Below are 121,896 nucleotides of genomic sequence, written 5' to 3'. Positions count from 1 at the left end.
TGATTTATATGGAAGCTTCGAGCTGCTTTTTCTAGTCTTGGTTAGTCTGCCTCACTCTAGGCAGGCTAGGCTGGTGTCCCCCTACTCCTAGGAGCTTACCACATTGGTGCTAGCTTTGTTATGAACATTGAGTTGGTTCAACTCTGCTACAGCTCAGAATTCCTGAGCTCAAGTGATCCATTGGCCTTATTCTCCCCAGTAGCAGGGTTTTTACTTTTTGTAAAATTGTATTGCTATATGTTTTCCCCAGTTATATGCGGGTTAAAGAAAAAGTGAAGATCCCTCCCTCCTCCTGGCTTCCATTTGGAAATTACCATGATGAAAAAAATGAATATACTTCTTGCCATTAAAACCTGACTTCTTTACCATGCCCGTGTTAACAGATTAATTATCCCTTAGGAAGAGAACTACCTACTATACTCAGTGGTGAAGTGAAGGTTAAATATTTTATTGATACAGTACTTCCAGCTGCCTGTCATTTTTTCCAGTCATTCATGAACCAGAGTCATACTGCTGGTTTCTTATTTATTACCACTAATAAATGATTGTATAATACTGACCAGAAGGGTTACACATCTCACAGAAAACTTTCATGTGACAAGCACCATGATATGTACTGTAGAAACACAGCAGGGGCCATAAACAGTATTAAAGAAGTTTTGTTAACCCAATAATGATGATTGTTACATACCAGAAAGCAATCACACTAGTTATTAGTAAAAGTTTACAAACATTAAAAAGTGCATAATAACATCTGGAGCCATTGAGGCCTGAAAAAAAGACACCACTTTATCTTAACAATTTAAAAATGAAAACAAAACCAAAAGAAAAAAACCCAAACAAACCCCAAACAGCAGGGCTTTACTTATGTGATTAGTGTCCACATGATTATGATGGGATCATTTCTCCACCTTTTTTCATCCTTACACGGGGAGGTGGGATTTCCCCCCAAACCAAAGCAGTAGCACAAATCTATACTTTAGCAACAGAGAATTAGGTCCTCCAGAAAGATACATTTCCAATTCTTGGAATGACTTTTCCCCCCTCTCTTTTTCCCTCTCAAATACTTAAAAGTGATCCAAAAAAGCTCAAGTTTTAAAAGCTCCCAAACTTGGGAGAAAAACATAAATTTACATATTGATTCCCAATTTTTGAACAAAAAAACTAGCAAAGGGCAGGCAAAGTGGTTATTTCAAACAGGACAAGGCGAATACGTACATTGCATTTTAAGGTAATCACATTAATGAATCACTTGGGAGGCCTGGGTAACAATGTAACAGTACAACAGTGACAATAAATTAGCATTAGGCCTAATAAATTTATAGCGGGTGACATTTTAATCCATCATGTGTACACAACCACATTATATTGGGGGACTAAAAGAGGAAGGATGTCCTGGGAAGTAAGGAGAGAGGGAAAAGGGAGAAGAGGAATAAAGATGGGGAGGGAGGGAGGGAAGGAGGGAGGGAGGGAGAGAGGGGAGGGAGGGAGACAGGGGGAGAGAGAGAGAGAGAGAGAGAGAGAGAGAGAGAGAGAGAGAGAGAGAGAGAGAGAGAGAGAGAGAGAGAGAGAGAGAGAGAGAGAGAGAGAGAGAGAGAGAGAGAGAGAGAGAGAGAGAGAGAGAGAGAGAGAAAGAGAGAGAGAGAGAGAGAGAGAGAAAGAGAGAGAGATTCCTTTCAAAAAATAAGTGGTAGAAAAATTCACAGTAACATAAATTGTTTTTTTTTCATAAGCAAAGGGGGGCAGTGTTGAGCATCTAAATCATATAATACAAAAACATTGTAAATAACAGCTGTAAACACAAATACATGGTTTTAAAAACAGTGCTTTCTTTATGATTCTTTTTACTGGGAAAATACTTTGGCCAGAATTTTTTTTTTAAGCTCTGGGGATCACTTTAACCCTTTGCAAATAAAACACAATTAAATCCTCTGACATTCTGAGGGGCCATTTTGCTACAGCAAGAATCATCTGTTCGTGCTACTCTCTACAAGCATTTCATCATGGGATCAGGTGAAAGGATCCATCCGATGGAGATGTCCCAAGCTTAGCCATGCCAATTCAACCACTGCTAATGACAGAGGTAGAGAAAAGTCTGTCTGCAGCTGCTTGAGCCTGTGTCCTCATTTTTTAATAGGACAATGAGCAGGTTTCAGCAATGCAGAACAGCCAAAAATTTTCTTTCCTCTCCTCTTACTTATGGAAATACATGCATTCCAGTCAGGCCTTGAAGGGTGAAAACGTCAGCAGCTGTGTCTGTAGGGTCGGGAGAGACATTAGCTATCTTGCTTGGGCGCTCCCCCCTGGTTGTCCCCACTTTGCTCCGGTGGGCTTTTCTGCCCATCTCCTTCTCCGTCTGTAAGAGACAAATAAATGATCAAGGGAAAAAGGGATGGTTAAAAAATGGCAGCAACATTTATTGGCTTTTAAGACAAGATCCTGGTATGACCTATCCCACCGAGATCTGAAAGAATATTTTGTATTCTTTTAAAGTTCTTCTATTCCATTTTGTTAAGGATGTTACTAGAAGGCAAGCTTCTGGAAGGCAGGGATTTATCTACTCTTGCCCCTAGATGTGTGCTCTGTACTTAGAAGCCTTTTAATTAATAGTTGCTGTACTGAAGTGAAAGCAGGCAGAAACCTGGGAAAAGAAAACACATTGTGCTTGGAGATAAAGGCAAAAATATAAAGATTAAAATTAATAATTTGATACTCCAAGTATTATTTTAATACTATTTATTAAAAATCAACTTAGGGCAAAAAGGGAAAATTAAATGCCAGATAAAGGCAAAATCCCGCTCCCTCCTCCACGCTGATACCAGTCAGAGAGACCAGACTTCTGGAAGAGAGCACCAGTATGGAGGAAATCCAAACTGAATACTAAATTAATCAATGACACAGGACAGGAAAAGGAAAAGGGGGTTGTGGGAAATGTAGTCTCTAGGGTTCAAGATTCTAAATCAATACAGAAGACTGCCATATCTTCAATTCTAGCCATGGTCCTTTAGCTTGGTAAAGAGCCAATCATGAAGACAATGGCTTAAATGTTTCAGGGACTGGATGATTCTAATGTTGTAAATTGTACTGTGAGCTCTGGATATTCCCATTCAAAAAACAAGGCTGTAATTGACTCCCATCTTAGAATTGTCTGTCTTTGGGTATATATATACATATATATAAATAAAACATATGGTCTGGGTAAATAAACAGAAACAAACACTTTATAAGACACCTAAATCAATAGCTTTGCTTTTCCCCAATTTATGGTCAGATGTTTTTGAACCAAATATCGGAAAGAAAGGAAAGTGATGATTACCTGTTTGACTTGATGTCTTATTTTTTGAAACATGGGGGAAAAATCCCAACCCATCATCTATCGAATAAGGTGCTAATTCATCAGTGGGATTTCTTAGTGGTGTGAAGGGCAAAGAGATCTCAGCACAACATTTAAGAATAGTAGGGAGATAATGGTAGGCAGGCATAGAATCAGAGCAGAGAGGTCATATTACTTCCGCTTTAAGGATAAACAGCAAAGCTAATAGGACATGATCACTTGACAGCTGGCCAGTGGCTTGATTAAGATGGGCTGTGATCTCAATTCAACTTCCAAAGACAAATGCACTACCACTGGAGTAGCCTCCATGGCAACTGGCACCCTCGATAGCAATTTTAGTCAATGACTTAAGAGCTTTAGAAGTAAAATAATTCTCTTTCCAATTTAATCTAGACAAAAGCCCATATAGGCTATATCTTTTTCAGACATTTTGCTGGTAAAGCAACTTTGGTCTGTGTCAGAAGTATTTTTCAGATGACTATATGTAATTTTATTTTTTATTTGATCCTTTTGGGGAAGGAGATGGTATCTACATGCAGACTGGGAGTGTAAAGTAAAATAGAAATGAAAAGCAAAGTCACACTGGGCAAGTCACAACTTTTGAGATACCCTGTTTCTTTATTTGTAAACATGGGATAACAGAAGTTCTATTACTTTTATCATAGTGTTGTGGATAGCTTAGAACAGTGATGTCAAAGGATGGAGAAGAGGATGCCTGTAGACACATAATACTTAGTTTAAAAATGTACTGTTATCTATTTTTTATTGCTTTTTTATTATATTAAGCATTTCCCAATTACATTCTAGTCTGGCTTGGGCCATACTCCAGAATGCTACTTGCTGAGTAATTACTCTCATTATTTGTCATTTCCCAGTTTACTAGAGTTGCTGTTTAAATTTCATTTCTAAATGAACTGTTTAGAAATCAGAATGCATTCCCCCCATGGAAACATAGCCTGGCAAGTTCCCAAACCAGCTCATATCTATGCTTGGAATGCTTTCCCTCAGCCTCTGCAGAATTCTTTCTTTCCTTCAAAGTTCAGCTCACAATGCCACCTGCTACATAAGGCTTTTTCTTACTGTTAAGGTTATATAATGTGCCTTCCAAATCACTTTGTATTTATATAGTGCACACTCACATGTACCTGCTTGTCTCCCCTGAAAAAAATACAAATTTCTTTAAAGCAAATACTGTTTTATTTTTATCTTTATATCTCTAATACTTTGCACAAAGAAGGGCACATAGTAGGTGCTTAAAATGCCTGTTAATTGATTAAACCTAAAGGCTCATATTTCATGAGGAAAGGATAGATGACCCTTATAAGTTAGAGTTAGTGGTTCTAAAGAATTGCATGAAATGTCTGAGGTATCACCTCATACCTAGCAGATTGGCCAACATGGCAGCAAAGGAAAGTAATGAATGCTGGAGGGGATGTGGCAAAGTGGGGACATTAATGCATTGCTGGTGGAGTTGTGAATTGATCCAACTGTTTTCCAGGGCAATTTGGAACTATGCCCAAAGGGCGATAAAAGACTGCCTGCCCTTTGACCCAGCCATAGCACTGCTGGGTTTGTACCCCAAAGAGGTAATAAGGAAAAAGACACATATAAAAATATTCATAGCTGCGCTCTTTGTGGTGGCAAAAATTGGAAAATGAGGGGATGACCTTCAATTGGGGAATATATTATGGTATATGTTGGTGATGGAATACTATTGTGCTCAAAGGAATAATAAAATGGAGGAATTCCATGTGAACTGGAAGGACCTCCAGGAAGTGATGCAGAGTGAGAGGAGCAGAACCAGCAGAACATTATACACAGAGACTGATGCACTGTGATAAATTCAAATATAATGGACTTCTACATTAGTGGCAATGCAGTGATCCAGAACTAATTGGAGGGACATATGAGAAAGAACACTATCCACATTCAGAGGAAAAATTGTGGGAAAAGAAACACAGAAGAAAAACAACCACTTGATCACTTGGGTTGGTGGGGCTATGACTGGGAAAGTGGATTCTAAAAGATCACCCTAGTGCAAATACTAATAATAAGGAAATGGGTCTTACATGTTAAACTCAGTGGAGTTGTGTGTCATATATGGGAGGGGGTGTGGGTGAAGGGGAGGGAAGGAACATGAGTCTTATAACCATGGAAAATTATTCTAAATCATCTAATTAAATAAAATTAAAAAAAATAATTGCATGAAATGTCAAATGACCATAATTACCCCTAAAGCACAGTGTTTTTTTTTTAATTCTTCATTTTTGCCCTTGAGATATAGAGTTCTCTTTCACTATAAGGAAGTACAATGATTGCACAAGGAAGTAGCTCTTGACCAGTAATTAACAATCAGCCAAGGTGTTCTTGGAAAGGCTGCTGGTTCCTATAGAATTAGGTGACCAGTTACTGTAATAGATCACTTATAACCCCTTCATTATAGAGTGAACCTTTCTGGTTAAGGTTAGGGTGACACATCACTTCTGTGCTTATATACCATGAGGAAAAGAGAGGACTCCCTCACATAATGACACTAGAGAGAATGAACTTTCTCTCTAATAGACTTTTTTTTTGGCTTTATTTTCTCTACTAAGTATGGGATGGTGGTGGGGAATCACGATTAGGTAGTATTAATTAGGTAGTCTTAACGTCAGGCATGAAGTCAAATTTTTTATGTAAATGACTTAAAGGACCATTAGTAACCATGAAATGTCCAAAAAAATACCACGCAAGATTCTTGTATACAGCTCGGAAATCAGCACAACCTTGGGAAAATGCTTCTGTAGGTCACTAGAGTAAATCAAATAAATGAGAATAAAAAAAGACCCATCTGACCCCAAGTAGTTATAGCACAAAGAACTGGGGGGGTAGCAATGTAGATGCCTCTCAAATTGGGCTTGGCTAAAACAATCTGTAACTTTTGTGTAATAGATACAGGAATGTACTAAATTGAAGAAATGATGAATACAATGAGTACATAGAAGCAAAATAAAACTTAATGTGAACTATTGCAAAATGATTTAAGTAGAATTAAGGAAAGAAAATTCTGAATGACATGACTATAATTACTAAAGTAAAAAAAAACAGAAAAAAAGGAAACCAAAGGCTATTAAAGAATGATCAACAAATTTTACTCCAAAACAGATATACAAGAAGATACCTTTCCACTACTTGCTTGCATAGACTGAAGACTATGGATGTGGAATACTGCACATAAAATAAAAATTGGGAATGGGGGAACTGAATTGTTATTTTTTTTCTTTCCTTTTATAGTCAATGACTCTCTGGGAGAGTAAGGGGAAAAGAAAATATCAGTAAATATAAGTGATATAAGAAAAATATCAATAAAATCTCCCTTAAAAAGAAGAGAAACAAAAATGATTAAGAATTCAAAATTAGATACTTACCTTTGCCCAGAATGCTAAATAACAATATAAAGTTACTTTCAAATGTGGCTTTTCTTATTCAACAAAGTTCCGTGAAGTGTGTTTAAGTTAACCAAAGAACATTCATGAGTGTCTGAGCTGGCCTAATAGAATACCGTATTTACCAAATTCCCCGACTCCCTCACTTCCAGTAAAGAATTCCTTCTCCCCCAACATACACACACACCCTACTGACCAGGCTTGTTGATATCAAGGTCCGATAGCTTCACAGAGACATCAGTGGTGTTGGTGGTCGAAGAAGTCACGATGATATCGTGGATGGCATTCCTTCTACCAGTTCTTCCCGAAGCAATAAAATCTGCATACGTTGTTTCCACATCCGTCATTGCTAACAAATATCCACATAGCAGTGCCTACAGGAGACAAGAGTGAAGATGAGGGGAGTATGTAAAAGGCAATCACTTGTTTGACTGGGGTCAATGACAGCATCATTAGCTAAATAAATCATTCCCATTTTAAGTCCATTGCCAGATTGAAGTGGCTGCTTGCAGGTTTGGTCTATTTACTAAGGGTTAAGTGATTAGATCATAACACTTGCTACTTCCTTTTCCTGACAACCTTGAACTCCAGAGCAGACCTTTTTAGTCATTTTTCTGTGTGTGATGGAACTCTTTGGCTATCTGATGAAGCTTATGGATCCGTTCTCATTATGTCTTTAGTGCAAAAAAATAAAATTCATGATCACAAAAGAAAACAATTATTCTAAAATACACTTATCATTTTTTTTTAATTTCCTGAACCTTAAAGTAAGAAAAATTCTGTTCTAGAGAAGATAACCATCTGACTGGAAAGGAAGGCAATCTTCCTGGCTTGAAAGTATCCACATATTTTGTTCTAATTTGACATATAAAGATATGGTTAAAACATCCTTTTGTTCCATTATGCCATGCACTCTATGGGCCAAAGGGCTATCTTAAGGTTGCCAAATGAAGACCTTCAAATAAATATTAATTTCAAGAGAAACAATTATTTTGCAGAATTATTATAAGGAAGCTGTGGTACAATGAACAATACTAGATCTCATATCAAATCAAGATGCATTTATTATGTACTTATCTCTGCGTGTTAAGCACTATGTTACATGCTGGGAATAAAAACACAAGCAAAAATAAAGACAGTTCCTACCCTCGAGGAGCTTACAGTCTAATGGGAAAGACAATATATATAAAGGAAAGTGTAGTAATGAGACAATTCCCATGAATGAAATGTGAATGTGATTGGCCTAGGCAGCTTCCATAAAATGGAACTTCCGGGAAGAACTAAAACCAATCCAAGGAAAGGGTTGGACAGTGGAGTGAATTTTTCAGGTGAGAAGACCATGGTGGATGGGGAGTTTGGAATGATGACAGAGGGCTGCCAATGGGTTATAGTTTGCTGATCCATGCATTAAACCCAATATATTTTTTATCTTAGGGTTTGGGTTCTTATGTTCACTCTTCAATGAATGAATTTTTAAAATGTTTTATTACTAATTTACAATGTATAATATATTTTATTTTATCACTGTATTCCCAGCCATAATACAATGACTTGCCTACAGTAAGGATTAAATGAATATGCATTGGATTTGAGTTTAAGAGATTCCAAATGTATAGCTGGAGCAAATGTAGTAGATTTCTCATACTAATACCCTCAGGAACTCTATGAAGACAAAAACACTTTAAAAATTAAAGGATCATAGCAGAGACCTTTGAAGGCATCGAGTCCAATTTCCTCAGTTTATCAATGAAGAAACTGAGACCGAGGGAGAGAAAGTGATTTGCTCAAAGTTGCTAAGGTAGTATCACAGGTGAGATTTAATCCTTGTTCTTTAAATTACCCACTCCACCCCCTCCATTAGTTCTGCTATTGCCTACTGTCCAGTAGGCCAAGTCTACTGAGTAAGGTCCTGAGCTCCTAGACCAGTGTTAATTCTGTGGTTGCTTCACTTCTTTGCATGGTAACAGTAAGATTTCTTTGTATTTTTCAATATCCCAATATATGGCAGAGAAAAGAGAAGGAAAACACATGTTTATGGATAAATGGATTAAACTGCAAGAGAGGGGATAGAAATAAGAGACAGTTATCTTGGTGTGTATTCATGAGGTAGAACTGAAGGACATTTTAAAAAGAGATCACATATCTAGTAGAGGTCATTTAAATCTAGGCCTTTGATTTTAGAGAGGAGAAACTTTTAAGATCATCTCATTCAATTTTCCCAATTTCCTGGTGAGTAAAACTGAGGTTCAAAGAGGTAAGTTGACTTGACCAAGGCCACAAATCAAGAGATACAGGCAGAGCTCAGTTTAGAACCCAGGTCAGGTTCACATTCAGTGTTTTCCATTCATTATCCTTTAAAGTAACATATCAAGCTTCAGAGAAACATCAGAAATATCATTTAGGAAATATCATACTCCAGTAAGAGACACTCAGAAGTATGAGGAAAAGTCATACTAAAATGCTCAATCCTTTCTCTTCTAGTGAACGCTGAGTGCAAAGCCTGGTGCTAAGCACTGGGGTTTCTGGAGCTCACATTCTCCTGAAGGGGATAACACACCCAGAAGGTTTCAGTCACAGGGAAAGGTCCCCTGGTGCTTAGATCTAGCTAACAAGGCAGATGCTAGCGAAGGTCTCTTCCTTAATGTCATTTCCACTGAAAAACGCAGGTCAGAGTCTGATGGAGCCACTTAACAGGACCAAAGACTTTGGCAGCAAGAATTTTCTCTTCTTGGGTCTTTGGTAGCTGTGGCTGCACAGGGGTTGCTTCTCTGCATCCCTGGTCTAGAAGCATCCATATTCCCAAGGCCCCTGGCCTCAGGCTGATGCTCAGTTCCCATTAAGATCTGCAGGAAGAGGGTGACCACGATGGTGGTTGCTCATGGTTTGTCTCCTCTGACAGATGCTGCCTTCCATCCCTCTAAGAGGATGCCTTCTTGATTCAGCGAGGCTGGCTACCCTGCTCTGTCTTACAGTTGGTCGGAAGTTGGTGGGCATGGCTGGTCTCTTCTCTACATCCCTGGATGATGGCTGGGTTAGAAGCAGCGTGGCAGAGTGGAGAGGCTTATATCAGTCAGGAAGACCTAGATTCGAGTCCTGATTCATTGGGAGAAAAAGTCCCCTGCCAGGACCCCCTTATATTGGTGAACTTACAAGTTTGATTGAATATGTGTTACCTGAATGTGTGTGCACAAACATTCCCAATTCAACTCGAAATGAATTCTCTAAGCGTAATGGGGTGAACGACTCCACTAGGTCCCATTAGCACTCATCATAACCTTTCCTCATTTCTCTATCTTTGTGCCCTAACCAAAGCAAAAATGCAAATCACTCTTTTATCACTGACTTACATAATTTTTAGCCCCCAAATACCCAAGTCATAATATCTAGAACATCGGCTTCTAATTCAACCTCCTTAATGTAAAATGTCACCATTTTTTTCTGATTGAACTTGGCACTCCATATCACTCCCAAATCAAGTGAACACCCACTTTATCTAAATTAAAGGATGATTATGAAACAAATCAAGGAACTTAGGATCACAGACTGAGATAAAAATAAAAGAAATATATGAGAGAAAGCTTGGGATGATGAAAAGTCTCAAAATTTCCTAAAATCTCATACTTTGGCCCATAATCAGAGATCTAACTAGCTACAACTGGTTCTGAAACAAAAGTTGTTGGGTGCAGAACGTGGTAGCTGTGGGGCCAAGGCCAGTTCAACCCCAAATTCGATGGAACTTGGTAAGATTGGTAGGGGTAGCCTGATAAACTGGTCCCTCACCCCTGCTTTTATCTTACTTTCCTAGATTTGTTCTATAAGCTTTAAGACCCTCATACCATTAAAAAAAATTAAAAACAAAACAAAAAACCCTACCCTCCTCAGGCTTTTTCTTTGAGCATTCCTCCCACATCTTCATATTCACTGAAACTGGGATTAAATTCTAAACATAACTTTCATGTGCCTTGCCTTTATCAGCAAGGAGCTAGCTGGTGACACAGAATGGTTGATACCACATAAATTAGCATTATCCATATGAATGGGGGAAGAAGTGAATCAGAATGGATAAGCCAAACATTTATATTTGGTTTCAGAACACAGACCACCCCCAACACACGCCTTTTATGCAATGTAGTGATGAATCTCTCCCAATAGTTACACTGTGAATGAGCCAGAGGGATGGACAGAGCTAAATTTGTATTGCTACAAACAGCAGTTAACTTTTCTTCTCATCTCCTCTCACAAGAGAAACCTGCCAGCTATTAGACCAATATTTATCTTACTGATGGTTTCTTGGGTGGTCATTTCTTCCCATTTCCCTTAGTGAAATAGCCTAATGTCATTTCATTACTGGTTGGTCTTTTATGAACATTTATCTTCTTGTGGTGGGTTTGTCATGCATGGATGGTAATGGTACTTTCCCAATTATTTCATTTGACTTTTCATCAATGACATGAGCCCCAGTCCTTCTAGTCAACTATATGACCACTCGAGATCCTGGAATAGGAGTGGCTCCAACTGTGTATTTGGAAGGCAGTCTACCACTTGGTAGGTATAAAAATAACCTTAAGAGATTTATTTTTATTGGATTCACAAAATAATAAATGACTATATACAATGAAACCAAAAGAATGAAATAGAGTAAAACTGAAGGAAAACTTAGAAATTTCTTTTTAATCATAGCAATGGAAAAATTTCAGAATCTCATATAAAAAAACCTAATAATAAACATTTAGGCAAATGAAATGAAATCTATATGTTAAATCTCTATTAAATCTACTCATTTGATTTGTAACAGAAAAATGAATCTCAAACATACTTCAAAATAGAAATAGGATTCAAATGTATTCAAGAACACTACAGATTTCTTTTGTATGTGAAACAGAAAAGATTACATAAGTATTTACAATCTGATAAGAAACAAGACAAAATTGCTACTTAAAAATCAAATTGTCTGGGATGTAACCATAGTTCCTCCTAAATGATAAGTAGAAATTCTGATTAAAATTTCCAGACTTAAAAAAAACAAAACAAAACACTTCACTTATGCTTTCATGTTATTACGTTGTTTTGCTTGCCCCAAGCCCCAAGAACCAACCTGAGAAGCTGTATTGTTCACGAGTCCCCTTCTGTTTTATGAGGAATTTTTTGTCTCATCTTCATATTCCTTATCCAGTTTATCCCTTCCTCGGGTCCTTACTTCAATTGACTAAAAGAATAGCTTACGTTTGAATTCGTAGTATCTATAGATTGGTATTGTCCAAAAGAGCTAGGGAAAGGAAGCCTGAACTTGTCTCCTAAATATAGCACCCTGAATATTTTGGCAGAGACCTCTCCAAGACCTTCAGGCCTATGAACATTCTAAACTGAGTTTCTGTAGTGACAACTGGTCATATGCTAAATGTTGACTGGATGACAGGCTAATTTTGCTTCGGAAATGGAAACAAATGAAATGAGACACACACTTGGAAGGAATGGATAGAATGCAACCAGCCTGCATTAAAAGTGTCTTCTGCTCCATTACTATATTTACCAATCTGTTACTCCTCAGTTTTTACTTAATGAAGACATATAAAGTATTTTCCTTAAATAATTTACCATTTGCTGTTCAATCTTAATTGACCTATGATTTAAAATAACCTTTATAAAGATGCCAAATATGCATTATATTTTATAGACAATAAATGAAAATGGTGGGAAATAAAAGAAATAAATAAAAGAATATTAAAGTATTTATTGGATATGTCTTACAGAATCAGAAACCAGAATGGAATTATAGAATCTAAGAGCTGAGAGGGCCCAATCCTTAACAAATGCAGGGATTCATTTTTTAACAACCCTGCTGTTAACTCACCCTATACCTGGGTGTCTCTCCCTCCTAAGAGGATGTGTCATAACAAGGCTCCAATAAATATGAATACAGGGTAGATAAATTCTTTTAGGAAACTTTTTCTTAGCAAAAAGATGATGCTATCCCAGCTAGTAAGTCTCTTCAAGTAGAATATGCTTCCATAAAATTCTAAAGATGGCAATTTGACTTCCCTTGAGAGTTCTTTGTAGCAAGATTTTCTGTAGATACTAAGATAACTATTAATGATGCTTCCTCACTCCCAACAAAATAAAAAAAAAAATTAAAAAACCCACTACTTCCTTTTCAATCTTGCCTCTGCCTAGACTTTAAAAAATATTTACTCTTTAAAAAAAAGGTACCAGTTGTTAGCCAGGGGCATAGCTTTCCATCTTCTCTGGCTACTCACTAACAGGCACCCCCATCCACAACTTGGCTCATACTGTCTCCTCCATGCATTATGCTCTCTCCTGTGTTTCCAAACAATTAATAAATGATCATTACCTCTTTAATGAGCTGGCTCAAGGAGGCTCAAATGGGAGTTCATTTATTGTTAGTAGCTTTAATCTCTATGTGAACTGAAGATAAGTTTATTCTTCCTTCCTTCCTTTCTTTTTTTTAATTAAAAACCCCTACCTTCCATCTTGGAATCAATACTGTGTATCAGTTCCAAGACAGAAGAGTGGTAAGGGTTAAGCAATGGGGGTTAAGTGACTTGTCCAGGGTCACACAGCTGGGAAGTGTCTGAGGTCAGATTTGAACCTAGGACCCCCCATCTCTAGGCCTGGCTCTCAATCCACTGTGCCACCCAGCTTACCCCTTTATTCCTCCCTTCTAAAGGGACTTTAAAACCTTACCACTGTAAACCCAGGCCCATGAAACAACAGTAACTCCAAATACCTGCCATTTGTACAGTAGTTTATGGTTAAAGGGTTTAATATTAATAATTATTTTCTTATTACAGCAACTCTGTTAGGATGGAGCAGCTATTGTCATTTCTATTTTACAGTTATGGAAATGATTTTGAAGAGATGAAGTGATTTATTCAAGTTCAGTAGGTAAGTAGAGCTGGAACTTAAAATTCCATTTGATACTTCTAGGTCTTGTTATCTTTTTACCACAGCATTTTATTTCAAGAGCCAACATATCCAAGAGAACTCCAAATCTCATTTCAGCAAAGAATTGCCCAGTCATAAGAGACACATTTTTCTTACTACGCCCACATCAACATTCTTTGTTCGAGTACCCCTGAACTAATATAGAGGTTTTCAAACATCTGTGGAGCACAAAATATTTCAATTAGAGCTTTAGAGATAAACTACTCTCATTCTCTTATTTTACAAATAAGGAAATTAAGGAACAAGAAATGATTTAACTACTAGCCCTGTTGAGGTAACATAGCTGGCAGTTATCTGCAGAGCCAGGACCACAATTCAAATCTCTTAAATCAGTCTAATAATATACTTCTACTTAAAGAATCTTTATCTATAAGAGGATGATGGCCATTAAAAGAAAGATACTCTATTTTCTCCTTTTTTTGTGAGAAGAGCAAAGAATCTAAGAGTTGGACATTAACTTAGATCTAATCTTATCTCACATAATCAAAGCATTTATTAAGTACCTATTAGATATCCTTAGCATCTAACACTGACTTACCCAAAGACAAAAGGAAATCTGGACCCTGCACTTGTTTATACTAGAAAAGGTAGATCTAACAATAACACAAATATGTATACCTATAATAATTTGGGAAGGAAAGAGAGTACTAATAACCAAGGAGCGAATAGTTAAGGATAAGTCTTTCCTCTCCAAAGAAGAGGATATGAGTTGAGTTTTGAAGGAAGCTAAGAATCCCAAGAGTGCATTTTAGGCATGTGGACAGCCTGTGCAGTAACAGAAATGGGAGACTGACTACGTCTATTAACGTAAAAGGAAAACTGCTAATTCCATTAGTGGCCACAATTCTCATGCCTCCGTTAATGAAATCATAGTCTGGACCAAAAAAATCATAGCTAAGACAGCAATAACTTTTTGGGAAGCTGCATCAAAATGTTTTATATCAACCTCAGATAAATGACAATCAATTATAATTGTTACTACATGACCCAGGGCTCAATAACTAGATTTAATTCACACAATTGTGCTTTTCTCTGAAAATGATACTTATTAAATGCATTAACAACATCAAAACAATATCATGCAATATTCCCAGTTCTGCCACTAATTTGCTGCCATGACCATGAGTATTAATTTCTTAATCTGCAAAATTAAAAGGTTAAACTAGATAATCTTCAAGGTTCTGAATAGCAGTGACATTCTATTATTCTAAATGTTTAATGTAATTATTGCCTTGAAATGATTTTTTCAAATTTCAAAATTCTCACATTCATCTTAGTGAGGATTATTTCTTCCCTCTCTTTTAAATTTTCCATCATCTATTTAAATCCTATTTAGTAGATAAATGCATGGAGCTCTCTAATGTCTCACTCTTTTAAAGATTTTTTTTACATCATCTATTTAATATTTCAAAAGGTTCTTAAATAATTGATCAGCTAATCCTTGCAACACCCCTGCCAAGTCAGTCAATTAGCAGAAGGAATACTGCTGGTTAGCAAGTGAAAAGCAATATTACTTGAACATTACAAATGAAGAAACTAAAGCAGAGAAGGTTAATCGACTTGACCAATGTCTCACACAGTCAGTGGCAAGTCTGATGTCAGAACTAAGTCTGGTTTTATCACCAGTATCATTAAAAGAACATTAAGTACTATAGTCACTCACAACTTTAGGACTACAAGGGAATGGAGAGATCAAACAGTCCAGGCTCCTCACTTTACAGATGGCTAGAACAGTGATCTCAAGTAACAGATTTGTTTTACATTCATATTTCTACTCCAGTACACTACCAACGAGGTTTTTATTTTGCTGTACAAACTCATTAATTTGGCTAATATCATCTGAACAAAGAGACATAGGTCTGCGTAATGACTTGGTATTTCTGAGGGACCAATGCTGGGGAGGTTTGAGATCCTAGGACTAAATGATGGTTAATCTTCCTCCAAGAGTCCTGATATCCTAGAGTTTTTATGAGAAGAATTCTCCCAGAAATAAATGCTTCTTTTTCTTCTTTGCATTAAATGCAGTATCTAAAAAGGTTATAATTCCTTGGAAATTAGTTTGAATTAAACTTCTACCATGTGGCAAGGTGCATGCCAAGAGAAAGGATTATAGCAACCTAGTTGAGTCTCTGCCCACAAGCAGTTTGTAATCTAACAAAGGAGGGTGAAGAAGACACAATGAATGCACAAAAGTAAGTATGATACAAGGTAGCCTGCGATAAGAGGGAAAGAAGTTATACAAAGTGTTATGAGGAAATTTGAAAGGAGAGAGATTATTTTCAGGTAGGGTGATTAAGAAAGGATGAATGGAGGAAACAGAACCTGAGTATAGGCTTGAGGGAAGAGAATGCAATTCAACAGCCAAGATGAGGAGAGGAAACGTTTCAGGCAAGGGGAAGTCTCTGAAGGCCAAGTAGTTCAGGATGAGACTGGCTAATAGTTCATTTTGATGAGAATATAATAAGCATGAAGGAGAATGATAGGGGGAAAAAGTTGGGATAATGGAGGATCATAGGCTCCCCGAGATTTTTGTGCTGAAAGGAACCTTAGAGACAATCTAGTCCAATGTCTTCATTCTACAGATGATGAACTGAAGCCTCAGATGGAGAAGCAACTTGCCTAGTTTCATACAGCTAGTAAGTGTCTAAGGTGGGGCCTGAACCTGGTTACTCTAGATTCCACGTCATTCAAAGCCTCTCTTCACTATACCATGTTACCTCTAGAGTTGGAAGAGCCCCAAGGGGTTCATCTCCTTCCAGCCAGTTTTTCAGATGAAGAAACTAAAACCTTGAAGGATAAATGACGTGCTGGAACCTGGGTCCTCTGACTTCCATTCAGTGTTCATTCGACTGTTTCCCACAGCCATTCCAGATGATCAGGCTGCACCGTGCCTTAACTATTAGGTGGTGGTGTTTGTATTTGATCCTCCAGGCTACAGGGTGCTGGGGAGTGATATAGTCAGATCTTTAAAGGAGCTTAAAGCAAGGTCTGTGGTTTTAAAACAAACAAAAAGGCATGAAATGCTAACAGTAATACTTGTGTGACTTACTCACTGAGTTGTGGGGAGGAAAGTGTAAGCTTTTAAGTGCTATGAAAGAATTAACCATTAATAATATTACCAATAGGATGGCAAGCAGCTTCTAAACAGACAGGAAGAAGAAAATTGGTGGATGTGTTGGCCATGTACTGAGAAGCATCTCCAGGGATGGCATGTAGGTTGTCATTAGGGCAAAGTAATGATCCCTTAGATCCCTTAGAAGAGGCAAATTTATAGAGTGCTTAAAACATTTGTAGTCCTTTAGCAGCAAAGAAACAAAGTGTAGCATATTTCTTCCCCCAGAATCTCCACTGGGAACAAGGAACAGCTAAATGCCTTTTCAGTCCCTAGGGTGCAAGGTAGTTACTAGGGTGGTTATGGGGTTGCAGGATGTGATGGCATCAAAAGCGTAATTATTGTCATTCCTCAAAGCCTGGGATATAGGTAATTGGAGGTACAGGGATGCAAATAACTTTCCTTACTCACTTACCTGCCTCTAGCCTTCATGTAATACAGGTGAATTTGTATATCTACTTCCACCACTGTGCCAATGGTGAGTGAGGCTTGCTTCCACCCAGGCAGAGGATATTAAAGTCCAAGGACCCTGTGCCAGAGTATGGGGATATTAGATGCTTATGGTAATATCATTAATCCCAGCTGAGGATATCCTGTCCTGGGGATGCTAATGATGCATATTGATCCTTCTAATGAAAAGGAGCCAGCATGCCCTTTGTGTAAATGGAGATTTTGAGCCTTTGGACTTCACCCCCCAGAAGTCCCTTAGTATTTCCCAAAATTCCCTTTTCCTGAGTCCCTGCATTTTGCATGGTAGTATTTAAGTGGCTATAACTCCTCCCTCTTCCTCTCTTGGACCTGCAACCAGGCTTAAGTCAGGCAGTTCTTTTGTTTTAGTTATTATTAATAAAGATTTATAAAATATAATATTTAATTATTGATTATTAATTTTAAAACCCACACCTTGTATTCTCAACCCATCCTATGTGTGGGAAGAGGAAGGCATCTGCTCATTTGGCTGCTGGAGCAGCTACCCTAAGCCCTGCTGCTTTTCTGTATTAAAAAGTTGACTTGGGGCTCATTTGCTAAAGATGGTTACCATAAGTCTTCTCAGAATTCTGCTGGATACTGATATACAGTGTATTATTATTCATTTTTAATACTTTACTATTTACTTATAACTCTTACTTGAAAGCCCATATTTGGTGGCTGTCTCTCTTCTGACTTTCCTCCACCAAAGTGGTCAGTCACAAAATGAGTATGTTATGAGGAGATAAGGCTAAAATCTGATTAGAATGGGTCCAGGGTAGGAAATTATCCATGGTGTTAGTTTCGTCATGAAGTTAATTGTTATCCAATCTTTCCCCTACAAAAGATAAGCTATTGTTTTTGGAGATCATTTAATCTGATGGTCTAGGAAATTCTATATCATAGTGGAGATGTTCTATATTTAGGTTGGTGGCTGGAATATAGGTGAAAAGTTAGAACTGATACTGTCAAAGAGGTAGTTAAAGCTGGGTGAGTGTACAAGTTCTCCAATGAAGAAAATGCAGAGAAACAGGTAAGAGTCAAGAGTAGTATAAGATACAGGAAAAAAGAAGAGAAATTAATAAACAAGATATGAGTACATCAATGGGCTTGCTGAGTGCAAGGGGTAAGGATGATTCATAGGACCAAGAAATTAAACCACTACAGGTAGAAAAGTTCAAGAAAACAGAACAAGATAAGTGCTATGGTAGTTCAGAGAAGCACAGGGATTTTATTTTAAACTAAGCTCAGGAAGAAGTACCAATTACTGGGTCTGTAGTGGCTGTAACTGGACTAGATTCCTATCAATATGCTAACCTGGCTCATTCCCTGATCACCTCAGTGGCATATAATGTTGTAGTCTGATGGTCACCTGTGCATTTAAAGAGAAGAAAATCAGGAAAATACTTTGCTCTGAGAAAAAAAGATTTTTCCAAGAAATGACTGGCCAATAGTATTATATGCTACAAAAGATTGGGCAGCCCCAACACTAACAAAAGGTCCGTGCCGAACTCTGAGAGAGCAGTTTAATTGTGTCATAGGGCCAGAAGCCATAATTCAAGAGTTGATAGAGGAATGGATAGACTGAAATAGAAGTTGTAGGTGCAGATGAACTATTTTAAGAGTTTGGCAATAAAAGGAAGATGAGAATAACCACTGGGAGTAGCAGTATTCCTAGAGAAGACTTGAGCATATCAGAAAATGAAAGGGAAAGATTCCATGGAAAGATATTAAAAGGGAGAGGAGGGGGGAAGGCAGAGGGAAAGACATAGAGGGAGGTAGAGAGGGAAGAGAGTAAGTAGGAAGCAATAGGATGTGGAGTATAAGTGAGAGGTTTAACTTTGCAGAGTGAGAATGAATCCTCTGTCTGAGACCAAAGGAAGGGACATAAAGATAGATATAAAGACAATAAATTATCAAAGTGAAAGAAGTCCAAAAGCAACAGTGGACAGTTTTAGCCTTTTCTGCAAAGTACAAAACAATGTCATGTGCTGCTGAGAAAGAGACAGAGAGACAGACAGAGACAAGAGAGAGAGGGAGGGAGAGAAGAGGGAAGGAAGGAGGGGGGAAGAGAGAGAGAGAGAAGAAGAAAGGAGAGGGGTGGAGGAGGGAAGGGAAAAGAGACAGAGAGAGACTGAGTTTGATAGGGGTAAGGATTTGGGAATCTAAAGAAAAAAAGTCTAAGGAAGGTTTTGGGCACTCTAGCAAAAACTTATTGAGAAGAAAATAAAATAATCATCAAATATCACTGAAAGGCAAGTTCAAGTCTGATTCCATAAAGGACCCTTTCTTTGCTGTACACTATCTTCCCTTGGCAGTGTTTTGTATCCCAGGAGTGAAGAAGATGATACAGGTGACCACAGTCTGGGGACTAGCTGAACAGGCCAAGTCAAAGTTCAAAGGGAATATAAGAATTTTGGAGGCTGGAAAGAGAACGCTAAAACACAATCCTTCATGTAGTCTAGGGAAGGGAAAGAGCAGGGTAGCCAAGGTGTGGTAAAAGGAATGGGCAAGTGGGAAGAGAATTACCTAGGGAGAACTGATCTCCAAAAGCATGACATTCATGTTCTCTTGGTGTGATAAGGGGAAACTAAAGAAATAAGGAAGTTGTGTTAGAAGGTGTGTCTGACATATCAAATTCAGCTGTGCCTTATAAGAACATGAAAGGTGAGGACAGGTTGGTATGAAGCAAAAAGAGCATCCATTCAAGGTATACAAGGTTAAGAAATCTTAATAAGGATGCTGATGTGATCATGGATAATGCTATGAATCCCTGAGATCTTACCAGAAGGTAAAATAATGACCTTCTGGTTTGCTTAGGTGGATAGCCAGGACTTCAAAGCACATACAAATGGTTTCTGTAGTTTCAAATGTCTAGAATCTGGACTATATCATAAAGTAAAAAGACTATTGTTCATTCTGTAGAACCTGAAGCCTTGGACTTGGAGAATTTTCCAATGAAGGAATTTAATTCTATTAAGTATTGTAAATTGTACCAGGAAAAGTGGTGAGTTAAGTTAGGAGAACTGTAAGCCTAGTCAGGAAATTCCCCACCCTTTGAGAACTTCCTATCCTCTAGAAAAGAGATGAAGAATGAAGTATATTAAGTTCCTTGAGGGAAATGTCTCTTATTTTTAATTTTTATATTCTCAATTCCCAAGTCATTGCCTTGCACATTTTTGAGAGTCCCTGTCTATAATTTCACTGGTACACAGGGGGATGGGCTGAACTTCAAATCACTCCCAGTGAGGAAAATGCCTCTCACAATTCAGGCTAGTATCTATTCAGCCATTTATAGACTCTAAATATTGTCTGTGGGCCTGAGAGATTAAGTGATTTGGCCAAGGTGACCTAGCCAGTATGTGTAAGAGTTTTTATCTACTATCACGACTACCTCTATCAGTAAAAGCAGTATCAAATAACCCTCTATCAGAAAAAGTCTATGCAAAATAAATATAAAGCAAATTGTATTTAAACATAGCTTTGATGTAGTAATAATAGCACTTGGCATGAGGAGGCTGTGGTATTATTGTCCAGCACTCTTCCAATTCCAGGATCTTATGCAGTTCAATTCAATTCAAACACTTATTAAGGGCATATCTTTTTTTTTTTAATTAAATCTTCCTGACAATTACATATTGGGGAAAGGAAATCCCTACATTTGAAGAGTGAATTAGCCTCACTGTCCTGCAATCTAGGTAAGGAAAATGTATGTAATGCCAACTGTACTTTTTCCAAGATTTCCAATATAAGATGTTTCTACAGAACAATTGTAAAGAAAATGAGTCAGATTCTTTTGGTGGTAAATAAGAAGTATGATCAGGCCTGGGGTATATTTAGTATGATCAAACAAAACACTCTCCCACCAGGCATTTGTTAAGTGCCAAATACATTCCAGCACTATGTTAGGTTCTGGGGGATACAATGACAAAAAAGAAACAGTTCCTCTCTCCAGAGGTCTTACACTCTATCAGGGAAGATAACATGTCCCTAAGTAATAATGATAACATCTAGCTTTGTAAAGCACTATACCTATTATTTTAATCTGAACTCTTTTGAGGGAGATGCTATTATTATTCTCATTTTATAGATAAGAAAACAGAAGTTGACAGGGTTTAAGTAACTTGCTTCTCTAACTCTGCCAAGTTCAAATCTGGCCTCAGACACTTACTAGCTGTGTGGCTGACCTTGGGCAAGTCACTTAACCCTGTTTGCCTCGGTTTCCCATTTGAAAAATGAGCTGGAGAAGAAAATGACACACCATTCCAATATCTTTACCAAGAAAAGTCCAAATGGGTTCCTCAAGAGTTGGACATGACTGAACAATAATAAAGATACTCAAATCATTAGTTTTCATTGACTTGATAAATTTTCCCCTAATAATATTTTCTGTTGAGGAAAGCCTATCCTTGGAATATGATGGATAAGCATTATTTAGCTCTTCTCTGTAACTAAATACTGATCCTTCCTGTGAACATTTAGGAGCACATCTGTCCATTTAATGTTCTGGTGATTTCTGTTTGGCTGCATTCCAGAACCAAGCAACATCTCTTCGAAGGTTTTTGTTCTAGTAATTTCTGATTACTTATTTCAGCCACAGAAAGGTGTGGTACTGATACATTGAAAAATGAGTTTTAGACTGTACAGACTCATTATGACTTCTTTTAACACCCACAGTGCTTAGAAATGGTGACTCACATAAGAGAGTCATCAATTTCTTCCTCCCTTAAATGCTCTTCTCTCTTACCTCCCACCTTCAAAACAAAGCCAGAGGGATGGGGGGGGGGGGTAAAAGAAGTAGCATCCTGAAGAAGTCAATATACCATTCCACTTAGATTTTAATTATGTCCCGTTAATGTATAAATGCACAATATAGAATATTGTAACCAGGGCAGAGGGGAAGACAATATAACATTTTCAGAACTGTCCCCCTTTAACACACTGCCCCTGGTAGGAGCATTCATCAAATAGTCACTTTTCTGAGGCTGAAAACCCTCTTCTCCTAGAACTTGATGTTGACATGCACAAAAAATAAGCAACTAGCATAACCACCCTTTTAGATGGGGGTGCCTCTCCCTGAGTGCTACATTTTAGTTATAATAATTTTCCTCCCGCCCCCTGCCCTTTCTTCTGTTTTTCCATTTCTATGATAAAAGACAAGTATGTAGATGAAACATCAGAGGAAAATTTCAGTTGGGTCTAAATGGAAGTAGGTGGGATGGAGGCGGAACAGGTCTATTTGGAGTTGGCACTCTTATGAAGTAGCAATAAAGAACATTTCTCAATTGCACATCAAGATAATGCAATACTATATTTAATTGAAATTAGGCAATGCTTTTTTTCTCTTTTAGGAAAATAGGTCATCAGTTTTAAAACACGTACACACAACTGCAAACATCCATGAACTTTTTGTCTCCTTGTCCTCTGAAACAGCAAGCATTTCCAATTCTCCCGTGATGTGTGAATATTTCGCTCAGAATATGCTGGTTGAAAATTCTGTATTAAAACCTTCCAATTATGCCTCTTCTAAGCCAAAGGGAGGAACAGGTGCTATAACTGTGTTTTCCACATATTTCTACTATGTATTTCCCAACTGCCAATTTATTTTCTTTGCAGATGCCAATTCCCTACACTGTATTTAAGCAATTCCCTCTATTGTCAAAATGCCAGCGGTATGCCTTCTTTTTTCCTTCCCCTATCTACATGTATTGCTACAATTGTGGTTTTGTACACTGTTCTATACTAGACAATTATAAGATTCACTAGCTTTCTTTTAAGGAGCCAGCATGCACCTGAACTCATTTTCTGGGCTCACAAGAGCTCTTATAGACCAGTCAGCAAGCTTTGCTTAAGGGAAGAAATCATTTAACTATATAATGGAAGATGCCCTATTTTTAGCTGCTGTGGATTCTCCAAATGGGTATAACCATTTTGTTTACTTTATATTAAATCAATCAATAAATAGCTCTCAAAAGAAGCTCAAGAAATATATCCTAAAAGTAAAAATCCAAGGATGACTATTTTAAAATGATAGCTCTGGAACTAAAAAGAAATACACTGACAGACAAAATACTTCTGGCCTACAGACAAAAAGCTCAGTTGGCAAATGAATCTACAGTCATTTTTGGTACTGCCTTTACAACAAAGAAGATCAGTAATATGCTTCTGGGAGGGTTGTTCTAATAGAAACTCATATTTCTAGGATGTCAGACCCCTTCAGGGAGCTCTGAAATTAGACTCCAGGGAGCTTACACCCACTCAGTGTCAGCCACACAAGTCATATTACATACATATGCCTCTGTTTCTTTGTTCAGGTGATATACTCTTAAATTAAAAATGCTCCGAACAAAAGCAAAGATGTATATAGCGGTACAGATCCAGAAATGACACATATTTAAAATCAATGAATACCAACCTTTTTATCTGTGAAGATGAAGAAGCTGAGGTTCAAGAGAGGCCAAATTTATTTTGGTAATGATTTAATCAAGTAACTAGTATGGGCAAGGTACCAGGATGGATGACAGAGAGACAAAACAAAAAAAATGAAAAACTACTTGTCCTTTTGAGAAGTTTACCTCCTATGAGGATACGGTAAATAGTAAAGAAACAGAAGGTGATCTTAAGAGGGAGAGAGAACTAACTAGAAGGGTCAAGAAGGCTTTGCAGAGAGTTGAACACCAGAGTTGAACCTTCAGGAAAGCTAAGAATTCTAGGAGGTGGGAGTGAAGGGGGGAAGGAATGGAAGTGAGAGATTGAATGCCAAGCATGGAGAACTCAAAGGAAGACCCTTTAGCTGGGTGAATGAGTCAGTGAAGAATAAAAATATGAAGTAAGACTGGAAAAGTAGACTAGAGTCTGAGAATGGTTTTAAATGCAAATACAATGGATTTTTTGTTTTTCTTCAGGATAATAGGATGCCAATGAACATTCTTGGATTAGAATGGCTTGCTGAGACCTAAGTCACTCGAGCAGATGTGAAGTATTTATTGTTATAAATTCTGATGTTATAAATAGAGTGGCCTTGGTCAGTCAGTAACAAAGTAGGGACTAAAATTCAGCTCTCCTGCCTGGTCTGGCTCTTTTAAATGAACTCGAGGGACCTGAGATGAAAGAACTTCACTGACAAGTTTTTTCACATATGTTGCCATGTTAAAATCCCTGTAAGTAGATTTCATCTTCATCTGAACACAAAGCAATTACTCAATAAACATCTGAATGAGGAAATATCTTAAAGATCTAAAATTCATCATACAGTGACGTAAGTCAGTAGTACAGGAATTTAGGACACCTGTCATGTAACCAGGAGCTCTCTCTCACTTTCCTTTCAACATTATTATTATTATATAATGTCTTAAGCAAATCTTGGCCGGAACTGTACAGATGGAGGAAAATGCCCTTGGAAATGGGAGTTTTCACCCTCTGACAAAATGCTACTGCACAAATGATCGGTGAAAGAAAAGCTTAGTACTAATGAACAAGTTGTTTATACCATTGAAAAAATCACAGAATAGCGCTAGAAAACTCTCATTGGAATTAAAATGAAAATGATGCAAAATACTGTATTTTCTTAACCCTTCTCAGCTACAACTAAATGAATATATTATAGAAATAAAATCTTGAATTAAAACTATTAAGAAGCATTTCATTGATCTAGATGCAGGGAGATATCACAGTTTTATCTTTGCCCTCTTTGAATATGTTTATATTTCTTAACTTTATTCTTCTTCAGGGGGTCCCAGAGACTGGAAGGTTCTAGGTTCAAATCTGACCTCAAATACTTCCTAGCTGTGTGACCCAAGGCAAATCACTTGACCCCTATTGCCTAGACCTTACCACTCCTCTTCTATGACACCAACACACAGTATTGATTCTAACATGAACGGTAAGGTTTTTTTTTTTTTTCCAAAGAAAGAATATCCTCTACAGAAACAAAAGCTTCTTTACCTTGCTAATCCTCCATTCACTCAAGGCTGTCCTCCTCAGTCCTATTCCATTCAGATCCTATCTTCCACTCTCCTATCACAGTTTTATCATTAATCAATCTGCTTTCATCTTATTGGTTAATCAATCAAGAAGCATATAAGTCCTTACTCTCCCATTACTAACAGGCAAAAAGATAAAAGTGGGCAGACTGTCAGAGGCACAGGATAAAAAAGTGCTACTGTACAAATGTCTCTCTATAGCTTCATTAAAAAAAAAGTGCAGCCAACTGTCAGTGATAAAGGCTAGGTGCAATGGGTAGGAAAGGGGCAACAGACTGCACAGCTATGTTAACGTTACTGTACAGTACTGTGCATGCTTTATCATTAATTTCATCTTTCATTTCATAATTCTATTTGTTATTGTGGTACAGTATTTAATATGCCTGCATTTCAGAACATTTCACAACTTCTGTAAAAGTATTATTTTCTATCTGCCTGCGTTATGTAGGCTAAGTGAAGTGGGGGGTAGTAGGGCAAATTCCCTTATATAAAAATCACTTTACTTAGGTCTGTGAACAATCCACTAAACAGTTTGCATAAAGTGAGAACAGTCTTATACAGAATGAATACGTGGAAGTTTGGGGAGGGAAAGTGCCAGCTCTTGAGGTGGGCACATAGGAAAGGAGCTACATAGAAGGTTGTGCTACAGATTTAATGAGGTGCAGATGAGAAGAGAGAGCATTTCATTTCAGGACTGGGGGGACAGTGAGTGCAAAGGAAGCCAAGGAGGTGGGAAACACTGATGTGTGAGGAACAACAGATATGTCAGTATGGCTGAATTGTAGCAGGCATTTAAGAAAAGTGGAAAGTTCTTCACTAGTTGTGAAGATCTTTAAATGCCAGATGTGAGTAATCAAGTTAGCATTTATGTAGTATGTTAAGATTTCCTTAAAAATATCACCCCATTTGTTCTTTATAATTATCATGGAAGGTTGGTGACATTATTCCTGTTTTACGAATGAAGAAATTGAGGTAAGCAGCAGCCAAATCACTTGCCCAAGGATCACAGGGCTCTTCAGTATCTGAGTGTTTATCTGAATTCAGTTCTCCTTGATTACAGGTCCAGTGCCTTATCACAGCATCACCTAGCTGCCAAATTCAATAGAGAGGCCAGCTGTCCTCACCAAGTGTGGATCAAACATATGACTGAGAACCTTAGAAAGCTTGTCAAACCTGATGACTATTCTTGCTTTTTTGTGATTTGCAGTTACAAATGATACTGCCAGAAGGAATCAGAATGCACTGTAAAGGATTATCAAGATTTGTGCAAGAAAATGACAACCTTAGAGACCCAGGTGATGTTCTCAGCATCGCTTTAGATGAAATGCAAGAGCTTTAAAAGGGAAACACAATAAAATGGTATCTGAGAAAAGGATTAAGCTTTCTGGAACATTGCTTAAAATATAGGGAAGATAGGATCTTGTCCAGAGATGGTATGTACATAAAAAGATAACCAAAAAAAAAAAAAGAAAAGAAAAGAAAAACAGATGTGCCTGAATTCAGAAAGGTGAATCAAAATGTTGTTTAAAAAGAAAAGAAAGAAAAGAGAATTTCCCAATTATATTGTCAAAACTAGATATCATCGATCATAAAACTACAGGGGAAAAATATAAATGACAGGAAAAAAGTCCAGGAAATGACAACAATAAAAAATAAGGCTTCAAAGTCTTCAAAAGTCTACACCCAGATGCAGCAAATATGTACAAGCAACTACTAGAGATTCTACCTCCAGAAGACAGATCTGAACTCATAAGTATCACTAGGACTAAGAAGGAAAGTATCTGTGATTAGAATATGACTTTGGAAGGATATATTGTAGTCTCTGTATACAGATTCATTTACATAGTACCTGCTGGGTATATATCTGGCTTAATTCAGAAATAAGCTAATCTCACTTCTGGCTTCTATTACCTTTCTGTCTTGTGCTGTTGAGTTCAAGCTAGGATGCTGGCAAGCCTGGAAGAAATGTTGGTCCCCTTGGACTCTACTACCATACCAGTATATTAAATATAAAATTTCTGGCCTTTATGTACATGAGATAACAAGCTGGTTCTGGGTTAGTCTATCTTTGAGTGATATGGAAATGACCTTTAAAAACGATAAATGAGTGAAAACCAGGGCAGATTTAAAATGTACTTCTAAAGTGCCTCATTACTAGGGTGTGAGGCTTAGGCACTGGGGAAATACTGGGCTGGCTTAGTAACAAGCAGCTAAAAATGGAAAATAGAATCTCTCCTATTGCACCTGTATCTCTCTCTCTCCAGGGTGTTCCCTTACAAGCACTTCAACCTCAATGGGAAATCTGCCCAGTTTTCTAGAAGAGCTGTAGATAGCAGATTGGTTAGGCCTCTTCAAACAGGCATATTCAATCTAGACATTAGGGATACTATTTTTAAAGTATTTTGGGATGCCTAGTTGTGATTGGGCATTCCCACCTTCTTAGAAACTTTTTCTACTGTTTGGCTAAACTAGATTTCATATTGGATTGGGTCCTGATGGCCAAAGTTAGCTATACCTAATTTAGAAATTTAGAGGGGGCAGCTGGGTAGCTCAGTGGATTGAGAGCCAGGCCTACAGATGGGAGGTCCTAGGTTCAAATCTGGCCTCAGATACTTCCAAGCTGTGTGACCCTGGGCAAGTCACTTAACCTCCATTGCCTAGCCCTTACCACTCTTCTTGTCTTGGAACCTTGGAACGAGTACACAGTATTGATTCCATGAAGGAAAGTAAGGGTTTAAAAAAAAAAAAGTTTAGAGACCTCATAGAAGTTTGGAAGTTGAGGCAGAGTTGGAAAAAGATATTTTTACATATGTAAAGGAGATGGGAGAAAAGGAAGCAAATATTTGAAATGTGAATTGAAGCCTGAATCTGGAACTAAAAAGACCCAAATTCAAATTTACCTTAAGATTCTTACTAGGTTTGTGGCCCCAGGCAAGTCACTTAACTTATATTTGCCTTGGTTTTCTCAACTGTAAGATGGAAATAATGACAGTATCTCTCTGGCCTGTTGTTGTGAGGACCAAATCATATGATATTTGTAAAAAGCACTTAGAAAAGAAAAAAAAAAAGAACTTAGCACAGAGCCTGGCATGTAGTAGGTGCTATATATAAATGCTTATTCTCTTACCCACCCTTCCTACTCTTTCCAGAATTCATCATTCTTTTAAAATAAGAAGCCTGCCAAAAATCAGTCTTGTTACTTTATATTTTAAGCTACAATTCGTTTCTTTGTTGTGGACTGGCTCCCTCTGTCACTACCTAACTACCACAAACAGGATGCTCCAAAAGTCTTAATGCAATATTTTAAGCTATAAAAGCTTATCACTAAGACTTTTGGGACACCCTTATGGGTGCATGTACCCATTTGCCAAAGTGATGGCTGTGGAGTTGAGGTGATCATCCTCTCATATAATTGACTCTAAAGCTGATGAATATTGGGTCTGACTAGGCATGATGCTCAAAGAAGTATTAGAAATAATTGCTGATAAGAGTTTGAAGTTTTATTCTTACTAAAAGGCATTTCCATTTGATTTGGGAACTACCACAGAAATGCATCTAATGATGGAATAAGGTTGTTTCTGAGAGAAGATGAAGGTGACTCTTGTGGGAGGTGGAGCTGGTAATGGAAAGAATTGAGGCTGGTGCTCCTTCTGATGCGGTTCAAATAAGAATAGCAATAGAAAGGGCTTTAATGTTTTTAAAGCATTTTTCATATTCTCACTCGATCCTTATGTAGCCTGGATAATTACTTTACTGTATTTGTCAGTTACTTATTGGTTTTAATGACTCTGTCTCAATATGAAAATAACAAACAATAGCCTGCAACTCTGAACCAGGTAAATGTCCAGTTTAAAGATAGGTGAAAATAGCCCAGTAACAATATAATAAAGAACAAAAAGCAACAATAACAAATCAGAAAACCTTTAGGACTTAACTTCTGGGTTTGATTGGTAAAAAAAAAAAAGGAAAATCGTTCTATAACATAAGAGAATACATGCTAGTTGGGAATAGTCAAACTAAAATAATAAAAGTAGGGAAACAATAATACAGAAATTAGGCTACTTTCACATATCTTTTTATCTGGATGTTTTACTGATCCAGAATGGTAGGCCTTTATTATTTCCCTATTTCCTGAACCTTTTGAGGCAGTTAAAGCATTCCAATTACTGCTCTCCTTCCTGAAATTACAGTTATTTATCCACTTAAATGAGGTATGCCACCAGGATCAGGCAAGTTCCTTAAGGGAAGGAACCAATTTTGATCTTGTCTGTGCTTTCCAAGTACTTAGTAGAATGCCCTGAACATGCTAATTGAAAAATATATGTTGAATTGAATTGATACTTTTAAGTCTGGGTAATTTTTCAAAAAAATAGTAAGAGAATATTAACCATAATATACTAAAAACAATACTTGGCATTTATAACTTTAAATTTTGCAAAGCAAAGGTATCTGTTATATACCAAATAGATTATCTTATTTTATTAGCTTTCTGTCTATGTGCAAATGTGTCATGCACACTATAGGCACTTTATACTGTTTAGAACTAGAGTATTTTATCTTAGGATAAAATTTTTATTTAAATAAGATTTTCATTGAACATTGAACTGAAGTAAAAATTTTACATTCTGTACCACTTTCTAAGTTAATACAAGCAGTGAATTTGTAGTGTAGACAATACGATCTCTTTCACACTCCATCTGTTATTCCCTATGTATTCTCTGCTGTAAAGGCAGGTCTCATATCTGTCACTCCTACAATCATTACACATGTTTGTATGCTGTCACAATTGAGAGGTGTGATGAAATCAAAGAGAAAACTAAGATCAAATCATTAAAAGCTTTATTGAGAGAGAATTCAAATGAGAATAGGCTTTTAAAAGAAGAAAGCAGTGATTCAAGGAGCCAAAAAATACTTCTCTTTCTGTACAAAGTGTTCTTTTCATTTGTTCTGGTGTGAAAAATGTCTATTTATATTTACTCTCATTTACATTTTTCATTATTAATTTAAAATAATATGCAACAGCTCACTCAGAATGATAAATTGTAATGGTATTACTATTCACATTCCCCTTGTTTGAGCTATGAAACAATAACATGCTTACTGTGTTCAAAAGATTATCCTTTAGTTTTAAAATAATAATTCAAATATACAAGATCATGTAATTTGTTTGCACTAAGCAGGAAAAATGAGTGCTTAGATTTATTATCTCAATGAAAAATGCAAATATAACAAATAAAAGCAGTAAGTCAAAACTTTGTGAATCACTAAAAATGTTTGGAAGTATAACCTCAGAAGGCCAAATTCACATGACTTAGACAATTGCAAAAGCTGAAACAAGAAATTTCAGGAACACAGTATTTAGACCTAGCAGAAACTAATTCCATTAACTGGCCTAATCTGCACAATTTACAAATGAAGAAAACAAGGCACAGGGAAGTTAGGTGATTATCCTTACAAAGTCACATAGTAAGTAGCTGTGCCAGAATTCAAACCTAGGTTCTCAAATTCCAAAAATCAGTGCTCATGCAATGATATATTATTTCTAGGTTATGACCTAAACATATGCACATGGGACTACTGAAGTACTAGTCTTAACATGCCAGCAATGTACATTTGTGACAAATATAGACTGAACACCTGTTGATGACTACAACAGGGAATAGCGATAGGAATTAGGGTCCTGTTTACAATTCTATTTTTATATCTAAATAAATTGTTTATTTGGAATATGTTAAGTTCTTGCTTTTGGTTCTCAGTAGCAATGAATAAATTATAGTTTAAGTCAGTGAAAATGTTTGGTCATCTCCTATAGCATAACATTTTCAAAAAGGTCACATTAGGCTATTTAAGCTGATACAGAATCATTAGTCTGACATCAATTCCCCTTGAAAATTATAGAGTGGATTATTAATTCACTGAACATTTAAAAAGGGAGAAAGTGAATGCTAAGTGGCAGATGAGTTCATTAAGAAGTCATTAATTTGGTTTCATTGTTTGATAAAGGGACTATATTGGTAGATGGAAAGAGAAAAGTGAAATACCCAGTGAGGAAAATGAATGTTGAATTGTAATTATTTCTGTATGAAGCCTTTCTTAAACCTAAAGGCTTATTAGGTCAACCAGACTACAAGCTAAAGGAATTTACTCCCAGGCATCAAGGCATCTTACTGGGCTGGTTTTGGTTAGAGGCAGGGTGGAGACCTACCTGCTTCTTACTGGTCTGTAAACAAGAACTCTCTAAGGTACTCTAGCTGTAGCTACTGAACTGTTTGCAGGCTCTGTGGCTAGGGAAAAGTCTGTTCTGGTGTCTTCCTTGTGAGAAACTTCTGTTGAGGAAGGAATGAGGGGCAACTGAGGTCTCTAAGTCCACCTTCTTTCTCAAAATACTCACTGATGGGGACTGGCAGGGTGTCAGGTCAATCAGAAAGAAGACACAACTCCCACCATCAGCAAGAGACAAGACTCGATCACACTCTTTTTCCAATTAGGAGGCTGGTGAGGGCTATTCTTTGTTAGCAGATGCATGGATCTGTTAATAAACAATGTTATTCCCAGAGAAATAGCCTCATATTCTTTAGAGGTTAAAGATCTGGATGCTACACACCAGTGACATACTATTTCTCCATGTCCCTCTGGGCAATATAGAAGTGTTGACTGACACTTAGAATTTCTAAAAGATATTTGATAAAAATACAACATACACTTCTAAGACATTACAAGATGAGATGTCTAAATGATATACTGAAGTAGGTTTAGAACTGGTTAAATGGCCAAACCTAGATTCAATAAGCACTCTTTATAATTATGTAACGAATTATGTGAATACAAAGACAACATAGCCCTTTTGCCCAAATATGGAGCTTACATTTGATTGGAAATCTACTGTATTACTTTCCCGTCATGGCTGTACTTCTTTCTGGACTTCATAATCATCACCAACTTTGAACCCATTACCTGTTTGTCAAAATAGCCATCACCAATTCTGTTCCTTCCTTCCTTCCACTCAGCTTCTATCTGAGAATCAAGACTAAATATAAGTTCCAAGGAAGAAGAATGGAAGAGGCTAGGCAACTGAAGTTAAGTGACTTGCCCAGGGTAACACTGTTAAGAAATGTCTGAGGCCAAATTTGAACCTAGATCCTTTCTATCCACTGATTTACAAGAGGTTCAGTTTTTTCTAGGTTAGCACTGATGGCAGCTCACCTGATGGATAGAATCTTCACCTAAGAGGTAGACTTATCTACCTAGAAGGTACCATTCCAACTCTCTCTCAATACAAGTCTGTATTGATTCTGATTTTCTAAAATGCTTTTCATGTTGAATTTCATGTAACTGATTACTTAATGATACTATATTTCTTTAGAATATCCGGTATAGACTATGATTGTTTTTGCATGAAAAGAAACATCCATCAAGTAACATTTTCCCCACATGCATGTGTGTTTTACTTTCCCAAGTTAGAAAGAAAGGCTTTAGGGACCTGGTCTTTCTCTTCTAATCTAGTGCCTTGGGGAGCCAACGGCAGTGCCTTACATATAGCAGACAGTATATAGTGAGATTCTGCAGGTAATGATTTGTTAATTTGTCAATAATATCAGATTCTTGTAGAATTGCCGTCAGGGCATTCATCAAGTCTTCCCTCTGCCTAGCTCTAAGTTGGCTCAGTAACATCAGTGTTCATTCAGTGCTTTCTGTACTATGCCTCTGTATACATACATCCTAAAGCAATAGGCATAGCCCCGAGGGTATAATTAGACTATATTTTTAGCAATATAAGATTGTATTATATTTTATATATTATATAACATATATTAGGTTTATTATATAAATATAATATTAATACATTGTATATTATGAATATAATTATATATTATAAGATAATTAGTTTTAGTACTATAAAAGCATTGGATTTAGAGCTGAATGAGGTCTTAGATATCATCTAAATCCAAGCCTATCATTCTACAGATAAGAAAATTGAGAGCCGGAGAGGAGATGTAGTGACTTAATCAAGGTCATCTGGGCAGTTAAAGCATCAGAAGTGGAATTCAAATCTTCTTTGGTGTCTTCTGACACCAAAAGCCTGTTCTCTATACCATGCTCCTTTCTGCACTGCCAAATAATTCTTCTAGAGATGGATTAATATAGGGGAAAATTTTCAAATGCAATAATCCAATGTGAAGCCTAGCTACTTAGAAAGGAGGTGTTTAATAAATATTTGTTGATTACCACATCTATCTATGACTATATATTCATTTTTATTTTTGATCTATCTGTGGAAACTAAGCCTCAGAGATTTAAAAATGACTTTATAGATCGATACACAACTCTGTGGGAATACATATACATGTGTACTATCAACCTCACAGGGTTATTGAGAGCATTCTATAAACCTCAAAATAATAATTACATTTAATTACATATTAATTCTTTATTATATATTAATATATTATAACAATGTTACTATTATTAATATAATTTAATACATAATTAAAATCAATAGCAAATATAATGTATTATACACCAATAAATTATATATGTATAATAATATAATAAAATAAATAAAAACAATAAAATTAAAATAATAAATATATTGAGTTTTATTACAATAATATATACTCTGATGCCATGTCATGGCATAGAGGTAATTCTGAGTCATTAAATTCTAGGTCAGTAAGCTGGAAGTCACTTAATATATATAAGGCCTTTGAGTTGAAGCCCAATGACAAGACTATGAGAGTCTGTTCTCTAAAGGTCAGCCTGGAGATTTTTGTCTGAAGTAATTCTTAAAGGCATAAAGTAATTGTCTTTTGTGTTAGTTAAGGGAAGAACCATATTGGTTAAATCACACATCTTTCAAGTATCAAAATAAAGAAAGAAGAGGTAGGCAACTTATTAATTTTTGAAAACTAAGGCCAAGGTGGGAACTTGGAGTCTGGATGGCAATCACAGCAATCTAAACTTCTCACCATCTTCTTATGCAGGTTGGTCAATTAGTTTCTCTATAGTCTATGATCAGTAACTAAAAATGACAAAAAGTGAATGGCTTGGATATAAGATTGGAGAAAAGTTTGAAAGCTGTTTTCTCTTATGTTTAATACTTAAGCTGCAAAAAATTATATATTATAAAAGTATGCTTTGGAAAGCTATGTATTTCACATTAAATTATGCAGTATAATCATTTAAAAAGAAAACACCCCTCTCAATTGATTTTTTAATGCAAAAAAGGGACTTTTACATATTCCTTTGTGATTTCTTCATTGCAGCTAGAAAAAAGGAATAGCCAAGGAAAAAAAAAGATCTATTCTATTGTGTGAACAACCCTCTAATCATATTCAGAAGTATTAAGAACGATATTTTAAATCAAACCATCTGACAGACTAAGTAATTTTTAGTGTTTAATGCCATGGTACTTACAGGACCAGAATACTGAAGAAATATATTCTTGAATTCTGGAAATCATTAGCACTGATCAAAAACCTTACATAAGCACTTGTTTCAATTTCTTTATAAAAATATTTCTAAGAAACTCACAATTTCCTATAAAATCCATTTTTTGTTCTTTGTAGATTAAAATACTTGTTTGCTGGTAATTTGGGGGAGCAGAGATTTAAAAATGAATAGTGCCTCTAAACCACTAGATTATGAGTATTTGTTTGGGGTGAAAATTACTGTTTTCTTTATTAGGTTGTCTGCTGTGTTTCAGAGGATGAAGCATCAAGTCCACCAACCATTCTCAGAATAAACAAGGTAGAAAATATAATAGAATGAATAGATTTGATCAATCTCAGATCACTTAAATTTAAATTTAATTTATATAACTGCTAATGGATTTCTTAAAGTGACAATAACTATTTCTACACACATATTCTTTGACTAGCCATAGCAAACTTAATTCCTGGCTTCTTTGTCTCTTCCCAATTTGGGAGTGCTTGTAGGTAAAATTTAGGTAGAAATGTACCATCAGATACAAATGAACTTACAACATTACTTGGATAAAGAAATGATGCCTAAGTAATCCACTGTTTGTTTTAAAACTTTCAGGTGAGGTCTCTTCTAATTTTGAGTCTGTAATAGTACAAAATGAGCTGAACACAATTTATGATTAATGAAAGGGGCCAACACATCAAGGTACTAGATATTTGATTGTGAATGAGGGGAATGATACCACCAAGCAATAAAATAATAGAAGGCAGCTGCAGCCTAGAAACAATACAATGGAGTTAAACTTTACTTTTTTATGTAGTTTATAATTTCACCCAGGGAAAATTAAGGTCAATGTATTACAGAAGATTGACAATCATACTAAATTCTGAGAATGATAGCAGGAGATGAGAGGAAGAATATAATCTATACTAGCTAAAGTTACTAGAAAATTGGGGGGAATGATGTGATTAAATAACTGCAAAGTTGGGGAGAGTTTAACATAGATTGGCTGGACTTCAAAGGATGAATGCATGGCCATTAAGGCAGAAAATGGTCTAGAAGTGGCATTAGGAAAGATGACTGTGAATCAAAACAAGTGAGAAGACAATCCTCCAATGGAGAATGTTGTAATGGGTGAGATATCTCTCAGGAGAGAGCCAAATTTCTCTTTAAAGTCAAGAAGTGGAAGGAATATCAATCTTAAAATTTCAGAATAAGCATGTAGGGAGTTTGCATTATAGCAGGAGGAAGATTCCAGAGGGGATAGATAGTGGGCTGGGCTATAAGACGGACATGATGGGTAGAAACATGGGGACAAATCAAGCTGATTAAAATACAGACAAGGGTTTGAGAGGAGAGAACACAGGCACATCATTTGCAGCGGATGAAGGAGATTGAGAAAGCCAGTACCACAGGAGGTAAGTTGGTAAGGTATACTCTGTAGGCAGCACTTATCTGGCAGAAGACTCAAAAATTGCAAACACCCCCCAAACTCATGAATATTCAACATATAAATGCTTTTGAATTATGACTCCATGAGCTTGTCCCTGAGTTGTGCAGTTGGCTGTCCCCAGCTGTGCTCCCATATTTTCTGATGAAAGCCAACTTCTTTTTATTTATGTAGAATGGTAAAAAAAAAGAAATCCATAACAAGTGGCTATTTTGATATCCTTTTAATTATGATCCTCAGATATGCTGGTCTTGTTTTCCCTTAGTGGAAGTGTTGGGTCTTAGATAGATGAATAGATGGATGGATAGATGGATGGATGGATGGATGGATGGATAGATAGATAGATAGACAGACAGACAGATAGAGAGATATAGAGACAGAGACAGGGAATGAGGAAGAGAGACAGACAGACATGATAGATGGATGGATGGATGGATGGATGGATGGATAGATGGATGGATGGATGGATGGATGGATGGATAGATGGATAGATGGATAGATGGATAGATGGATAGATGGATGGATGGATGGATGGATGGATGGATGGAAAGATAGATATATAGATGAATAGATAGATACATGCATACATGCATACATACATGCATGCATACATACATACATACATACATACATTCAGTTCAGGGGAATTGTGTTAGTGGTGAAGAGGTTATATTGTAAAAGAATCTATCTAAACATCTGACAGACAAATTGGGTCAGAGTAGGCTTCAGGAACAGTAGGTGGTGAGATAAGACAGGCTCTAGAAGGAGACAGCATAGGTATCACACTTCTAGTTTAGGCAAAAAAAAGTGGATGTTGGAGAGTGGAGAGTCAGGAGGCAGAATGGTAGAACGCTTTCAAAGGTCATCTTATAGGCGACATTGATAAAGAAGTTGCTCAAAAGCTAGATGTGCCATCTATAACAGATGTAATTTCCAAGCATATAAAAGGCTGGAGAAGCTCTGTTATGAAAGACATTCATTCCTATTTAGTCACCTTCTTGCTCTAGTATATTTTCTACCACTCTACTAAAGGATAGTCCAAAGAACCAGATGCTGTGTGACAGAAAAGAGTGAATTTGCTGAAATGACACTTAAGACATCACACATGCACCTGGAAATGGGTATGAAGTCAGCAGGCAAGGAATATGTTCAGCCATGTGGAAGAACCTTAAAGCAACTGATGATGCTATTCTGTTGAGAACTTATAAAATATTGCTGAGTGGAACTTAGTATTTTTATAATTGAATAAAATCATTGGTTTTAAATGGAATTTTGGAATAAAAACCATCAAGTCAATTCAGTAAAAAAAAGTATATTATAAAATAATTGCACATAAATTATAAAATAGTCGTATTAGGAAAAAAATGTATTGGTTAAATACTGTGGCATCTAGGTGGTATAGTGGACAGTGCCCTGAACATGGAGTCAGGGAGACCTGAGTCCAAACATAGTTTCAAACATTCACTAGCTATATGACCCAAGGCAAATCATTAAACTCTGTCAAACCTTCTTATCTGTAATATGCAGGTAAGTTACCATCTCCTAACTGTTGTGAGGATAAAATGCAATATTTGTAAAGTGCTTTGCAAACCTGAAAGCACATATAAATGCTATTATTATTACTTATTCTCATCTGATTTTTCATGGAATTCATGTGGACCCATGTTGATTTTAAAAATAAAAATGAGAAGACAGAAAATTACAGAATCTAAGAGTTGTGAAAGTTATATACTTGAACTTGTACCTGAAAGAGGGACTTTTTTAAAGATACCCCAAAAGATGTCCCTGAGACTTGGGTGGCTTCTATAAGTTAAACTAGATTCCTCTGTGTGTTCTTCAAAATTTAGTTCCACCCTACCTGTTAAGGCTTATCACATATTCTAGGCCTTCTATGTTCCAGTTTAACTAACCTTTGATTGTTCTTGGTATACACCATTCCATCTCCTATATCCATATCTGTGCATTGGAATTCCTCTAAGCCTCAAATGCAGTCCTTTCTTTACCTGCACTTATTAGAATTCCTAGAATCCCTCAAAAGCTCAGTCCAGGGCACAGCTGGGTAAGCTCAGTGAATTGAGAGCCACGCCTAGACATGAGAGGTCCTAGGTTCAAATCTGACCTCAGACACTTCCCAGCTGTGTGACCCTGGAAAAAACACTTGACCCCCATTGCCTAGCCCTTACCACTCTTCTGCCTTGGAGCCAATACATAATATTGATTCCAAGACGGAAGGTAAAGGTTAAAAAAAAAAGCTCAGTCTAAGTGTCTCCTCAAAGAGCAGAAGCTCTAAATTTGAGGTCTGTGAATCTGTTTTTTTTTTTAACTCTTACCTTCCATCTTAGAATCAATACCAGGTATATTTTTATACTAGGTCTTTATTCTAAGGTAGAAGAGTGTGTAAGGGCTAGGCAATGGAGGTTAAGTGACTTGCCCAGAGTCACACAGCTAGGGTGTGTCTGAGGCTAGATTTGAACCTAGGACCACCTGTTTCTAGGTCTGGCTCTCAATCCACTGAGCCACCCAGCTGCCCCCTATGTGAATGTTTTTAAAAATATATTTTTATAACTATATTTTCTATATAATTGGTCTTTATTAAACTATGTATTATATTTTATATATTTAAAATATTCCTTAAAAGGGGACTTCAACACACAAAAATATCCTTAAGTTCCTCTGTCCTAGAGGATGCCTAGTTTGACTTCTGCTCTCAGCTGAACCTCCCTACTCTCTAAAAATAATTTTGTATTTTAATACATGAAATATGCCAATATCTATTTTAAATATTATCTATATAGCAATATATCTTTATATGTGCCCATAGACATATATACACATTCATATCCATACATATAAAAAGTATGTGTGCAATTTTTCCAAATACAAAGCAAGCTCCTTGATTGGAGGTATTATTTTTCATTATTATTTTTGTTACTTCAGTGACTAGAACAGTGCCTGGCACTTGGCACTTAACGAATGCTTGCTTAGTTTTTGTTGGAAAGACTTTTAAGTGGGGAAAGGCAGCCTTTATCTTAAGTAGCCCATTCTGCTTTTGGATTGCTCTAATTAGGAAATATTCCTTATATTAACTTCTAAAGCGGCTTACAACTCTAAATCTATGATCCTATCATCTGAAGCCTACATTTGTCCCTGCAACTCTCATTGCAAAACAGAATGATTCTAATCCCTTTTCCTTCAAACAAATGCCTAGCTATTTCATTCTTTTCTGTTCTCTCACCACCGGTCTTTTCCAGGCTCAATATCCTCATTTCCTTTAGTCAGTGGCATGATCTTAGGACCTGCTGCTATCCTGGTTGTCCTCCTCTAAGCATTCCCTAGTTTACTGACATCCTGTCACACACACAATCAAATACAGACGGAACAGGGGAGAATACAATGAGGTTATCCCATCCCCCTGCTAACCACTATTCCTTTTTTTCTTTTTTTTAAACCTTACCCCCTTTCTCAGAATCAATATTGTATATTGGTTCCAAGGCAGAAGAGAGGTAAGGGCTAGGCAACTGGAGTTAAGTGACTTGCCCACAGCCAGAGTTAGAACAATTCCTTTTTCATTGCAGTCCAAGATTATTTTAGCTAAGAAATCATCTAGTTCAACTCATTATAAAGATGTGCAAATTGAGGCCCAAGGATTAGTGCTCTGCCAAAGGCTACAAAGCTTTTTAGTGGCATAGTTGGGGCTAGCTGGGTCCTGGGAGGCTAGAAAATCTATTCAGTGGCCTTTTTAGCCATGCTAAGTCATGGTTAGACTAAACTAATCACCTATCAATACGAAAACAGGTTTAGTCTTTAAGCATTACTTCTCCATTCTATTAGCAAAATAAGAAGTCCATTCTCTTGCCAAATATTGTCAAAATATTAAATCTAATGACCCTATGTAAAGTACAAATCAATATTAAAGGTTCCAGAAAACATTTACAATATTATAAAAGAAAAAAAAAACTTAGGGTTTAATTTTACGTTTATCTTCTCAGTCCTGCTGAGAAACTGTTCCATCCCTTTTAAGTTTCCTAGTGCTTGCCATAGAAGAGAAGTCAGTAAAATGAGCAGGGCTGAACTTGGTCATCCTTGAAAAAATTGATGGGATTTCGGATTGATTTTTCCATATTGTTTCTTGGAACTTCTTACTAAAGGCTCAGCTCCAGTTCCATCCCCCTTCAAGAGGCTTTACCTGAGTCTTTCTCAGTTTTCAATATAATCGTTTTTCATAATTTATTTTGGCTTGTGCATTTAAAATTATTTTTCTGAAAAGGGGACCCCAACACAAAAATGTTAAGAACTTCTATCTTAGAAAAAGTCTGGTGACCTCCTTCTACAAGTAATTTCACATAAAGAATACTTTGTATTTTATTTCCTAGTGACCATCTCCCACTACCAATAGCTATTTTGTAAATTTTTCCCCTTCCCATTACCAATTGCTATTTTGTTTATTTATTTATTAAATTTCCTGAATTTACTTATCTGTGAATATGCTGTGTCTTTCTAGTAGAATATAAGCTCCTCAAAGGCCAGGTCTGTTTTTTGGTTTTTGTTTTTTGTCCTTGCATCTCTAGTGGACAGAACAGTGGCTGGCACCTGGGGGTGCTTTAATAAATGCTTACTGATGATTGACTGACATAACTTGAGAACAGGGTGCTTAGAATTACACAAATATATTTACTGATAAATTATTCAGTGAATTCTTCCAAGCACTCCTCGCTCTAGTTTTTTGTGGCATCAAATATATTGCCATGACAGCATAAAATTCACTCTAGGTATCTGAACATTTAACCTATGACAACTGAAGAACCCATTTAAGCAAACAAGACAAAAGAGACACACTGGGGATGCAGCTGGCTTCATATTCCAATATTCTACAGAAAACATATTCTTATCTTAATAAAAAACAGTGCTGCCAAATTTAATGCATGTAAAATCAAGATCTATACTTACATTAATAAGCTTCTTTCCCTATTTACTTTGCTGTCTTTTCGCACAGCTCTGGAGAAGATAATTTTGCATTTTCATGGTTTCATTTGTGTTCTTCTCCTTTGTTCCTAGGCTGGTTAACGCTAAGACCGCCAGATTCTGTTGCTAAGCAACCCATGCAGCCTCTGTGGGGCTTCATGATGCACTAATAATTCTCTGCAGTGCACCCCGTTTAAATGCAGTCCCTTATTAGAACACCCTGCTGCCTTTGTACAAGAGGTCATTAGGGAATTCTTCACATTAACATATATTTCTGGAATAAAGTTAGAAAAAATTAAAAGGGTTTTTGGAGAGGGATGGAGAGTTGGAGAGATGCCAAAAGAAAAGAAAATCTCCTCTGTCTCCAGCTCTGTGTATATTCATGCTTTTCAGGAGGATTGGTATCAGGCAAATGAAAATGAAATTCAATCCTCTAAAGATAAAAAAGAAGGGGCAAATATGTTCTCCTGCCCTTTCTAAAAGTCAACATGTGTTTCTACTCAGACCTGCAAAGAGCGGTGCAATATATTTTAATAAGAGATCACACACAGACTAAGGTAGGTATATAAATTATTTTGGAATATTAAAACCATATTTTTTTTACTTAATACTCTGGTATTTTTTTTTCTGCCTGTTCCCCATGACATCTCTGAATAGGTCAAAACAACATAAGCTTTTAAGCAGAATCTGGGAGACTATTTGTTTGGTGAGCCATAGGAAATGTTCATGTTTCAAGGAAAGATTGGCTTAACTCAAATCAATTCAACAAGAATTTATTGATGCAGCTAGTTAGGCATAGTGGATAGAGTTCTGAACTTGGGGTCAAGAAGACATGAATTCTAGCACTACTCTAGATACTCCCTGGTCAAATCCTGTGTCCTGTCTCAGTTTCTCATTGGTAAAATGAAGCTCTTGGACTCTGATGACCTCTAGAGTCAGTTCTGGATTTAAATCTATGATGCCATAACTTACTCAATATCAAACATAGTTCAAAGAAAGACAAAACTAAACAAGTCCTTTCCCTCGAGGACCTTACATTGCATTGGAGGAAAACAACATCATACACGCAAAAGACATGCAGATGGAATGAAAAGTAATGTGAGTTGGGGGTTAAGGTGTTCCTTTTGGGTCCTTCAAACTGATATGTAATAATCTTTGAAAAGTTCTTGGCCCCTGATGGGATCATGTGACATAATTATTTCCTTTGTTTGTGCATTAAACTGCGAGCTTCTTGAGAACAGAAAATCTTTTTCTTTCTTGGTATAGCCTGTGCTTATCAGCTAGTAGCTGCTTACTAAATCCCATTATTAATATTAGAAGAATGTGGAGCAATTTTATCTCCTACCTAGTCCTTAGTAGGAGCTATAAACACCATCTAAGAAATAAAAGGAAAACATTTCCACTATAATTATAAACCCATTTTCATCAATAAGAGAAACACTGATGTCCTCTTATTTAAGAATAAAATAGAGAAAGCTAGGAATACTTAAGAATTAGCATATTGGTGTTGGACCAATGGTCCATTCAGGCCAGCAGTATGGCTGACAAATGTCATCAAGAGGCACTCTGTGAAAGGGTATGGTACTTCCTGCTAATGCTAATTTCAGTAAGTTAGAAACATACTTGATAGCATTTCTAAATGTCCCTTATTAACCCACCTTGGTCCTTTTAGGCACAAATTTACCTCAATCCCTTCATGACCTGATTTCTAATTTAAAAATATATTTGGAGTAATGAGTTTCATTTAGATCACTACTCACTGTGTAAAATAGTATTTCATTTAATTTATTCTAAAATAACTCTTCAGGTTTTAAGAGTTAGTGTCTGGATTTAGTCTTTTAGTATTTTTTGAAATAGTCCATTTATTTTCCCTATTCTGTGGTCTTAGAAGTTTTAGAATTTTCCTTTCTCAGTTTTTATTTTTTCAGCTCAGGGATTCTTAATTGAAATCTACGAAATTAAAAAAAAACATTATTTTGTTCATTGTATTTCAATACAAAGGGTTTCCTTTTTACTCCTAACAATTTTATTTCATAGATTGAAAATACCATTATCAAAAAATTATTATCAAAAAGTATCAGAAAATACTATTATCAAAAGGGGTCACAGGTGGTATACCTCTTGACTGTCAAAGGTATATAGAACAAACACATTAATGTTAATACACATTAGTGTTAATAACCTTTATCCTAGTCTTTATCTCTTGCCATATTTTTTTAAAGTATATTTAAGGCAGTGTGGTGTAGTGGATGCAGAGGCAATGTCTTAGTTGGTCAAGTCTTGCCTCTGACACATAATGACAGTATGACCCTGGGCAAATAACTTTCCCTCTCAATAACCCAGTAAACTCTCTAAGACTTTAAGTTGTAGGTACTGATTTATATGAGTAGAATTCCTCATTGACTCCATTTAAAAAATTGTTATTTCCAATGAAAAGAAAATTTCTTTAAAAATTACTTTAAATTGCCTTACAATTTAATAATGTATGTGCAGGTGAGAGTTTTTTTTGATGGCTTAAAATGCTCAGCTCTTCCATTACTGTCCTTCTAGGATAGATGTCTCTTGGCATGGAAGTCATTCGAGGTTCCTGGAAGCAATGTCAATGGCATAAACTTTGGCAAGTCCTATAGAGCTACAAAGACTTGAGTATGGGCTGCTAACAGAATGTGTTGGAGAAGTTCAATACCATCAGGTTTGCCAAGATAACTCATGAAACTAAGGGGGCAGGGCATGTGAATACATATGGAATAACAATCTGTACTGGAGGTGGGGTACTTACAACAGATGAAATAACAACTCTTTTGAATTACTTTAGAAATTAATGTTAACTTCTATGAAATGAAACCTAACTAAACTTCATGCTTCAGTGACATAAAAACTGACTACTAATTTGTTGTGATTACTCTTTAAAGGAATTTCTGGTGGTACAGGATATGAAAGACATTATATAACAAGATCAAGTGAAGATTCTTCATACCTCATGATAGCCACAAAGTCAAAACATAAGATGTATAACTTTTGAAAAATTTACTGGCACACCAATAATTTTTGCAGTTATAATAATGGATTCTGTCTTGTGCTTCAAATCATTGTATTCTTTCTTTAACTTGTAATTTTATCTTCTTAATCATTTTACTTACTCTTCTATGGACTTTCTTCTTTTTTAGCTAACCATAAATAAAAACATAAGTACAGATGCATCACGAGTTTCTATAAACATTCAAGAATATATTTTCAATTTTCTTTTCAACTGAGACATGACATTTTTAGGCTACAGAAACATTAGGCTGTTGTCTGATAGGAAGTCTACCATGACCCTGAAGTTACTCCTTGGTCACAGTTTATAGCAATGATTACTTTATAAATAGAATTATCTTATGACTGTAATGAGGGTATATTAACTTAGACTTGTCCATATTGAGTCTCATCTGTTTCTATTTCTCTGCCTATTCACACTCTCTTTGTAAAATATCTCTCCAGCTTGGGCCCATCTGTTTGGCATTTAAAAACTGAAAAGAGCTTAGTATCAACAACAAAACTTGGGAGATTTTGGTGCTCAGTTCCTGTTTCCCTGTCCCCCACCTTTCCAAATCATTTATAAAACTGCTAAAATGGGATTCTGGGGGCCCCAAGTAAGAAATTTGTCATTAGATTAGGAACACAAATGATAATTTTTATTACTTCTGCTAGTCAAAGCTTGAATATTTATTAAGTGTGCAAAGGAAATAAATTAGGAAGTTAGAGAGTTCATTGAGAAACAGTAGCAAGATCCCAAATGGTATTAACAGGCTAGAAGGATGAACCAAAGCTAATAGATTAAATGCATGGGGACAAATGTAAAGCAATTTACAAAAGGCATACTATGGTGGCTCATATCATGATATAGCAATAACCCTAGCTTCTCAACAGTCTCTGCTAGCAGATTGGATTGCCTAGCAGACATCCAAATTGGAAGGGCTTTGAGAATGGTTCCAGCATCAACAGCCTACCACTTAGCTAAATGTGGACTCTTAAGAGCACCAGGTTGGCTATTAGGGTGGTGAAACTTCTCACCATGATGACTAATAAAGTAGGGGGAAGGGGAAGGGGGAAGGGGCAGCTGGGTGACTCAGTGAATTGAGAGCCAGACCTAGAGATAGGAGTTCCTAGGTTCAAATCTGGCCTCAGACACTTCCCAGCTGTGTGACATTGGGCAAGTTACTTAACCCCCATAGCCTAGCCCTTACCACTCTTCTGCCTTGGAACCAATAAATAGTAAGAAAGAAGGTAATGGTTTTGTTTTAATAATAATAACAAATAAAGTAGGGGAAGAGCAAGCTTCAGCTTTAGATCCCCCAAAACTAATTGTGTTAAGTATAGGAAGAAAACAAAACAAAGATTTTACATGAATAAAAACTCAAGTTATTCAAATGGAAACTGAAAAAGTTAAAGGGATTGATCTCATTATATGGAAAAAAAGAACACTTAAGGGTCCCACAAATTGAGTTCATATAGCTTGAACTATAACCTTAGAGGCCATCAAGTACAACCTTCTTACTTTACACATGAGGAAACTGAGGCTCAGTGTAAGTGGCTTGTCCAGGGACACACACATAGCAACACACTATCCTCTTATTCCTTTGCTTTGACTATGATAGAAGTTTAGTGGGCTTATTTTATTGATAAGAACCTCAGGGTCACTTTAAAAAAATATCTATTAGGAACTGTCTCTTGCCACTGTCTCCTTTCTTTATTACCTCCCTAAATCACTGGCATCTTGGACACACTGCCATCAAAACTGTGAAATAAAAAGAGTAAAAATTCTATTTGAGAAATAAAAGTGTTAATTAGCTAGCATTTAATTAGTGTTAAAAGCTATTTGGGGGGGTAGGAGTATGGCTAGGAGCTGCTAGTGATGGAGATAAAAGTTTTGGGCAACCTTCCCTGGGCAATACAGGTGAGGCCCTCTTGATTTCATTTAATTATTTCTAGTTGTTTTGCAGTTGTTATTTTGTAAATATATGCCATAGAGAGTTGATAGGTTACAAACTAGATACTGAGAATCTTAAAAACGACTCAGACTGTACTTTAGAAGATTTGATTTAGCTATTTCCTTATTGTAACAATGGAGATACTTGGCCTAACAAGAATCAGGAATGTCTTGGGAACTTTACATTACTCTACCCATACTTAGACATACTTTAGGGGAAGATAAAGTTGTAAACTCCTGATTGAACAATGAAGGTACTTAACTCATACCTTATAGTGAAGTTAGAACCTTAAGCTAAGTCTATTTTTAGATCTAATACAAAAAGGTATTAAGTACCTATAAAGGTTAAATAAATCACAAAAAGGTCAAGTAACTCACAAAAGGCAAGCTTAACAAAGAAGTGTGAAGTACTCAGAAGATATAATCTAAACAGAGAAGGTGAGAACTAAAGAGTGGTGAGAACTAAGAATGGGCAGTCCTAGAAAAAAAGTGTCTACTGTGATTGGTAGGTGTGAAAATTTAGGGGAGGTGACATAAGAGAACATTTCTTTAAAAGGAGGGGTAAAAAGTCAGTTGAGGCAATTCAGTTCAGAGTGGAGTTCGGTTCTGAACTCAGTTCAGGAGATTGAGTTCAGTGGAGGACTGGAACCCAGCTAGGAGACAGTATCGTGGTGAGTGATAAGACTGACTCCCTTTCCTTTAGGCTCAGGGAGGCCACTTTGGCCAAGGCCTTTAACTACTGCCTGGCTCAGCCTGAGCTGGAGCAGTTTAAATTAATTCTTCCTCTCTCTCTCTCTCTCTCTCTCTCTCTCTCTCTCTCTCTCTCTCTCTCTCTCTCTCTCTCTCTCTCTCCTTTCCTTAATTCTTTCTCTCTATATTAATTAAAAATCACCATAATTCCCAGCTGACTTGGGTATTTTATTATTTGGGAATTTTCCCTGGTGACCAAATTATTTAGATTTAAGTCAAAACACTAAAATTATCTTTATAATACCAGCATAAAAAAAAGGTAATGTAATACAATGTAGCAGAGATTGGATTTGAAGTCAGAGCATCCTGGTTTGAATCCCATCTCTGACACTTATCAATTCACAAATGTTTCTTCTGCTACATTTCAGACAATATGTTTAGTCCCGGGGCTCTGAGGGACAATTCAGTAAGTCAACTAGCCCAAATAAACCTCTTTAGAGCTCCCCTGTAAAATAAGGGAACTGGAATAGATTTCCAGTTCCTCAAAATATGAGATTTAAGAAGTTCAGGAAATGAATCAACCCATTTATTAAGTAATTCTTATGTGCAACACACTGGAAATACAAATATAATGAATGAAAAAATCCCAACTCACTACTAGGTTACATTATAATAAGAGAGATAACAAGCACATAAAAATGAATCTACTGCATAAGTACAAATATCTCTTAAATAAGTGTAGACAAGGTAGTTTGGGAAAATTAAAATACTGAGGTTGGGATCTACTTATCACTAGTAACTGAAATGAACACATAACCTTCATTGTTATGATGAGATTACTTATAGTTACAAAAAGATGTCTTGTAGTTAAACTAGAGTGTCATGTTCATGAAAAAATTATAAGCAAGTAGCCAAAAGAAACTGTAATCAATGTCAAGTAAGTTAGGAACCTGGAAATCATGTAACAGGTTTGAAAGCAGGCTGAAGTGAAGAAAGTAATTGCATAGAAAAATGCAACTTAAAATTGTGGAGACTGAGGAAAAGGTTAGGATTAGTGAAGAAAAAGTAACTTGTGTTCATATCCAATGCATCAACTGACCCAAGCACAAGCACCCTCCCACCATTGTTACCTGTCAACATTAATTCAGTACTAGCTAATTAACACCTATGTTTCACCATCAGAACTTTTACCCACTCAGTTGAAGGTTTTGACAAAAGGCTGCTCCAAGATGATCCACAGGGTAATGACTCAGAGGAAAACAATGAAAAGAGAGAGAAAGTGGGAGGAGGCAGCTGTCATTTAAAAAAAAAAAAGCCTTGAATTTTTCATCCATACCACCAGTCCATAAATAACTATTACAGTTTCTAGGGCAAAGGACTTTGACTTTCTTCTTTCTCTTCTCCGTCTGTCTCTTGTTCCAAACTTCTCTGTTGTATTCTGCTTAGAATGTCGCTTTGTTGATTTTTATGCCCATATGTTAAACTTTGAAAATACTACCTATTTCTCAAGACTCGGATAAAATGATTCTTCTCTTTGGGCAGGCATTTTATAATTCTCTCCTCCAGCTAGTAATAGCATCTCACCAGATTTCCATAGCACTGGGTAACTTTTACAACACTTAAATCTTTCTACAATTGCATTTTAGTGATTATATATATATATATATATATGTATGTATGTATGTATGTATATGTTTTATATATGTGTATATAAATATATGTTTTCTCTATAAATATTCCTTGAGAGGAGGTGTTATCTTTATCCTCCTTACTGAGCCCAGGACATAGTAAATAATCAATAAAGTTTTGCCAAAACTTTTGTCCAAGCTCTCTTAGGAGCAAATAAAAGATAAAGACAATAATCAGTTTAAAGAGACTTTTAAATTCTCCAAACTCTCAGGAATAAAGACCTTGGCAAATCCTTCAGAGATTTATATGTAGCTGGCAATAGATATATTTTAAAAAGATAGATCAAGTCTGGGAGCAGTTCTAACAATAACAAGATACTTTTGAATGCCTCTCATAACCCACCTACATCTAATGTCTTTCTCTTGTTCATCTCTCCGTGTAAGTCTCCCACAGGTGATCTACCAAACATGGAGGAGAGAGAGGGATAAGTTGTTCATTATTAAAAACCAACTAAAATACCAGAGGTGCAAATTTCCTTGACACAATTTTCTAGACACCAGTCCTCCAATCTAACCTTCCACCCCACCCCACCCCCAGATCTTATTGTCATAACTTCTTTTTCATTTCTTCATTTAAACCCTCATCTTCTTTTTCTTAGTGCCAATTCTAACAGTGAGAAGGAATAGACAAGTGATTTGCCCAGGGTCACACAGCTAGGAAGTGAATGAGGCCAGATTTACCCTCCTGACTCCAGAGCTGGCTCTCAGTCTACTGTGCTATTCAACTGCCTCTGTCACAACCTCTTAATTATTATTACCTCTTAATTATTATTATTAAATTATTATTTAAAAAGAGGTTCTTTCAGTCAAGTGAGCAGAGCAAAGAGAGCCAGAGACTCTCACCTGCAGCACTTTACCAAAAGCAAAAGCTCGGAAAAAAAGAGCCTCACAGCATGAGCCTCAGCCAAATTTTTCCAACCCTCCTTACGTAAAATGAGGGTGTAACTTAAAAGGATGCTGGGTATGTAGCTCAGGTGTGACAAATTTTCCACCTGCACACCTCCCTGCTTCAATTCTCTCTCCAAACTATCATCTCCCACCATACACCTGCTAGTACTGGTCAAGAATTTTCAGCAATTATCCATTTTCAATAGGATAGAATGCTAAGTGCCACAGTGGAAAGAGTGCCAGGGCAGCATGAAAACTCATCTTCCCGAGTTCAGATCTGGCCTCAAGACATTTACTAGCCCTGTGAACAAGGCAATTAATCCTGCTGTTGGCCTCAGTTTTTAATTCTGTAAAATGAGCTGAAGGAAATCGCAAACTATTCCTATATCCTTGCCAAAAAAACCTGAAATGGGGCCACAAAGAGTTGGGCAAGCCTAAAAATGACTGACTGAAATAGGTAGAATGCAAATCCAGCTTTAAGTCTGGCTGTTGTGTATCTTTTCAGGCTGACTTGACATCTCTCTTCCATTCATTCTATGTTCCAGGTAATTTGGCTTATCTCTTTTTGCCTAACCTTGGCATTCCACTAAATTGCCTTTGCATTAACTATGGCTGGGAGTGTTCTGCCTTCCTTGTCTCACCCCAGAGTCCTGCTTTCTTTCTCTTAAAAACTCAGCTCATGTGGCACCTCATAACATACAATGAGAGGGAAAGATAAAGGAAAAGGAGGTGTTTCACCTAAAAAAGATAAGATCTGATGGAGGGTGTTTCTAATAGCCATCTCCAACAATGTTAAAAGTAGTACCTTAGGGGGGCAGCTGGGTAACACAGTGGATTGAGAGCCATGCCTGGAGACAGGAGGTCCTAGGTTCAAATCTGACCTCAGACACTTCCCAGCTGTGTGACCCTGGGCAAGTCACTTGACTCCCATTGCCTAGCCCTTACCACTCTTCTGCCTTGGAGCCAATACACAGTATTGACTACAAGACAGAAAATAAGGGTTTAAAAAAAAAAGTAGTACCTTAGAAAGAGGAAGTGATTGATTTATTTTACTTGATTCCAGAGTACAAAGCTAGGAGTACAAGGCTAAAAGTTGTAGACAGATCTCTGGCAAGCTAAAAGCAAACACTTAACAATTAGAGCTGTCTAAATGTGGAATGAGTTGCCTTGGGAGATAATGCATTTGTAAACATTGGGGGTCTTTAGGTGAAGGTTTGATGACCACTTTCTGGATAGTATCAAAGGCTCCCTGCTTCTATGTAAGAAAAAAACATTTGAAGTCCCTTTTAATGTTACAATGAGTCAAAAGAAGATCTGATTTTTAATTGAATGAAGAAACAAGCCCTCTTTCTCAATTTCCATTCAGAATAGTCCAACGGGACTTAACTAGAGTTTTGCTAACAGTTACTGGAAAATATAATGTTCCTGCCATGAGCCTGGATTGTTGGATCATGACTAAAATCAATTTAGTGTGAATAAACCTTCCTAGTCAATCTATCTTAATTATTAATTAATCAATTGTTTGGACTCTTCGGCCTTAAAATAAGATGCAGAGACTTACATGCTAAATAAACTAATGAAAATCCTGTTAGTTTGCCAAGAGTATTTTTGAAAGAATGACTTAAACTGGTACTGTCCTCCACCCAATTTCTCATAACAAGAAATTAATAGAGTAGCATTTTAGTTTTATTGCTCATATTACCACAGTGAAGTCATTTAGTTATTTTTGAATCAGGATCACAGCATTGAGAACCTAATTTTTCAAAAAAAAATTAATAGTAAGCTTTTTCTTTAGATTCGTTTTCTCAAGTTTTGTTACTTGTAGAGTTGTATCCAATCCTCTTTCTTTCCCCCAGCACTATGGCACCTACATTTTTAAAAATATGAAACTTTTAATTTATAAAATAACTCTGTATCATATGTTAGCATGGAATCTAGAAACCCCCAACTTGGGGTTCATCAGATCTTACTAGGCTACAAGTTTGGGGTTTCTAGATTCCATGCTGACACATACTATAATAGTTCTTGACTTGTTTGTGGCCCGTGTAATGTACAATTTCTGAGTGTGATGTTCCCAACAAGATGACAACAAAAAGAACAGTAGATGGTAGTTCAATATTATTGATACTGACACCATGACTCATAGTCTCATTCCCTACTTAGCAATTAAAAAGCAGCTTTGGTACTCTGGCACTGTAGATAAGAGTATGGTACTTGGAACTGGTAAAATCTGGGTCTTCTTCAAGTTCCTTCTCTGATATTTGTGAGCTTGGTAACCATGGATAAGTCACATATACCATCCCTGAGCTTTCATATCTGCAATGATAGGGCCGTCTTGATGTCCAAATGAAATAACAGATGTATACTGTTGTGTCTGATTTTATTATTTTATTTTTTTGTTATTTTTATATACTGGATCTGTAATTTGATTGGTATGAGGAATCTCTCTCTACCAATGCAAATCTGCAACTATTCTATAATCATCTTAGACTATTGGCAGGGGCACAAAATAATTTCCTTGGGGTGAAATATTCCTGACTCAAAGGCTAGTTCTCACACTACTATGCTTTTATTTGGCAAATTTGAGGCAAGTCCCTTCAGTTCTTCAACATTCACTCTAATTTGAAAGTTCAAAACAATTCTGACATCATGGAAAACAGAACAAGAAATGTTGTTTGTTGTTTTTTCTTCCCTCCCCTCCCGAAGCTGCTTCACACATTAAGAACTAGGGTAATGAGGCCCTACCTAGGAGTGATTATAACATGTTCATTCCGGTGAGAAGCCCTCTTCAAGATGACTGGCTTCAAGAGGGACTGCTGCAAATTTGAACCCACACAGAGTTTAATTTTGTGCTCACTGTGCAATGCTGCCCACACAGTGGCACTAAGAACCACCTATTGAGGCATTAGGCCTGACAGGTGGTTTGATTTTATTTTTTAAATTTTAAATGCAGATTAATCTTATGACAGAGAATGAAGCTTAAACCAGAGCTGGGACTTGATGTACTAATGAAAAAAATATTGTGCTTCAGGCAGTTGGGGATTTATCGAGAACACCGCGCTTTGCACAAGTTTACTTCAAACTGATATGGGGAGGGGGAACCTCATTAAAATTTCAGCGTAAATTTAATTGTTGTCAGTCACTCTCTTCTCAAGCCATATGGCAGCATTTTCTATGCCATCCTTTAGGAAGACAGGAATGTGTGCCATCCAGAAGCAAATTTCCAAAAAGGAAACAAAGAAACAGCTTACAGTAGAGGCACAAATGCCAAATTAGCAGTTTCATTGTATTAAACAAAGCCTGTAGATTTTACTCACTGACTATTCAGATTGTAAATTCATTGTATAAACAAAGCAATCCATGGAGCTATTATTGTGGACCAGTAGAAGATTCTGCAAACAGGAAATTAAGGAAAAAGGAGAAACCACACACATAACTGATAACTTAAATTTCTAGCTTTTGGGCTTTTACTGTTTATACAATTCCTCCCCATATATCCCATTTGATCTTCAACCAATTCTGAGTTGGGATAGAGATGGAGAGAACAATGCTCCTTTATTTTCAAAAGATCACAAGATTGTAATTTAATAGTAAAGACCATTTTATACCACTATTTCATTTTGCAGATATGAAAAGTGAGGTGCAGAGGGGTTAAGGGATTTGCCAAAGGACACATAGTCTACAAACGTGAACCCAGGTCTCAAGATTCCTGTTTCAGGGTTCTGTGTACTACGTTCTATTGCCTTTCCTTAAAACAAAAAACACATAGAAGCATTAAAAATGAACAAAACCAAGCCAACAAATATGCCTACTTCTGCTTCCAAAAATCTTTTTGGCCTATAATAAAATTATTAAGGTTGATTGGGGCCAAGTTTTGAAGGGCTGTAAAGACCAAACAGAGGAATTTATATTCAGTCCTTGAATGATCAGAGAACAAGTAGAATTTTCTGAATAAAAGGAATAACACCATCAGACTTGAGATATAGGGAAAATGACTTTGGAAAATGGATTTGGCTGGTAAGAGACCTGAAGAACAGAAACTAATTAAAAGGCTACTGGGTGGCACAATCGAATGTAGTGGACTTCTCTACTAGCTGCAATGCAATGATCCTGGACAATTCTGAGGGACTTATAAGAAAGAAAACTATTCACATCCAGAGCAAGAACTGTGGGAGTAGAAACGCAGAAGGAAAACAACTGCTTGATTACATGAGTCAATGGGGATATGACTGGGGATGTGGACTCTAAACGATCACTCTAGTGCAAATATTAATAATATAGAAATAGGTCTTGACCAATGATACGTGTAAAACCCAGGGGAATTGCTCGTTGGCTATGGAAGGGGATGGGAGGAGGGTAGAGAAAGAACATAAATAAGGTAATGATGAAAAATTTTTCTTAATTAATCAATTAAATAAAATTTAAAAAATACTTCTCTAGCTATTCTCTTTCTTCTCAGAAATATTCAAAAGAGGAGAAAACAACAGATGGTACGGATTCTTCAGAGTTGAGGTTTAGCAGAATGAGCATCACAGAAGGCCAAGCAGTTGGGAAATTCTGGTTATTGGTGAATGTGTTATTGAAGCAACAGGCCATGATGTCCAGGAAAGGTAAGGAGGCAATAAGCCATGGGTTCATAATGGATTGGGAGAAAAGGAAGGGATTAAAGAAGAGAAGACCAGGATGGGGGGCGGGGTGAAAATCAATTTTCAGAAAGGGTAAGAGGATAGAAGGAAAAGAAAAGGAAATTTTGGAGGTCAGGGTTTTGGAAGTAGTGCTATTCTTAGTGACTGAATTTTAAAGTCTAAGTGACATGGAGAAGAAAAGTTATTGGGGGAAAAGGAATGGTGAGATAAGAGTACAAGATGTATAATGAAGCTGCTGAGGATGATTACAAGACTGAAGCAGAGAGAGGTAGTCATATCCTCTATTATTAATTAATTAATAGGGTCACAGATTTGGAGCTCTTACGGAGATCAGAGGTCATCTACTCCAAAGCTCTCTTGTAGTACCTGAAGTAACTGAGGCTCAGGAGGCTAAGAACTTGCTAAAAATTACATAGATCATAAGCACCAGAGGCGAGATTTAAACCTACATCTTTCAACTCCAAAGCCAATATTCTTTCTGCTTGTTTTCTGTGAAGGTGCGTGTTCCAACCAGTGCCATGACCTCCATTCCCTACAACCGAGTTAAACATGTCTTTTAAAAGTAATCTATAAAAGATGATGCCTCTGGAGTAAAAAAAAAAAAAAAACAGTTCCCCAAATTCTTATTGCTGGCTTCCAGTGAAAAATGAATGGTACTCTTTCTGCTATAGAGTAAAGGAAAAGGATAATGAAGTTAATCTTAAATAGAACATCTAGAGGACAAAAAGAAATCTGGTAAGACTTATACGAACTAATGGGAGGGAAAGAAACCTAGAACCAAAAGGACCACAGTATAGGATGACCAGACTATAAAGACTGTATACTTAATATATATATTATTATATTATATATTATTATATTATATATTATTAATATATACTTCTATATAAAGACTGTAAACTTATGATTAGCTAGGGATTCATGGTCAAAAAAATAAAGTAAAAAGCTCATAGTGAAGAAATCATTGAGAAGCTGCCACTAACATTTAGAGAGTTAAATAAATTTACTCAAATGCAACAGATGGAAGAGACTGGTAAAGCAGTTTTGTAAGTCTGTAGTTAAGAAATGAAGCCTCTTAAGCAGATCTTATAATAAATTGATTAAAGTTATTTTCCATGAGGTAAGATGATTCCCCTACCCATGTTCAATGGGATCATAAGCTCAGACTCAGAGCTGGGAAGGGGTTTTAAGAATCATCTAGTCTAATCTTCTTATTTTATAAATGAAGGAACCAAGACCCAGACTGGGCAAGTGACTTCCTCCATGGCACATTATTGAGGCTATATATGTGAAAGTTCTACTAGTAATAATTATTTATGCAATAACATATTCAATTTTGGAAAATATCTGTGATGTAATCAGTGGAAAGAGATCCCTTCAAGACACAGATCAAAACCTGTTTGTGGTTTAGTGCCTAAGTTCCTAGAAGGCGGTTTGAAAGACATTGTGGTTAAGGAAGTTGCCCAGTTATGTAATCTACTGATTAGGAAGCAGAGGTAGCAAACATGACCTCAGACAAAGCAAAAGTCAAAATAGACTTATATGAAAGAGATAAGGAAAGAAATATATTGATAAAAAGTACAACAGACAATAAAGTAATATCAATACTTAAAATATATGCACTAAATAACATAACATCCAAATTCTTTAAGAAAAAGTTAAATGAGTTACAAGAAAAAATAGACAGTAAAACTATACTAGAGAGGGACCTCAACTTTTCTCTTTTCAGAACCAGATACATCTAACCACAAAATAAACAAAGTCAAGTAGAAGAATAGAAATAAGATTATGAAATAAGAATAGAAAAAGTTTGATATGACAAACCTGGAGAAAATGGAAACAGAATGGGAACAGAAAGGAGTATAACTTTTTTCTCAGTTGAATATAGTACCTTCACAAAAACTGACCAGATATCAGAGCATAATAATGCTCTTTCAAACCAGATGCAGAAAAACAGGAATACTAAATGTACCCTGTTTAGATCACAATGCAATAATTTTATACAAAGAGCTATGGAAGTAGAGATTAAAAATTAATTGGAAACTAAATAACCCTAAAGAATCAATAATTGCACTAAAGAGATTAACACTAAAGAACAAAACATTTAGAACAAATACAATTACAATTACAACAATTAACAAAAAATTTCTAAATTTGTGGAATATGGCCAAAAGAGTACTTAGGGGGAAATTTGTATCTCTAAATGCTTATATCAATAAAGAAGAAAACAACAGATCAATGAATTGAACATGCAACTAAAAAAAACTGACAGAAAAGAACAAATTAAAAATTCCTAATTAAAAACTAAAATAGAAATCCAGAAAAATCAAAGGAGAGATTAATAAATTTGAAAAAAAATTTATAACATTGAATAAATAAAATTAGGTTATGATTTTATGGGGAAAACCCAACAATAATAAAATAAACAAACCATTGGTTAATTTTATTAAAAATGGAAAACCAAATTACTAGTATCAAAAATGAAATGGGTGAATATACCACCAATAAAGAAGAAATAAAAGCAAATGATGGGACTTATTTTATCCAATTATATGTCAATCTGACATTCTAAGGAAAATGGATGAATATTTACAAAAATATCATCAGTCCAGATTAATAGAAGAGGAAATAGAATACTTAAAGAATTCTTTATCTTAGAAAAAGAAGCTGAATAAGCTATTAATGAACTCTCTAAGAAAAAAAATTTCATGACCAGGATGGATTTTACATGAATTCTATCAAACATTTAAGGACAATTGATCCCAATACTATATAAATTATTTGGGAAAAATAGGTAAGAAAGGAGTTCTATCAAATTTCTCTTATGACACAAATGTTTTTCATACATAAACCAGGGAGAGCAAAAGAAAAATTATAAACCAATTTTCTTAATGAATATTGATATAAAATTTTTAAAATAAAATACTAGCAAGGAGATTATAATAATATATCACAAAGATCATACTAGGAAAACTATCAGTATAACTGACCATATCGATAAAAAAAATCATGATTATCTCAATGGATATAGAAAAAGCTTGTGACAAAATACAATACCCATTTCTATTAAAAACCCTGGAAAACATGGAAATAAATGGAGATTGCCTTAAAATGATAAATAGTATCTGTCTAAAACCATCAGCAAGCATTATTTGTAATGGAGACAAACTTGAAGCTTTCCCAATAAGATCAGGGATGAAGCAAGGATGCCCATTATCACCTCTATTTTTCAATATTGTCCTAGAAATGCTAGTTACAGCAATAAGACAAGAAAAAAAGAAATTGGAGGAGTAAAGATAGACAACAAAGAAACAAAATTATCACTCTTTGCAGATGATATGATGGTATAGTTAGAGAACACTGACAAAATTTGTTGAAACAATAATTTCAGTAGCAGGAAAGAAAATAAACCTATATAAATTATCAGCATTTTGACATATTAACAACCAAAAGCAAGAGACAGAAAGAGAAATTCTACTAAAACAACTGCAGACAAGATAATACCTTGGAGTCTACCTTCCAAGACAAACCCAGAGATTACTGAACACAGTTATAAACGTTTTTATACAAAAAAAGGCAGAACTGAAAAACTGTAGAAATAGTAATTATTCATTGGTAAGTTGAATCAAAGTAATAAAAATGATAATTGTATCTTAGTTAATATATTCAGTTCTATAGTAATCAAACTACCAAATTATGAATTGTAACAAAAGGCCAAGACAATTTAGGGAACTAATGAAAAAACTATGAAGGAAGGTAGTCTAGTAGTTCCTGATTTCCAAGCTATATTACAAAGTGGTAATCATTAAAACAATCTTGTCCTGGCTAAGAAATAGAATGGTGGATGAGAGAAATAGATTAGATACACAATATACAGTAAAAACAATCATTGTAATCTAGTGTTTGATAAATCCAAAATTCCAAGTTTGGGGGGTGAAGAACTCACCATGTGATGAAAATTGCTAGGAAAACTAAAGGTGTTTGGGCAGAAATGAGGCATAGACCAACATCTGATATCATATACCAAGATGCAGTCAAAATGGATTAATGCTTTGGGCATAAAAAGTCACATAAGCATGAGAAAATGTCAGATCTAAGGACTAAGGGAGAGTTTATGACCAAATGTGAGAGAGGATCATGACAAGTAAAGTAGGTAATTTTGCTACATGAAATTAAAATGCTTTTGGATCAATAAAACTAATGTAGTCAAAATTAGAAAGAAAACAGAAACTAGGGGAAAAATGTTTTTACAGCATTTCCTGGATAAAGGCCTCATTTCTCAATATATAGGGAAGTGGATTGAATTTATAAAAATAAAAGTCAATTCTCCATTTGATGAATAGTCAAAGCATATGAACAGGAAGTTTTCAGAAGAAATCAAAAGTCTCATTCATCACATTAAAAAATCTTTAAATCAGTATTGATTAGAGAAATGTAAATAAAAACTCAGATATTTCACATCTCTCAGATTGACTAACCTGACAGAAAAGGAAAATGGCAAATACTAAATACACTACTGGCATAGGTGTGAACAGGTTCGACCAGCATGGAGAACAATTTGCAATTATGCATAAAGAACTATAAAATTGTGTCCCTTTGACTCAGAAATACCCACAACTAGGCCTGTATCCCAGATCAAAACAAAACAAACAAAAAAGGAAAAGCGTCCACTTGTTCAAAAATATTTATAGAAAATTTTTTTTAATAGTGGCAAAGAACTAGAAATCAAGGGGATGCCCAACGATTGGGGAATAGCTCACCAATTTGTGGATTATGATCATGATGAAATGTTATTTTGCTACAAGCTGAGCAGGAGGTTTTCAGAAAATTCTAGGGCAACTTAGATGAACTGATGTACAATGAAGTGAGGAGATCCAGGGGAACATTTTACACAGTTATGGCAATATTGTAAGGATAATCAACTCTGAAAGACTTATTTCGCTCCCCTGATCAAGACAATGATGCAAGACAATTCCCAAGACACATGATCTTATTCACATCTAGAGAAGGAATGGATGAACTCAATGCAGAGTGAAGTATATGTTCTTTTTATTAACTTTTTGTTTGTTTTTTGTCTGCATTTTCCTTTGCAACACAATTAATATGGAAATGTTTCACATGTATAATAGATATCAAACTGGGAAATAATGAAATAAGCAAAATATATTTTAAAAAAGATTGGCAATATCATCTCAATGCGACCAGATGTTGTGTTTCTGAGGTTACATCACAGTCAGGTCACTCCACTGTTAAAACAAAAATGTTCTCATAGCATTGTCTGATCCTAGTGCCAGATAACTGATGCTAAAAGGTCAGTTATTCATTTGGATGTTTTCCAGGGATTAAGGCTGCAGCAGAGAGGCCCTAAATTCATACCTTGGCTCCTCTGTACTTAACACCTGTGACTTTAGGCAATTTGCTTTATTTTCTATGGGTCTCAGTTGTCTCAACTGCAAAATAAATGGGTTGGACTAGAAGATCTCCAATATCTTTCCCTGTTCAAAATCTGATTTCTGCAGATTATTGCATTTTATTAGTAAAATTGTTTTGAATTTAAGATGCCCCAATAAGCATGCTGATGGCAAACAATAGTGGTCAAATTCCTTATGCTGATTAAACTCTTCTGACAGTTCAACATTTTCATAATAGAATAGGATACTCCTCTCCTATCATTAAAAACCTTTTTCTGGAAGTGAAAAATTTCCTAGTCTGGACAATTATATGGATAAATAGCCCAAAAATAATTAAATCTATTATGTTTTTTAGTTCTTTCTACCTGTAAAACAAACATTCACAATTATTACCTCCTTTTACTTATCAAGGATGAACCTTTTAGCAGCTGTGAGATGTTCAAAAACACAACCATCAACTTTTTTTGGTAAAATCTTTTAATTGTAGTGGGAAGAAATAGCAAACATTTTACTTACACCCTACCTTCATGCAAAAACGCTTTGAAGCAAATGATGGAAGAAGATGACTTCCCCAAGCTGCCATTTTGGTTTTTCTAATGCCAGCAGAAGGTAAAAATATCTAGCAAAACAAGTGAACAGTGTTCAAGAGTCATAAGTAACTACAGTGTATTTGGAGTCTGACTTGCAAAAGATGACTCATTCTCAGAGCAAGAAGTGAAAATTGCTAAGTTCCCCACCCCCTTGCTTCATATACTGGTGGGAAGTGAGAAAAGGAGAATGAGGTAGGATTCAGTCCAATTTAAAGATCAGGTTATAGTGGTGATATATTAACGACTCAAGAAAAAGGTAATCTTTGTAGATGACTCATTTTAATCCTGATCATCAGAAACTTAGGAAAATACAAAAAATGTTCTTGTGAAGATGCAGATAGCATAGTAAATTTACAGTGATTTTCCTACCCCTTTATAAAATGATCTGTATTACTAAGACAGGTATAATGAGATATATGTCATTTGTTTAGTTGCCCTATATATGTGCAATGTTCGGAGGTAGTATTGTGGGGATATACTACATCTAGCAATAAGGTACACTCAACCTAAAGGGTATAATTTTTAAAAAAATACTAAAACTATAGTGACCCAAATTAGACATACATATTTAGTAGGTACATTGCATCATCATCATCATCATCATCTTCTCTTCACTGATAGACCATTCACTTTGTGTAGAATCTTGGGATGGAGTGAAAATTTAAAAAGGAACGAATGAGGTCTCTGCAAAATAGTACACAGCATAAATACACATATGTAAAAATATAATGGCAAGGGAGATGAAAGGGAGAGTAAATACATTTTTAATTAAAATAGAAAAATGAAGCAAAATAAATGCTTACTTAAAAATTAAATGGACAATTTGAGAAAAACTTGGTATACAAAATTTTGCAAAATGAGTGAACAGAACCAAAAGTACAATTGTAAAATAACTCTATAAAGTATACAAAACAAAAAAACTTTAAATTGCCTAGAACTCTGATCAATGAGTGAACCAGCCATGACCCCAGAAGCTAAAGAATATGAAAATTGGATGTAGATGATATAGTCTCCTAAGTATATTCATGTGTTAAAAACATGTTCCTCCTTTTCTGGATTTCAAAAAAGCTGAAGAATGCTAGACATCTCTTGACAAAGAGGTGATTGACTCAAGATGCAGAATGAACCATAAATTTTTGGATATGGCCAATGTAGGAATTGCTTTTGTTTTTGCTTCACTGTAAATACATGTTAAGAAGGTTTTATTTTAATTTTTTTCTTTCTCAATGGGGAAAAAGGCAGAAAGGAAAGAAAAGTTTCTTAATTTAAAAAATTAAATAAACATTAATTACAAATGTATCTGTGAATAATCATGGCTAAGGTGAAGAAATTAGATTGTATCTTCACAATTAAGCCACAATTTATCTGTCCGCTGGACTCTTCATTTTGTTACAAATTTAGGTGTGAATTATTAAGGTTATTTGGCCTGAAACCAAGGCAGTGGTGCCCAATAAAGAGATCTCAAAATCTTTCAAGATGACCATGGTAGTTGCTGCCACATCTTCCATTACATATCTCTCTTTTCTGTAGTGTGAAAGGATTCCCAATGAAGAACTTTCCTTTTCTATCTCTCTCAGAATCTTTACTATTAGGGAAAAGGAAACAGCTAGGATGTCTATAACATCAGTGGAATTCTACCAAACCACAATGGGTTTAAACCATCTTTATTTGGCCAGGTCAGCTTACTCTAGAGATTGAGTTACATCTCCCTTTGTCTATCTCAGTGAATGTCCTATCTCTTCCTCCTACTTTTACCTGGGTGGCAGAGAAGGTAACAGCATTGCTTTTGGAATCAGGAACACTTGGGTTCAAATCCATCCTAAGGTACTTACTAATTATGTGACTCATGTCAATTCACTTGACTTTTGTCTAAGCTTCCTGGACTGTAAAATAGAGATAATGATAGCACCTATCTCCCAAAGCTCAGAGGATCAGATGAGATATTTGTAAAGCACTTAACAGGATGCGTGGCACATAGTAGATGCAATATAAATGTTTATTCCCTTCTTTTTTCCTCCACCTCATATATCCAGGATTAGCTTGTAAATCTCTGGGCAGGGCTTATTTGCTCCCTGAGATTGTCACCCTTGCTGACTCATTTTAGGACCAGCAATAAATAAATCAGGTGGGACAAATTAATCTTCATCATCTTTAGTCCACTATTTTGGCTTATGTGTTATTAATAAATTCCAAATTAGATAAAAAAATTGAATATCTCTGTACCTTGAAATTCAGAAAAGGAGGAACGTGTTTTTAACACATGAATATACTTAGGAGACTATATCACCTACATCCAATTTTCGTATTATTAAATACAACTACAAATACATAATTAAAATATATATGCCAATATAATTTAAAAGCAGAATCACAGACATGAAACTTTCAGAACTAGAAGGAACTTCAAAGAGAACATATAGTTCAAATTCCTATCTTTTACAATTTAGGAAATTGAGACACTAAGAAATGAAATGACTCATTCAAGGTCACGCTAGTTAGTGGCAAAGCTAAAATCACAAAACAGGCTTAAATTTTATATTTTCCTTTAAAAAGTAAAGAAATTTTTGCCCTTTCAGGAAGGTTAGCTCAGAAATGTCAGAGTGAGCATTTAAAAACAAAACAAAAACAAAAACAAAAACCTTTATCTTTGTCTTAGAATTTTAAGAATCAGTCCTAAGGCAAAGGAGTGGTAGGGGCCAGGAATCTGGAGTTAAATGACTTGCCCAGTTGCAGAGATAGGAAGTGTCTAAGGCCATATTTGAACCCAGGTCCTCCAACTACAGGTCTGGGACTCTTTGTAGGAAAAAGCATGTTTAAACTTATAGAAAGTCTTTGGAAATGGGTAAATCACTTGAAATTCCTACATAACTTACTTGCCTTGAAAGCTAAAGCAAAAAAAAAAAGGATGAGGTTCTACTTTGAAGAACCTACTAGCTGAATTTCATAATCAAAAACATCTCTCAGTGAATAAATTAAATTTGCAAATTTGGAGAGGCTTCTTGGCAATAAAAAATAAAAAGTCAAAATCACACTGTAGGACACAGAACCAATCTCCTACACTCATTTGGTCTTTATCCTACTATTCTCACACACCATCTGAATAAAAACCTAACAGAAGGTTTTTTTTCCTTATATGTAGTGCCCTTATTCTTCACACTCTTAGAAAACTCTTTTGTTTTCCAAGGAAGCACTGGTCCTTTTTTAAAAGACTGTATGACAGGTTTTCATTTAAGCAGTCCTTTTCAAAGGGCAACAATACCATAGGCAAAAAAGGAGATAAAAAAATCAGAACATCCTGTGCAGGAGGCAGTCCGAACAAAGACTCTTAGTATTGCAACAGAGAGCATGCTGGGCCTGGAGTTAGCAAACCTTGACTTCAAATATAGCCCCAGACACTTACTGTGTGACCCTAAGCAAGTCACAATCTTTACAGGCTACAATTTCCTCCACTGTAAAATGGGGATAGCATCACTCTCACTACAGGGTTCTTGTAAGGATCAAATAAGATAATTTGAAAGTGCTTCAGACAGAATCTGGTACATGGTAGGTGCTATATAAAAGCTTATTCCCTTCCCTGTGCCATTGACAAAAAGAAAAAGAGTATTATCCTAAAACTGAAAAACAGGAAATGCTCTACATATGTATAACTTGAGGGGTCCATTCAAAACATGCTAAGATTATTTTGTGCATCAATCTCTCCCAGGATGAAAGTTGGAAAATTTAGCACAAAAGGACAAAAAAAATCAGTACAAAATCAAACCAATGATTCCAAGAGCACTAATAAGTCTACCTTTGCAATCTATGTGTAACCAACCATTATAAATTATTTCTGATCATTTGGACTTTCAAATAGGAAACTAAGCACAGTGACTGCATGCAAAAGCAATCCTTAACTTGAATTTGAAACCTAAACACTTAAAAACAGATTCATTTAACCTGATTTAAAGTTATGAACCCAATAATAATTCCTGGTTAAATTTTGTCCATTTATTCACTCATGTGTAAAACATCCAAGTCTCTAAATAACTAGTTATGCCTTCCCTTCCTCTACCCTTTTCCCTTCTTTTGTCCATTATGCTGTTCTTTGATACTGTATGTGAATTCTACAATTATCCATCATCTCCTTTTAACTCAATGCATTGCTGGGACTGATTTCTACAAATCTTAGGGGAACAAAAAGAATCTCTGCTCTCATGTAATTGTGAAATGCTATAAAATTATCTTTTGGAGTTATAATCCTAGAACAGTAGTTTTCTAGAAAATATAATTTTGAATTAGTTCTTATTTTATTTTCTGCTCATGTTTTGATGGTTCATTCACATTATCTTCAAATCATAAGAGCTTTACCACTGCATGATATTAAAAGAACATCTAAGATCATCTCCTTTCTAAATGAGGAAACCAGAGCCCTAACTGGTAATATAATTTGCCAAAGGATGTACAGCTAGTAGACACAAAGCCACAACTAGAACTCAGTTCCTTGGATTCTTGGTTCACAGCTCTCTCTACTATAATATGATACTGTTGAATGGTGAAGAAACAAATTACCATTGGCCATTTTTGAGTCGCACTTGTGTAATTCAATGATTTCTGGGTTTTGGCTGATTAAAAGTACCTTACAGCTTTTTTTCTGATTTTTTTTTTCAAAAACAAGCTTTTATTTCTCTATCTTCCATTCAAAAAACAAATCTCCTATTGGCCATATACAAAGAGTATGTTTCATTTTGTCCATTTAGTCCATCACAGGTCAGGTATCATCCTTCATCTTTGGTCCTCTGAAATCATGATTCTGTATAAGATGTTCATATTGGGGGCACTTGGGTAGCTCTGTGGATTGAGAGCCAGGCCTAGAGACGGGAGGTCCTAGGTTCAAATGTGGCCTCAGACACTTCCCAGCTGTGTGACCCTGGCCAAGTCACTTGACCCCCATTGCCTAGCCCTTACCACTCAGTATTGACTCCAAGATGGAAGGTAAGGGTTTTAAAAAAAATAAGATGTTCATATTTATAAATTGTTCTCCTAATCCTGATCATTTTACTTTGTATCAGTTCACAGGAGTTTTCCCAGAGCCCTCTGAAACTACCCTTTCCATTATTTCTCAGGAAATGGTAATATATACCTTAATATGCTCAGCTATTTCCTAATTAATGAGTATCCAGCTCTTAGCCACCACACACAAAAAAGAGCTGCTATATGTAGATTTGCATATATTGGCCCTTTTCTATTCATCTCCTTGGGAGTATAGGTCTCATGATGTATCATTCGGTCAAAAGTTATAGAAAGTTTAGTGACCTTTTTGGAGCATTTTTTCAAATTACATTTCAAGATGACTGGACTAATTCAGTTTCATCAAGAGCACATTAACATACCTATTTTTCTTCACCCTTCCCAACAAGTACTATTTTTTCTTTTTGTCAGCATGATGTGTTTTGGTTTTAATCTTAATTTTCTATTACTAATTTGGAAATTTTAAGAAGTGATCATTAATAGGCTATCCTTTGACCATTGATCAATTAGGCAATGACTCATTCTTATCTGTTCCCAATATATCTAAAAATCATTGAAAAAAATTGTTGAATTTCCCCCCTCTAATTTCATCTGCATTGGTTTTGTTTGCATATCTTTTAAGTTTTATATAACCAAAATTGTCCATTTTTTTCCTTCTATGATCCTTTTAAGTCCATGTGTGGTCATTAGCTCTTCCCCTTTAGAGCCACAGACATAAAGGTAATTTGTTCTTTGCTACTTAATTTAAGTCCAAGTCAAGTATCTATTCGGAAGCTATCCTGATATATTATGATCTAATTTGTCAGATTGTTTTCAAATTTACCCAGTAGATTTTTGTCAAACTCATGAGTCTTTATGTTAGTACTTGGGTTCTTTGGGTTTATTGACAACTAGGTTTGTTTTCTTTTTGCAAATTGTATTTTTAATCTGTTCCAGTGATTGGACTCTCTGTTTAAAATAATATGTCAGTTCATTTCAATGATTACAATTTTGTGGTATGGTTTGAAAATCCAGTACTATTAAGCCCATATCCTTCTATGTTTTTTCCCCCACTATTTCCCTTAAGATTTTTGACTCTTTTTCTTCTTCCAGATGTATTCCATGATTTTTTCTAGCATTTTAAAATAATACTTTGGGGTACTGGAATTGACATGGCTCAGAATAAGTATATTAATTTAAGAAGTATTATCTTTATTATATTGACTCAGTCTATTCATGAGCAATTAGTACTTTGCCAGTTATTTAGGGCTTTCTTGGAATAAAACATCTCAGTTATTCATAAAGTTCTTGTGTTTATATTTATAGGCAAACTCAAATATATGTTTTATATGGAATTTAATCCCTCCTTCTGGATATTGATGGCATTATACAAGAATATTAATATTTATGTGGACTTATTTTATAAATTATTTTTATTAATAAATTATATTATACATTTTAAATTATAAATCTGTATCTTTACTGGTTATTGTGAAATGAATTTTATTTAAATCTAGGATTCTCAAAATATATATTGTGATATCTGCAAAAGGTAAGAATTTTGCTTCCTCTTTACCTATATTTATGCCCTCTATTTCTTCTTTCTTGCCTTATTACCACAGGGAGCTAGAAGTTCTAGCAATATTTCAAATATTATTTGATATAGTGGCAATGAGCATTTTTATCTTACCTCTAACTTACGTGAAAGATTTTAGTTTACTTTCATTATGTGTTTCTGGCTTTTCATTTTAGATAGTTACATTAATTTTAGTCTATGTTTTCTAGAAACGAGTCTGTCTAATGATTTCTGAGGGAAATAGAAACCTAATTTGCTTTCAACTCATTCTAAAACCCAATCTGACATCAGATGTGTAATAAAACACTTGAAAGGAAACAGTCAAATTTATTTGTGAAATATTTGAGAATGAAAAAAGAAACTGTGATTCAATACTGTTTTTTTAATAAGGCAGTTGATAAGAAATGTACTAATGTTCTTAGTCATTACTACTGCTTCTTTGAAAGGTGGGACACTCCAGCTACCTGCGGATCTACTCAGAATCTTTCTCAGGTATAAGCTAGCTAAGTCTATGTGAAAGGTCCTCAATTCCTTCATATCCGTCTATTATCAACCCTACTACTACAAAGTAGTACCATAGTACATTCCCTGTCATTATATCCCTAGAACACCCATTCTCTTACCTACACTCAAGATGTTATTTCATGAAAAAATAAATGCAAAACATATCTGATTAAGTTGTTTGTTTCCATTCCTCCATTCTCTGCAACGTCCTTGAAAAATGTAGGGATTGTTTGGCTTTTATCTTTGAAGACAATATACGACACATAGTAGGCACTTTAAAAATATTTATTTGATTTGACAGTCTATAACCCCTCTATTTCTTAGTAGACTGTCCTTATGACTATCTGTGGTCCTTAAAAAAAATCATTATTTAGTGGTCAAATTTCTGGGGATAAATATGTCTTTTGGAGAGAGGGTTTATGTGTGAACCCAAATATATGATTTTTATCCATTTAAGGAGCTAACAGTGAGCTGATAAGCATTTGGTTTAGTTTTAAAGAGCTGCCTGGCACAATACGAGGTTTAATGACTTGCTAAGGATCCAAAGGAAGCCTCAGAAGTGAGTGACTCATGAACCTGGGTCTTCCAGTCTCAGAAGCTTTGCTCTATCCACATTATATCATGCTGCCTCATATTAAGAATCCAACAGTCCAAGTCTTCCAATGACTAACATTTTTTTTAGTTCACCTAGTTCACCATTTGGCAATGGGACAGGGAGAGGAGAACCTGACAGACGGCAGTTGGTATTTTTAGCAACAAAAAATATCATCATCTTTGAGATGTTACCAAAAAAAAAAAGACTTCACTTCTGAAAATCCTACGTCTGCTACAGTCGTTTACCAGTTTTTTAGGGTTTTTTTTATAAGCATGACAGGGAGAGATTTTTACACGAGATCATTCCATGATTTGGCTTACAGTCAAACCACTCTGAATGCACCCAATCTGATTTAATTTTGGTTAGGCATGGGCAATCCTTGAATGGGAGCTGCCCACTGAATACCAGATGCTGAAGGCTTAAAGGAGGGAGTACATTTGGATGAGTGAACAGAGCATTGGGCCTGGAATCAAGAGGACTCCAGTCTGAATCTGGTCTCAGACACTTGCTAGCTGGGCAACCTTAGGCAAGTCATTTAATCTCTCTGTTTGCTTCAATCTAGTGAAGAAGAAAATGACGAAACATTCCAATATCTTTGCCAAGAAAACAATGGGTAACAGAATTAGGCACAATAGCAAAATCCCACAATTCTATATGTAAAAATGGAAAGAAAGTTTAATGACCTAAAATGAGTAAGGCTCAATTCTGAACACTGAACTCTGTGCAAATGAGGGGCCTGTCCACCATCCTGCTTTTGCATTGCTCCGGAAAGCTAAGCACAAAGTTCCAGGTATAGAGTGGAATTGTACATTAGCTAGTCATACAAATCATAATCAAATTTAGGATCTAGGGCGAAATCTATAGCTTATGAGAAAAAGGAGATGGGGAGGGATGATCAAAAAAATGGGATGTTTTTTTTTTTTAGAATATAGGCCTATTTCTATTTGAAAGAGAACTTTTTTCCCCACAGGCTTGGCTCATACTGCCAGAATTAATAAATCAAGGGAAATTAGGAACATATAAGAACAAGTATATGAGCATGTTAATATATTAAGTCAGAGTTTTTAAAGAATAAAATCATCCACAAAGACCTTGGAAAAGAAATGTATTCAAATAAGAAGTTTCCTCTCAAAAAGAGTTACTTTCAAATGGAACTGTTTGATGAGTTTGCTTCCTACTTGTATATAATTTAAAAAATGTAATTTTTCTTTAGCTCACTATTTAAATAAGGTAATGAAAGCTGCGGTGATATTTACACGACTTTACTTTTAATATAACCAAAGCAGCATGTACTTTTCTGTGTGTACCAATTCTTACAAAACAGGAAGAGACTTAGAAACTAAGCCTGAAGGTCTTTTGACAGACTAATGAATTCAGAATTCAGAAGAGGGATTAGCAGCAATTTTGGCTTAGACCTGTAGAGCAAGCTCATTTCCACCCACTCCACTCAATTCTGCCCCATAACAGTACAATAATTCCATTCTTAGGCTAAAAATGAACAAACTCTGCCAATCACAATATATTATACTAAATTCAGCAGTATGCCTTGACTAGGCTTTGACCATACCATTAAACTGTAACTGGAGCATTACTATGACTCAGATGTCAAACAAGAACACAGGGACAAAATTATGCTCTATCCCTTTACACTTTAAATCACTACTTTCATCATTCCATGCCTTCAATGGAAATTCATAGTTGGACAAAAAAAATGTGTCCCTTGTATAGTAATTACTAAATATGAATTAAATAAAATTGTAAATACAAGTACATTTAACTATAAAGTTTTTGTCTTAGTAGTGTTAATTTTTGTAAAGTTACCATGTACTGATGAGAAAAAGGTATTTTCAGTTCTCTTGAGATCTCTACTATATCTAGATTAAATAAGATTTATTTACCTCTTTGACTTCTTTCTTATTTATTTTTTGGTTAGATTTATCTAATTCTTATTTATTTCTTTGTCTTTTTAAACCCTAACCTTCTGTCTTGGAGCCACTTGGCTCCAAGGCAGAAGAGTGGTTAAGGGCTAGGCAATGGGGGTCAAGTGACTTGCCCAGGGTCACACAGCTGGGAAGTGTCTAAGGCCAAATTTGAACCTAGGACCTCCCATCTCTAGGCCTGAAGATTTATCTAAATCTGATAGGGAAAGGTCTTCTATTATTATAGTTTTGTTATCTATTTCCACCTGTAAATCCTGATCTTTTCCTGGATGTTATAACATTTAGTGCATATGTTTAATATTGATAATGCAGGTTAATTTTTTTTTAAAACCTTTACCTTCTGTCTTAGGGTTGACACTAAGTATTGGTTCCAAGGCAGAAGAGCAATAAGGTTAGGCAATTGGGGTTAAGTGACTTGCTCAGGGTCACATAGTTAGGAAGTGTCAGGCCAGATTTGTATCCAAGTCCTCCCAACTTCAGGCCTGGCTCTCTATCCACTGAATCATCTAGCTATTCCAATGCAGGTTAATTTTTAAAAAATGGAAAAACCCCATATGAAAGTATGAAGAGTGAAACAAGTAGAAGCAAGAGAAAATTATATATAGCACCAGAAATACTGTCTGAAGAATGACTTCTCCTGATTATAACTATTCACAGAAAAATTAAAAACTTGTTATATTTCCTGGCTCTTCCTCCCCATTCACCAAGTCAAGATTTGCTATTACAGAGAAACCAAATCTCTGCTGTTGACTCCTTCTATCATGGAGGCCTTTTCCACCTCTGAGAAAGAACTGATAAATAGAAATAAGCAAGACACTGTTATATACACTTGCATCTTTTGTCAAATAATGCCTTCTCTGATGTGGGGAGGAGAGTTACCTGAGAATTTTAATGTAACAAATACATTTTAAAAAGTGAAAACAGCAACAAAAAAGATACCAGTTCCAAAGGCAGAAAAGGAGATAGCTTTAAAAATTAAATACCATTAGTAGTTAATAATGAACACTTAGAGACAATTTGATAATGTAATGCGAATAAGAGGCAGAGTGGCATACCCTTTAGAGGGCCACTCAGGGGCAGGAAGAACTGATTCAAGTCCTGCTTTTGACAGACATTAGCTGCATAGCCATAAGCAAGTCACTCAGCCACGGCAATTCTCTACAAATATAAATTGTAGAACTCATTGATCTCTATTGGTGGAGGGCCATGTCTGAAGTCTCCCATATATACAAACTTTTAGAATGTCTAATGACCTCCCAAAATTGAGTCCTTTGTGAAAAATAAACATAACAAAAACACTTTTATAAGTCAATATGAAGAAAGATTAATTTCCTTTTCTGAAAAAAATCTATCAATGTTTCTTACAGCTAATAGGGTACTTAGCACTTGAATACATAAAATTACCTTTTCATGAATCTTCAGGTATCTGCTTTGATCTACAGGTACTGAATGTCCCCCCCAAAAAACTAAAATCTCTTTCCAAGACTGACATTGGAGGGTTTCCCAGTGATTTAGCATCAATAGCTGCAACTGTTTCCAAGTGGTTTGGGGGGAGGATGTGAATGTCAAAAGACCTTTATAAAATAAATCTATTGTCTTCTAAAAAGGTCTCCACCTAAGTAGTGGAGAAGAGGAAGCACAAACTGCCTCCCCTGATTAAAGGGTGAGAACATTTCATTATATATTTTTTATCTTTAAAAAAATCAATCTAATCTACATTCTTATTAAATATCAGTAATGCCATTTTTGGAATAAATTAGTAAAAAAGTAAAAATGAAAAAAATGGTTGATATTGCTTATGGATATAAGAAAAATATATATATATATACATGCATGCATGAATGTATGTTATCTATGATTGTGAATATATGTATGAATATATTTATGTATTAAACTGAAGATTTCTGGATCAGATAACTATTCAAAAAAAATTAAAAATTGATATATTTCCTGACTCCTCCCATTCACCAGGTCAAAGTTTGGCAACTTTGTATAACAGAGAGAAGGCCAGTCCTCTGCTGCAGACCCCTGGGAGGTCTTTCTTCCCCAGCAGAACAGATTGAGATAGAAACTGGCCCAAAGATTTAACAATTCAACTATAACACTGAGTCATGACAATGCAGACTGGGCTCACATCATCCCATTGCAGGCATAATGGGGAGGGGGGAAAGACACAAAACAATTGGAAAGGTGTCCTCCTCACAAAGAGACTGAATACCTATGGCATTAGGGAGGGAGGGATAAGAGGGGACTGATAGTGTAATAGTTATTCCATAGAAGGAGGGTAAAAAAAGTAAATAAAAAAGGAAGAAGGATAAAAATTTAGACAAAAAGCTGCCTGAGAGATAGAAGGAAAGTAGGCTGGAATAATGGGAACTAGTAGAGCATAAAAATGGGTGATATTTTAAAATGCTAAGAAAGTGAGGAACCTAATTGTTGAAAAATTTTTCAAAGTAATAGATTTGTATTTGTTCTAGAAAATAATGGAAACCCATGTAACTAGAAATAATTAAAAGCTATTTATCTTTCTAATATAAAAAGGAAGAAAAAACATGTTCAGGGATTATTTCAAATTGTTTTGGAATTTCCCATGTTTATCTCATAACTAATGACATATTTCTGTACCAATTTAGTTTGCTTTCAATTCTGTACATTTCTAGGAATTAAAAAGGAAAACAATCTATTTAGCTAGTCATTCTGCTTTAGCAATGGCACCATTTCTTAGTGCATTAATGCTTTCCTAATGAAACAAAAACCTTAAAAAAAAAGACCCTTTTAAGCCTTTGATTCAATGGGATGGATGTTTCTATCAAAGAGCCTATTCAGTTTTAGATTCACTTTGTGGTAAAATAATGACATTTGAAAGATAGATCCACATTGATACCTTGGTCTACTCTCTCTCAAAACTAACTGTGTTCCATTTGTACAGATACAGAATTTGCTTTTTCTCTTTTGCTAGTTCCGTCAATCACAGTAAACAGGATAAAAAAATGTTCAAGACTATTATTTTAATTTTAAAAACCTTTACTCTTCAACAGTCAACTTCTCAGAAAAAAAAAAAAAAGCTAAAGCAATTAAATTACTGGAGTCAAGTAGCCAGGATGCTGCCATTGGCTTTTATCACCTACGAGGCCAGGGGGAGCTAAATTCCTTCACTTATGAAAATCTACCCATTCTATCTAAACTCCTAAATTTAACCTTGCACTTATATTCAACCTCAGTTTTAATGGAGATTTCCAACTTGAAGAGGGCAGTCTGAGAAAGGATTGAGGAAAAAGATTGGGGTGGTGGAATCCTAACAAGAGATTTACTCAGTGAAATAAATTCTTTGGGGACCAGCCAGAGTTCTATTCTCATCCTGGAATATACCAATGTCTATCTCAAGTCCTCCAACACTCATTCTCTCTCTCTAAGAAAACCCGATTTTTGGGAAGGTATTTTGTTTCCTCATTCACAGGGACTGGGGCATCATGAAAAATCCAAGCTTAAAATTTTAAAGTACTTCTTGCTAAATAAATTTCACTAGCTATGGGACATTTCCTCCCACCCTCACCCCTTTGAATAGTTTTGTTTTATATTCAGCCCTATTCTCCTGAGTTCCAATTCTTTATCACCATCTATCTACTCATTACACGTTTAAAATTAGACATCCCATAGGCATCACAAACTCAAAGTTTCCCCAAATCTCCCACTCTTAAAAACTTCTCTTTTCTGCTTCAAGGATCACCATCACAGTTCAAATCATTTAGGTTTGTTAATTCAGGGTCATTCTTGAATGCTCACTTTCACCAACCCATAAATACCCAATTCATTTGCCAAATCTTTCTATCTCCATATCCTTTGGATATGTCCCCATCTACCTACTGATGTGTGCCAAACAAGTTTCAGGAGTTAAGACTCAAGCTTAAATTGGGCCTCATTTATTAGATGTATAACCCTATTTAAGCCATTTAACCTCTCGCAGTCTGTTTTACCATCTGTGAAATGGGATTACAATAGCATCTATCTCCCAGAGTTGTTGTAGGCTCAAATGAGGGAGCTGTGAAGTACTTAGCACAATGCTTGGCACATAGTAGGTATTTAATGACTGTTCCTCTCCCTCATAGCAAGAATTCCTCAGGTATTGGCTAGACCATAAAGTCACTGAGAATATTACTCGAAGATGCTGTGATTCTATTTAATATTTAATTTCCTTAGGGGTTCATTATGTCTTAGATATCTTTTGTCATGAAAATTGGTGGGAATTGTAGATTCATTGTTTAATCATTTTCATTCATGTCCAATTCTTTGTGATCCCTTTTGGGGATTTTTTGGAAAGATGGTTTGCCATATCCTTCTCTAGCTCATTTCACAAATGAGGAAGTTGAGGCAAATAGGTTTAAGTGACTTGCCCAAGGTCACAGAGGCTAGATGTGAATTTAGGTCTTCTTGACTCTAGGACTGGCACTCTATCCACTGAGATACCTTGCAGTAGAATTCTGATTCCTGTATGTCTCAAATGGTTAACACCAGCCCTGTCTTATTCCAACAAAGCACAACTCTGAGGCAAGCATTTATTACATTACACTCTACACTATTTCCTTCATGGCCAAGGGAAAGAAATGTGGATGAATAATGCTTTGTCATAAGTCACTTTTTTAAAGGTGTCATGGAAAAAAATGTTCTAATGGAGCCACTAGTCAAAATGAATACAAAGAATGTATTATTCTCCAAGGAGCTCTACTTTATAAGAACTCATGGCAGAATTTTACTTTTACAGGACTCAAATCTACTACCAGGAAAAGTTAGCTTTGAATATGACTGCCCTTAAAAATAGTACTGGATCTGGGCAAGTCTAACAAGTTTTCCTAAATGGTTCAAATGGGAGTCAGGCTCAAATCTGGTATTATTTCTATTAGTCCCAACAGGATCCAATTAAGAAAATGGGTAAATCACCAGGAGCAATTAAGCTCTAAATCCCCAAGTTGGTTGTTTTTGGCATATTTTAATTATTGAAGGAACAAGGTGTGATAAATCATACAGGGAGAATCTGATGCCCACTGAGTTTTTTTGTGCTATATATTATAGGGAAGAGGATCCTACGATTGGCTGTGTTGCTGCTTCTTATCTTGACAACAATATTGATGCCTGAAACCTGTCCCTATTCCGCCCAGTCAATGCAGTACATTGTTAAAGCTGGTATTTAGGTTATTGATTATCTAAAAAACTGGGAAGGCTGATTAATTTTCTGTCTTTTTTTTTAAACCTAACCACCTATCTTAGAACCGATGATACTAGGTATTGATTCCAAAGCAGAAGAGTAGTAAGGGCTAGGCAATGGGGTTTAAGTGGCTAGCCCAGAGGGTTACATAGTTAGGAAATGTCTAAGCCCAAATTTGAACACAGGATCTCATCTCCAGTCCTGGCTCTCTATTCACTGAGCCACCTAGCTACAGCTTGTGTCTCCTTTTGAGAGAAGCTAACTTTATCCGAAAATTATCAAGTCAAAGGCAAAAACACACATGAAAAGTATTTATGTATGTGTTTTCTGGGAAACATAACATCTCTTGAAATACTACAGTGACCTTTAAAGTTATCTTAATAAGCTTTTATTTTCTAAACAAAGGTGGGGAGGCAGCCATAAGACATGCTGCGTAGTCCTGTATTATTACTCTAATTAGCACAAATATCATGTCAAGTCCCCTCTTCCCTATTGACAAAAAAGAACCAGCTGTGCTCACCTCAGAAGGCTTAACATTTTACATTTCAGACACTTCTCAGAATATTTCAAATGCTTTTAAATTTTGGCTCCCATATGTCTGCTATACTTATAGATGGGGCTGTGGCTGTTCTAATTATGGATGAAACAGGGATAGGATTATATTCCACTTAGGCTTTGCATTCACAGTGCTTTGGCCATAACATGGGGCCTTCATTATGTACATGCTGAATTTAAGTGGATGGATAAATCAGCAAAAAATATAGTGAGATTTGACTTGACAATTGGACAAAATTGCCATGATGGACTGGATAACTTTGGAACTAGATAATAATGGAATCTATAGGAAGAGTTCTGTATTTAGGAATCATAGATATCAAAGAAGTCCATGAAGACAAATGAGGGGAAAATTACACTTTAATTTTCAGTAACCTTTAAATGAAATTGAGCATTCCTTCAATTATTGTTTTTAAAAAGTCAGACTCTATAAGATTTTAAGCCTCCCCCACCTATACACACATTATTAGAACAGTTTTTGACTGACAATAGTATGTTGGAGTGGAATGAGCAATGGTTCTGGAGTCAGAGTACCAGCTTTTAGTTTTATTTATTAGTTCAATAGCTCTATTTTCAATTGTATTAATTTCTCCTTTAATTTTTAAGATTTCAATTTAGTTTTTATCTGAGGAGTTTTAATTTGTTCTCTATCTAGCTTTTTAAGTTGTATCCCCAATTCATTAATCTCCTCCCTCTCTGTTTTGTTGATATGGACACTTAGGGATACGAATTTTCTTGAGTATTGCTTTGGCTGCATCTCATAGATTTTTATATGTTGTCTCCTCATTTGTCATTCTCTTCAATGAAATCAGTTACTGTTTCTATGATTTGTTCTTTGATGGTTCTGGAGAGAACCTAGGTTCAAATCTTGCCTCTGGCACCCAAACTGCTTATCCACCTTGGATTTCAATGTCCTTATCTATAAAATGATTATGTTATGATTAGTCTCCCAAGACTTCTCCAAGCTCTAACTCTATATATTATTAACCCCAACTGTGACTTATGACATCTTTTTTTGAAATGTATTATGTGATGCTGGCTGTAGCCTCTTTCAAACTTTGAATAGATGAAAGAGGGAAGGCAAAAATTCTGCCTATTGGATAACTTCAAAATGTGTCCCTAAATTAATTTCATTTAGAAAGACATTTTTAATTCATTTAAAAATATTTCCATAACATCTGATTTCATAGGTGTAAAACCCATGTAGACCAAACTATAACTTCATAGGAAGTGTTCAATGGTTGCCATGATTGAAAAACCTAGCATAATCAATTTTTAATAAGCCACTTTGAAATTAGCTAGGCTATATCTTGGACAAAAATCATATTGCTAGTTTCTAGGTCTATAATCCAAGTCTGTTTCATCTAATCAGAATCTGCCACAGCTGGTTATCCATCGATATTACCTGGGAGTTGTCAGAAATCCCAGGCATTTTATTGGCATTTTAGAAAATGGAGAGTGCAGATCACTTATAATTATCTTTACTTGGGAAAAATTTAATATCTACCATTTTACATCTGACATCATTTTTAAGGCAGATGGGATAAAACACTGAAAGAAAAAGAGTCCAAAGTAAAGTTATTCATATCATTCATGTTTGCAAACATTTTTCTATATTCTCAAATAATCTGAGGACTGGCTATCCTTTAATACCTTTTATCAGGATACACTATTAGAAAACTTGACTTTTTAACATTTCTGCTAGTCTGAGAACTTTCTGGAGTGCCATCCCAATTCTTGCTTTGACTAGCCCTTATTTACTAGTGATGTCAGAAACCTTTGCATCTATGAAATCCTCATTGTGCTTTAGAGAACAACCAACCCAAAAATAAAATTAAAAATCCTGTATAGATTCGGTCTGTAAACATATCTTAGAAAGAAGAAAACATACTTAGAACCTAATGGATCATGAGAAATTGATAAAAAGTGAAAGTATGTGTGCTTTCATATGTTTTAAACAGTTCATTGATGAAGACAGCCAGGTGTTACAGTGAATCTAGGAATCAAGTGCTTGGCTTAAGAGTCAGGAAAACCCAAGTGAAAAATCTGCCTCAGACACTTAACTATATAATCCTGGGGCAAGTCCCTTCATCTCTCCAGCTCAGTTTCCGAATCTATAAGCCTATTTCACAGGGGTTTTTTTTTGAAGTTCAAATAAGGAAACAGGTACATGTGCATTGCTGACCTTTAAGAACTATATATATATATATATATATATATATATATATATATTATAAATATAAAAAAGAACTATTACAAAGAGCCATAGTAATATTGCATTTGAATGGTTAGGAGAGATAGAGGAAGGTATAGATGTAATTTGCTGAAATTTCTCCATGTTCCAAAATTTTCCCTTCCCTCTATACTGCTATAACTAAAACGCTTATTTCTATAGTGTAGAGAAAAATAAAAAAACTGAGGTCTGTTCAATTAAGAGGCTGCTCAGGTATTTTCTATTTTAAAAGAAAAAAAACTGATTCTCTTTGACATGTATCCTACTCTCATCGCCCACATTGGCACTTACATCACACTTTTCCATGATCTGCTTCTCTGCACTCACTTTCTGAAATATTGTTTTCCACTTGCCCCAGGATCCTGAAGCCGTTTATTTTTATCCACTGAAATCCTATTTGTTGACGTCTAATTCAAATGGTACTTCCACCGAGAAGTCTTACCTGATCTTCTGTCACCAAAATTGACATCTCCTTCCTCGGTGTTCCTATAGTCCCTCATCCAAAACATCAGTACATTTGTCACACATGCCTTTATATTTATTTGCATGCTTATTTCACATCCCTGAGAACACTACCAGATTATGAGAAACTTCAGGCCAGAAATGGCTTTTATTCATCTTTCTATCCCCATAGTCCAATAGAATATTTGACTGAATGAAAGTAATCTCTAATGGGTAGAAAATTCATAAGATATAAGTAGATGAAACTTTCCGAGGCTCCCCTTTTCCCCCAAATCCCCAAAGCAAAAATACTGGAAGAGCACAATAAAAACATTTACACTGGAACATCCCCATTCCCAAGAATTTAAAGCATACTTTCCCACAGACATTTGCATCAACCAGTGCCTTTTGATTATTCCAAGCAGAAACTCTTACCCCACTTTCTTGTTCGCATTTAATTCCACAAAAGCATACTCAGACCAGAATAAAATGAATTAGTAACATAGCTCTTAAAAAAAAAAATCCTCACCTTCAAATTGTTACTAAATATCAATTCTAAGGCAGAAGAGCAGTAAGGGCTAAGTAATTAGGGGTAAGTGACTTGCCCAGGGTAACACAGTTGGGAAGTAGCAGAGACCACATTTGAACCCAGGTTTGATTAATTACAAACTTGGCACTCTACCTACTATACTATGTGACCACTTCTAATGTAGCACTTAAAAAAAAAAGGTGATGGCTCCTATTATAAAATGTGAATAATAAATTTCATTGTTTTCTTTAAATTGTAGGGTTCAAGAAAGACTCATAGTAGTCATAAGTAAAAGAACAGACTAGACTCAAAATCAGGACTATTTAGTAGGTATACAACATGTGGCATGTCACTTAATGTTTAAGTCTGTTTCCTCATTTGTAAATAAGGAATATTAAGGACAACCAGTATCACAAGGTTGCAGTGAGGTGCTTTTTAAACGTTAAAGTGATATAAATGTGAACATCTCTCTCAGTGGCTAGTGCTTGAACAAGTCACTTCAGTTCCCTGAGTTTCAATGTCCTCATGTAAAGAGTAAGTCTGAATAGAATCCCTAAAATATGTTCTTTTGGATCTAAACGCTGACGTTTTTAGAATGAAAAGTGACCTTGGAGAATATCCAGTCCCAGAACTACATTTCACAAATGAAGAAAAACCAAGGTCCAGAGGGGAAATAATGGCTACCATTAATGTGGGGCTTTATACACATAATTACATACAGGCATTATTTTACCTCTCTCATGAGCCATATAAGGACTTCAGCTAAGTGTGGGGAAGGAGTAAAGGAGGCGGAACTTCTCTGATATATAATTAGAAGATTGTGACATTTCAAAGATAAACCCCTACTCAGAACTAAAGAAATATCAAAGAATCAGAAGGACATGAGACAAGCGTAACACCCAAATTAAATTTTCTCTTGTCATCAGATAGGCTTACTCAGGAAAATACCCATGTCAAAAGAATTATGACTATTTCTTAAATTAAAAAAAAAAACTTACCTTAGTTAGCAACATAGTCTAATTTATACATTTGCAAAATTTTTGTTAATCAATTATCTTTTTGAAAACTCCTTCCCATCAATAAGTTTACTCATTGAGTGCTTTTATATACCAAGTACCAACAAATAATATGTATAAAACATGCACCTTACCTCCAAAAGCTTACAATCTATTCCAGGAGAGAAGACTAACTCACAGGTACTAGCAGCAAACAATATAAGACAATAGATAATTAGATGCTGAATAATGTGACAAAGGCTATAAATCAATAAATATTAAGTTATCATGTGGTGCTGGGCACTGCCCATAGTTGAACTGATAGGGAAAACGTCAAAGAAACCCCAAATTAATTTCTCCCACCTTCATCCTTCCAGCTCCAGTCATGAATACATGACCATAAATACAAAATTCTGGCACACAGGCTCTTGTAGCACTTCAAAATAAAGTGAGGCGCCTTAGTTGGTAGAACAGAATAGAGTATAAAAGTAAAGATACCAGAGACTTTCTTCCATATAGCAAATGTGAATCTTTCCAGTTGAAATTCCACTTGTTTCTTCTATGCTCAATTCTCAATGGTGATTGAAGACATAACTATACTGGTTTGAATGGAAGCAACACCCCTAAAATGAAATATTTTTTAAAAGGAAAAATATATAGGTAGATGTTGAAAATTAATACCAGTTACAAATCTGCCTATGGGTTTTATACAAGCCCAAATTTAAATTCATTTGACATACAATTAAGCACCAATGATGCACAAGACTCTGCTAAGCAGTGAACATACAAAGAATAAAAAATATGAGCCAGGCTGTACCTTCAAGGAGCTTACATTCTATTGAAAGATACAAAGCATATATAGATTAGAAAATTTAAGGTAATTTATGAGAAAAAGCCTTTTATTCATCAAATGAGTTGAAATTTCTTTTCCACTCTTCATAAGCTCAGCTTATTTCAATACCATTTAATAGTATCAAATGGTGGTACCGAAGGATGATTTCGTTTCGATCACTTTGATTCTTCTGAGCTCTTTAGTTTCTTGACATCATTTACAGTTTTTAAAGTTAAATCATGAATGTATTTTTATGTACTTTCCTCCCTAATTGTTATCTGTGACATCAGAGATTTAGGTACATGATTGAAAAACAACAGGTTAATTTTAGTACCATATCAATAGACTGCCTGCTACTCTTTTAGCAGCCATTACTAACACTATTTTATTTCTACCTCTATATCTAAAGACCAACCTTGGGTCTAACAGTAAGTTAAATTTTATCCCTGTCCTTGGATCCCTTACCAGAAAAAGTAGTAGAATGATTGAATTAATATTCATTTTTGTCTCCCATGTTCTGAATTCAGACATTTCTCAAAAACGAACATTTTTAAAAGAAAGCTTCATTTATGAATTCTATTAAATGTAGAAACACTAAGATCACTCCAAAACCAATATTAGGTTTTCTTCTCCTTTGCTTCATGTCCGCTTCCCTGATGTCCTCTCAATGCAGTTCCCTCTTCTCCCACCCCAAACATCTAAAAAACGACTACAACAGCACTGGCGGCTGTCAATGACAGCAAATGGAATTTATTTCTTATTGAAGGGTCATTTTTCTTCAGAAAGTCATTTCTATAAGGAAATTTTCTGCATACACACTCCCAACATCAGCACTGCCTTGTCCAAAGAAAGATTTCTTGTTATTTAAGATATGTATCAAAAAATTCTGTTAAGAACAAAACACAAACTCAAGGATTTCATAAATCTGTGGGTTAGATTTCTGAAGATTCAAGATGACAGTTTGCCAACCCAAAAAGTCCTCAGAAAAAAAACACAAGATAAAATTTGTTTCAAGTGTAGAAAAGAGGTTTAATAAAGAATTACCTAAATCTTTTGCCTTCTCTAACCTGTATTTTTAGTTCTAGTTTTAGTTCCTCAAATATTTTGGGAGTCAAAATCCTCAATGCAATAATATATATATATATATATATATACATTATATACAGAATATATATCAAGTACTACTTGGATTATTAAATCTGTTAAAGTGAACTGATTTCCGATGCATATTAACTAAAATGATAAGAGTGCCAAAATGCTATTAATATTGGCAACCAACAGAAGAACTCCCTTGGCAATGATGTCACTTCTTGGTTCCTGGAATCCAAATTTGATTTCCTAAATTCTTATTTGCAAATAGGTATAAAAAGGAGGAGGGGAACTTTCTCCAAAGTATCTTTTCTGGTCAAATACCCAATGAGATATACTAGATTTAACAGAGATTTTTTTTAAAGCCAAATACAGATCCAGAAAGCTAGTGAAGAGAACAAAATAATTTTGTTATTTTTCTCTCTTTTAAAATAAATCTGCACAACTGTTGATAGTCTTTTGTTAAGATGACAGCTGGTGTCAGGCAGCATCTGACCCCCACACATATATTGGTATAAAAAAAATCTTACTGTCTGTTAAGTGGCATATTTCTAAATCCTGATACAGCTATATTAGCCATTTTGCAGCATTTTTAACCATATGTTTGTCACTGAAAAGAGTCAGGGAATAAATAGGGTGAGGTATCAAACTTTAAATTTTGGCTTTAAAAATTGTAGAAATATTATAGGAACCTGGAGACATTTTGCATATAACAGGGATTAGATTGAGATGCCCCAGTATAGACACTACCCACACTGCACAAAAAAAGATAATGCAGTTAAAATAGGAACTTAAGGAACACAAAGACTCACTATGTTGTCTGAATGCTTTTTATGCACCACATTTGGAGAAGTTTTAAGGGGAATCCTGGGTTGACAGTTGTTTCTCTGGAAAAGACTTTCCCATAAAGTTAACAGATGGGAGTGGGGGAGGGGCTGGGGATGTCGAGAAATAAAGGAACAGTGTGAGATTCTGATTGAGTCACAGTCTAACCCAGGGGACCAAATATCTTCATAACACGGCATATACAATACCCCTAGTCAATTCAATCCTCCTGGCAGCTGCAGGGATCACAACTGAGATGTGAGAAACCATGTTTGTAGTTGGTTAAAAGCAGGGTTTTCCTCACCACCGAGGGAAGGCTCCATGCAGACAAACAGCTGCACAGGGTTGTCTGTTTCTATAGTCAAGCGAGGTTGCAATTAACAACAGACTGCAATACCCTTCCTGGGTCCTTGAAACAATTAGACGAGGGAAAATGTGTAAAAGTAGGAGAATAAGGTTTACCCATAGGCTGCGGAGAAAAAAAAAGAAAGAAAGAAAACGCCTGGCTTACCACCACCCCTGCCAAAGCCTAATCAAAAGAAATTATTAAGGTGGAGGTGATTGAAACTGTACATGACGCACTGCAGGCGAATAATAAATACTTGTTGATTGATATACTTTGGTGAAAAACAATCATAGGGAAAAGTAGAATAACAGACGCACGTTGCAAAGACAATGGGAGCAGTACATTCTTCAAATAGGAAATCTTCTTAAAGAGTCAATGGAGGGTGCTTTGGTTTGGAAAATAGATACAGAGTAGATACCAGCTTTCTAGAGTAGAAGAGGGAGGGGGGGAAAAGAGGAGAGAGTTCAGATGGCTTTTCCCAGTTGGGAATGCAACACCCTGCTTAAGTAACCTGCTGCTCTACTGATACCGCATATCGCAGGGGGTGGGAAGAGGCAGGCAGATGAAAGATTCCAAGGATTCAAAACCAGGGACCCTCCCTCCTGCAGCTTTTCTAAGTCAAGAAAACACTGCAGATTTTGTTTGTTTTTTTTAAGCATTATTTTTTTTCTTCTACCTCGCGTGCAGCCCTCAAATCAACCTTTTGCAAAATAAAATGAATAAAACCCCGATTCCAGCCAGTCCTTAACTCCTGTCTCGATTTCCGCAGTGCAGAGCACCCCTATGGTGTAAGCTGCAGCCGCCCCAGGGGCAGCAACCATTGCAGCGCGAACCAGCCGCACCCCCCACCCCCCACAGAGCACGCTTACCTTCCCCAAGACCCACTCAGAGCATTTTCCTCCTCCCGCGGCTCCCAGAGACCTGCTGCAGCAAGTCACTCCCCAGCTCCAACGGGGACTGGGGGTGGGGTGGGGAATGCGGTCGGTGTCCTACCCCCTCCCCCTTTTCTCAGCCCCCCCCCCCAACCCTTACTGTCACCGCGCCCCCCGCCCCTCCCGCGCTATAGCTGCGGCAGCTGCTCCACTCACCCAGCTCGGGCTGTACATGAAGTCATCTCCCCCCGCCACCTCCCCCCTCCTCACTCCATTCCTCGGCATGGATCACCACACAGCTGCCAGCCACAGGGGGGAGACCAAACCTCGCCAGTCCCCCGGGAGCGCGCTCCCCCCGAGAGCCTGCGCACTTGGACGTGATTTACCCCCAATTTGCACCCCACTAAAAATGAAACTGCAGGACTGGAGAAGAAAGGGCAATGGCTGGAAAAGATTTTTCTTTCTAAAGAAACCTTTCCCTCTCCGAGGCCTCCCCTGGCATTCCCAGTGGGTGGATAGCTCCATCAGCCTAGAGTTTGGCTGGTCCTGGGCTCCCTCTCCTGTACCCCAATCTTTATTAATGCTATGGGTCTCCCCCACCTTGGGTTTTAAAATTAAGAGTTCTTTTCGAACCCTTTCGATAAATACACGAAACATGCACCCAGTTTAAAATGAATTTATAAAGAAAAGGTCCAAATACCCTCCACCACCCCCCCATCCTATCCACTCCCATTTCCCACCCCTAACTCTGGAATCCTCTTTTCTAACCCGCAACCCTGTCCCAAACCCTACCCCCATCCTCAACAACCCAAACAATAAAAAAATAAATAAAAACCCCAGAAAAAAACTGTTCCCAAGCCACTCACGGTAGCGAAATCCATCCTGCAACAGCCAGGCGTGCGTCTGCTGCTGGTAACTGCAGAGCCGCAAAGAGGCGGGGAACAGACAGGAGAGGGAGCAACCTGGAGAGCTGCCCTAAGCAGAATGGGATGTGCTTCTCCTGCAAGAGGGGGACCTGCAGAAGCAGGGTGGGGCCTTTTTGCAGCCTGACAAGCCGCAAGTGATGGGAGTTTCCCCTGCTGGTGTCCCTAGCATTTGGCAGCCCAGAGGTCTGCACCACTTCCCTCCCCACTGAACATTCGGGAAGCTTAGATCCGCAGAGGAGAGGGCAGGGGAGAGAAGGGGGGCTGGAATCGGGTGGGGGTAGCCTAGCCCCTTTGTCAAGGGGGTGGGTGGAGTTAGAAATTGATTGTTTGCATCAATGAGCCTTTGCACTCAGTAAACTGCAGCTGGAACAGCTGATTTTCCCAAGTTAATAGGATGTATCCCCAAACGCTAATAGTGAGGGGCAGGGGGGTACAGGGTTTGAGAAAATCGATGGGGATAGCTTTGCCCCAACCTTTACTGATGAAAGATACCTAAAAGCAAATAAAACAAAAAACAAAACAAAAAAAACACCCTTTCCTATTTCCATCAGCTGTTGGCAGGATTGCAAGTATATTGGGTCCTTGATTACCAAAGATTTGATGGGATGGGGGGGGGGGTGAAGAAAAAAGATTAATTCTACACTGAATATGCTTTAGTGGGACTTCATATAGAGTTAATTGACACTGGATCAAATTGTCTTTTCCCTTCAGATTGTAACCGAAGCAAAATCTAGGAAGAATTTTTTTTTAAGGGAAGCCTCATTCACAAAAGCTTCCAAATGTATAAAATACCTATGAGTCAATTAACCAACTTATGCTCAAAAGCTCTATAGACTTTTAAAAGCCACTTTAATAAACAATGATTCCAGTGACTGGAAAAATATTCAGGGCTAATGGCTGGAATATACCAATAAGATTTAAAAAAAAATAACGACGCTATCTAACTGAATTCATAGGTTCAGTGCTATGTCAATTTAACTGCCCAGAAGATAATTCACAAGACAAAATGATTTTTAAAAGGCCATTTTAATATAAGAAGAGTGTTCCTAAAAATTGAAAGCTAGCATTACTTACAATGGGAAAGTACTAGAAGCTTTCGTCATTGCAGGGGAAAGCTGACTTCAGAGGACTGCAGAAGGACCAGCTGCTGAAATAAACACCTCCTTCACCTAGCTGGCTAATATCTGAAATTCAAAAATTGGAGAATCAGGAAAACTCAGATTTGGAAGGGAGCTCAGGGGTCATTTGGCCCAATCCATTCCTGAACAGAAATTTACTTTAGACCCAAAGGAGGTCATCCATCCAGTATGAAGGCTTCCTGGGAACCCACTCCCACCTGAAGCAAATTTCTGGGATTTGAAAAGACACTCCCTACCAGAAGCTCAAGGCTGTTGGACCTTTTAAAATCTAAAATAACCCTCTGAGAATGAGCACACAAAATCCCATTTAATCATTTATGTTTCAGGGTAAATGGCTTAACCACAAAATCCTACTGTTAATTTAGATCATGAAAAGAACATTAAAGCACTGGTGTCTGAAAAAGGAAGAAGGGGAATTCTTGTCCTGGGCCAACAGCAGTAAGATTCTTATTTAACTTTCTTGCAAAAATAGGAAAGGCACTATCACTGTATTTTAAGAAGATACTGAGTGACTCATTATTGGATACTGTAGAGATTCATGCTTACTGTAAAGGTTGTATTAAATCTATGATTTAATTTGTACACCTTTAGGCTTGGGGCTTCCCAGGTAAACTTCCAGAATGAGTAGGTTATATTTGCCAGTGCATACAGAACTCACAGGATACTTTTCCTACCATCTCTCTGCTCCTCAAATTTTTATAATCTGTCCACCAGTCCTATGATTTTACTGAAATCATTCTTTCCAAAATCACCAGTGATCTCTGAAAAAATAAATCATACCCCTTATATTCCTCGACATTTCCTTAGTATGACAAAGAACGTTGATTCTTAACAAAGACTGTGTCTCACCTTTGTGGGAGCTAGTGATGCCCAAAACTTTGTATAAGAGGAACTGAGTCATCAAGACATTGGAGCATAAATGTCCATGTACACACTTAGTGTGGAGATTAACTGATAATTCTATTCTTTCACTTTTCTGGTAGGTTTATTTGTAATACATATATATATATATATATATATTTCCTTAATTTCCCTTAAATTTCTAGGTCTTTTATTGATGCAAATTTTTAATTATTATTTTGTCCAGTTTGATAAAGGATCCCCATAGTTGGTAAAGCACAAAATCTAAAAATTGATTTAAGTTGTATTATTATTTATATTGGAATGACCGAGCTATGAGCAATTAATATATCTCCAATTATTTGTCATCTTTTATTTTTAAAGTATGCTTTGCAATTATATTTGTATAAGTCAAGTATAACTTAATAGTTATATTATGTATATCTATATATCTAAATATTCTATGCATTGATTATTATTTTTAATAGGAATCCCTTTTCTATTATTTTCTCCCATCTTTTATCATATTCATATATATGGATTATGTTTATTATACACAAATCTTTTGGTTTATTTTTATGAATTAGTCTTGTATACTATTACTTTACTAACACTATTATACTATTTTCTTTGTTTGTTGATTTTTTTGCCGGTTTCCTAAATAAACCATCATGGAATTAAGAATCAGAGTTAGTTTTGTCCCTTCTTTGTCTATTCTTATAATTGTAATTTCTTTGTCTCATTATTATTAGCATTTCTAAAATTATGTCAAATAACAGACAGAAAAGAAAATAATTGTTTTACTCCAAATTTGTTGGGACAGTTTCTAGTGTTTCTGTATTAGAAATTAGACTAGATTTTAATTTGAATATATACATATATGTGTGTACATATACTTTTATTATATTAAAATGAATTTTGCTATGATTTTGTCATATTCCATAAAGCTTTATATCCTTCTGATAGTTTGATATAGCACTATTTCAATTAATATAATTTATCATTTTTATTATTTGGGCAAGGCCTACCTCAAGCACTTATTATCATTCCAGTTTTTCTTTATATATGTGTTTTAAGTGTATATAAGTAAGCAGAAGATTGTAGTAAGCAGAAGAGAGGGTTTTGGATGGAGGAGAGATATTTCATTCAGTTCTAGACTTAAATTTAAGATTAACTTACTAGGAAACTGAACTGGAAATGTCTAAGAGCTAGTAATGGAGGTCTGGAGCTCAAGCAAGAGACTAGGGACAGATAGATCTAGGAGTAAATTGAAATTAGTTTTAAGAAGACAAACAGTAACACAATAGTCACAGGAAACTTCAATATCTCTCAGTTTGGGATAAGTCAAGCAGAAAGATAAACAAAAGGGAAATATGGAAATGAACTAATTGCTTGAGAAACAACTTAAAAGATTTTTATGGTATCCTTTAAATGGGATTTCAAAAGAATGTACATATTTCTCAGTACCAAATGAAAATGTATCAAAATAACTGTATCATGGCACAGAGCTATTATAAACAAATGTTAAAAGGCAAAGATAGTACAAAAAATAGACTTTGGTTCAGGGACCGACCAGAAACCAAATTCAAATGGAGACTGAACAATGAGATTTCAAAATAATGATTGGATCAAAGAACAAGCTATAGAAACACTAATTATGGGGGGAAAAGATATAGCGATGAAAAAACATGCTAAAATCTGAGACATGGCTAAAGCACTTCTGGGGGCAGGGGAGGGAATCACATTCCTAATATATATATATTAAACTAGAGAAAGAGAGATTCAATGAACTGAATATGCAGTCACAAAAAATTTAAAAGCCAACAAATAATCTAAAATAAGCACAATATTCAAAAGTAGAGGAGGAGAGAGAAATTGGAAGCAAAAACTAGAAATGACAAAACTAAAAGCTGGTCTTCAGATATATTATACAATTCTACATAAAAACAAAACTAAGAAACAAAACAAAGAAAGGAATACCTTTGAAAAAACAAAATACTCAAACTATGAGAAAACCAGACACAAATCCTAAATAGTTCAATCTCAGAAAAGGAAATAAAATGGCTATAAAAGAATACCAAAAACTGGGAGTGGAATGGGTAGAATCTTTGGGTTGATCCCCCCCCCCCCACAAGAAAATTCTATCAAACTTTTAAGGACCAACTAGTAGCCACAAATGTAGTCCTAACTCAGTTATAGACAAAACAGAAAAGGCAAATATAATTAATGAATATTGACTTGGAAGGTTTTTTTTAATTGTCAGATTTGTCAAAATCCCCAAGAAATTTATCCAAGAAATTATTCCTGATGACCAAGTAGGATTTTTACCAAGTATATAAAAATGGTTAAATCTTAAGCAAACATTCAACATGATTAGTTATATTAAAAACCCAAATACTCCAAACCACATGATCATCTCAAAAATGCAAAAAAAAAAAAGTTTTTGACACTGTACAGTGCTCTTCTTTTTGGTTTGTGCCTTTTTTCTGCTTAAAAAAAAAACTAAAAATATGTATGGATATAGAGGAGCTTTTAAAATATAAAACACATCTATCTAAATTTAAGAGCAAGCATCATATTCAATTGGAATACTCTAGAACCTTTTCAGTAAATAGAAGAATGAAGCCAGGATGCCCACTCTTCCAATTATTATTTGATATAATTCTTAAAATGTTAGCAACAATGATAAGACAAAAGAGAAGTTAAAAGGTATAGGTAAAAAGTAGATAAAACTATACCCATTTGCTCATGATATACTAGTATACTTGGAAAATCCTAGGAAATCAGCAAAAATGAGACACTAGCTTCAACGTCATGCTACCAGATAACAATAAATAAATGTTAGAGGTTTTATAGAATGATAGCTATGCTAATACATTGATGATGGAGCTGAGATATGGCAGGGTCAACTTGGAAATGCATTAAAGTATCTGGTACTCAGCCTACAGAAATATGCAAAAGACTCATATAGATTCAATTCCAAAGGGCTCCTTAAAGAAACAAAGAACAGGGGCACTTAGGTGGCTGAGTGGATAGCCAGGCTTAGAGATAGGAAGTCTGTTCAAATTTGACACCAAACACTTCCTACCTGTGCAACCTTGGACAAGCCACTTAAACCCAATCGTCTAACTCTTACCATTTTTCTGCCTTAGAATCAAGATGAAAGGTAAGAACCTCACACCTCTCAGATTGGCCAACATGAAAGTAAAGGAAAATGATAAATGTTGAAGGGGATGTGGCAAAATTGGGACACAAAAGTATTGTTAGTGGAATTGTGAACTGATCCAACCATTCTGGAGGGCAATTTGCCGAAAGGGCTATAAAAGAATGAGTACCTTTTGATCCAGTAATACCACTACTAGGTCTGTATTTGAAAAAAGAAAAAAAATGGGAGTGTACCTACTTGTACAAAAGTATTTTTAACTGTACTTTTTGTGGTGGCAAAGAAATAGAAACTAATGGGATGTCTCTTAACTGGGGAATGTCTGAACAAATTGTGGTATATGTTGGGGATGGAATACTATTGTGCTATAAGGAATGATGAACTGGAAGATTTCAGAAAGAACTGGAAAGACCTCCATGAACTGATTCGGAGTAAAATAAGCAGCACCAGGAAAACATTATACACAGTACCAGTAATATTGTAGAATAATCAAATATGATAGATTTTGCTACAAACAGCGATAAAATGCTCCAGAATAATGCAGAGGGACTTTTGAAAATGTATGCTATCCACCTCCAGAGAAAGAATTGTTGGAGTAGGAATGCAGATGAAACTTCATGTAATAAAAATAAGAATACTACTAAAATTAACTTACATTTTAAATTTAAGACCAATCAAGTTACCAAGGGGATACTTTATAGAGCTTAATTAAACAACAAAATTAATTTGGGAAAACAATATCTAGAATATAAAAGGCAATGATGAAGAGATGAAGGAGGAATGGCACTTCCAGACTTCAAACAATATTTTGCAAAACATTGTCATCAAATCTATCTGTTCCTGGTTAAATGATATAGAGATAGATCAGTAGAACAGCCTAGGTAAGGGCTAATTAAAAAACAATGAGACTCAATAACCTGGTGTTTGATAAAGTGGGAAATACAAATTACATAGGGGAAAAAAAATCTCAGTTGATAAAACAAAACTGCTGGAAAACTACAAAGAAGTATGGCAGAAATTAGGGTTAACCTAATAACTTATATCCTATTCCATAATGCATTTTAAGTGAATATGTGGCCTTAATATTAAAGATTACATTATAAAAAAATTAGTAGAGAAGCAGGTCACCTCTTATAGCTATCAGTAGGTAACTCTGAGTCCATGAAACTGAAACACTTCTACAAAGACACAATTAATGCACTTAGGATAAGAAGGAAGGTGATCAAACAGAAAATGATCATTGCATCAATTTTCTTTAAGGGTTTGGTATTTGCTAAAATAAGCAATTAATAAGTATGCATAAGAATAATGGCCATTCCCTAATAGACCAGTGGTCAAAAGATAAAAGACAGATAATTCTCAGAAGAAGAATTGAAAAGTTTTTACAATTGTAAAGTATTTACAACAATGAAAGAATATTCCAAATGATTAAAAGAGAAAATGCAAATGAAAACAGCCATACTGTTTCAGGTCACCCCTTTCAAATTGGTAAAAATGACCCAAAAAATGGCAACAGTCAGTGTTGATGCTTTATAAAATGATAAGCACAGTAATACATTATAGTGGAGCTGTGAAATTATGTGACCATCTTGGAAAGCAATTTAGAATTATGTGGATAATAGTCTCTTATCAGTTATAATATTCTAATACTCTATTACTGGGCTTATATCCCAAGGAAGCTATTGATAAGAATAAAGTTTCTATATATGATGCCAAGATATTTATAGCAGAACTTTCTGTGATAGCAAAGAATTGGAAACAAAGTAAAGGCCCCTCAAACTATGGAAGGGTTATACAAGTTGTGGTACATGAATGCAGTGGGATTTTATAGTGCTATAAGAAATGATGTATCAGACCAGCCATAAAGGGTCTATATGAACTGATGGAGAGTCAAGTAAACAGAACCAGGAAATTATATATATATATATATATATATATATATATATATATATATATATATATATATATATATATATATACACACACACACACTAAGTCCAACAATGTAAAGAGAAAGATTAACCACCCATCAAAAAAATCAAAAGTGAATATAGCAAAATTTTAAAGATCAAGTATGTCTTAATGAAGAGATATGAGATGGCACTCCCAACCCACCTTTTCATGGAGGTGGGAAGTTCACAAGTGTCACACTTTGCACATGATTTCAGACTTTTTAAAGGAATCAGTCAGTTGTATTGCCCCCCCCCCTTATAAAATATTATTTATGATATGGGACATCTCTCAGGGAGCGGAGGTGGAAGGATATTGAAAGAACTATAATTATGTAAGAAACAGAAGACATCAATTAAAACTTATAAAATGTACATATGCCATTTCATGTCTTTGTACCTTCCCACTCTTTTTGAAAGAAATTACCCCAAATCTGTTTTCTTTCCCTCTTACTCCTCATCTCATTGAAAAAGAAAAAAAATAAGTATAGTAAAGGAAAACAAATTTCCACCGTGGATGTACACAAAAATATATATGTGCTTTATTTACTCTGTATCCTAAATCTTTCATGTCTCATTAATAGTATGTTTCATCATCAATCTTCTGGAATCATTAACGGGCATAGCTCTTACAGCTTTCAAAGTTGTTTAATTTTGCAGTGGTGGCGTAATTGTAAAAATTGCTTTCCTAGTTCTACTCATTGCATTTTCTTTTTCACTGGAAATTCTAGAAAATTCTTTGCTAGCTGATAGATACTGAGAATTTTAGGTTGTTGGAATTAATCCTGCTTTTTTCACATCAGGTTAATTTTCTTTCCTATGCTTTCAGGATAATTGGTTTAACTGTGGTGGAAGAACCTTTTTGGAGAATTTTCTCTTACTTTTGATTTTGCCCCCTTTCCCATTCAATGAACTAATGTGCAAGATTTTTTAATGGAGCAGGACTAAGTAAGCAAGCAGGGAAAATAGTGCATTCAACAAAGAGTATATATATATATATATATATATATATATATTTTTTTTTTTTTTTTTTGGTTATACTCCTCTGCTTGTCAAGATGCACACTCTCATTTTCTTGCTATCTGACTGCTTAAAATGTCTGCAACAGTTATTCTTTCATTGCTCTCCTCTAGCAGGGTTTATTCATGCTAGTCTAATGTTGCTTCTGCTAGTGTACTTGCATTCTCTCCTGTGACTGGGTTTGGAAATATGTCCACAAGATTTTTATGGTAATAGAATAGCTCAGGGCAAAATCAATTCATGACACTTTCTATTGTGGCTACTATTTACTTAAGGTATTGATTACATGAAAGAGTTAATGCACCTGTGACTTCTGCCTCTTTTCTGATCAAATGATCAAAACAAAGGGTGGTGCCAAATACTAATCATTAATTATATTCCAGCAACAAAAATGCTGATGAGCATGTTGCTGTGAATAATTAAGGTGGAGGTAGGAGTCATATCCTCTGAATCATACCCAATATTTGTTAAGGAGAGCTGATTTGGCTTATCTCTCCAGTAGTCCATAGCAACCATTTCTCTCAGATTTCACCCTTTCCTGTGCAACTCTAATGTACACGTGATGTTATACATTTTTCTGGTGTCTTTGTCTTTTCTCCTGACTAGCTAAGAATCAGAAAGGAAAGCAAATCTTCCTAGGGACCTAGTGCAGTGCTCTCATATCTGAAGCCCTGAATACTTGTTCCATGAATGAATCTGAGGGACTCAGAGTGAAAGAGATTCACATTGGTTTTCTACTCCTTTCCATGCCTTTAGGACTTGAAGTCTGTGCCATTCATGTTGATTCTTAGCCTTATTCTGTCTTGTATTATTACCTCAGTGTTTCCCGTAAATGTATTCTGTCTCTCCTCATGGAACCGGAATTTATAGGTAGGCAGAAAATGTTATCATCCTTCTTTAAATCCCCCACAATACTAAAATGAGTGCTGAGCACAAAGTAGGCACTGCTGTTATTAAAGAGAGCAGGGTAGAAATACTTGTGAAGATAGGGAGCCCATTTTACATGTGTTTCACATTTGTGACTTTGAAGTGCTTTATAATTAGTGTGGATTAAACCTCTGCCTAATTGGCTCCCTTCAGTTTTGTGATGTAATATGTCTTACACCACCTTTAAATTCTCTAAAGACAAGTTTAAAAGCATATGGCGTATGCTTTCAGGCCACAAAGGAAGCTGGGAATTAAGAGAAGGTCGCAGGGGTCACAGCCAACAAACAAATAAGGGGAGGGGACAATAATTGAGTGAAAATGATTTACTATCATAAACAGTTCTGTGGCTCTCACATCAGAATATTTTTGTAATAAAAGAATTATCGATATAATCATTGGATTGATTGATCAACTCATACCTATTTAAAAAGCAAAAGCAAGAATGGCAATTTAAGCTCCTTTCTACCTGCATTAATTTCTTCCTCAGATTTTCTATAAATTGTATTTGAGGATCCATTAAATTTGATGGCATTATTTACTGACAGTCTAGTTTAGGAATTTGTCTTTCTTTTAGGTTTTTTAAGAAATAGCTTTTACTTTTTAAAAGAAATTTTTAAAGAAAAAAGTGCAGTGGATATAATACTGGACTTAAGATTTGGAAAGCTATAAGTTAAAAGCATTTACTAGTTATCTGACCCTGGACAAGTCACTTTTTTTCTGGATCGCATATTGAAGATAAAAATAGCCCCTATTTCTAAGGTTGTTATGAGGAACACATGAAATAATATTTGTGAAGTGCTTTACATAGTGCCTGGTACATAAAAGGTGCTTAACAAATGCTTGTTTCCCTCCTTAAGAACAATGGTTTTGGTTTCCTGTCATATGTATTAGCAGAAAAATTCATTCCCTTGTTAGTTTTTCAATCAAATATAAATTAAGTGATTACTTTTTTTGATTGAAAAATTATAACTTTATTTCAAAATAATGACATTCTTTGTGAGAATGCATTTTATTTTAAATATTTATATTTAGCTTTTATTGGGTACCCTTATGTACTCTACTGGGTACTGGTGAAGAGATTTCAATGAATCTAATAGCTCCTCATTTGCCCCTCTGCCCATCTGACCATGCAGATGACAATCTCCTCCTCCTTACCCTGGACACTATTCATATCTTTTCCCAATTCAGGAGCCTCTAGACATTTGCTTTTGAGTTGTTATCCTTCACTCTCTTAACATTTCCTTTTCCTTTCATCTGTCTCGCTGCTGAGATTATTGGTTACAATATTTTTCTGGTACAGGTCTTGGTTGGTTATTATAGTTTCTTTGTGACTAACATTTCCTTCTTTGGATAACTCTTAACTGTGATATTCTATGACTCATAGTCATACATCATTATCTGAAAAATGCTATTGTTAAAGAGATTGTCTATTTTTTTCCAGAGAAATGCATGGTGTCTTTGAATAAGAATTCTTTATCTGCTTATTTTTTCTGTAGATTGGTCAGCTGAATGCTTTTGTGTTCATGATATTATGAGATTATGTTTTGTGAGTTATGAGATTCTGGATCTCATTTAGGAAACTCTACAGTGTTCTAGAGTTTGCTATAGTCAGCCCAATGTGACAATCAAACAGGAACATTTGGGATACCTTATATATAGAGAAACCCTCTTCCATTTGAATTTAATGCTGAATGTCTTCTAAGGTAGTGGCAAACACTATTAGTGAACATATATGATCTTTTATGTTGGAATTTGTTCCTGGTACTACAGTTGTTTCTGATTCACCTGGACACCATATTTCCATGCAGGTACCTTTCCCTCCATTTTAGGTACTGTCTTCTTTCATTAGAATGTAAGATTCTTGAGAAAAGACACTTTCTTTTTCCTTGAATTTTTATCTTCAGTTTTTAGCACAGTGCCTGGTAAATAGTAAGTATTAATATATTCTTGTTGCCTTGATGTCTAAGCACGATTAAGTGATAATTCTTTAGAGAGGTGGATATGATTAATCTCATGAGAGATCATTGACAATGTGTAGACCAAAAGGAAATAGATCAGATTTGTAAAACAAATTATTATAGTTTAGGGAAGTCTTTTAAAATTGCATATGGAAGAAGTGGAATCAAGTTGACAGCGTAGAGGCAGCAAAAGTTCAGACCTCTGAAAACCCTTCCTTACCAAATACAAACTCAATGCTCTTAGGGGACTGAAAATCAAACCTAACAACAAGACAGAGCCAAGGAACCCTCCTGCTGGACTCAATCCAAAAGGTACGCCCCCTAAAAGCCAGAATTCAAGAACACTTGGGTTTAAGGGGAAGGAAGAAGGAAGGTCCAAGGACCCCTCCCCCACCTAGAGCTCTAAGCCTCCAGCAGCAGCGGGGACCTCTGGGCAGGCAAAGGCACTGTTTTGGAGGGAGTACCTTAAAGGCAGGGCTGTGCCAGGCTCAGAGAGTGGAACACAGGAGGTGGGGAAGGAGCTAGAGAGGGAGCACAGAGTGGGCAGCCTGGTCATAGTGGTGGAGACCCTCCATATTGCTCCAGCTTTCCAGGAGGTTTCAGCCTCAGGGCACATCCAACCCAAGCCAGCTGGACTCAATCCCATCAAAAGTCTTCAGAGGTCAGGGAAGCTCAAGCCCCAACACCCCTCCCCCACTGACTGCACTGAGAGATCTCCTGAAAAAGCTCCAAGAGGGGAGACTGACAGAAAACCCCAAAACAAAAAAAAAAGAGAGAGGAGCAAGAACACAGACAACTGCAGGGAGTAAATAAGGGGTAAGTATGAGCAAACAACAGAAAAAGAAAAAAGAAATTACAATTGACAGCTTCTATACAGGCAATGAACAAAGAGCAAATGGAACCAAGAAGGAGGAGGGAACATCAAGCATAAATCCCAGAGAATTGGATACAGGATTTGGAAGAACTCAAAATACAATTCAAAACACAATTAAGCGAGGCTAAAGACAATTGGGAAAAGAACTTAAAAACTAAGATAAGTCATCTGGAAACAGAGGCACTTGAACTAAAATGAGAAAATAGTGTATTGAAAGTCAAAATCAACCAGCTTGAAAATGAGGCAAAGGAGATGAATGATGAGGCAAAGGAGATGAAAGATGAGGTAAAGAGGATGAAAAATGAGGCAAAGGAGATGAGAGATGAGGTAAAGAGAATGAAAGATGACTTCCAAAGAAAATCAGACCAGAAGGAGAAGGATGACCAAAAAGCCAGGGATGAAATCCAGACTTTAGGAACCAGAAGAATCAAGTGACTTCACAAGGCAGCATGGCACTATAAAACAAAATCAAAAGAATGAAAAAATTGAGGAAAATATGAAGCATCTCATTCACAAAACAGAAGATTTAGAAAATCTTTCCAAAAAAGACAAATTAAGAATCATTGGTCTACTGGAAGACCATGACAAAAGAAAAAGCCTGAATGTCATACTACAGGAAATTATCCAAGAAAACTGCCCCAATATTCTAGAACAAGAGGGAAAATTTGAGATTGAAAGAATCCACTGATCACCTCCTGTCCTTAATCCCTAACTGACAACACCCAGGAATATTATAGCCAAATTCAAAACCAAGGTAAAAATATTACAAGCTGCCAAGAAGTCATTCAGATACCATAGAACCAGAGTGAGGATAACACAGAATCTGGCTGCATCTACACTGAAGGAATGAAAGGCATGGAATATGATATTCCAAAAAGCAAGGGAACTAGGTCTACTACCCAGCAAAACTGACTATATTCTTACAGGGGAAAGTATGGTCATTCAACAAAATAGAAGAATTCCAAGCATTTGTAAAGAAAAGACCAGACCTGAACAGAAAATTTGATGCCCAAGCACAGAACTCAAGAGAAGAATCAAAAGAATATCCAGAAGAGCATGCTGGCTTTTGAAGAAGCAGAGGAACAAAAGACCAAATTGACAATATTCACTGGATTAAAGAAAGCAAAGGAGTGCATAAAAACATCTAGTTCACAGACTACACTAAAATCTTTGACCATGTGGATCACAATGAAATGTGGTGAGTCCTTAAAGGGACGGGAATACCAGATAATCTTCTCTCCTGAGGAACCTGTGTGCAGGTAAAGAAACAAGTTAGAACCAAATATGGAATAACTGTGGGTGTAAGATTGGGAAAGGAGTATTACAAGGCTGTATATTGTCACCTAATTTACTTAACTAATATGCAGAGTACGTGCCAGACTGAATGAATCCAAAGCTGGAATTAAGGTTGCTGAGAGAAATTTCAACAATCTCAGATATACAGACGATAAATAACATTCTAATAGCAGAGAGTGAAAAATAATTAAGATGTCTTTTGATGAGGGTGAAAGAGAAGAGTATAAAAGTTGACTTGAAGCTTAATATTAAAAAAAATCTTGGCAACTGGTCTCATCATTCCCTGGCAAACAGAGGGAGAAGAAATGGAAGCAATGCTACATCTTTACATTCTTGGGCTCAAAGATCACGGAAGAAAGAGACTACAGTCATAAAAGTGAAAGATGCTTGCTCCTTGGAAGGAAAGCTATGACAAGTTTGTAGTAGTAGTAGTAGTAGTCTCTCGGTAACCAAGGATGATGATTGTCTTTGTGCCCTTTCATCTGTGATGTAGATGAGTGTGCACAAAAACACTTGTGTGTGAAGAAGATTTAAGTGGAAAAGTCGATGCACAAAGACAGTCACTCTCTCGGCGTTGGAAGCCTGGGTCCAGTGGCATGAAAAGTCGTTACACCTGGAGACTTCCTCAGCTGCATTGGATGGCTGTGTTGTCTTTTGTGCTCCAACACACCCTAAGCACTCCACAGTGCTTTGCTGCATCGCCCTCTCAGCAGTTGAACCTTCTTATTGGTTTCTTCCATCAAGCAGTCTTCACATGCTGGGTGAACAAAGCCTTAGTTCACCAGGGGTCTACGACCCGATGGCTACCCTCACAGGGTTTAGCCGGCCTGTTGAAGCCATTGCCCGGGGTGTGGCCACTGTCGCATGTCAGTAGCTAGTGGGAGCCACAAGTGAGAGCTGGGTGTCAGGTGAGGGTCAGAGGTCAGAGAGCTGCCCTAGGAGAGCACGACAAGCCCTCCATACCAGAGATACTACCCCTCCCTGAGCACCCCATACACTTTCCAAAACAAAATATTCCTTCATGGCTACTACTCCCCTTTATGTACTGTTTTCTTCATGAGAATACAGGCTGAAGGCAGGTATTATCCTTACATTTGTATTTGTATCCCTAGCACTTAACATAGAGTTTGGCATAATAGTTTTAAATGCTTTTTCATTCATTCATTCATTCATTCATTCATTCATTCACAGATAAGACACCCCTATGGAGGATTTCTAGAAAGACAGACAGAAATTAGACAGCACGGGTGGGCTGTAATTGGAATACCTATATCGAAGGATGAATGTTTATTAATTTTGTTGAGAGATTTTAATTTTACTTATAAATAAAATAAAACTCTTACTATTTCTGGAGATATGAAATGGAACTAGTATGATGGGTCACATTCCTAGAATATGATTTTGGGAAGATATTTCAACACTAGAACACATTTATTATAAAGGAATTTTAAAAATACTAATATATGATAAATAGTAAGATATAAAAATGTATATATGTGTTCTCTCTTTCTCTGTCTCTCTCTCTTGGGAATTTAGGAACTTAGAGAAAAAATGGTAGAAAGCATTTGGGTCAGTAGTAGAAAAGAAATTATATTTGTTGAAGAGGTTCACTACAGATAAACTTGATTAGAAGAAGAATTAAATGAGGAGCTTGGGAAATAGATCACAAAACTGGCATAGAAGTATATTATTATAAAAATGGGAGAATATGACTATCCAAATCTAGTATTCTTTCTACCAAAATCAAGATAGCTAATAAATCTGTAAAATGTTTAATGATGATAATAATAATACAATATAGGCTAAAAACAATAAGAACTGTAGTCTGTATAGCATGTTAAAAAGCAGAAATATCACCTTGCCAGCAAAGATCTGTATAGACAAAGCTATGGTTTTTCCAGTAACAATGTATGGCTGTGAGAGTTGGACTGTAAGAAAAGCTGAGTTCTGCAAAATTAACATGAACATTGTGGTGCTGGATAACACTTTCAAGATTTTATTGGACAGTGAGGAGATCACATTAGTCAATACTTGAAATTAATACAGACTATTCACTGAAAGGTCAAATACTGAAGCTGAAGTTTAAATACTTTGGCCACATAATAAGAAGGCTCAGATGGTGGGAAAGATTGAAGGCAAAAGAAAAAAAGGGATGATAAAGGATGAAATGGATAAACAGGAAACAATGAACATGAATTGGACAGACTTTGGGAGATAATGGATAGAAGAGTCACAAAGAGTTGGACATGACTGAACCACCACAACACAGGAAGAGTAGTTGGACCAAGTCAAAGAAGAAAATCTGTACTGGAGGTGTTTTCTGGAAAGTAATGAGGAAATTATTTTCAAGGTTTTTGAAGGAGGGAAAGATCCTGAATGATTGTGGAAAAAATCACAGACATTATTACTAGGAAAAAAAGTGATTGATAAGACATGGAGGGGGAAGAAGCTGGGTAGCTCAGTGGAATGAGAGCCAGGCCCAGAGATGGGAGGTCCTAGGTTCAAATCTGTCCTCAGACACTTCCTAGCTGTGTGACCCTGGACAAGTCACTTAACCTTCATTGCCTAACCCTTACCACTCTTCTGCCTTGGAACCAATACCCAGTATTGATTCCAAGATGGAAGGTAAGGGTTTAAAAAAACTAGGATATCAGTAACTACTAACCACCTGCCTATTTTCTCATCTCCATCTTTCTCAGCTTTGTGAAAATACTCAATCAATAAGATTATTGTCTGCCATTGTCATGGAGGATGTCCAGCCCAGAATGCAAAGATTCCTTATTGACAGAAAGGTTTTCCAGATGTTTCTATTTGTAGATGGCATTGTGCTGAGTGCACCAGACAGCAGAATAGCAGTCTTCTTCATGAGATACAAAGCCACTCAAAAGAATAAGTTTTAACAATCCACATAAGAAAGACCAAATGGATGAAAAATGCCTCTTGTGCAGCCTAAAGACATGAAATTGTATTGGTGGTTGGCTGAATTAGTCCATTCATGTGATCTCGGGATAAGAGTAGGTTGCATTCTTTGAGCAAACTGGGCAGCATTTTCCAGGTTCCAAGATTCCCCCAGATGCAAGAACTCAAATTTCTTATACTTGTATTCTTCACATGTTGTCGTATGTGACTGTGAAATAGGGAAGGAATGAATGAGAAAACATGTATTTAAGTACAATGTGTCAGTCACTGTGCTAAGCAAAGGAATATGAATGCAAACAAGCCAGACAATTTTTATCTTTGAAGAACTTTCATTCTAAGAGGAAGGAGAGAGTCTGAGATCCAGGTTGGAGATGCCAGATGTAAGGTCAGGAAGTATAAGGACTGTCTGAGTGGTGGACTAGTTAGCATGTGTGAAATATCAAGAGATCAAAGGGATGGCTGACACTGCTTTGGGAGGTCCTCTACTGAGGATTTAGAGGAAGGCACAAAAGACATAAGGCTAAAGGCAAGGATGGATTTGGACCAATTAATCAATTGGTTGTCCAGAGGAATCCAATCTGAATGGTGAACAGCCTTGAGACAATGCCATATGAGGGCCAGCTGAAGGAACTGAGGATATATATCTTGGAAAAAGAAGAGACTCCAGGAGAATATGAGAGCTTGCAAATAGGCTGGCATGTAGAAGAACCAAGAGCCCTCTGGATGGGTAGAAAGTTGTGTTATTGTTGAATTGTTTCAGTTGTGTCTGACTCTTTGTGACCCCATTTAGGGTATCCTTGGCAGAGATACTAGAATGTTTTCCACTTCCTTCTCCAGCTCATTTGACAGATGAGGAAACAGAGGCCAAAAGGATTAAGTGACATGACCAGGGTCACTTGGCTATTGTCTGAAGCCAGATTTAAATTTAGGAAGAAGACTTTTCCTGACTCTAGGCATGGCACTCTATCCACTATCTACTCTATCCACTTTGCTGCCTTGTTATATAGAGAAGAGAGGTAGTTTTTCTTCAAGTCAAGGATACTCAAGAGTCCATTTCAGCATCTAGGAGACTAAGTCAAATGGGTCAAATGATGCTTCTCTTTTGGCTTGTCAATTGCCAAATAAAGGACAAGAAGTCTATTCTAAAGAGGGGACAATCACAAGTTAGTGGGCTCTCTTGACAAATAAGCAATAAACCACAGCCTCCAGCCCCTGTAGCAAGCCTTCCTAAGGAACTAGAAAGTGCCTGGGGCTGGAATTCACCTTGATAAAGAGGTCCAGGCAGGATTCCTAGGATTTAGAGGTGGGAAGGGTTTGGGAGATCATTTGCTAACATGAGAACCATAGGTGATACAAAGGATTGCAATGGGAAATGATGCCATTTTTTCCCCATTTGGGTTCACAGACTTCTTGAAGTCTGTCCATGGGATCAGGTTAAGAACCCTCTAATAGCAGACAGCACAATGAAATGTTTTGCTTTGGGCCCCTTGCTTAGCCCAGGGTCTGGCACATAATAAGCACTTAATTACTGTTTGTGGATTGATTGATTTGGAGGCAAAGGGTTTGTGTCCAAGTCCCTCATTCAATTCCTTTGTGCCTCAGTTTCCTCATCTGTAAAATTTGGATAACTTACCTCATAGAGTTGTTGAAAAGATCAAATGAGTTTATATATGTATTGTATTTATGTATTCTATATCAATTACATATTAAAATATATTATATATAATATTTAAACATTTGATCCTACCAACAAACCTATACATGATATATAATAATATATTATGTATAAATAACATATTTATATAATAAATAATATAACGATGTTACATATAAATGATATAATTATATATTATGTATATATCATTCATTATGTACCATGTATATGTCTCTATTTAAGTGGAGAGAGAGAAAACATTTTGCAAACCTTTTAAGTGCTAACTCTATTATTATATCTATTAGATGGCCTTTAAGGTCCCTTTTGGTTCCAGAATCTATGTCCTGGGAACCTGGCACTGAATGATAAGGAACAGGACGGGACTTCAGATTTCATTAATACAAGAATATAATGACAATGAAGGCCAGGACTTTCTCAGCAATTTGTGGGCTTAGAAAGTTACCTCATCATGGAGTTCAGTGACTTGCTTAAAGAGGCAAAGCAATTTCCTCTCTACCCACTGCATCCCATGCAGCTAATCTCCCCCATTCTCCTTTCCATTTCTAGTATCCCTTTACCTATTGTCTTCTCCCCATTAGAATATAAGCTCCTTGAAGGAAGAAACTGTCTTTTTCACTTCAATTTATATCCTTAATGCTTAGCATGCTGCTTGGCACATTCTCTCATATCATATAATCTATCAGATCTTTTATCTATCTACATGTAAAACCAGTAGAATTGCACATTGGCTAGGGGGGGATGAGGGGAGGGAAAGAACATGAATCATGTAACACATGGAAAAATATTCTAAATTAAATAAATAACAATTTTTCAATTAAAAAAATAAAATTGCATATTGGAAAACTACCACAGGGAACTAACATTTTTAGATTGGGAAATTTTTTTATTAATAATTTGGATTCCAGGTAAAGTTCTAATCTACTAGTAGGATCATTGTTGTCAGGAAAATTGTGGCTAGGCTAGAATGTAATTAGGAGATATAATCCATTCTATATATTGAGGGCCTTCTTGGGCTGCCCAAGGACTTTTTAATAAAATAACATTTCATAACTGTAGTTGCTTTATATGAGTCATATTGTATTGATGATATGTATCAGTATATTCATTTCCCTTTTAAAATTACATTCAACTTAAGAAGTATCTGAAATAGGAAATTAAAGTAGATCTTGGCTGCCATAATTATAATGACTTGTGGTTTACAGTCTCCTTAAATGTTTACAGTTTACAGTCTCCTTAAATGATGTCAATGGAAATCATTCTGTTATTTTTCTAAAATTCATCAAAAAAGTTTCCCATCAATATTAACAATTTAGTTTATCTTGTCAGTTTTCCTTTCATATTCAAATAAAGATGGCAGAGAAAGGACTTTTTTTTTTAAAGAAATGAGAATAAACAGCAGAGGTTGTCATGAGGGGGGAGTTACCTATGAATCTGGCTACTAAGAAATATTTTGGTAATGGTATATAAACATAATTGGCTTCCTTCATAATGCTATGTATTTAATTTTTTAACATTACAAAAAATTATTTTCAGTAATCCATCCACTTAGCCAGATTGCCAAAATAGTCCACGATACTAAAAAGATTATAAATTCTTGATTTAGAGAATTTTCTTGGGGAAGTCCAGTAAAGTTCTGAATCCCTTTTGGTGTCTCCTTAATGAGATATTAAAGCCCTCCTCCCCTCCCCCACTGTGTCTCTGTCTCTGTCTCTCTGTCACTGTCTCTCCCAATCCCCCTTTCAGGAAAAGCACTACACCTAGAGGTTCAGACTCATTTCATTGAAGAGGAAGCCTGTTCCTCCTCAAAGCCCCTCCAAGGAATTATGTGGCTCCAGAGATGGCATCAAATGGAGGCAGTGCTGCAGTGATGAATGAGGACTTTCAGTTCTAAGCCAGGAACCACAAGCACTTGAGCTGGCAGCAATGCTGAGGCAGTAGTGGAGCAATAGAGGAGTCCCTGGACTATTCGAGGAATTCCTAGACCAAATTTCTAGGGCCTTGGGAGGAATTTCTGCAACAATCAGGAACTGAAACCAAAGAGCAGCAAGTGTACAAAGAGCAGTACAAAGTGGAGAAGCAAACCTAGATTAGTACTGAGTCATAATATGTAGACTTTGAAGGGAATAGACTTGATCCTTGTATCCCAAGTGCTTTTCTTTTGTGGGAAGGCCTAACCTCAGAGCAATGTTAAGAACCTGACAGACATTACCAGATTAGCAAAATGCCTGACACAAAATAAGCATCTAATAAATGCTTTTGACTGTCTACTTGACTGAAGAAATGAGTGCTCACCAGAGAAGGAAAGTATAGATAGGCTCATTTGGAAGTCCCAAGTGAAAAACTTGTTTATAAAACCCTCAAGCACCCTCCCCTCCCCATCATCTTAGATAGGATTAGTAGGTTTGTTCCCAACTGAACATTAAACCTTCAAGTACCCATTGATCACACTAGATAAGATTAGCAGATATAATCAAATCCTAAATACTCTTTTAGTCTTCTTAAGTTTCTCTTATTGTATCTAAGCCACTATTAGGTAGTCTAGCCTCTGGATAGAATCCTTTTTTGATAGCCTCCATGTAAGCCAATCAATTATCTTTTCTTTCCTAGACTCCCTAAAGTTTACATAAGACCCTAAGTTTTTTAGTTCCATGGAAATTCCCATTCTTGGTATTTTTTTCCAGACAGTATTCCCAGAGTTCCATAGCTTGGTTCTTTGTGATGTGTATATGATTCTGTGTGGTGGTCATACAAGCATTGTCTCCCTTGTCCTGATTAAAGACTTTTTCTTCTGTAACTGCTATAGTGGTTCTGTGTTTGTTCAGATTGACATTAGTGCATATTTTATTGTCTTTTCTTCTTTTAGCCTGGTTTGACTCTTTGTGACCTCATTTGGGGTTTTCTTGACAATGATACTGGAGTGGTTTGACATTTTCTTCTTTCTCTAATTATATAAATGGGGAAACTGAGGCAAACAAAGTTAAGTAGTTTGTTCGTTGTTACCCAGCTCTTAAGAATCCGAGGAGGGATATGATCACTAAATATATGATCACTAAATATAATCATCCTGCACCTCCAAATTTTCTAACTGCAGGTGGATATATAATTTCACCCTCTAAGAGGAAACTATAATAGTTAGATAGAAGAGGAAAATAGAAGAAAGACAGCAAAACCAATGTTTGCTGGGCGCATTGACAAAAACCAATTAGGGGGCAGTCCCCTTTTGGCATAAGAGTATACATTCCAATAAATGTTCAATCAAACTTCAGTTCAATCAACCATACCCAAAGTTCATTCTGGATCTTCTTGATGTAGTTTAGGTTTTCTGGCATCTTTCTGCAACAGTTCATTCTCTGGATTTAGGAGTTAGCAAGCTTCTTCCATGAAGATCTTTCTCAAAAAAAAAATTCAAAATCTTGGATTTTTATTAAAATACAATTCCCCGCTGAAGTGGGTGTAAAGAAACATCCAGTTCAGCTCAGAATGCAATGTTGAGTTATGGGGGTATATTAGATAATTATCAGAAGAGAAAAACAACCAAAAACATAAAGAAAGAAAAAAAATGGAAGAAAATTAAACTTTTGGGAAAAAGAAAAAAATTCAAAATCAGAATCAAAATATCAAAATCTATGTATATAAAATGTTGAGTAATCAAAAATAAATTCATAATAGGCCCTTGTACAGGTCAAATTTAAAGTAATTTCTATCCCACGAATCTGTAGGACAGAATGTACTAATATTTCACTTACCCATTTGCAGCCAAGACTATAGGAAGTTGCCATACTATAAGAAGAAAAAGAACTAGAATTTTATTTTGATAGGGAAGTGTCATTCTCTGGTCTGATTTTTTTTTGTCATTCTCAGGGATATGGGGAACCAGGATGATAGTCAAACTTTGGAGTATTTCACAAAGAGTGTAGATACAAGGAAGTCCTACGACTTAACATGTCAAGCATCGCAACCTCAAGTTTCACACTAGTTTTTCCTGTGTGCTCTTCTTGGCACTATTCAGGTTAAGTCTGTGCTCCTTATTTTTATCCCATTTCCTAGAATCAAACACAAGCATTAATCACAGTCCCATAACATTTTATCATTAAATGGCAGGTTCCTGCAGTTTAAAGCTTTTGGGTATGCATTGATAGTATAGCAAGTATATATATATATATATATAATTTGTATTACTGCAGAAAAAATAATATTAATTGCATGTACAATTTAGTACAAGAAATGAGAAAAAAGGAAAAAATCAATTATTCTAATCAAAATAAAAGAAAAGCAATAATAAAAATAAAGAAGAAAGAGGAAAAAATCAGGAATTCAATGTGTTCTTGAAAAAACAGCATCCACTTGTCAATGGATTATTATCTCTAATGCATGTGATAGGGTACAGTCAATCAGTCTCAGCAGAAGATGCTCTCTTTTCATGTGAGCAATGAATTCAAGAGTCCTTTTCTCCAATCTTTATAGATGTTGGAGTAGTTAACAGTATTTGGAATGGCCCTTCCCAGGAAGGCTGAGTTGCTCCAGTACGCTGGAAATTCTTAATATATATACCTTGTCTCCTAGGTTTAGGTCATGAAGTGAAAAGTCTAGTGGTCCGGCTTGTACTGTAGCTCCAGATTCACGGAGTTCACGTAGTTTGTGCTGGAATTCCTCCATATAGGAAGCAATAGTAATATTTCCCCCTAATAGTGATGTATATGCAGGGGATAATGGTTTACCTTTATTGTGGTTTCATTATTATTATTTTCATTATTATAGTTATTTCTATAATTATAATTTCTGTAGTTGTTATTAAACTGCATATTCCTTCTGATTGCCTTGAATAATGTTCTACATTCTATTATTCTGTGACCCTTCTTCTCACAGAATTGGCAGGTAATGGATTGATAATTAGATTCCTGGAGAGGGGCAAGTGCCATTGGTTGAATATCATGCCCTCTTTCCAGTTTAGCCATTTTATCTGTTAAATATGTCAATTGTTTCTCCATTTTCTCCAGGAGATCATTATTCTCTTCTTCCTTTTCTTTGTTTCCCTTTGAAACATATAGAGCTGTTTTCTGCAATTCTTCAAGGTCCATCTCCAGCCATCTTGAGCAATGTGTTCTAAAATAATCCCTAATCATTTTTCAAGAGTTATTGACAAAGTACCTTCTAATTTGTCTTATGCAATTTTCTTTAGAAAGATCAAAATGCAGCTATCAACCCCCAAACTCAATTATTCTGTCCATGAATCTGGAGGGTGTCTCTCCCTCATTTTGCTTAATTCTTTCAAATTCAAATCCACTTATCTGTACTGTCTGCACACACTCTCTCTCATTGCCATTAAGATGACCTCCCTACAACAGTATAGTTGTAAATAATCCTCAGAGCTGTTATAGTCCCATTTGGGATCTTGAGATGGCCAGTGTGCTGCATTGTGCCCCTGGGTTTTATTGACATGAGCAATTATTTTATTTTTTCTCACATTCAGTTAAAAAAAAGCCTGTATCAATTTTCCAATGTCTTTGTAAGACGGATTATACTGAAAAAATATGTCTGTCATCTTTTTTGTTACCAGAAAGGGACCTTGTTCACATGTGGGAACATTTCATGTGAATTCATTTATTTCTTGGGGAGTAAACAATATATTGTGCCTTAGAGTCACCACATCCCTGTTGCGTCCTATTTCAGGTACTTCTTTTAGAGGAAAAAGGCCTGTAATTGAATTTGGTACCCGTGGGTCAGTTTGACTAAGATGAGTTTCTTTAGAAGGACGAGATTTCCTTGGGGCTGGAATTGGTTTTTGGGTAGGAGGTTGAACAGGAGAAACTGGGATTTCATAAGTTTGGATTTCATGAGTAGGGTCTTGGGGATTAAGTTCAGCCAAGATTTGCAGACCATGAGAAAACCAGTCTGTTAACTGAGCTATTGGGAAGGTGTTTTCCATCTCCATTTCGAGGAAGGGAATTTCCTCATTTAGAGGTTCAGAAACAGGTTTGTCAGGTTCAGACCTGTTTTTGGTGGAGTGGATGTTTGCCAATTGATCCTGTAAGAAGCATTTTAAATTATCCAATTGGGTTTGCATGTTCCCCTGTATTTTAGCCTCATTTTTTTATGTTTTCCTGTGTTTTAGCTTCAGATTTTTTATGTTTTTCTGTACTTTAACTTCAGATTTTTGTATAATTTCCTGTGTTTTAGCTTCAGATTTTTGTATGGTTCCCTGCATTTTAGCTTCAGATTTTTGCATGTTTTTCTGCATTTCAGCTTCAAAATTTTGTTAGCATTTATTATCACAGTATTTAGGAGTACAAAAATGAAATTACCTAACAACATAAGTAATTTTAGGTATCCTGAAATCCTTAATGTCCCTAATTCTTCAACTGCCATATAAATGTTGGAGAATGTAGTATTCATTTATATATATATTGTAGCTATTTCCCTAGCGGGCCTCGCAAAACACATGGGGAGCAGGACAAGGCCAAAACTTTCTCCAGGTTTCCTTCAGTGCCAATTAAGAGTAATCTAGGCAGTATTGTCAGTGAGGGTTGCCTAATTGGGTTATTTGCTCCCTGAGGGAAAGGGAATTCCTAGGAAAACAGCTTCCCCAGTCCTGCCACTTTTAGGTTTAAAAAAACAAAACAAAACTTGGCTGTGTTGAATTCAAGTTAAGGAGAAAAGAGAGAAAAAAATGTTCACCTGCTCTAGTAGCTGTGTTTTGGACCTGAGTCAGCTGTTTAAAAGACTGACTGATTTGAGGAAGTAATAAAGAGAGAAAGCAAAGAGATTTTACAGAAATTTGAGGGTCCTCATCACACCCTTCGTGGATTAGCCAGACTGTAAGGATAATTTAGGGTCATGACCTAATCTATGTTTGATTTTTGGTTGCCAGGGGATATCCCAAATAAAATACCCAAGTCAGTTTGGAATCTATGGTGGTTTAATCAATATAGAGGGAAGAAATTAAGGAAAAGAGAGAGGGAAAAGATATAGGATTTCACCCACCTAGCCTGTACCAGAGGTGTTCAATGTCCTCTGCCACAAGGTTTCTGAAGATTAGAGACTTCTAAGTGGATAGTGTTTGGAAGGTAAAGGAGGAAAAATCAGCCTAAACTCTGAGAGATCTCAGAGAAGATGCCTCACCTGAACTAGGTTACTAGGCTTCCTCCAGTATGGTATCAAGGGAAACTTACAGCTAAACAGACAGTAGCTGCCACCACGCCAAGACACTCAGCAAGATGCTGCCAGCCACTTCTCCACCACAAAAAAGAGAGATGGAGAGAGGAATTGATGAGAAATATATAGACAGTTTTACATCACCTTCCTGCATCTCACATGTACCAATGGTATCTTAGGTTTGACTTAGTACAGCCCAGGGGTCTGTCAGTTGTTTCTGATTTGCCATTTGCTAGCACATGTCTGTCATAGGCCTTCCTGAATTTTTTAGACTAAGGAGGGTGGAGTAATCTAACGTTCACGTTCCTCCCTTCCAACATTCATTACTTTCCTTTGCTATCATGTTAACTAATCTGCTAGGTGTGAAGTGGTACCTCAGAGTTGTTTTGATTTGCATTTCTCAGATTATAAGAGATTTAGAACACTTTCATGTGCTTTATCTGAAAATTGCCTATTTGTGTCCCTTGCCCATTTATCAATTGGGGAATGGTTTGATTTCTTTTTTTTTTTTGTGTGTGTGCAATTAATTTAGCTCTTTATAAATTTGAGTAATTAGACCTTTATCAGAAGTTTTTGTTATGATGATTTTTTCCCAATTTGTTGCTTCCCTTCTAATTTGGTTTTGTTTGTACAAAAACTTTTTAATTTAATGTAATTAAAAATATTTATTTTACATTTTGTAATTTTTTCTAACTCTTGCTTAGTCTTAAAATCGTTTCTTTCCTAATGATATGACAAGTATACTATTCCATGTTCACCTATCTTACTTGTAGTTTCCTTTTTTATATTCAAGTCATTCACCCATTCTGAGTTTATCTTGATGTAGAGTGTGTGAATTTTATATTTTCTATGCCATGATTAGTTTTTAAAATCCTAACAAAGAGGAATGTGTACACCCCTACTTAAGGATTAAGTGTTGAGGAAGATAGCCTATGACCAACATGTGCTATCAAGTGGCAAATATGAAACAACTGATAGACCTCCTGGGCTGTCCTAAGTCAAGCTTAAGCTACTATTGGTACATGTGAGATGCAGGATGTGATGTAAAAAAAGAGTCTATATATTTTGTGTCTCTTCCACTCGCTGGGCTCTTTTGTGAAGACGTGGCTCTTGCTTTGGCTGGTGTGGCTCATGGCAGAGTGCTGAGTGTCCTGGCAGTTTGGTGGGTTGTGGCTTGCCAGTGAGGTAACTCAGAGAAGCTCTGTATTATGGGTTAGGTGAGGGTTCTTCCCTGAGCAACCTGGGTGAGAGTTTAGACTGATTCCTTTTTCCTTTACCTCCTAAAATACTATCCTCTTAGGAAGTCCCTAATCTTCTGAGGACACTTCATGGCTGATTTCTCTGAACTTTCCTTGGCTTAGGCTAGGCTGGAGAAATCTTATACCCCTTTCTCTCTTTCTTCTTCTTAATTCCTTCCTTCTATAATAATTAAACTACCATTAAATTCCCAACTGACTTGATTATTTTCATTGGGATTTGAATTAATCCCTGGTGACTTCTAGTATAATATATTCAGTCAAAAAACCCCTAAATTTACCCCAATATCTCCCATACTGTCTTCCAATTTTCCCAGCAGTTTCTGTCAAATAGTGGATTTTTGTCCCCAAAGCTGGGATCTTTGGGTTTATCATAGACTGTTTTGCTGAGGTCACTTACCCCAAGTCTATTCCACTGATCCTGCCTTGTGTCTCTTAGCTGGTACTATATTGTTTTGAGGCTCACAACTTTAAAGTATAGTTTGAGATCTAGTATTGCTAGGCCACCTTCTTTCACATTTTTTTCTTCATTATTTCCCTTGATATCCTTGATCTTTTGTTCTTCCAAATGAACTTTATTATGTTTTTTTTTCCTAATTCAGTAAAAAAGTTTCTTGGTTGTTCCATGGGTATAGCACTAAATATGTTTGGGTAGGATTGCTACTTTTATTATGTTAGCTCATCCTACCCATGAGCAATTAATGTTTTTTCCAATTATTTAGATCTAGTTGTAATTTTGTGGAAAGTGCTTTGTAGTTGTGTTCAAATAGTTCCTGTGTTTGTCTTGGCAAATAGATTCATAAGTATTTTATATTGTCTAGGGTGATTTTAAATGGAATTTCTCTTTCTAACTTTTGCTACTGAGATGTGTTGGAGATATATAGAAATGCTGATGATTTATGTGGGTTTATTTTGTATCCTGTAACTTTGCTAAAGTTGTTGATTATTTCCACTAGTTTTTTAGTTAATTCTCTAGAAATCTTTATGTAGACCATCATATCATCTTCAAAGAGTCTTGGTCTCCTCATTATCTATTTTAATACCTCCAATTTCTTCTTCTTCTCTGATTGCTTCTACTAGTGTTTCTAGTACAATGTTAAATAATAAAGGTGATAATGGGCATCCTTGTTTCACTCCTGATCTTATTGGGAATGCTTCTAATTTATCCCCATTGCAGATCATGCTTGCTAGTAGTTTTATATATATTCTGTTTATTATTCTTAGGAAAGGCCCTTCTATTTCTATGCTTTCAAGTGTTTGCAATAGGAATGAGAGTTGTATTTTGTCAAATGCTTTTTCTGCATCTATTTAAATAATTGATTTTTGTTGGTTTGCTTATTGATATGGTCAATTATGTGGATGGTGTTCCTTATATTGAACCATCCTTGCATTCCTGGTATAAATCCTACCTGGTCATAATGAATAACCCTCATGATTACTTCCTGGAGTCTTTTTGCTAGTATTCTATTTAAAATTTTTGCATCTATGTTTTTGAATTGCCTGGCTTTGGAATGAGTACCATATTTGTGTCCTAAAAGGAGTTTGGTAGCAGTCCCTCTTTGCTTATTCTGCCAAATAGTTTATATAATATTGGGATTATTATTATCTTTCAATGTTTGATAGAATTCATTTGTGAATACATCTGGACCTGGAGATTTTTTCCTTAAGGAGTTCTTTGATGGCTTGTTCAATTTCTTTTTCTGATATGGGATTATTTAAGTATACTATTTCTTCTTCTGTTAATCTAGGCAATTTATATTTTTGTAAATATTCATCCATATCACCTAAATTGCCATATTAATTACCATATAATTGGATAAAATAATTTTTAATGATTACCTTAATTTCCTCTTCATTAAAGGTGAGGTCTCCCTTTTCCTCTATGATACTGTTAATTTGTTTTTTTCTTTCCTTTTTTTTATTAGATTGACCAGTACTTTGCCCATTTTATTTTTTTTCAAAATACCAGTTTCTATTCTTTTTTATTTATTCAACATTTCTTTCACTTTCAATTTTATTAATTTCTCCTTTAATTTTTAGAATCTCTAATTTAGTCTGGGGATTTTTATTTTGTTCACTTTCAAGTTTTTTGATTTGCTTGTCCAATTTGTTGAACTATGCCCTCCCTAATTTGTTAATATATGAACTCAAGGATATGAATTTCCCCCTGAGTACTGTTTTGGCTGCATCCCATAGATTTTGAAAGGATATCTCATCATTGTCATTTTCTTCAATGAAATTATTGTTTCTATGATTTATTCTTTAGCTGATTTTGGAGAATCATATTATTTAATTTCCAATTAATTTTTGTTTTGGCTCTCCATGTACCCTTACTAATTATTATTTTTATTGCATTATGACCTGAAAATGTTGCATTTATTATTTCTGCTTTTTTGAACTTTTTTGCCATGTTTTTATGACTTAATACATAGTCATCTTTGTGAATGTACCATGTGCTGCTGAAAAGAAGGTGTATTCCTTTTTATCCCTATTTATTTTTCTCCACATATCTACTAACTCTAATTTTTCTAAGATTTTATTCACTTCTCTCATCACTTTTTTAAAAAATAATATTTTATTTGATCATTTCCAAGCATTATTTACTAAAGACAAAGATAATTTTTTTTCCTCCCCCCCACCCCCCATAGCCGACGCGTGATTCCACTGGGTGTCACATGTGTTCTTGATTCGAACCCATTTCTATGTTGTCAATATTTGCATTAGAATTTCGTTTCGAGTCTCTCCTCTGTCATGTCCCCTCAACCTCTGTAGTCAGGCAGTTGCTTTTCCTCGGTGTTTCCACTCCCATAGTTTATCCTTTGCTTATGAATAGTGTTTTTTCTCCTAGATCCCTGCAGATTGTTCCGGGACATTACCCCACCACCAATGGAGAAGTCCATTACATTCGATTATACCACAGTGTATTAGTCTCTGTGTACAATGTTCTCCTGGTTCTGCTCCTTTCACTCTGCATCATTTCCTGGAGGTTGTTCCAGTCACCATGGAATTCCTCCACTTTATTATTCCTTTGAGCACAATAGTATTCCATCACCAACATATACCACAATTTGCTCAGCCATTCCCCAATTGATGGGCATCCCATCGTTTTCCAGTTTTTGGCCACCACAAAGAGCGCAGTTATGAATATTTTTGTACAAGTCTTTTTGTCCATTATCTCTTTGGGGTACAGACCCAGCAGTGCTATGGCTGGATCAAAGGGTAGACATTCTTTTGTCGCCCTTTGGGCATAGTTCCAAATTGCCCTCCAGAATGGTTGGATCAGTTCACAACTCCACCAGCAATGAATTAATGTCCCTACTTTGCCACATTCCCTCCAGCATTCATTACTTTCCTTTGCTATCATGCTGGCCAGTCTGCTTGGTGTGAGGTGATACCTCAGAGTTGTTTTGATTTGCATCTCTCTGATTATAAGAGATTTAGAACACTTTTTCATGTGCTTATTAATAGTTTTGATTTATTTGGCTGAGAACTGCCTATCCATGTCCCTTGCCCATTTATCAATTGGAGAATGGCTTGATTTTTTGTACAATTGATTTAGCTCTTTATAAATTTGAGTAATTAAACCTTTGTCAGAGGTTTCTATGAAGATTTGTTGTTTCCCTTCTGATTTTTCATCACTTTTTTATATATTTCTTGGTTTGATTTATCTATATTTGATAGAGGAAGGTTTAGATCTCCCAATAGTATAGTTTTACTATGTATTTTTCTCCTTCAACTCCACTAGTTTCTCCTTTAGAAATTTGGATGCTATGCCATTTGGTGCATACATGTTCATTACTGATATTTCCTCATTGTCTATACTCACTTTTATCAGGATGTATTTACCTTCTCTATCCCTTTTAATCAGATCTATTTTTACTTTGGCTTTATCAGATATCATGATTGCAACCCCTGCCTTCTTTTTATTCAGTTGAGGACCACTAGATTTTGGTCCAGTCTCTAATTTTTGCCTTGTGGATGTCTACCTGCCTCATGTGTGTTTCTTGTAGACAACATATGGTAGGATTTTGGTTTCTAATCTACTCTGCTATTTGCTTTTGTTTTATGTATGAGTTCATTCCATTCATGTTCAGAGTTATGATTGCCTCATGTTTATTTCCCAACATTTTGATATCCTCTCCTAGTTCTGCCCTTTCTTCTTATGCTATATCCCTTTAAACCAATGGTTTGCTTTTGCTCAGTCCCCCTAATCCCCTCCCTTATTATATTTCCCTTTCTGTGCCTCCCTTTTTGTTCCTTTCTTTGTCTTACCTTTTTTTTGGGGGGGTCTATTAAGTTATCTCCCCCCTCTCTTTCCTTCCCTTTTTGAACTCCCTAACCCACTACCCCCCACCTTGGTTTTTCCTTTTTCACTTTACCTGTAGGGTAAGATAGAATTTGATACCATATTGGATCTGGATGCTCTTCCCTCTCAGAATTGATTTCACTGAGAGTAAGGTTTAAGTGTTTCATATTAGCACTCTCTTCCTTTCCTACTTATAATAGTATTCTTCCCCTTCCCTTCCCATGCACCTCTTTGTGTGATATAGATTATCCTATTTATCTTATTTCTTCAAATTTCTCTTGGTGCCATCTTCTATTCTTCCCTCCCTTTTACTTTTTCACATATCATTTTAGACCACTTATTACTCCAATCTCTGCCTATGAATGATTCTTCTTATTACTATAAAAGTGAATATAATTTTTGGGAGTTTACAAATAATATTTCCCCACATATTAATATAAACAATTTGATCTTATTAAAGCCCTTAAAGAAAAAAAATTAAATAAAAAAGTTTTCCCTTTCCCCTCTCTTTCTTATTTACCTTTTCATGTTTTTCTTGCTTTTTGTGTTTCTATATCAAACTTTTTGCTTAGTTCTGGTCTTTTCATTTCAAATACATTGAAATCTTCTATTTTTTGAATGCCCAAAATTTCCCCTAGAAGTAGATAGTCAGTTTTGATGGGTAGGTGATTATTGGTTGAAGACCCAATTCTCTTCCTTTCTGAACATCATATTCTAAGCCTTGCAGTCCTTTAGTGTGGAAGTTGCCAGATTTTATGTTATCTTGATTGGTGTTCCTTGATATCTGAATTGTCTCTTTTTTAGCTTCTTGTAAAAATTTCCCCTTAGCTTGGAAGCTCTTGAATTTGGCTATTACATTCCTGGGTGTTGTCTTTTGAGAATTTCGTGTAGAGAATGTTCTATGAATTCTTTCAATGTCTATTTTTCCCTCTTGTTCAAGAATATCAGGGCAGTTTTCTTGGATAATTTCCTGTGGTATGATGTCAAGATTTCTGTTTATTTCTGGGTTTTCAGGTAGACCAATGATTCTCAAATTGTCTCTTTGAGACTGGTTCTCATGATCAGTCATCTTCTCAGTGAAATATTTCATGTTTCCTTCTATTTTGTCAATTTTTTAACTTTGCTTTATTAATTCTTGCTGTTTTGCAAGATCATTGGCTTCCAATTGCCCAATTCTGGTCTTTAAAGACTGGTTTTCTGCTATAACCTTTTGATTTTATGCTTTAATCTTTTGATTTTGCTCTGAAATATTTTGATTTTTCCTTTTGGTTTGGTCTATTCTGCTTTTCATGGCTTCCAGCTGTTTAATTTTGGTCTCCAGTTGGGAATTCCTATCTTTTAAACTGTTATTTTCTTTTTGAACTATTTCTCACTTTTCTTGCCATAGTTCATCCATCTTTCTCATAAGCTCTGTTTTAAATTCTTCAAGAGCTTGTGGCCAATTTCTAATTTTTTTGGAAAGTTTGGATGCATGTATTTTTTCGTCCACTTCTCCTATTTCCTCTTTAGTCTGGATTTTTCCTCCATAAAATTATCCAGGGTCATTCCCTTCTTCTTGTTCCTCTTGGTGTTGAGAGGTTGTTTTTCGTGGGTATTATTTGTCATTACTATGCTGATTTTTCCTTCCCTTTACAGTAAGAAGTCTGAGTGAGGAGGGTAGTCTCTGTGTGTATAGAGCTAAGGAGTGAGGTTTTTGCATGAGGCCATCTCTGGAGACTCCACAGCTTCTATGGTTTGCTGCCCACCCTTACATGTGCTATCTCTGTGCCCAAGGTCTGTGCTCTTCAGCCTGCTGGGGTCTCAAGTCTAGTCGTTCTCAGGAGTGGGTCCTTGGTGGTCTTAGTCAGCTGCCAAGGACCTAGAGGTGCCCCTTGCTTGCTTCAGAGGTGCCCCTTGCTCTGATTCTAGTGCACTGGGTCTGACTTTAGCACCTTGTGTGTGGGGTGGGGGAAGGCTGATCAGCTCTCACTTTGGTGGAAGCTATTTCACCCCCTTACATAATATGAAAATGCTTAAAAACCATGTGCCTTCAATGCTGCACCCCACTGTGGAGTCCCTTTCATATGAACTTGTTTTTATTTTTGTTTTTGCCTTTTGAGGTAGTATTTTTTGGTAGGCAATGAGGAGAGGAACAGATCTCCATCTACACTGTCACCATGTTTACCCAGAAGTCCCAGAGCTGTAACTTTTTGATAGACAAATAGGCATGAATAAAATAATCCAGAAGTTCCAGTTTTATTGGGGAAACCTTTGGTGGAGGAGTGATCTAAAAGGAGAGTTGTATAAAGTTATATGGTTCAATCTGACCTATATACATTCCAAGGCCCTTTGTTTTCAGTCACAGTCTATGGAGAGGCAGAGTGTGACTAAGCAGTAAGATGAACTAATTTACACAGCCCTTTCTCCCCCCTTTCTTGCATGAGAATATTTTGAAGTAGTTCTGTCCTTCAAAGGCAGGGGAATGTCAGGCTTTCTCCTTTGAAAAGGAGTGCTGGTTTGGTTTTGGAACTCAATTGGGAATTCAGCTTTTAAATTCCAATCATGGCTCTGTTATTGACTGTGTCAGTATCAAAATTATATGAGCAAAGACCCTTAAAGATATTATAGAAACCCCAGGGAAATTTTAGTTCATACCTCTCCTTTTACAGATGATGAAACTAAAACTCATTATTCTCATTTCTTTATTTCCTCACTTGTAAAATATCTATAATGTAGCAACATAAGCATTAGAAATCAGCTAGTCTGATCTCATCATTTTATAGATGAGCAAAATGAAGCCCAGGAATATTAAATGCCTTGCCAAGGTCAGAGAGGTAAGTTATTGGCAGGGCTGGAAACAGAAGCCAGTCATGTAGACACACAAGTCTTAACACATTTTCTATTACAAAGCTCTTGATTAGCTATTGTTAATAAAAGGTAACTGAGTGTGGTGGGGTCATGTTATCCATGTCCAGGTAGCCAGAAGCAGAGCTTGGAAGGGGATGAACATTGACTGGCCTAAGCTCCCCCACCAAAATGGAGGTCATAGGAGGAACTCAACAATAGGTTAAGGGAGGAGCCATGGTAGAGGTAGCTATGTTCAAGGGTGAGAAGGATACAGGAATGTATAGATATTACAAGGTAAGAAGGCCCTAGGAACTGAGGATGTTCTAGCTTGAAATTATAGCTGAAATATGGTAGCAAATACTAGAAAGCAAGAATCAGAGCTAGGAGAAGACTATCTAAAATTCTATTATTCTTATTATAAACTATTAACAGAATCTGGGATAATAATTCCTAATCTTTCTCAAGTTTTCTATATGAATTTTTGATGTCCCAACAACTATTGCCCTCCTTTTCAAGTGATTTGTGTGTCAAATGCTATAATTTGCAAGTACTTCTATTTTTTCAATATGTTAATATATATTTAATTTTATATTACTGTCATGCAAAACATACTTCCATATTGGTTATTATTGTAACAGCATGCTCAAACAAAACCAAACCCCAAAATAAAACCATGAATACATTAATGTAAAAGATTTTATGCTTTCATCCACAATCATCTGATTCCAACAGTTCTCTCTCTGGAGGTGGATAGCATTCCTTGTTACAGAATTACAAGTCTTACAGGATTGTCCCAGATTATTGCATTGCTGAGAGTAGTCACATTTTCATAGTTGATCATTGAGCCTATTTCACTCTGTATCAGTTCTTGTAGATCTTTCCAGATTTTTCTGAAATCATCTTGTTTATCATTTCTTATAGCACAATAGTATTCTCTCACCAACATGTACCACAATATGTTCATCCATTCCCCAGTTGATGGACATGTCCTCAATTGACAATTCTTCAGCCCTTCAAGAAGAGCTGCTTTAAACACTTTTGTTATAACTAGGTCCTTTCCCCTTTTTCATGATTCTTTGGGATACAGATCAAGTAGTGATATTACAGGGTCAAAAGGTATACACAATTTTATAGCCCTTTGGGCATAGTTCTAAATTGCCCTCCAGAATGGTTGGGTTCACAATTCCACCAACAGTGCATTAGTGTAACAGTTTTGCTACATCCCTTCCAACATTTGTCACTTTACTGTCATGTTGGCCAGTCTGATAGGTATAAGGTGATACCTTAGCATTGTTTTAATTTGCATTTCTCTAATCAAGAGTGATTTAGAACATTTTTTTCATATGATTATTGACAGTTTTGATTTCATCTGAAAATTGTTCAAATCTTCTGACTGTAAATTTCTCATAAACTTTACAGTTCTTTATATTTTTGAGAAATTAGATCATTATCATAGAAATATGTTATAAAGGCTTTGCCCCAGTTTGTTGTTTCCCTTATAAACTTGCTTATGTTAGTTTTGTTTGTACAAAAGCTTTTAAATTTAATATAATAAAAATTATTCATTTTATATCTTACAATACTATCTCTTTATAAATTCCTCCCTTCTCCAAAGATCTTCCAGGTAAACTATTCTATGTTCCCCTAATTTAGTTATGGTATCACTCTTTATACTTAAATTATATACCCATTTTGATCTTATCTTGGTATAGGGTATGTAATATTGGTCTATACCTAGTTTCTTCCATACTGTTTTTCAGTTTTCCCAGGAGAAAATGTAAGTTTTTGTTGAAGATTATGATACTTCTTAGATAATTGAGGTGTCTTCTTGTGCAGTAAAAACTAAGGTTGGAAATTACAGTCCTATTAGTTATACCTTACATTCTTAACCCGTTGTTTATTGGCAGACTTGGGATTAACATCATTTATTACTAAAACTCTTCTCTAAACTTTTACTTCTTAAAGACTGACCAGAAAACCTTAGTTCTAACTGGTCCTACCAAGATGAAAAAGGCTTTTGAGAAAGGACAAAGTGATAGACTTAATTTTTATTTTTGGATGGCTATAGCATGTTACAAAGAATGTTTGTCAAGAGAAAGAGAATGTCAGTGGAGAGAGTTCTTAAATATCTGACTCAATCAACAACATTTATGAAATCCCTATGTTCTAGGAGCTGGGGATAAAATAACCAAAGGGAAGTAATCTGTCTTCTTGAGAAGTTTAGAAGGAAACACAGAGGGTACATCTGTAGGTAGATACATGATAATTGAGTGTGGGGTAGGGAAGAAGTATTGGTGTAAACTATTTATTTTCATTTTATTCTGGGTCATTATAGTTTCGATGACACAAGTATATTTCAATGTTAGTAATTCTATTACTTTAAGATCTAAGAAAGGATATAATTTCTAGATTTTAACCAATGTTGTATTGAATATGGTAACTTCTTGAACTCTACTCTTCTTTCCTCTCCAAACTATATTTTGAATACTAAGTATACTTGGTTATGATAAGTGATCTCCTTTTCCTCATATAGGATCATAGAATTAGGACCAGAAGGCTCATTTTACATATGAGGAAAGTGAGTTACAGAGAAGTAAAGGTGACTTGTGCATAGTCATGCAGATAATAAACACTGGAGATAGGATTTAAATCCAAGTCCTTGAGATGCTCTTGGATCAATTTTTATTTTTTGTTTCTGATCACCACAGATAAGTACACTACCTATTATAGTGAGGACAGGAATGATTTCCTTTTTATTCTCCCTCCCCAGTACCAAGCAAATGGCATTGTACTCAGTAGGAACTTAATGAATATTCGTTGGATAGAACTGATGATAAAGGCTTTCTATGAGCTACATGGGTATTTTGTGAAATATTAGCGAAGTATTAATCCTATTTTTACATAAGACATGACACAAAATAGGTGTTTAACAAGTGTTTGTTGATTTATCAGTTTCATAGAATTTTACAATTATAAAGAACATCAATGAACTTTTAATCCAACTCATATCCAAAATCTATTCCAACTCTATTCCATCTTAGCCTCTATAGAAGACCTCTAATGAGAGAGAATTCACTGTCCCAAGTCAGAGACCAAGATATTAAATATAGTTGTACATTTATTTCTTTATAACTTTTACCCTTTATTCATGGTCCCACTCTCAAATATAGAAAATATAAATCGTCTTTCACATGACAATCCTTTAAATACTTGAAGATAGCTCTCACCCATCTCTTTCTTCCCAACTTTTAGTCTTTTCTTTTCTAGGTTATTTAGAATTTTTCTTTTCATCATTGCCTCAGCATTGACCCAGAGTCTCTTTTACTAACAGATTTGTAGGTGGAGATTCTTGAATCTGACCAGTCTCTTTGCTCAGCCTAGCAATAAATAAAGTTACTTGCTTAGAGATAGGATCTAGAAGAATGGTATTGGGAAAGGTGAAGGTTAGACCCAACTATGATGACTTCTTTCAGTCTACTTGTGGCAGTATCTGAAATGGTTACCCTCACCCCTTGAGGGTAGCAGATTTTGTCTAATCCCAAAGTCTAAAAGACTTGTAACCTGGAAGTAGGTTCTGAGGGAGCAGCACAACAATGTTGGTCCAGTAAGAAAGGGCTTAGGTTGTGAAGCATACCTACAGTAAGACTCTGTAGAAAAATGAGCAGAATTACTAATAAAGATAAGAGTTTACTTGAGGAGGGACAATCAAATATTGAAGAAAAGAGCTACGTTAATGGATAGGTACTTTGGGAAGATAGGTGGCACAGTAGATAAAGCACTGGGCTTAATAATCAGGAAAACTAATCTTCATGAGTTCAAATCTAGTCTCAGACACTTAAAATAGAGCAAGTCATTTAATCCTATTTGTATCAATTTCTCATCTATAAAATGATCTGGAGAAAGAAATGGCAAACCACTCTAGTATCTTTGCCAAGAAAACTTCAAGTAAAGTCACAAAGAGTCAGACATGTATGAAATGACTGAACAACTAACGATAGAATATGAAAGGATGGAATAGGAATTCTAAAATCTGGGGCAGGAGGGAAACCATTTAAAAGAAAACTTGAATAATGTGCTACAGGAAATCATGCAGGAAAATCATCCACATGTGGATATTTAGCTCAGTTTCTTTTAAATGTTTATGGATTTGG

General features: G+C 35.9%; 1 protein-coding gene across 4 annotated transcripts; it reads right to left on the bottom strand.

The window, feature by feature from the left end:
* Nucleotides 1-427: 427 nt before the first annotated feature.
* Nucleotides 428-84,689, bottom strand: PKIA (cAMP-dependent protein kinase inhibitor alpha). 4 transcript variants are annotated; one of them, XM_007486928.3, is made up of 3 exons: nt 84,386-84,689; nt 6,956-7,133; nt 428-2,356 (listed from the first exon to the last, which is right to left on the bottom strand). In XM_007486928.3, the coding sequence occupies exons 1-3, from the start codon at nt 84,398-84,400 to the stop codon at nt 2,277-2,279; spliced, it is 273 nt and encodes a 90-aa protein (XP_007486990.1). In that variant the 5' UTR covers nt 84,401-84,689; the 3' UTR covers nt 428-2,276. The 4 variants fall into 4 exon arrangements, with proteins under 4 accessions (XP_007486990.1, XP_007486989.3, XP_007486991.1 ...); XM_007486927.3 differs by lacking the exon at nt 84,386-84,689 and adding an exon at nt 83,736-83,852; XM_007486929.3 differs by lacking the exon at nt 84,386-84,689 and adding an exon at nt 83,517-83,655.
* Nucleotides 84,690-121,896: the final 37,207 nt, after the last annotated feature.

The sequence above is a fragment of the Monodelphis domestica genome, chromosome 3, assembly GCF_027887165.1.
Source record: "Monodelphis domestica isolate mMonDom1 chromosome 3, mMonDom1.pri, whole genome shotgun sequence".
NCBI classification, from domain to species: domain Eukaryota; kingdom Metazoa; phylum Chordata; class Mammalia; order Didelphimorphia; family Didelphidae; genus Monodelphis; species Monodelphis domestica.
The sequence above is the reverse complement of the archived record's forward strand: the minus strand, read 5'-3'. Positions and strand labels throughout refer to the sequence as shown.

Bases quoted from the DNA above. Each gene is read 5' to 3' on its own strand.
- PKIA (XM_007486927.3), bottom strand. From the start codon at position 83,804: ATGCCGAGGAATGGAGTGAGGAGGGGGGAGGTGGCGGGGGGAGATGAC. The intron at 7,134-83,735 runs GTGAGTGGAGCA...TGTCTCCTGTAG, and splicing joins TCATGTACAGCCCGAGCTGG to GCACTGCTATGTGGATATTT. The intron at 2,357-6,955 runs GTCAGTAGGGTG...TGTCTCTTACAG, and splicing joins CCTTGATATCAACAAGCCTG to ACGGAGAAGGAGATGGGCAG.